Source organism: Cervus elaphus, chromosome 16 (assembly GCF_910594005.1).
Source record: "Cervus elaphus chromosome 16, mCerEla1.1, whole genome shotgun sequence".
Taxonomy (NCBI): Eukaryota; Metazoa; Chordata; class Mammalia; order Artiodactyla; family Cervidae; genus Cervus; species Cervus elaphus.
This window is the reverse complement of record NC_057830.1, coordinates 40,309,381-40,435,212: the sequence shown is the minus strand read 5'-3', so window position 1 is coordinate 40,435,212 and position 125,832 is coordinate 40,309,381. Positions and strand designations below refer to the sequence as shown.

At 50.4% G+C, this 125,832-nt stretch overlaps 3 protein-coding genes and 1 long non-coding RNA gene across 31 annotated transcripts; 2 read left to right on the top strand and 2 right to left on the bottom strand.

The window, feature by feature from the left end:
• Positions 1-21,458: 21,458 nt before the first annotated feature.
• Positions 21,459-87,439, top strand: LOC122672950 (src substrate cortactin-like). Of its 17 annotated transcripts, none has more exons than XR_006334521.1 (6): positions 21,459-21,560; positions 76,001-76,107; positions 79,680-79,809; positions 80,812-81,036; positions 82,312-82,422; positions 85,984-87,439. XR_006334521.1 is itself a non-coding variant. In XM_043870463.1 (6 exons), the coding sequence occupies exons 1-6, from the start codon at positions 21,641-21,643 to the stop codon at positions 85,035-85,037; spliced, it is 624 nt and encodes a 207-aa protein (XP_043726398.1). In that variant the 5' UTR covers positions 21,570-21,640; the 3' UTR covers positions 85,038-85,131. The 17 variants fall into 17 exon arrangements, 1 of the variants encoding a protein (XP_043726398.1); XR_006334515.1 differs by lacking the exons at positions 76,001-76,107; positions 79,680-79,809; positions 80,812-81,036 and adding exons at positions 22,759-22,905; positions 24,549-24,636; positions 24,858-24,987 and having other exon boundaries at positions 21,491-21,560; XR_006334525.1 differs by having other exon boundaries at positions 21,496-21,560; positions 76,005-76,107.
• LOC122672962 lies at positions 34,685-54,742 on the top strand. 2 transcript variants are annotated; one of them, XR_006334541.1, is made up of 3 exons: positions 34,685-35,828; positions 50,661-50,793; positions 54,381-54,742. It is a non-coding gene; the product is annotated as an uncharacterized LOC122672962 (long non-coding RNA). The 2 variants fall into 2 exon arrangements; XR_006334540.1 differs by having other exon boundaries at positions 50,657-50,793.
• Positions 41,308-68,446, bottom strand: LOC122710274 (tumor necrosis factor receptor superfamily member 10A-like). Of its 11 annotated transcripts, none has more exons than XR_006345905.1 (10): positions 67,962-68,349; positions 51,463-51,562; positions 50,773-50,886; positions 49,651-49,762; positions 48,756-48,829; positions 48,572-48,670; positions 48,142-48,150; positions 47,506-47,566; positions 46,282-46,348; positions 41,308-44,399 (listed from the first exon to the last, which is right to left on the bottom strand). XR_006345905.1 is itself a non-coding variant. In XM_043927972.1 (10 exons), the coding sequence occupies exons 1-10, from the start codon at positions 68,130-68,132 to the stop codon at positions 44,353-44,355; spliced, it is 996 nt and encodes a 331-aa protein (XP_043783907.1). In that variant the 5' UTR covers positions 68,133-68,446; the 3' UTR covers positions 41,308-44,352. The 11 variants fall into 11 exon arrangements, 7 of the variants coding, with proteins under 7 accessions (XP_043783907.1, XP_043783910.1, XP_043783906.1 ...); XM_043927972.1 differs by having other exon boundaries at positions 46,282-46,476; positions 48,125-48,150; positions 49,651-49,759; positions 67,962-68,446; XR_006345903.1 differs by having other exon boundaries at positions 41,309-44,399; positions 48,125-48,150; positions 67,962-68,350.
• A 5,729-nt stretch (positions 87,440-93,168) lies between the features above and the next one.
• Positions 93,169-103,833, bottom strand: LOC122672942 (liprin-alpha-1-like). Its single transcript, XM_043870454.1, has 6 exons — positions 103,802-103,833; positions 101,662-101,763; positions 101,028-101,192; positions 100,179-100,372; positions 98,154-98,382; positions 93,169-93,437 (listed from the first exon to the last, which is right to left on the bottom strand). The coding sequence occupies exons 3-6, from the start codon at positions 101,136-101,138 to the stop codon at positions 93,291-93,293; spliced, it is 681 nt and encodes a 226-aa protein (XP_043726389.1). The 5' UTR covers positions 101,139-101,192; positions 101,662-101,763; positions 103,802-103,833; the 3' UTR covers positions 93,169-93,290.
• Between the last annotated feature and the right edge of the window lie 21,999 nt (positions 103,834-125,832).

Below are 125,832 nucleotides of genomic sequence, written 5' to 3'. Positions count from 1 at the left end.
TGCTTCTGTGTATTCTTGCCACCTCTTCTTAATATCTTCTGCTTTTGCTGGGTCCATACCATTTCTGTCCTTTATCGAACCCATTTTTGCATCAAATGTTCCCTTGGTATCTCTCATTTTCTTGAAGAGATCTCTAGTCTTTCCCATTCTGTTGTTTTCCTCTATTTCTTTGCATTGCTCACTGAGGAAGGCTTTCTTATCTCTCCTTGCTATTCTTTGGAACTCTGCATTCAAATGGGAACATCTTTCCTTTTCTCCTTTTTCACTTCTCTTCTTTTCACAGCTATTTGTAAGGCCTCCTCAGACAACCATTTTGCCTTTCTGCATTTCTTTTCCATGGGGATGGTCTTGATCCCTGTCTCCTGTACAGTGTCACGAACCTCCATCCATAGTTCATCAGGCACTCTGTCTATCTGATCTAGTCCCTTCAATCTATTTCTCACTTCCACTATATAGTCATAAGGGATTTGATTTAGGTCATACCTGAATGGTCTAGTGGTTTTCCCTACTTTCTTCAATTTAAGTCTGAGTTTGGCAGTAAAGAGTCTTTAGGCAGTCACAATCCAAGATATCAAAATAAGGAAAGCTCAGTGAGGGAGCTGGAGTCTGAGAGGGCTGCTCCTTCCCTCGGGGCATCTGAATAAAGCTGACTCTGCGAAGAAAAGGCAGGGAGAAAGTCCAGCAGAGGGGACTGGCTAACACAGCTCTGGATGGTCCCTTGGGCTGGGAAGACAAAAATTAGAGTGCAGGCCTGACATGTCAGTCCGGATGTTAGAGATCAAGCTCTCCAAGAAAAGGGAGGCACAGAAAATGTACCCAACACTCTGCCCAAATCGGCTGAGCGCTGAGTATCCATCACCTCGTGGTGCTCAGAAGACAGATGGTGGGCTTCAGGACCTGCCAAGAAGGGGGGCCCTGGGAGGCACCCCAGACTTCCAGACGGAGATGCTGGAGGGTTCCTCCCTGGGGTCAGGGAGGGAAAGTGGGTGATGGCTGCTGAGACTCAGCTTACAAGGACCCCCCAGCCTCAAGGCACTCAGGCCCTGAGTGAACAGAGAGCTCTGTCCCCACTAGAGGTCTGCATCAGAAGAAACTCTGGAGAAGACAGCATCACCAGAACCTCTAGGGTTTTCCAAACATAATGTCCAACATGCAACCAAAGAAGCAAAAGAGGGTGTGACAACAAACAGCACCAAGAGAAATAGAACTGAAACTGATCCAGAGGTGTCAGTTGTATATCAGCATATCACAGGTATGCTAGAGGTATCAGATGCAAACTTCACCAGTTCAAAAATATACCTGACAAAAGGAAAAATTTCTGAGAATCAAAACCGATGCTAGAACTTTAAAATAACAGTGACCGAATTTAAGAACTCAGTCTCTGGTCTTAACATCAAATTGGACACAGCTGAAGAGAGGATCAGTGAACTGAAGGATGGATTGGTTAAAAATATATATATAAGAGGGAAAAAAGTTTAGAACATATGGAAGGAGCCCGCTTGTTAACCTATGTTGTTAAAAACTATAAATGAGGCCCCTCAAGGGAGAGAAAAGACAGAAAGGGGAATAAGAAATGCCTCCAGGGGTTGAAACTAAAGAGCCTCTTAATGAAAGTGAAAGAGGAGAGTGAGAAAGCTGGCATAAAACTCAACATTCAAAAAATGAAGGTCATGCCATCTGGCTCCATCACTTCCTGGCAAATAAATGGGGAAACAATGGAAACAGTGACAGACTGTATTTTCTTGGGCTCCCAAATGACTGCAGATGGTGACATTAAAAGACGCTAGCTCCTTGGAAGGAAAGCTATGACCAACCTAGACAGCACATTAAAAAGCAGAGACATTACTTTGCCAACAAAGGTTCATTTAGTCAAAGCTATGGTTTTTCCAGTAGTCATGTATGGATGTGAGAGTTGGCCCGGAAGAAGGCTGAATGCCAAAGAATCAATGCTTCTGAACTGTGGTGTTGGAGAAGACTCTTGAGAGCCCTGTGGACTGCAAGGAGATCCAACCAGTCCATCCTAAAGCAAATCAGTCCTGTATATTCATTGGAAAGACAGATGCTGAAGCTCCAATACTTTGGCCACCTGATACGAAGAACTGACTCTTTGGAAAAGAACCTGATGCTGGGGAAGACTGAAGGCAGGAGGAGAAGGGGATGACAGAGGATGAGACGGTTGGATGGCATCACCGACTCGATGGACATGAGCTTGGGCAGGATCCAGGAGTTGGTGATGGACGGGGAGGCATGGTGCGCTGCAGTCCATGGGGTTGCAAAGGGTCAGACACGGAGTGACTGAACTGACTGACAGGGGCGGGGGCAAGAGTTGGCTGGAGAATCAGACCATTGACTCAAAAATGAAAACCACACATTGGTTTCAGCAGCTCTGCGGGTGCCTAAGGCAAGAAGAAAATATTCAAGGGCTCAGAGGAAAAAGGCGAGGCTTTTAGTGGCACAGCAACCCTGAGGGCTGACATTTCAAGAACAAGGAAGTCAGGAGATAATGGACTGGCGCCTGTGAAATGCTGAAAAACAAATACCAACCAACCTGGAATTCTATACCCAACAAAAACACCCTTCCAAAGTGAAAGCAAACTAAAGACTTTTAGGGCAAATGGAAATGAGACAGCTCATCACCTGCAGACACGAACTAAAAAATATTAAGGCAGTTCTTTGGGAGAAAGAAAAGTAGTCTCTGACGGAACTATAAAAAACAAGTAAAGACCAACAGTGAGGTAACAGTGAGGGTAAATATTAACTCTATGATGATGATAATGCCAAAAATATACCTAAAATTTTAAAGGATAACAGTGACAAGGAGGAAACAGTCGTGTCAGGGAGGCAGTAAAAATACTAAGTTAGACTTGAATGTAGAACACACGCTGTATCTGCGAATGTACACCCGGTCACCTGACAGAGGCGTACAGACCTAGAAAAACACTTCATCCTTCTAACAGAAGGCACGAGACAAGGACACAGAATAGGTGGGACGAGCAGAAAACAAACAGCAACATGGTACCTACACACTGAAATATCAAAATTATAAACAGAGCAAATACTCTCATTGAAAGATAAAAAGGGTCAAACATTAAAATTAAAACCATACACTATTCACAGAGGTACATGGAAAGATGGAAGACCACAGACAGGTGAAAGTAAAAGATACCCAGGCAAACAAGGACAGAAAACTGATGTGGCAATATCACTGTCCAATAGTGTCTAAAGTAAGAAGCATTACTAGCAATAAAAAGGAGCATCTCATACTGATACAAATTCAGTCCAGCAAGAAGATGAAGATTCTAAATTTGATTGTCCCTAATAACATAACCTCTCCACCATGACCCGTCCGTCCTGGGTGGCCCCACACAGCACGGCGTAGTTTCATTGAGTTAGACAAGACTGTGGTCCATGTGATCAGATCGGCTAGTTTTCTCTGATTATGGCTTCAGGGTGTCTGCCCTTTCATGCCCTCTCGCAACACCTACCATCTTACTTGGGTTTCGCTTACCTTGGACGTGGGGTATCTCTTTATGGCTGCTCCAGCAAAGCGCAGCCGCTGCTCCTTCCCTTGGACGAGGGGTATCTCCTCGTGACAGAATGTGGTCCACTGGAGAAGGGAATGGCAAACCACTTCAGTATTCTTGCCGTGAGAACCCCATGAACAGTATGAAAAGGCAAAATGATAGGATACTGAAAGAGGAACTCCCCAGGTCGGTAGGTGCCTAGTATGCTACTGGAGATCAGTGGAGAAATAACTCCAGAAAGAATGAAGGGATGGAGCCAAAGCAAAAACAAGACACATTTGTGGATGTGACTGGTGACAGAAGCAAGGTCCGATGCTGTAAAGAGCAATATTGCATAGGAACCTGGAATGTGAGGTCCATGAATCAAGGCAAATTGGAAGTGGTCAAACAGGAGATGGCAAGAGTGAATGTCAACGTTGTACAAATCAGCGAACTGAAATGGACAGGAATGGGTGAATTTAACTCAGATGACCATTATATCTACTACTGTGGGCAGGAATCCCTTAGAAGAAATGGAGTAGCCATCATGGTCAACAAAAGAGTCCAAAATGTAGCCCTTGGATGCAATCTCAAAAATGACAGAATGATCTCTGTTCGTTTCCAAGGCAAACCATTCAATATCACGGTAATCGAAACCTATGCCCCAACCAGTAACACTGTAGAAGCTGAAGTTGAACGGTTCTGTGAAGACCCAGAAGACCTTTTAGAACTAACACCCAAAAAGGATGTCCTTTTCATTATAGGGGACTGGAATTCAAAAGTAGGAAGTCAAGAAACACCTGAAGTAACAGGCAAATTTGGCCTTGGAGTACGGAATGAAGCAGGGCAAAGGCTAATAGAGTTCTGCCAAGAGAATGCACTGGTCACAGGAAACACCCTCTTCCAACAACACAAGAGAAAACTCTACACATGGACATCACCAGATGGTCAACACCGAAATCAGATTGTTTATATTCTTTGCAGCCAAAGATGGAGAAGCTCTGTACAGTCAGCAAAAACAAGACCAGGAGCTGACTGTGGCTCAGACCATGAATTCCTTATTGCCAAATTCAGAGTGAAATTGAAGAAAGTAGGGAAAACCACTAGACCATTCAGGTATGACCTAAATCAAATCCCTTATGGCTATACAGTGGAAGTGAGAAATAGATTGAAGGGACTAGATCTGATAGAGTGCCTGATGAACTATGGATGGAGGTTCGTGACACTGTACAGGAGACAGGGATCAAGACCATCCCCATGGAAAAGAAATGCAGAAAGGCAAAATGGTTGTCTGAGGAGGCCTTACAAATAGCTGTGAAAAGAAGAGAAGTGAAAAAGGAGAAAAGGAAAGATGTTCCCATTTGAATGCAGAGTTCCAAAGAATAGCAAGGAGAGATAAGAAAGCCTTCCTCAGTGAGCAATGCAAAGAAATAGAGGAAAACAACAGAATGGGAAAGACTAGAGATCTCTTCAAGAAAATGAGAGATACCAAGGGAACATTTCATGCAAAAATGGGTTCGATAAAGGACAGAAATGGTTTGGACCTAGCAGAAGCAGAAGATATTAAGAAGAGGTGGCAAGAATACACAGAAGCACTGTACAAAAAAGATCTTCACGACCCAGATGATCACCATGGTGTGATCGCTCACCTAGAGCCAGACACCCTGGAATGTGAAGTCAGGTGGGCCTTAGAAAGCATCACTATGAACAAAGCTAGTGGAGGTGATGGAATTCCAGTTGGGCTATTTCAAATCCTGGAAGATGATGCTGTGAAAGTGCTGCACTCAATATGCCAGCAAATTTGGAAAACTCAGCAGTGGCCACAGGACTGGAAAAGGTCCGTTTTCATTCCAATCCCAAAGAAAGGCAATCCCAAAGAATGCTCAAACTATCACACGATTGCACTCATCTCACACGCTAGTAAAGTAATGCTCAAAATTCTCCAAGCCAGGCTTCAGCAATACGTGAACCGTGAAATTCCAGATATTCAAGTTGGTTTTAGAAAGGGCAAGGGAACCAGAGATCAAATTGCCAACATCCTCTGGATCATTGAAAAAGCAAGGGAGTTCCAGAAAAACATCTGTTTCTGCTTTATTGACTATGCCAAAGCCTTTGACTGTGTGGATCACAATAAACTGTGGAGAATTCTGAAAGAGATGGGAATACCAGACCACCTGACCTACCTCCTGAGAAACCTGTATGCAGGTCAGGAAGCAACAGTTAGAACTGGATGTGGAACAACACACTGGTTCCAAATAGGAAAAGGAGTATGTCAAGGCTGTATATTGTCACCCTGCTTATTTAACTTATATGCAGAGTACACCATGAGAAACGCTTGGCTGAAAGAAGCACAGGCTGGAATCAAGATTGCCGGGAGAAATATCAATAACCTCAGATATGCAGATGACACTGCCCTTAATGCAGAAAGTGAAGAGGAACTAAAGAGCCTCTGGATGAAAGTGAAAGAGGAGAGTGAAAATGTTGGCTGAAAGCTCAACATTCAGAAAAGTAAGATCATGGCATTCAGTCCATTTACTTCATGGGAAATAGATGGGGAACCAGTGGAAGCAGTGTCAGACTTTATTTTTCTGGGCTCCAATATCACTGCAGATGGTGACTGCAACCATGAAATTAAAGGACGCTTACTCCTTGGGTGGAAAGTTGTGACCAACCTAGACAGCATATTACAAAGCAGAGACATTACTTTGCCAACAAAGGTCCATCTAGACAAGGCTATGGTTTTTCCAGTGGTCATGTATGGATGTGAGAGTTGGACTGTGAAGAAAGCTGAGCACTGAAGAATTGATGCTTTTGAACTGTGGTGTTGGCAAAGACTCTTGAGAGTCCCTTGGCTACAAGGAGATTCAACCAGTCCATCCTGAAGGAGATCAGTCCTGGGTGTTCACTGGAAGGACTGATGCTGAAGCTGAAACTCCAGTACTTTGGCCACCTCATGCAAAGAGTTGACTCATTGGAAAAGACCCTGATACTGGGAGGGATTCGGGGCAGGAGGAGAAGGGGACTACACAGGATGAGATGTCTGGATGGCATCACTGACTCGATGGCCATGAGTCTGAGTAAACTCCGGGAGTTGGTGATGGAGAAGGAGGCCTGGCGTGCTGTGACTCATGGGGTCGCAAAGAGTCAGAGACGACTGAGTAACTGAACTGAACTGAATAATATAACCTCAAAATATCAATACATAAATACTGACAGAAAGAGAAAAGGACTAACAGCCAAGTTTATAATCGCAGTGGGAGACGATAAAGACACATCTGTCATGGAACTGGGCTCCCTGGGACATAGTCACCTGCACCCATGAAGTACCTGAAATGCGGCTGGCTCTACAATGCGATGTGCTGCAAGCGTGAAACACACACTGGAGTTTAAAGACGTAGCATGAAAAAAAGAAAAGAAAATATTTCGTTAGGTTTTATCATGTTGATTATACACTGAAATGATAATCTTTTGGGTGTGATAAAATAAAATATATTACAGATAATTTCCCTTACTTCTGCTTACTCAACGTGGCGACCGAAATCTGAATTGACAAACCTGACCTAACTGATATGCACGAAAACACTGCATTCCCCCTGATACATATTATTTTCTAGAGCCCAAGGAACATATAAGAAAATGAATATATATTGGGCCATTAGGAAAGGTTGAATTATTTCAAAGGACTGAAATAATGCAGGGTATACTTAGGGATTGCAATGGGATGACGATTTATGTGCCCTCAAACTTCACCCTGCATGTGGAGATGATACTAGGAGGCACGGGTTCTGGGAGGCGTCAGGTCAGGAGGGAATGGTCCCCCGTGCTGGGAGGACAGAGAGAAGAAGCAGGCAGTCTAGGAACCAGGAAACAGGCCTCACCAGACGTGGCACCTGCTGGTGATCTTGGGACTTCCCAGCCTGCAGTACTATAAGAAACAACTTTCTCTTCTTTAGCAGCTAGTCTATGGTATTTGTAACAGTAACCCAAAAAGACTAAGATGGGGCTCTTCATGGAATTAAGCTAGGAATCATAAAAGGGTCACTAGAAAAACCTCCCCAGACATTGGGAAGTTAAATGACATACAGGGGAGCCTCCTGGACACCGGGTGCCACGTGGGGTTCTTCCCCCACTTTTAGTGAAGGGCTGCACCCACCTGGATGACCCCGGATCACCCCTCCACCTCTGATGCGGAGGCCCCCGTTCCTCCCATGACCGGAGGATCCAGCCTCTCCCGGGGCCTCCGTGTCACTGCACAGGCCTTGTCCACGCGGCCCCAGCAGGCAGGGTGAGGCCTGTGTGGAGCCTCCCAGGTCGCTGGCCTCGCTGCCCACATCAGGGCCGTGCAGGAGCACCACGTGTCCACTGAATGAGTGGATGAGGGCCCTAACAATGACAGTGATGACGACGACAAGGAGGAGGTGAAGGGGGCTGAGATCCAAGTGTCAGTCCCTGATTCGGGCCTCTGTACGTATGAACTCATTTAACATCATGACAAGGTTGTGTGCGTATGGCGGGGGGGGGGATGGCAGGTCCTGTCACTGTTCTCACCTCGGAGCCGGCAAGTTCACTCTCAGTGTCCAGGGGCGGCTACAGCCACTGGCCACAGACTGGACAGCTTTAACACAAATTCATTCTCCCCAAGTTCTACCGTCAGAAACCTGTGATCAACGTGTGGGCAGGGCTGAACTCCCTCGAGAGGCTCCAGGGGAGGGTCCCTCTGGCCTGGTCCAGCCCGTGGGGTCCCCAGGCCTCCCTGGGCTTGTGGCCACATCACCCCTGCGTCTATCTGCACAAACCTTCTGCCCTGGGTGGTTCTGTGCTTCAGATCACCCCCTCTTCTCTTCCAAAGACACCTGTCATTAAATTTAGGGTCCACAAGCATCCCAGGTGATCTGGTGCAGAGGTCAGTAACTTACTTCCATCTGCTGAGAACTTTCATCGGAATAAGTCACCTTTGCAGGCTGCAGAAGGATAGACGGCTTTCAGGGCCACCACTCAGCCCACCATACTTGTCATGAAGCCACATGAAGACACCATACTTGTCAGGAAGCCTCACTGGGCTTGGTGCAGGGAGCTTCGAAGAAGCAGGACTCTAAGACCTCAGTCCCGAGGCTGCCTCAAGAAGACAGTTAGGATCAGGACCCTCGGGCACAACGACCAGATAAGCAGGGCTCAGAGGTGTGCTGGAGGGCGTGGGGCTCACCTGCAGGGAGCCTGGAGCCTGCCATGATGGCCCAGGGTTGGGGGATACAGCGCGTGCATTTGGGAATGCACACATCCCATCATGGACAAGGGGAGGCAGGCCCGGGGGCTCAGGCCAGGGGAGCCCAGATCGTCCTGCTGCCCTCAAGGGGCTGGTCAGAAGAGCACAGGAGGGAGCCGTGGTTTCAGCGACCTGGGTCGCAGTCAGTCTGCTCCTGTGTTGTCTCTGAGAATTACTCAGCCTCTGTGAGCCCACCTTTTGCTCCTCTGCAAAATTCGCCATTTGTGACTTGCTTCACAGGTGGGGGGAGTTCCTGGTGCTCTCAGCACCCCCGCCCAACCCGGTGGCTGAGGCTTGCTGCCTCTCCATGACCTTGAGGCCTCTAAGACCACTCCTGCACAGACTCTCTTTGCAAAGAAGCTGGAAGGTGCTTCACCTGCCCTAGGAAGTCCTGGGGCACCAAAGCCTCTAGCCTGGGGGCTCCTGGGAGGGGCTGACCACACGGGGCGCTAGGAATGACCGCGACCGCCGATGCCCCCATAAGGCCAACCCCGTCTTTCCTGTTAGAGCCCAGGTTTCTTTTTTTGTGCTCTGCTCAGCCGCACGCAAAGACCCAAACTACATTCCCCCGAGTCCGTGGAGATTTCTCTCGATGGTGGTCAAGAAGCAGTGCTGGGTAGGCATCGCTGGGAAACACGCTCTGCTGTTTATGTCAGCGACAGGGTCCTACCCAGAAAAACAGCTGGCAGGATCGGGAAAGGGTCGTGGGACTCGGTGAACACACGGGATGTCCTCGTTCTTACACACATGGGAGGTTTTAAACCCTGGGGCCAGCCTGACAGCAGTCTGCTCCCGATGGGAAGAAACCGAGAGACGCCAGTCCGCTCCCCGAGCCAGATGCCCCAGAGCGGAGGCTTCTGTCCAGACCGGCCCCTTGGGTGGGGAGTCTGGAGGCCACAGAACGGCAGGGGCCTTGAGCCTTGGCATGGACGTGTGGAGAGCCAAGGGGCTCGGGGAAGGGACAGAGTCAGGGTCCTTGCAATGGACTGCCACCAAAGGCTGGACAAAGACAAGAAATAAAACAAATGTCACACCTAATGTTGCTAAAGAGCCAAGAAGGCCCAGAAGAGTGACCCGGACTGTGCCGTCCAAGGTGGGGAGTGTTCGGGGAGGCTTGCCCAGCACAGACTGGACAGGGTTAAACCTCCACTCCCGGCTCAACTCACAGGAACGGAGACCCCACCACAGTCGTTCCCGGCTCTTTCCTTTGAGAAGGAAGAAGGGAATCACAGAACAAGCAAAGACGTCCCCGTGAGGGATTCCTGGTGCTCGAGGACGCCAGGGCCCCTCTTCGTCCCCTCGGCTGCCTGAGCCTGTGTGTTGTATATCATGGTCACCCGTCTCCGCTTAAGGGCAGGCTCTGAGGTTGTTGTAAGGTTGGCCTCAGCGAGACTGAGCATGGGGTCCCTAGCTGCCCCCAGAGGGCTTCCGGGCAGCACACCTCCCCAGCCCACCCTGACCCCACAGCTGCCGCCCACCCCAGAGGGCCCCCTCACTGCCATCAGGGAATTAGGGGGTGCCGAGAGCTGAGGCCCGAGGGTGCTGGGGGCCTCCACGGCATCCTGTGTGCACCCCTCCCCGGCTCACGGTCCAGCTGTGGGGAGCGTGTGTACACGGCAGGGACACACAGACGGCTCCAGAGCACCGTTGGGAGGCCTGGGCTGGACATCTGACCACTTCCCCCTCTGTGCCCTCGGCTTCCTCAGCACCAAGGATAACCCCACCGCAGGAGGGCCTCTGAGGCCACGGCTGCTCTGTGGGAGGGGTCGTGTTCGCCTCGAATGTGCTCAAGGCACGTGATGCCCAGTCAGTCCCTAATGACCGGGCGCACTCTTGGCAGCCCTGGGGCCTGCCTGCTCTTCCTGTTGGCACCGGGGTCCCGTGTGGGTGTGACCTGGAAGGCTGGTTCCAGGCTGGATCGGTCTGCTCAGGTGACCGACGTGCCCCCAGGAGGGACAGCATCTGGCGCGGGGTGAGCCTCATCCTCCTTCTCCTGATCGGCACCAGGACCGCCCTCTGTCCAGTCTCCGAGGTGGAAGACAGCGACCCTTTCTAGGTCACCTGAACGTGTCATCTCACGAGAGTCTGGCTTGATGATATCTGCTGAGTGATCCAGGAGGGCCGGGGGGACAGTCCCCCTGCGGTCTTTCCCCGACCTCTGGCCGCATCACCGGGTTCACTTTAATACTCGTGGACGAGGGGGCAGGCTGGGACCACCACTGGGGTCTGACCCTGCCTTGCTGACGTCCGCCCTCCACCTGGACGGCTCCCAGAGGGGACAGGAAAGTGCTCAGTCCCTGGGCAAGGGTCGGCAGGGAGGCATTTCTGCACCGTGGTTCCTGCTGACCACATCTGCACCGCCCGGGAGGAGCTGCTGCAGTTACTCGGGCGCGGTCACATGGGGCGCTGGCATAAGCATGCCTTCGACACATCCTGGACATGGTACCCTGACTGTCTCCAGTGAGCCTGGACGCAGAACGTGCTGTCTGAACGAGCTGGGGCCGCAGAACTGGTTGGGGCGGATTTACCCCTCAGCTCTTGGCACAGGGTCTGGCTCCCAAGGCCTGGCTTGTTGAAGGAATAAAAGACATGTATTCATTCACAGGTCTACATTGATGATGAGTTGGTAGATTACTCAGATCCAGCCTCTCGTGGAAAACAATTAAAAAAAAAATAGTGTCACTCACTAAAGTTGCCGAAGACCTGAGAAGACCCAGAGGAGCAACTGCCCAGATGGGGAGTCTAACAGAAGACCCTTCCCTCCAGATGGATTTGGACTCCCAGGAGACGACACTTTCAGGTGACTCAGAAAGGGCCTCCCTCCTCCAGACCCGAGAATTACAAGGAAGGTGGTGCTGGTGCCAAGTAGGACAAGGAACGGGTGAGGACCCCAGTGAGTCCAGGCATGTCAGCCTGTGACCTTGGCTCAATGTGTTCCTATCCATAACGCCCTCAGATGAGTGGAGAATGCAAGTGCCAAGTCTTTCTGGATAAGGGCACCTTCTTCCCAGGGTTGGGAACTACCCCACGGGTTGTGGAAGGGTGGTGGCCAGTGGGGAAAGTGCCAGGACCACCAGGATGAAAGACGGCTAGAGGAGAACCAGCAGAAGTGACCCCTTCAACTTTGGGATCCTGAGAGGATTAGATGGATAATAAATCTAATAAACTGGTTAAGCTCTCCTCGTTTACAGAAATAACCCTCAAGATAGAAAGGTCCTTCAAAGGACAGGAAACCATTAAAAAAAAATGACACAGCCAACTTAGAAAAGAACCAAACAGAACGTGCAGAAATAAAAAAGTGTCATAACGAGAAGCAAAAATAGTAGACACTTTAGAAGACCCTTGACCTCTTCAGGAAAGGGAGACACGTGGGCACAGAGCAGGAGCAAGCTGATAACGTATGCAGCCCCCTGCCCACCCCCTGCTCTCCAGGAAGAAAACCCAACCCTGATCTGTAGCTGGATCATGTGCCAATTTCCACGGTGTAAATACTCCCGCCGTGGCCTGATTCATGTACTAAAGGGTTTACACCTGGCTGGCAGAGTTCCCGAGGAGCCAGAAAGAGCTGACTCTGGCACACAGCCGGCCTAGAGACATGGGAGGACATCAGAACCGCAACCTGAAGGGCACAGATTTCAGCCCGACTACCTGGGACCCGGGCGGAGCTGTCCTTGACGAACTTTAAAGACAAGAGTCTTAAAACATGTCCAGAATTCACTTTATAACAAGTACACTTCCATAAAACCAAGAGAGGCCCAAAGGAAGCCAGGTGGGGTGTATAAAAGCCTTAGTGCTTAAGACTCAAGAGACATAAAAACTTTAGGGCCAAAGAAGTGAATGTGTAATGGTGCAATTATGAACATAAATATGAATAGCTTTGGGACTAGACAACGGCCCCTGACACCTCACTGTAGGAGAGGTTCATGACACAGGCACTAAGCCTGGGGGTAGGAGTGAGATGGGGGCTGAAGACCACATTTTGTTGTTGTTCAGTCACTAAGTCACGTCCGACTCTTTGAGACTCCATCGACTGCAACACACCAGGCTTCCCTGTCCTTCACCATCTCCCAGAGCTTACTCAAATTCATGTCCATGGAGTCAGTGATGCCATCCAACCATCTCATCCTCTGACGCCCCCTTTTCCTCCTGCCCTCAATCTTTCCCAGCATCAGGGTCTTTTCCAATGAGTCAGCTCTTCACATCAGTTGGTCAAAGTATTGGAGGTTCGGCTTCAGACATCAGTCCTTCCAGTGAATATTCAGGGTTGATTTCCTTTAGGATTGACTGGTTTGATGTCCTTGCAGTCCAAGAGACTCTCAAGAGTCTTCTCCAACACCACAGTTCAAAAGCATCAATCCTTTGGCACTCAGCCCTCTCTACAGTCCAGTTTTCACGGTTCAGGGCAGAGTCTCACGTGAGGACCCAGCACCCAGGTTCAAGTGCTGGCTCTGCCCCTGTGGGGCCCAAGGCCCTCGATCTCCTTGCCCCGCCTCTCAGAGTCTCAGTTCCTTCCCTCGGTAAAGGGATCTGACCCCTGTACCACAATCCGGGTCAGGATGCCCACACAGGGTGGGGTGGGGATGGGGGTCTGCGTCCGGGACGACAAGTCCCTGAGAACATCTGGTGCTGCACTGTCCTTACATATGGAGCTGCTGAAATTAGACTTCAGGTGCCTCAAAGTCGAGAACCCCCACCCCGATGTCCAGGCTATGAGGAGGGACCACCGTCCCCCAACTCCATGCTCATCACCACACTGAGCCAAGTCTGGGAACGCACTCGGACACCAGCTCATACCCACAAGGCCTCAACTGGAAATGGCAAGAAACATGCCCTTCCCCCAACCCCGTGTCCACGGTAGCCCTGCCCACCCCCAGCAGGGAGGATGTGCCATCACCTCCATTCCTCAGACAGAAAAACTGAGGTCCCGAGTGGGGAAACCACTTGCCTGAGGCTGCTCACCCCCAGGAAGTGGCCGGGCTGGGTCTGGACCCACACCCGTGGCCTCAGAGTGGCTGGGCGGGGTCTGAGCCGGCCTGGGAGCTCAGGTACCCTCACCGCCTACCCGGCGGTCCTAGAGTCTGGTGTTGAGGCAGCTCCCATCCTCCAACAGGCAGCTCCTCGCTTGCTTTTCTAAAACCAACATCCACAAAACCAGGAAAGAGATGCCGCTGTGCCTCACACCATCTCCGGGGAGGAACAGGGAGAAACTGCAGCCCGCCAGCCTTGGGGTATGGTGGCGAGCCCCGAACGGCCACATGAAAGCAAACTGACCTTGTACGGTTCACGTGTCTGCAGCCTTAACAATTCTGCCAAAACCGGAGTCAAGCTCAACATCAGGGCAGCGCGGGCCTCTGTCACCTCTGGTACGCAGCTGGGATTTTCCTGTGTGGCCTTCTCGGCAATGACCACTGGACATAAATAATGCCCTGGCTTTGAGGTTGGACTTGAAAAATGCTGATGGATTTCAGGTACAAGCAAACATGTTGGCCCACAAGCTGCTCTTGTCCGTTTCCTGGGAACCCTGGCCATCGGAGGGACAGGGCAGTGGGGGATGGGTGGAAGAGGCGCTCCTGCAGAAGGAAGGCCTGGGCCGCCTGCCTCCAGGACCCTTCTCCCACCATTTCCATCCTCTCTGCTGTCCCAGGGGTCTCTGACATGACACCCCTCCTGGACCCTCATGTGTGAAACTGACTTAGGGGGCCGTCTTCTGGATCAAGCTGTCAGATCATAATTCGATAACGAGGGCCCCTCTTGTGGGTGGCTGGGGAAGCAATTTTTAGGCTGAGTTCCTCTGGGCCCACGGTGCCTGGAGGAGGGTGGGGGGCAAGTGGGTCACCTCTGGTCACAGCCAGTCGGCCAGGCTCAGCCTCCATCCGTTCTGTATGCGAAGTTATGAGCACGATTCTTCCAGACCCACCAGTCCCCGCTCTGCTGGGTGCCTGGCCCGGGGCACCCAGTGTGTGTGCGGGTCTCTGTCTGGGCTACCTCTGGGGCACCAGACAGGGGATCGGGGACTTGTGTGGACACTGCAGGGGCGGGGGGGCTTCCTTGGGGAAGCTTCTGATGGCTCCTGGGAAACAGGCCTGCACGCTCCTTGCACCTCCAAGCATGGACCAGGGTCAGCAGTTTATACACCCTGGGAGCAGGTGAGAAGCCCAGTGTGGGGCACTCCTAGACCTGCTAACTCAGAACCTGCATCCTGATGACCTCAGGGGCTTCCATGCACCCCCCGGAACCCTCTACCGAGGCAGCCAGGCCAAGGCTTGGTCCCCGCCAGAGCACCTGCCCTGCTCAGCCCTCCAACCACGAGCCATGCCTCCCCCACCCATGGCTGTACTCGAGGGGTCCCGTGTAAACTCCCCCCACTCCTGGGATGTGTAAAGTCTCAGCTTTGTTGCGGGATGAATGGTGCCCTCCAAAAGAGACACCCACACCCCAACTCTCCATATCTGCGAGGAGGGCTTTATTCAGAAATGGGGTCTTTGCAGATGAAATCAAGTTAGATAAGGTTACAGAGGATTAGGTGGGCCTTATGCAGAGTGATGGGTGTCTTTATAAGAGGTGGAGAGACACACAGAGAGGAGGCCGAGTGAGGGGGAAGCAGACGCTGGGGGGCTGTGGCCACAAAGCCAGGAATGCCTGGAGACCCCGAAGCTGGAAGAGCCGGAGTGACGTTGCCCCAGAGCCCGGGTCGGGGTCCGGGTCCTGTTGACCCTCGACTTTAGACTTCTGGCCCCCAGAACTGGGAGAGAATCGATTAGTATTGTTTTAAGCCTCCTCCCCCGACCCCAGTTTGTGAATGTCGGTATCAGAAGCCCCACCTGGGGCACTCAATGTTCCGTGTCCCTAAAATCCACCAATTGATCATGACCTCAGCCAGGCTGGTCTTCCCCCGGTCATCACGGGATGTCTTCTCAACCATAAACCTCCTGACTCAGGAGAAAGGCTCGTGCTGCACACAGCGGCATCACCTGTGTGGGGCTCGAAGCCCATGTTGCCCCGGAGCGGCTCAGCCTCACACACTTGCTGGCCAAGGGGGAGAAAAGGGGGTCACACACCTCTGCGCTCCTGTGACCTCCACACCCTGCCTGGTCACAACTGCAGACGACCAGGCCAGCAGACGTCTCAGGAGGACGGACTTGCTCATCTGCCCCCATTCCTCTTGCTTCACTGTCCTTTTGCATCCCCCCATCCCTGCTCCTGGGCTTCCCTTGGGCCTCTCTTGCCATTTAGCCGGTAAAGAATCTGCCTGCAATGCAGGAGACCTGGGTCCGATCCTTGCGTTGGCAAGATCCCCTGGTGAAGGGAAAGGCCACCCACTCCAGTATTCTGGCCTGGAGAATTCCATCGACTCTATAAGTATAGTCCATGGAGTCGCAAAGAGTTGGACATGACCAAGCAACTTTCATTTCATTCATCCCTGCTCCTGGTCAAGCCTGTCCAGCTGGCCCTCATGTTGGGGTCCGGGGGACACTGGTGACATCTGAGGACATTTCTGGTTTTATTTAGGAATGCTGCAAGATATCAAATGCCAGCAATGCCAAGGCTGAGAAATCCCACTTTAAGACTCTTCATAATTGGGGGTTATTGTTTGAGTATCCAATTGGAGTCCATGGATTTCTTTCTCCCTGGGGAAGACGCATAAGCCCCAAATTCATTTCAAAATGGGCAAGGTGGTGGGGCTGGGCTCTCTCCTAGGCTATCTTGTTCTCCAAACCCTCTCACTTCTTGTAATCAGAGCACCCCAGGAATAAGTCATCCCGGGCATCTGTCCACTAATAGTGCTGGCTGGACTCGCGCACACCCCGCACGCTGCCTGTGCCCGGCAGCCCCTGAATAGAGCAGGGGAAGGCAACAGGCTTCCTGGGGCCTGACTCATCTCAGGGGAAAGCTTGGGGCTGCAGCGGCCATGGAAAAGTCAGTTATGATCTGAAGACACCACAGGAAGATGGCCCATGCTCAGCGCCAGCTTTTTGAAATCCTGAACCATTTAGTTGATGCCACCGTAACATTTTATCTAAAAAAGGCCCAATCAGGGACTTCCCTGGTGGCCCAGCAGTTAACACTCTGCCTTCCTATGCAGGGAGTGTGGGTTCAGTCCCTGGTTGGGGAACTAAGATCCCTGCAAGCTTCGAGGTGTGGCCCCCCAATTTTTTTTTTAAAAAGGTCCAATCAACTGCTGAAAAACTTTTAAGGCTATAGAACCAAATTATCACTGAAATTTGGGGTCACTGTGATGTTGTGATTTGTACTGATAATAAGAAATATATTTTTGATCTTTGTCCCCCACTCCTGGCACAGAGCTCCTAACTCTGGAAATTTCCTAAGTGGGGAGAGCAGTCAAGGTGTCTCTTGGTAGGTGAATGAGGTGACTGTTCCGAGAGTGCCTCCTTTCGAAAGGGGGGCATTGCTTGCCAGGGTAATGAAGCATATCGTTAGAGGATTGGAACTTCCAGCCCCTCCCCCACACCACCTCCCCCAACCACGTCTGGGAAAGCCAGAAGGGCTTCTGGTTGAAGCAATCACCAACAGCCAGTGATTTAATCAACTGTGCTTGTGTGATGACTCCTCCATAAAAAGCCCCAAACAGGGTCTGGACAGCTTCTGGGTTGATGAACACATGCAGATTTGGGGAAAGCGGGGCTTGGAGAGCTTGAAGTTCCGTGCCTCCCCTCCACACAGCCTGTCCTGTGCATCCCCTTCCATCTGCTGTTCCTGACTTTATTACCTTTAACATTAAAGCTGTGACCTAGTAGGCAACATGTTTCTCTGAGTTCCCTGACCACTTGACAAATGAATAGAACCCAAAGACGTTAGAACCTCTGAATGGGTAGCCGGTGGGTCTAGGTGCAGGTGACAATCTGGGCTTGCAAATGATGGCTGGAGTGGTGGGAGGGTCTTGTAGGGCTGGGCCTTTAACCTGTGGGGTCTGGCACTACCCCCAGATAGGCAGTGTCCACACTGAGTTAAGTTGCAGGACCCCCAGCTGCTGTCAGAGAAGTGCTGGGTCGTGCCGGGGAAACAATGCATGCATGTTGGAACCGGGAGAAGCCTCGTCACTTATTAGGACGACTTGATCTTTTCTGGTGGCCATAACCAATGTCTTTATGCTTCATGTTTATTTCAAAGTCAGAAGTTTTAAAAAAGTTATGTGTGGCGAAGGATTTGATTGGACTTGGAAAGGCTCTTCTTTCTCCTTTGTGAGCACGGCCATTCCATTATTTTATGAGCAATAATGATAGATGACTGAATATTCACATCACCGGTGAGAATTTCCCGAGTACCAGACGCTAAGTGAAGCACTTTAGCATAAGCCAGGGATGTAATGACTTGTTTCCCAGGGGGCTCAGCAGAAAAGAACCTGCCAGGCAATGTAGGACCTGGAGGGGACCTGGGTTCAAACCCTGGGTCGGGAAGATCCCCTGGCGGAGGAAATGGCAACCCATTTCAGTATTCTTGCCTGAAAAATTCCACGGATAGAGGATCTTGGGGGCTACAGTCCACAGGGCTGCAAAGAGTCGGACACGAATGAGCACCTGAACACGCACAGAGTCATGCAAATAGTGTTGGTGTCTCTGTTTGACAAATGCTGAAGCTTCACTGCTGTTGTAGTTCAGTCCTCCGATTCTGTCTGATTCTTTGCAACCCCATGGACTATATACTCCATGGAATTCTCTAGGCCAGAATATTGGAGTGGGTAGTGTTTCCCTTCTCCAGGGGATTTCGCTGACTCCCCACATATTGTAAGACTAAACTTGAGAATTCTTTTTTTTAATTTCATTTCAAATAGCCTTTGGGTATCTGAAAGGACCGTGTAGGTACTTTCAAGAGGTCTTCTGCAAAACAAAGCCCTTTCCACAAATGTGGTCATGATATCCAGGTAGGCTTTGCTGTTGTCAGTGTCACATCTCAGCCAGAAGGCAGATTCTGAGCTATTCCTCTGGCAGAAACAAATTCACAAAATAAACCAAGAAAGACAGCGGGAAAAACAAACCACACCAACAACTGGAAACGCGTTCCTCCTGAGACAAAGCTAGAGAAAATCCCAATATCCTTGCGGCCCAAAAACCCTCTTGGAAATGAATGTTCAGTAAGGAAGGGATAAAACATCTCAAGTTGGAAGGAGAGGCAATGCCCATGGCCAGTCTTGTCTAGAGACAGCCTGAGCGCTCAGATGAAGACACACGCCAATGTAAACCCTTTGCACACAGCAGTGATGGTCATCACCATAGTTAGTGTTTAGTCTGATGACAACCTTCCCCGGGCACCACATAAGGGAGCAGACCCGGTTCTCTTCCTCTGCCCCCACACCATTCACTCATGAAGTCAGATCAGGTGCTATCGTGCCCTGCCTGCCTGGCTGGCTCGTCCATGAGCTGTGACCACCTCCAGGGCAGGACTCCGCCTTCTCTTCTCTGTGCGCCGTGAACCTACACACAGTGGGCCTTCAGAACCTCAGGACACTCACCCCACCCCCACTATAGCCAGAACCCTCCCCAGGCATTAAAACAGCTGTGGAGTCACTTTGGCCCAAGCCCTGGTTACAGATCCCTGGAGCCTACTACAGCCTCTACAGCGTGAATAATCAGGTCCTTTATACACAGATTCCCAGCTGTCAGAGCTGAGCTTTGGATTCATTGTCAGCTCTGTTCCTCCTGTGGCAGCCAGGTGGGCCGCGAAGCAGACAACGGAGCTCATGAGCTGAATTTCAAGGGATGCATTGAATGGACAGCGATGGATGCAACCTGTTGCAAACTGAGGGAGGTTCCCTGCATGTCTCAGAAAAGGCCTCTGGTGTGCAAGTGTGGAGCAGGACCCCCACAGTGCAAAGGAAAGAGAGGTACTCAGGGGCAAAGGCTCTTGGCCTCTCCTGTAGCAGCTCCAGTTGGTACCTTGTGAAGAGTGGACAGCCAATGTGGTCACCTAAGCGTCACTCTTATTCCCTCACAAAGCAAGAGAAAGGGGGCAGGGTGTGGGAGTACCCAGAGGGTGTGGTGGGGAGGATGAAGGGACGTGTTCTTCCTCTCTTCAGTGCAAACTGCTTCTGTGAGTCTCAGAGCTGCCAGAGGGCAGTTACCAAATCGGGTCCCCACAGCATCCAGGGTGGGCTGGGAGCCTTAGCCCTTGTCACATGAACAAGCCACACCACATGGCTTCCCTGAGTTCTAACAGCAGAATCTGGGGGTTTTGTCTAGGTACACACTTCCTTGCTGTAGCTGTGTTACCCACTCCTTTGAGCCCCACTTTTCTTTTCTAGAAAAAGGGCATCAATTGCGACCTTAGCAGGTTGCTACCTTACTCCTGTGAAGACTAATTAGGGAAACCCTACAAAGAATAGCTGGCCTTCAGAGATATCAATGAATAGCTGGCCTTAAGAGATACTGGGCTTCTCTGATAGCTCAGCTGGTAAAGAATTCTCCTGCCATGCAGGAGACCCGGTGTGATTCCTGGGTCGGAATCCTGATTGGCTGCAGAAGGGACAGGAGACCCACTCCAGTATTCATGGGCATCTCTGGTGGCTTCATGGTGGCTCAGCTGGTAAAGAATCTGATTGCAATGCGGGGGACCTGGGTTCATTCCCTGGACTGGGAAGATCCCCTGAAGAAGGGAAAGGCTACCCACTCCAGTATTCTGGCCTGGAGAATTCCATGGATTGTATAGCCCATGAAGTCACAAGAGTCGGACACGAATGACGGACTTTCACTTCACTTTCAAGAGATATGACCTTGGAGAAGGAAATGGCACCACACTCCAGTAGTCTTCCCTGGGAAATCCCATGGACAGGAGCCTGGCGGGCTATGGTCCGTGGGGTCGCAAAGAGTCACACACAACTGAGGGAGGAGCAGGCGCTTGCCAGAAGCCCCGGCACATTTGATGGCAGAGCCAGGACTGTGGCTGAGGACAGCCAGCTCCCAGGCCTCTCTCACCAGATAGAAGCGTGGAAAACTAGCATCTAAAATAGCCTGAGGGCTTTCCTGGCAGCTCAGTGGTAAAGAATCGCCCCCCTGCCAAAGCAGGGGATGCGAGTTCCACCCCTGGTCTGGGAAGACCCCAGATGGCAGACCAGCTGAGTCCATGCATCACAGCCTCTGGGTCGGTGCTCTGGAGCCTGGGAGCCACAGTACTGAGGTCTGTGGGCACCAGAACGCGTGCTCTGCAACAAGAGGAGCCACCGCAGTGAGAAGCCTACGCCCCCCCAACTGGAGAGCAGCCCCTGCTCGCCGCAGCTAGAGAAAAGCCCACAAAGCATGAAGACCCTGCACAACCACAAATAAATAAACTCATTGAAAAAACGCAAAAAAAAAAAGAAAAAATAGATATGACCTGAATTCAGATTAAACTGGAGTCTCCAAGTGTCATCTGGCATTTCTTCCCTGAATCAGCCAAAACCCACACAGTTGCATTTCCAGGGTCAACACTTAGCCAGCGGGGCAGAAAACCCAGCGTGCTTCAAACAAGCTGACAGACAAGCAGCAGAGGACTCAGGGGCAGATGGCTTCCCTCTGGTTTCAGGTGGAGCTCCGGGACCACAGCAGGAACCAGCGCTGTCAACCCCTGGGCTCAGCAGCGCCCTCATTCTCAGGCCGGCGGCTCTGCCCTGACCTGCGCAGGAAGGCCACCAACTGCCCCAGGCTGACCTCACGCCCCTCCCACTGCTGTAGCCAGACCTCACCCAGCCCCACCCCTTCTGGCAGAACCAGAGCTCGTCTTCCGTAGCGGCGGGCGCAGCGGGCGCGGCCGGTGCGGCGGTGGCTGGGCAGTGTCTAGCCGGGCCAGATCGACTCTGGGCGTCGGTGAGTGACCTCGGCCTCCGCCGGGTGGAGGGACGGGCCTGTTCCTCAGCTGCGGTCCCTGGGCGCCCCCAGGTCCCGAAATGGAAACAAAGCGGCGGTTTCTTCGCATTTCCGCTGGCGGTTTCGCGCGCGGGGGGAGCGCGGGCGAGGCTTTCCCGGCCTGGGGGCAGAGGTCAGAGAAGGGGCTGGGCGGGCCGGGGGCTGAGGGAAGGGCCCGGGCTTGAGGAAGCGGGCCGGGATTGAGGGACGGGGGCCCGGAGCTCTGGGGAAGGGACGGGTGTGGGGGCAGTGGGGGGGAGCTGAGGGGAAGGGGCTGGGCCTGAGGGAAGTGGAGGAGCCGGCGCTGGGCAGAGCCTGACGGCAGCTGAGTCGGGGAGCTGGTGCCGGAGGCTGGCCTCTCGGGGTGGAAAGTGTTCCCAGACCCGAGATGGCAAGGGTGTGCGGGGTTGTCTTTGATGCTCTGCTCCATACCCCCGTCAGTAACTGGCAGTGTGTCCCCCATGACCTTTTCCTTGAAGCATTGTGAGAAACAGACTGTAAAAAAAAAGTTCACTTGCATGGAGTCCTTGGTGATTCTGATCTTTGGTCGGTGCAGTGCAGCAGGGGCTGGGCAAGCGCCTGGCTGAGAGAGAACGTTGGGAGCCCTGGGGTCTGCCCTGTGTTGCAGTGGGCTGCGTCCTGGGGCCCTTGGCCATCAGAGGTCTTGTCTTTGACTGTGCAGGAGGCAGGGGTGGGAGGGGAGTCCTCTGGGTCACTGTGGTGTGGAGAGTGGGCCGTGTGAGACCTGTTTCCTCTGCTACACTGGAGAGGGTGGGCACGTGGACGGCTGGTAACTCGGTGTTGGTGGTTTCATCACCTCAGAAACCTTTATCATATTCCCTCACCACCAAACACTAGGCAACACTATCTACTTTGTCTCGCTGTAGACTTACCAGATCTGGCCACTGATAGAAATGGGCCTGTGTAATGTATGGTCTTCTGTGTCCGGCTTCTTCACTTAGCGTGGACGATTTGCAAAGCGTTGTCCGTGTTGTAGTGGATGTCAATACTTCACTCCTTTTGTCGTCAGATGTTAGTAACATTCCATGGATTGGATAGACCACCTGCTGCGTGTCTATCACTTCACAGGGATATTGGGTTCTTTTCACTTTGGGCTGTTGGTAGTGATGCTCTGTGAACAAGTTTTTTATATTCCTAGGAATGGAGTTGCTGGGATTTGTGGCACCTCTGTGTGTTAACCCTTTGAAGAACTGCCAGATTCTTTGATTTTCCATTTCCACCACCAGCATAAGAGCCTTCTGATTTCTGCACACCCTCACCAAACTTGTTTTCTGTTTTTTGAAAGGTAGCTACCCTAAAACTTGTGCAGTCGTATCTCAAAAGTCGGCTTTGATTTGCATTCCCTTGATGGTTAGTGATACTGTCTGTTCACAAGCTTATCATCCACTTATATGTCTTTGGAAAAATGTCTGTTCAGATCCTTTCCCCTTTTCAAAATGTGATTAACTGTCCCTTTTATTATTGACTTGTAAGAATTCTTTATATATTCTGGATAGATGATTTGAAAATATTTTCTCTCATTCTGTAAATAGTGTTCATTTTGATGGGTATCTTTTGAAGCCAAAAGTTTAAAATTTTGTCCAGTTTGTTTTTTTCTGTTTTCACTTGTGCTTTTAGTGACAGCAAAGCATCTAAGGTCTGTTGTCGAATTCAAGGTGATGAAAATCTGTGCTTATGTTTTTTTTTCTAAGAATATAATAGTTTTACTTCAGACACTTAGACTTTTTGATCCATTTTTTTCCAGTTAATTTTTGTGTTGGTGTGAGGTAGGGTTCTAGAGGCATTATCTTCGGATTTGAAAAAAAACAAAACCAAAACAGGCCTTTAATTTTTCAAAGAGTTGTTTTCATGATTTTTTTAATTAAAAATATTGAGAGGGAATAGATTATTATAGATTTGAGCCTATCACTAGCTACCCTTGCAAGATTTTCATAGATGCTGGATGATAACTGCAGTACCCAGAATGTACTAAGCAACCTACACAAGTTAAGATTTCTAAAGGCAGAGTTGAGGAAGGCCAGCAGAGCATCTTCTGTCTGGTTGCTAATGCATGCCAGGCCACACGTCAGCACATACGGTGTATGCCTGTGACGAGTCTGGTCCTGGGCAACAAGGGGATTCTAGGCATCTGTAATGTCTAGCAGTGCAGTGTCTAGTCAGGGCTATCCTGTGGTCTTAGGGAAGAGGTGCTGAGCTGGTGGCTCGGAGAATTGGAGTGTTGGTCTTATGAAGTAACCGTACCTGTTCACTAGAGACGCAGCTTGCTTCTCTTTTGCTCCCCGAGTCACCATTCTTCACATTCCGATAGCAGTCACTGCTCTGAGTTCTAGCTCAGTCATGTCACCATCCCTTTGGGGAGTGCTTCTCATACGTACATCTATATGAAAGTGTGAGAATGCTAGTCAGTCAGTCATGTCCGAATCTGTGGCCCCATGGACTGTAGCCCGCCAGGCTCCTCTATCCATGGAAATTGGACAACACTGTTGTCAGGAGTCTTAGTCGTGGAGGTTCCCTTTCAGTGAAGTAGCACACGACTGTTTTTATTTTGCAGAAAATTTTCTCATTTGAGTTGTAGCTAGGAGTATTTCTTCTGTGTTTCTGCCCTGTGACTGCTCTCATGTTAGGTTTCTTTTCATCCTTCCGGTGTCAGTCAGGCACGGGGATTATGAGTGACCTTTTTTATTTTAAGGGTTGTGGCATGTAGGAATCTAGTGCCCTGACCAGGGATTGAACCTGGGCCCTCAGCATTGGGAGCAAGGAGTCTTAGCTGCTGGACCCCCAGGGATGTCCCATGAGTGGACCTCTTGAGCACATAGCTCCCTGCCCTCCCTGTGCTTTCCAGGGTTTTGGGGTCCCGGGCAGGGCATCTGTGTGGGTCTCTGGGCAGGGCTCTCCTGGCGTCTGTGACCCTCAGCGGTGCTCTTCCAGATGTGGAAAGCCTCGGCCGGCCACACTGTTTCCATCACCCCGGACAACGGGGGAGCCGACAACTGGGAGGACCGACCGTGATTTTGTGGTAGGAGCCGCCAGTCTGCCCACCTTTCCCGTCTCCTCAAGTAGATCCTCCCAGGTTTTTGGTGGGTGGGTGCGGGGCTGTTTTACAATCCAGGGTGTGGGGTGTCCTCGTTCTTTCTTTTCCTTTTCAGAATGACGTAAGTGAAAAAGAGCGGAGATGGGGGGCATGTCTTGGCTGTCTGTCTGACGGATTTGTTCGTCTTCCATCTCTTCCCTCCCAAGTATCCACAAATTGCGGGAGAATGTGTTTCAAGAACACCAGACCCTCAGGGCGAAAGAGCTGGAAATGGGACACAAAGCCTCGCACGGCTACAGAGGGAAGTTTGGCGTGGAGCAGGACAGGATGGACAAGGTAAGTGCCGACCCATGTGGTGTCAGTCCTGGCGTGCTTGACCTCGCCAGGGTCAGCAGGGTCGTCTCTCAGCCCTCCCCTTCCATTGAAAAGTTGGGAATCCACTTGTTGAGGGCAAGATTTGCCAGAAGTAACTCTCTCTCAATTGACCTTAGCCGAGAAGGGCTGTGGTTTCTGGAAGCTCTTCAGATTCTGAGTTGCTGGGGAGGGAGGTGTTTTGGGAAGCCTGCAGCTGGAGATCAGGTCCTACCAGAGGCCTGCTCTGTGACCAGGACAGAGGCCCACAGGCAGCCAGACTGCTGGCATGGACGTCACGTGTAGTTCAGGCTGCAGCCTTAGTGGTTCCCATCTGCAGCCCAGAGCCGAGTTTCAGCGCCTGGTTTCACGTCGAGGCTGGAAAGTCAGCCACCTAGCGTGCTGCTGTCCTTCGCACACTTGATGACCTTCAGAGAGGACCCTGTCCTCTGGCGTCAAACCGTGGCCCACCAGGCTGAGGACAGGCAGGTCTAAGTAGGTGGGACTGAAGCTGTTAACAGTGCAGCATCCTTTGCTGGTACTCAGAGAGGGGGCTGGATCAGCTGGGGGCTGTGTCCGCCCTGCAGAGGGGACAATAGACTGGAGCAGGTGTGCTGCATCTGCAGTGAAGCGGGTGCGCGTTTCCCAGGCTGGGTAACTTGAGATGTCTGCCTTTACTCTGTGCTGAGGTGTAAGCTGGGGTCAGATTCCTCTGTAATTCCACCCCATCTGCCTTGTGTCTGGATCGGCCTCAGCCCAGAATGACAGGGCTTGTCACACTGGTGAGCCAGCACCTGCTTGAGAGAGGGGCGCCTCTCATGACCAGAGCGTCATCCCTGCTTCCCGCAGTGCTCTGCCTGGTGCTGACTATCTCATAAACAGAGTCTCGTCAGTGTGAGACCAAGGCCAATCTGGGGGAGAAAGCTGTTTTGATCAGAAAGTTGGGCGAATCGCTAAGCTTTCACTCTGGCCATGTTTTTGGAACAGTTCTGACTTCTTGGTGATGAAGAGTCACGCTGGCGGATCCTTTGGGCATGCTGCTGCCTCCATGTTACCTTGCTGATGTTTTCAGGGTGAGACCCCTGAAGCTGCAGATGGGTGGTCTCTACCACAAGTTTTTGGAGGCCGCTGTGCTCCAGATCAGCTGTTGGCTGTGGGCATCGGATCCAGCCTGGGAGGGAGAGAAAGTAACAGCTCCAGACTGGAAAGGAAATCCTGCTTTGCTCCCCGGCTATGGAAGAACGCGCGCCCTGAGCTGCCTGCAGAGTTGTCAGAGGTGGTGGTGACCTGTGGGGGTTGGATGCTAAACGCTGCTGCTGAAGTTCCGGATAAACAAGCAGGAGAGGAGTTGGTAGTGCGCTGGCAGGCCCCTCACTGTATTGAAGGAGGGGGCCAAGGTGGGGGTGATTCCCTGGGGAGGAGCTAGGCTGGACGAGCCGCCTCCTCGCCCGGCATTGGGTCATGCGTCAGTCATCTGTCCTGCATCCTCAGTGTCCACAAAGAGGTCCGTGACCACTCTCCATTCTGCCGAGGGCGCCTGCTGCCTTACTCTGAGGGTCATGCCTGGGCGACTGGAGCAGCACCGGGCCGCTCAGCTTTCGGGGTGTAAATATTTTCAGCTTCCCGGCCACCACAGGGTCTCAGGTGGCTCCCGGCCACCACAGGGTCTCAGGAGGCCCTCCTCCAGTGTCAGGCCTTCACCCAGCATCAGGCCCTCCCCCAGCATCAGGCCCTAGCCCAGCATCAGACCCTCACCCAGCATGAGACCCTCCCTCCGCGTCAGGCCTTAGTCCAGCATCAGACCCTACCCAGCATCAGACCCTTCCTCAGTGTCAGGCCCTAGTCCACAGCATCAGGCCCTCCCCCAGCATCAGACCCTAGTCCAGCATCAGGCCCTCATCCAGCATCCGGCCCTACTCCAGCGTCAGGCCCTCACCCAGCATCAGGCCTCAGTCCAGGATCAGAGGTTGCCCCCCAGCATCAGTCGTTTCCCCCCAGCATAAGGCCCTAGTACAGCATCAGACTCTAGTTCAGCATCAGGCCCTCCCCCCAGCATCAGGCCCTAGTCCAGCATCAGACGTTCCCCAGCATCAGGCCCTCCCCCCGGATCAGACCCGAGTCCAGCATCAGGCCCTAGTCCAGCATCAGACCCTCCCCCAGCATCAGACACTCCACCAGCATCAGGCCCTAGTCCAGCATCAGACCCTAGTCCAGCATCAGACCCTCCCCCAGCATGAGACCCTAGTGCAGCATCAGGCCCTCCCCCACCCTCAGACCCTCCCCCGGCCTCAGGCCGTTCCCCACTATCAGGCCCCCCACCTCCAGTATGAGGCGTGGCAGCTCCACTTGTCTGATGCTCCTGAGCACACTCAGGCAGCCCCAGAGCCGCAGGACAATGGCTCTTGCAGGAGGTGCATCTCCAGGAAGCACCTGCGGAGCAGCAGCAGCTGGGGTCTGTTTCAGGTCAAGGAGAGGCGAAGGGGCACTTGTGCAGGAGGCAGCCGTGGCTGTGGGCACGCTCCCCGACTCTGCTTCCTCCCCGTGGGGGCTCTGCTCTCCTGCTGTCTCACGGGCCCCAGGACTGTGTCCTTCCAGATTCACAATCGCCTTGATAACTCAGGCCCAAGTCCTGAGTCGCGTCCCAGTCTGGTGTGGTGGAGGGCTGGGAACATCCAAGCTCAAGGGCTGAAAGGATCCCAGGGGGACAGTCGGGCCCCAGTGGGCGGCGGGGCAGGGGATGAGGGTGGCCGCCCACAGAGGGCCCCGCAGCAGCACTGGAAGGACAGCAGCGATGCCTTAGCTCACTCGGGACGCTGCCGGCCTAACACTCAGAAATGTTACCGTCAGTGGCTCTGGGGACGCAGGAAGCCCGGTGAGTGACACCACGCCACATGGGCTGTGTGCGTGGGCACTGCTGACCATGGCCTCGGTTTTCATTCTGGTTCCAACTGTCCCTCCAAGGGTTGACAGGCTCCTCTTCCGAATGGCACAGATGTTTTCTTTATGTGGGTGAACGCATCCCTGCTTGTTTCTGTCGGCACTGTTGTCCCTCATCGTGTGTTTTCCTCGTTACAACCTGTACTTGCTGCTCTTCCAGTTTAAATTAGGAGCAGCCCTTCGTTTCTGCATTTCCTAGTTGGCAGTGTTCACTGTGGCTTTCCAGGTGGCTCTAGCGGTAAAGATCCTGCCTGCTAATGCAAGAGATAATGAGAGATGTGGGTTTGGTCCCTGGGTCGAGAAGATGGCCTGGAGGAGGGCATGACAACCCACTCCAGTATTCTTGCCTGGAGAATCCCATGGACAGAGGAGCTAGTGGGCTACAGTCCCCGGGGTCGCAAAGAGTCAGACACGACTGAAGCAGGTTAGCACATATCCAGGCTTTAGTTCAGTCACTCAGTTGTGTCTGACTCTTTGCCACTGTGTGGACTGCAGCACTCCAGGCTTTCCTGTCCTTCACTATCTCCTGGAGTTTGCTCAAACTCATGTCCATTCAATCAATGATGCCATAGAACCATCTCATTCCTGTTGCATCCACCAGAGAGGTGGCTGGGGTCGGCAAAGTACATGGTCCCACTGCGTGGGTGTGAAGCTGCCCTCACCACTCCCTGACCGCGTGACCATCACTGTGTCTTCCTCTGTAAATGGGGAGGTGGCAGCACCTGCTTGGGAACGGGCACATCCAGCATCTGGTATATAATCAATGCACCACCATCTCAGCGTTGTATTTATTAATAAGAGGGATAGCATTCAATAACCTGCTCCTTTTTCTCTCTTGTCACTTAACTGTGGTCCAGACCACAACTGGTTTACATACCCCTCTACGTCCCACACCCAGCACAAACAAGACACTCAACAAATTTCTGGTGAAGAGGCAGGAATATATCCTGTCCTCAAGGAGAAGAAGCCAAGCGAGCGAGATGGGGCCTGATGATAACACTGTGTGATGAGAAGACCCCAGGAAGACGTGTGTCGCTGTGGGGTGGGGTGGGGGGCATGGGCAGAAACCCTGAGAGCTCCTGGGGACGGGGAAGGTGGCAGGAAGGAGGAGGAGGGCTGTTCCTTGCTGGGTGTCCACAGATTGTACCTCACCCCTCACTGATGAGCACTTGGGCCATTTCCAAACACTTGTCAGTGTTCTGGGGGAAATAATCATTGCCCAGCGCCTACTCAATCAACTTCACAGAATATGTTTCTAGCACTGGAGTATAAACATCTGCTTTCTTCATTCCATCCTCCGTTCATCCACCCATCCAGCCAGCCATCTGTTCATCCATCCATCCACTCACTAATCCATCCATCCATCCACTCACAAATTCCATCTACCCATCGAGCCAGCCATCGGTTCATCGATCCATCCACTCACTAATCCATCCATCCATCCATCCCCCCACCCACTCATTAACTCATCCGATCATCTCGGACCCACCGAGAAGACAGACGCCTCCTCCGCTCCTGCTCCCAGGAGGACCCCGAGCGTGAGTGACAGGAGCCTCATGGGGCAGCGGGGGAGACACAGAAGGGACATGCCTGCAGGCCCTCCTCCTCTGAATGGGGAAGCACCCACCTGGTCCTAAGGCCTCCTTACCGGGGTGTCCAGGCCGACCCCTTTCCTTCTTGCCAAACAAGCGGCCGATGGAGGACTTGCTGGCCCTTCTTCGGGGCTTCGTGCACCGAGTCCTGGCTGCTGCTGCAGCTGGGGTTGCCCCCGGGGCCGTCCTGAGGGTCCGTCGAGCTTCAGGGACAGAAAACACCCTTTAACCGGCGCCCTCATGCAAACACACACCCCCTCCCCAAGACCGACTGATAGAACCGGCCACCAGCAACACCCGTGCCTCCACCTGGAGCAGACAGTGGCGTCTGCTTCACCAACCACACTCCACACGAGCAATGGGGGCTCCCAGCCACAGACATCCGCCCCAGGAAGCTGAGTGTCTCTGACTGGAGCTGCCCCCGAGGAGAGCTTGACTCCAGGCCAGCTGGCGCAGAGGGCGCTCCGACCCTCCCTCAGGGTCACCGCTTGTCAGGTGATGAGGCTCCCAGAGAAGTCGAGCTCCCCAGCTCTGGGCAGCTCCCCCCGCCTCCCGCAGGGTGACCGTCCCCGGCCGTGGCAGGAGAGCGACGGTCACCGTGCAGGGCTGCTGGTCAGGAGACCACTCGTGCCCTCCGTCGGGGGCTTCCTGGCTCAGGACAGGAGTTCAGCAGGTGGTGGTCGAATGAGGGCAGTGTCAGCCACAGGAGGGGACAGAGTCTCCTGAGAGGAGACCCTTGAGGAAAAGGGAGGGACCCTCAAGAGCGAACCTGAGAGGCACGGGGCCGTCACCATCAGGAACGCGCCCCGGACGGGCAGACCTCTAGCAAGAGCAGGAAGAAAGCTCCCACAGGAGGCAATCCGCAGAGATGGACACTTTCTAAAATCACTGAGGTCCCTGAGCTCTTTTCCCTCAGCATCTGAAGTTCACCACTAAACACAGGCACCGCATCCAGTGCAATTCCTTTAAAATCATCCTTCCAACTCTTTCAAGACAAGAGGCGCAGGGCTCCTGAAACTGACGAGGCGCGCAGGCCCCTTACTTGCGGGCGTCCCTGAGGTCCTCGGGGATGGCCGCGCACAGCGCCCCCGTCTGCACCTGCTCCAGCCGAAGAGACTCAGGCGAGGCAGGGCTCGAGGTTTCAGATTTGATGGTGGACTTGGCATTTTGCACCTCTTCCCGTAGAGCTGGCATCTGAGTGAATGCACTAAGTATAAAATTGGCTAACAAGAGACTGTGTCAAAGAAGGCAATCATACGGGCCTTACATTATAACCACAAACATATTTGAAAATCTATTAGCTATGCTATCCGCCAATTACAAAAAAAGGCTTTGTACTAGCTTAATGCCATCTTAAAGGACTGTCTTGTAGAGAAGCGGGGCATGGGGCAGCGAGAGCACCTGACTGAGTGCAGAGACCCCGGACCAGAGCCTCCCTGCAGCGGGGCGCTGCCCTCCCTGGAATGCGGCGACCAGATGGCCCCGCCGGGCAGGACAGCAGAGCGACGCCAGCCCCATGAACCCTGCATGGCACCAACTGCCCTGATGAAAGGACTGCTCATCGCCAGATGCTGCTCAGAAGCACCACTAGCAAGGGTAAGGAACCTCTCAGCAAGCCTTCCAGACCTTTCTGTTTGAAGGAGAAAAGGAAACAGCTTGTACCACCACCCAAGATCCTTTGTAGTGATGATCCGGATTACTGGAACCCGTGACACCAAGTGAAACACAGGGAGGTACCTAACCCGGCATGCGAACACCATGTGTCTGGCTCATATTTCTCTGTAACACATGACTGGGGCTACACAGTGAAGTGCTTACACGCAGTCCAGTGTAATTTACTCACTGTGGTCTACATAAAGCACCCCCAGGTCTTCACTCAGAGATGATCTTGTAGCAACCTAGAGCGGTGGGATGGGGAGGGAAATGGGAGGGAGGTTCAAAAGGGAAGGGATATATGTATACCTATGGCTAATTCATGTTGAGGTTTGACAGAAAAGAACAAAATTCTGTAAAGCAATTGTCCTTCAATTAAAAAATAAACTAGTTAAAACAAACAAACAAAAAAAAGATGATCTCTCCTGGAGTCCCAGCTTTTCCGCTGGTCCTGGGTGTGGGGACAGGAAAGACAGTGGTGGCAACAGTGTGGGGAACAGATTAACCTCTTCAGGGTCCAGACAGGTCTCACACATTTGGGTTGTGGTTAAGCCGGGGGAAGTCTGTAGAAACATGCACCTGCCTCAAAGTCAGGGACCGCAGCCGGCCCTTTCCCCGGGCCTCCTCCTGAGGAAGGGCTCTGGGCCCCCAGCCTGGCCGCCCTCCCCCAGGAGGGAAGCCCGCCCTCCCCCAGGAGGGAAGCCGGCCCCCCTGGTGCCCAGGTGACTAGGATGGGCAGGACCGCGTACTCACTTAACAGGAGGGCAGAGCAGGCCACAAAGCCGGTGAGTGGCACACCCAGGTCACCAGCCCCAGGCTGACGGAGCAGCTCCGCTGTGCCCAGCAGAAGGGCTCCCGGGCACTGAGCTGCCTGAACTGGAGCGCGGCTGCCCGAGACCTGCGGGAAGGTCCCAGGAGTCTCAGTCAGTGGGCTGGGAGCGGGAGAGGGAAAAGGACGGCCAGCCCTCGGGGCACTGGACTCCAACAACAGGGGCTCATCCAAGGGACCAAAGGGGAGAGGAAGCGAGCTCCCTCCTGCCGCTCCCTCCATCAGGGACGCTGTGAGGGACACGAGAGCCTCTGGAGGAAAGCGGGCTGGACGGCCCCACGGTTAAGTGTCCAGGCTCTGATCAGACGAGTCTGCACCGCACTGCTGGGTGTGTGAGCCTGGGCACGGGGCCCGGCCTCTCTAAGCCTCAGTGTCCACGTCTGCTGAATAGGGATAACAGCAGCCTGGACCTCACCTGGGTGTCTGCGGGATTAGATGACAGGCTCGGAAAGCACTCAACACGGTGCCTGGTGGGCAGAGTCTCCTGCACACTGCTATCCCCGTCATAAGAGGGCTTCCCCCAAATCTAATACCTATGGCTCTGATTCAGTCATTGCTTTTAAGAAAACACTAAGCGGAAATTCCATGGTGGTCCAGACGTTAGGACCTGGCACTTTCACTGCCGGGACACCGGTCTGATCCCTGGTTGGGGAACCACGATCCCATAAGCTGTGCAGCATGGCCAAAGAAATAAAATTTTCAAAATACTAAATACTACTATGTCTATTATAAATAAGCATGAGATGATTAGAAAGCAAACAAGTGGCAGAAAGGGAAACTGTTACAATTGTCTCAACGAATGACCTTTTCCCAACAGAACCATCAGCATATTTTAAGTGGTGGGTGAGTTTCAAAACTTCCATTAAAACGTCAATTATTCACCAGTACATAACCACACAGTATTCATTCACGTGACACGATAAGCACTCTTTAACACTTCACAGAGAAACAAAGCCATGCTAAATTAGTAAATAGTTTACCTTTCGACGATGCTTCCTTAAATCGCTGGGCTGATAGATGCATGCAAAGAAATGGAGAGAAACCAGGTTGATTGTGACTTTGAAGCTAAAAATTCAAGAATCAGTATAGGCAAATACAGGAAAGCAAAAATGATGGCAAACCTATAAGTGACATTAAGACTTAGAGAACAGTAGCTGGAAACAAAACATTTTTTTTTTGACCACAGAAGTTAAATAAGCTATTCAAGATTTACTAGAGAAACACTACAAATTATTACTCAGGAAGATACGAGTCTGATACAACATCGTGATTTATTAAAGCAGAGCATTCTGTACAACAAAGGGCCTCAACAGCTGTCTGTTCTCAGCCAAACTTCTCTATAACCTATTTCTCTTAATAAAAAACATGTTATACTTTAAAACAGTAATTTAACTGATGAGGAAGTTACCATAATACCTAGTTTAACACTGAACAAATCTAACCACCTATTGGACATTAATGTAAAATCCTTACCTAGAATTTGATTTAAAACTTCTGAAAATAAATTCATTAAAGCAGGTACCCTATAAAAATGTGTAAGAATGAAAGCTAGCATAATTGCAAGTGAAGTCTTCACATTTTATGAACCATAGAAGATACTTTGTAAGAGTCTAGTAGAGACATTAACCATGCAAAAGCTGATGAGATTTACAGTCTTAAATACAAGCACCAACACAGAAAGGAGATTGTGTCAAAAGCCCATTAATTCTACACTTACAGGATCATTTCTTTATGTAAGCATAATCTCATTTATAAATTGCACAGGTTATATAGTGTATGATCCATCTACATTATGCTTGTAACTGCATAGTGATACAATAATTCAAACTTACTGCTATGGGGGAAAAACACCATTTAATGAGCCATGAAGAAAAGCACAAACATGACTAAAGGGACACACGCTGTGGACACAGCACTGCTGAGACCAGAGCAAGTGGTTTCTCCCAAGAAACCAAATGCTTATAAGCAAGCATTACCTTGAACAATGCTAATTTTTTTAGACAGGTACCAATCTTTTTTTTTTAATTTCGCTTATTTATTTTTGGCTGTGCTGGATCTTATTGCTATGCTCAGGCTTTCTCTAGATACAATGCACGGGCTTCTCACTGATGTGGATTCTCTTGTTTTGGAGCATGGGCTGCAGGGCGTGTGGGCTTCAGTAGCTGTGGCACACTGGCCTAGTTGCCTCATGGCATGTGGGATATCCCTGGACCAAGGATGGAACCTGTGTCCCCTGCGTTGGCAGGTGGACGCTTAACCACAGGCCCAACATTGAAGTCCTAAAAAAAAAAAAAAAATTTTTTTTTTGAAAGGGGAATTCCAGGCAGTTTCTACATTTACAGTAATCACAGTGATTCAGCAGTAACAGTGAATTTATTCAATGGTCCCATACACTGAGCATCCAATGTACATGACTTTAATCCTCATTTGTTGTTATTCAGTCACTCAGTTGTGTCCGACTCTGTGACCCCATGCACCACAGCATGCCAGGCTTCCCCGTCCTTCACTATCGCCCAGAGTCTGCTCCACTGAGTCGGTGATGCCATCCAACCATCTCATCCTCTGTCACTCCCTTCTCCTCCTGCCCTCAATCTTTCCCAGCATCAGGGTTTTTTCCAATGAATCAGTTCTTCCCATCAGTTGGCCAAAATCCTTGTTGTCCAAAGGGACTCTCATGAGTCTTCCCCAGCACCTCAAATGACCTAAAAAAAATAATTAATTTGAAATTATTGCCATTTTAACCATCTCCTGAACGTGCCTTGCTTTATTTTAGAAAACTAATTTCCAGATTTCCTGCTTTTGCTTAGAAGAAGGTAAGAGTTAAATAAGCATCCATCTTGAGTAGGCTGGCCAAGAAATGCATCCTGGCCCAGGTCTCTAGCTTGGAACTGGGGTTTGTGCCGTGGGGTGAGAAGGTGGAGCTCTGCAGAGCCTTTGTGTAATTGTGGCTTTATTGGGTAGTCATGGGCCTAGAGCAAGCTTGACTTTCGGCCAGAGCACCTCATGTTATTTTCAACTATTATAAAAGGAAATGAAAGGGAATAAGATGTAGTGTTCTGGTGCTATACTCTGTTTTTTAAAAGCAGGATGGTTATGCAGAGTCTTTGCGCACAGAAAAAGGTTTATTTATTTATTTATATTTTCCTCCTTCTATTTATAACCAGATCAAATTCTTGAGAAATTTAGGTAAGGGGCCAAAGTTGAGGTTAATTGGTGTTAAATCCAGGAGAATTGGAGGAAGCCAGGAAGATGGACGAAGAAGTGGATGGGGTTGCAGTCAATAAAATGGGCACCCTTCTCCTGCATCACACCCCTCTGAAGTGTAACCCGTGGCACTTTGACTTCAGTGAGTCCCTCCCGCTAGCCCCATGAGGCCGGGAGAGTGACAGCTTTGCCCACTGGGCACAGGGCTGGTTGGCCCAGGTAACCTGTCCTAAGAAATTGGGCCTGCAGGCCAGCACACAGGGCACCAGACCCGTCCATTCTGCGTGTTCTGGCAAAAGTGGCTGAGGATCACAGTCCAACAAATACAAAGCTGCTTCTGATTCCAGACTCACTCCTGAGTGCATTTTGTCTCAGATTGCATAATAAACATTCTTTTGTTTAACAAATTGTTTTGCATCATCACTTCTGAACCATGTTAATGATATCGTATCTGACATAGCAATAGAGTTTGGTTTTTTGTTTTTATTTTCACTCAAGCAGGGTCTGTCTTCAAAGAAGACAGAAGAATGACCTGAGAAGTGTCACTCTTTTGGAGGCCAACGCTAAGGTGAAGGATATTGCAATATCCAGGGAGAGGAGAACTCTAAAAGGTGAACTTCAATAAGGTACTTTTGAGCATATTTTCCATGGGAGTTTAGTAGGTGACAAAGATCCCAATATGGAGAAGGAATGGCAACCCACTCCAGTATTCTTGCCTGGGAAATCTCATGGACAGAGGAGCCTGGTGGCCTACAGTCCATGACATCACAAAGAGTCAGACACAACTTAGCAACTGAACAACAACAATCCACAATCAGGCAGATTGTGATTTGGGGAAACACTGCTTGAGGGAAATGTAGAATAAAATGGAGAGTGAAGTGACCTAGCAATATGGGGCATAGAGTTTTGGAAGAAATTAAAAGTGTGTAGAATAATAGTTGCAAATATTCAAACAATAAAGTCTGTGGCCAAAGGAAAGAAAGAAAAAGATCCAAATAAAGAAAAGCAAGTATTTGTAAAAACACTGAAAGATCAGGCCTCTGAAATTCAGGTGACAGTGATGCTCACTGAGAGTTGTAAGCTACAAGGTCTTCATCACAGAAATCTTCCTATCACCGGGGTGTATGTAGAAGGAGAAAAGCCCATGGGGATATTGCCTTACATGAATTGGGGGAATCTTAGGTTGTTTTTACGGCAGTGCCAATTAGTAGAGGCCCATACTCCACAGGCGGTTTCTCAACAATACTTGGTTCACATGACTGTTCAGATTGCCTAGGGAATGAGCTATCTGTCCAGAAGGGACGTCATCCACCAAGATGTGGCTGCTAGGAACTGTATCACTGAGGACACACTTCAAGTTAAGATCACAGACAATGCTGTCTCCAGAGACTTGTTCCCCATGGACTATCATTGCCTGGGGGACAGTGAAAACAGGTGGGTTCGGTGGACGGCCCTTGAAAGTCTGGTTAATAATGAGTTCTCCAGTGCCAGTGACCTGTGGGCCTTCAGAGTGATGCTGTGGGAACTAGCTTTTGACTCTGGTCCAAATGCCCTACGTGGACATGGCCGCCTTTGACATGGTTGCGTGCCCTAAAAGATGGTTACTGCACTGTGCTGAGGAACTGTTTGCTGTGATGGCTTGTTGCTGGCCCTTTGATCCAGAAGAGAGATCCCAGTTCTAGCAACTGGTCATGTATAGCCACCTCTGCCTTGTCCTAATGATTACAGATGAGTCACTAATTGCACCCCATGTGCAGCTATATATCTTGAAAGAAAAAGATCAAAGAATGTGTGCACCTGCCTTAAAACCACCACAGGTAAATACTGTTAATCTTGTCTTTTCCTCTTAACATTTTTAAACACTTTTCTTTTTATTACATTTTTTCTTTTAATTATTTTGGTACAATGTTACTTTTGATAACTCCCTAACATACTGTATGGGTCTAACACCAGTAGCTTAACCAGAATCCCGTTGGGAGCATTTAAATTATTTTGAAGTTTTTGACATTTGAATAATACTACAGAAACATTTTGTCACATAAATGTCTATATGTGTGTTCGTCACTCAGTTGTGTCTGACTCTTTGCAACCCGTGAACTGTAGCTTGCCAGGCTGCTCTGTCCATGGGATTCTCCAGACAAGAACATTGGAATGGGTTGCCATCCCCTTCTCCAGGGGATCTTCCCAACCCAGGGATTGAACCCAGGTCTCCTGCATTGCAGGCAGATTCCTCACCATGTGAGCCACTGGAGAAGCCCAAATGTCTCTATAATCCGTGATTATTTAACAAGGCTAATGGGTAGACTAAAATGGTCATTAGTGTGGAAATGGTTTCAGCAACTCAGAGAATGGAGCAAAAGCCAAGTGCTTAATAAGACATTGTCTGGACACTCTGCAGGAAGGGAAAGGTGGAAATCCTGGGAAGTGGTTTGAATCAGGAAGATTCCAGACTCCTATGGGATCGTAGCATAATGGAGGACGGAGACAGCTGTCAAAGCCAAAGACCTTTTGCTGTGATTCAGCAGGGAGAGCATGAGGTGTGCCCAAGGGGACAGAAAAGACAAACCGGAGGAAGAGTAGTCAAGTGCTGAGACGAGAGTAAAACCCGAGTCTGAGGAGTCAAGAAAAACAGGGAAAGATGAGTCAGGACCCAGGAAAGGGATGAGTGAAAAGTCACTTCATGTTTTTGTGGAAATCTGTTCCAAAAACTGAGTTTTGTATTTTCTATTTGTCCAATGCAAACTATTGGGAGATGTCAAAAAACCTTTAAAAGTTTATGTATTTAATGAAATTCCATAGAGGGAATGTTTAACATCCAGGCAGAGAGACTGTGTGCACCCTGCTTATCTTGACTACTGGGGACAAATTTCCGGCCTTTAATCCTATTATTTTCAATTAATCAAATGGACATGACATTTTTCAGATTTGCTTAAAGTTTAAGTTTTTTCAGCAAAGATTGTGGGCACCTTTGCTTAAAGGCTGTTTGAATGGTTAACAGGACTTCCCAGGTGGTGCTAGTGGTAAAGAACCCTGCCTGTCAATGCAGGAGATCTAAGAGATGCCTGTTCCATCTCTGGGTCAAGAAGATCCTCTGGAAGAGAGCACGGCAATCCACTCCAGTATTCTTGCCTGGCGAATCCCATGAATAGAGAAGCCTGGTGGGTTAAGGTCCATAAGGTTGCAAAGAGTTAGACATGACTGAAGCGACTTAGCATGCAACAAGCACAAATGATTGACACGCCTTAGAAGGGAGAGGTTGGCTACTGCCCTGTAGGGACTAGAGGTTGTCCCCTGCCCTTCAGGGATGTGTAGTCACATTCTAGGCTTCTTTCCTCCAAAAGAGACTTTGTTTCTATTCCAGAAGAAAATACAGGATCTTTCTTACTGAGGAGGAGAGCAGGGGTAGATGTGTCAGCCATCTATTTAAGCTCTGAGTTTCATAACCTGGAATTTATGCATAAACCCCACTGCACACACAGGTACATGTGCCTCTACCCTCTCCCCCCATGGGGTACCAGGGCGAAGTTTACTCAGCAACGAAACAGTCTGATCCTTGATCCAGAGATCTCACAACGGGATGGTATGTGTACAGTTGGCTAGCATGTACGTTTGTATACATACATATACACTTGTATACTGGTATATACATGCTACCCAGGTATACATGCACACTCATAAAGACTCACATAAATAACTGTGGTAACTTGTTAACTCGCAAGTAGGATCTCAGACCTGTCAGCATTTCAGAGAAAATACCAAGAAATGGATCAACAGAAGCAGTGGGATGTCTCAAGATCAGGGTCAAAGGATGGTGACTTGCCCCCCACCCCCCCCAACCCCCGCACCCAGTCACTCACTTGCTCTGATGAAACAAGCTGCCATGTTTTGTGCAGCCCTATGGAGAGGCCCGGGCTTCCCTGGTGGCACTGGGGGTAAAGAACCTGCTTGCCATTGCTAGAGACCTAAGAGATGCCAGTTCAGTTCCTCAATCGGAAAGATCACCTGGAGGAAGGCATGGCAACCCACACCAGTATTCTTGCCTGGAGAATTCCATGGACAGAGGGGGCCTGGCATAGGGTCGCAAAGGGTCGGACACAGCTGAAGCGACTTAGCATGTACATACACACGTGGAGAGGACTGGGCTTCCCTGGTGGCTCAGCCGTGAAGGATCCGTCTGCCAGTGCAGGAGACTTGGGTGTGATCCCTAGGTTGGGAAGATCTGGAGACGGAAATAGCAACCTACTCCAGTATTCTTGCCTGAAGAATTCCATGGACATAGGAGCCTGGTAGGCTACAGTCCATGGGGTTAACAAAGAGTCTGACATGACTGAGTGACTAATATTAAACAGAGTGACTAATAATAAATGGAGAGGGCCACATCACAATAAACAATAAACAATAAATGGAGATGCCCACATCACAGGGACAAATGACAGCCTCCTGCCATCTGCCCCCAAGAACTGAATCCAGCCCCTACCTCTTGTGTAAGCTTGGAAGCACAGGTATCTTTTCCATTCCATTCCTCACAGCCCCAGTCTGGTGAGCCTCAGTATCAGAGAACCAAACTACACTGAACCATTAGAAATGGTGATGTAATAAAGGCTGTGACAAACCTAGATGCCATATTAGAAAGCAGAGACATCACTTTGCTGACAAAGATCCGTCTGGTCAACGCTATAGTATTTCCAGTAGTCATGTACGGATGTGAAAGTAGGACCATAAAGAAGGCTGAGCACCGACGAACTGATGCTTTTTAACCGTGGTGTTGGAGAAGACTCTTGAGAGTCCCTTGGATAGCAAGGAGATCAAGCCAGTCAATCTTGAAAGATATCAACCCTGAATATTCATTGGAAGGACTGAGGCTGAAGCTCCAATACTTTGGCCACCTGATGGGAAGAGCCGACTCACTTGAAAAGAGTGATGCTGGGAAAGATTGAAGGCATGAAAAGAAGTGGTTGACGGGATGAGATGGTTGGATGGCATCACCAACTCAGTGGACAGGAGTTAGAGCAAACTCTGCGAGATGGTGAAGGAGAGGGAAGTCTGGCATGCTGCAGTCCATGGGATCACAAAGAGTCGGACGTGACTGAGTGAACAAGAATAAGGCTGTAGTTTTAAAACACTAAGTTTTCGGGTGATTTCCACTAATACGTGCTCTTACCTATCCTGCAGAACTGCTCAGACGCATCCCATATGTGAAATGTTAGTTGCTCAGTCATGTTCGACTCCTTGTGACCCCATGGACTGGGACTTGCCAGGCAACACTGCTTTTCAAGTATTTAAAGTAATTATAAATTCACCTCTTTCTCCTGATTTGTGATTAAAGTATTTTTCTTCCCACTCCTGATGTAATATGGAGTTGCTCACAGGCAGGAGTGGGGGCAGTCAGGGGGGTGTGCAGATCTGCACTAGCACCTTTGCTCCGGGGAAGGGGACAGGGGTGGGACCACCGGGCTCCCCCAGGAAATCTAGGTGGGTGGGGGATCCTACCCTAAGTATAGTCCAGGGGAAGGGAGTTGGGTCTCCATGAGGTTGCAGGGCTGAGCCACCAGACCCACTGTGATGAGGATGCAGAAAGGACAGCAGGGACAGAAGGGGAAGGTGGCCCTGTAGTGGCAGGGGGCTCACAAGTGAGGGGCCACAGAAGAACGCCAGCAAGCCGGGCACCACCAGCCCTTCCCAACAGCTCTCAGAGCCGGTGTGCACGTCCAGGGAGCCCAGCAGGCCCAGACAAGACTCAGAGACACCACAGGAGGGAGGCCGTGCAGGGCCCGGCAGGCTGGGGCCCCTCTCCCAGGGGAAGAGCAGGGAGGAGGTGGGCGGAGGAGGGGCTGAGTTCCAGGCCCCCAGGACTCTGGCACCTGGAAGTCTTGAGTCAGCGCAGGAGACACACCCATGCAGGATGAGCGTGAGGCATAAAGGGGAGAGGGAAGGAGCGGGTCACACAAGAACACAGCGCTGTGCCCTTCACTCAGAACTGCTCCAGAGAACCAGAGGATGGGGAAAAAACACGCACACGCAGATGCCTCTTGTTATGTAAAATTACATATTTAATTTGGTCACAAATTCATAAAACTATATAGAAAACTATAATTTCATAATTTTAATAGTTCTTATACTTGTTATAACATTCCACATTTGTCAAAATGTATAAAACTATATAAAATTATAATATTTGTATATAACAGCACATGTTTAATTTGGTTACAGTCATAAAATTGCATATTTACATAAAATTGCAAAATTTCTATGTAACTGCCATTTATTTTGGTCACAAATTCATCCAATTGCTTATTTATATAAAATTTTTATATAACATTCCATATTTGACCACAAATTCTTTAAATTGCATATTTATAGAAAATTGCAAAATTTGTATATAACACTGAATATTCAATTTGGTTCAAAATCATAAAATTGCACGTTTACATAAAATTATACGATTTCTGTATGACATTGCACATTTAATTTGGTCACATTCATTACTGGGGAGGAACCTGAAGAGGCATCCAGTCTTCAAGTAAACTTTAAATTGTCACACTTGCATTGGCATAAAGCAGTAATGCTTCCCGGATGGCTCAGCAGGCAAAGAACTCGCCTGCAATGCAGGAGACACAGGACACGCGAGTTCGATCCCTGGATCGGGAAGATCCCCTGGAGTAGGAAATGGCAACTCACTCCAGTATTCTTGCCTGGAGAATCAATCCCATGGACAGAGGAGTCTGGTAGGCTATAGTTCACGGGGTCGCAGAGTCGGACACGACTGAGCGACTAAGCACCCACAGGAAAGTAACAAAGGAGTCAAGTTTCACGTTTCTTGAAGATTCTCAGTAGTAAAACACACAAGAAACGTGTACAAATGAATATACATGACAAATACTGACAAGGCTGATACTTTAGATGGGCACTCAAGGAAGTCTTCTGAGAAAGGGACAAGTGACCTAACACTTGACTATTTTTTTAAACGGTTTTACAAATGGACATGCTTTTTGTGATATATACGTGACAGTTTCAAATTTTATGGTATCTTTTATTTCAGCTGTGCAGACTCTTCACTGCAGCACACGGGCTTCTCTAGTTGTGATGTGCAGGCTCTACAGCACGTGGGCTCAGTAGTTGCAGAGCACGTGCTTAGCTGTGGTACGTGGGACCTCAGCTCCCCAACCAGAGATTGAACCCGGGCTCCTTGCATTGGGAGTGCAGAGTCTTAACCACTGAACCACCAGGGAAGTCCCAAGAATTCGTTTCTATCGCCTTCTGGGGATGAAGGCAGAGTGTCCTCACAGAAGAAACAGCAAAGACAGGAAACACCTGACTTCCAGGAAAGGGAGGGACATCAGGGCCAGAGGGATGTAGCACAAAGACCATGGGGATCAGCCCTTCTAAAAACACAGGGGAACTCCACACACTGGATCCATTTGTACCTAAATTTTAGGCAATTCCAGTTTTGACCACAACAGTCATGTCAACCTTAGGGAAGACAACACACAAGCCTTGAGATGGATTAGACCAAAAACCCCCTGAGAATTGCTTCTGCCATTAAATTATCCTGCAGTGATTGGAATACTATGGAGAAGGTTTAGCAGAAGTAAAAAAAAAACACAACTTTTTTAATTAAAAAAAAAGACAAAACCTTAATATAGTAGGCATTTTAGGTCAGTTCTCACAGTATTGAAGAATCAGCATTTCTGTGTCTTTCCTGCAGAAGGTCAAAGCTTACAGAGGGGCTGAGACCCTTAATTAGCCAATTCAAACACAGAAAGGCAATTCTGGGCTCAGAGCACCAGTATCAAGGGGGACCCATCTAGTGCTGAGCAAGCCAACACTGAACATAACCCAGGAGCCCGTCCATTCTTCCTCCCAGAAACCATGGCAGATCCCTGTCCTCTCTTCCTTGAGCCCAGATGGAATGAAGGTCGGTGATAAGACCAGACGTGACACAGAAACTATCAGACACTCATATCTAACCCACACCCCACCCTGACTTCCCAGGTGAGCAACAGGAAGCCCAGGGGATCACAGCCCCGGTCACGGACACCAGACAGCGCTGCGTGGGCGTGCCACTTCTCCCGCTCTGCTCACCTGTCAACATCTCCCTATAAAAAGTACGAATATTCACACAACTATAAAGTTGCCATGTTTAAAGCCTGGACCCTGTAGAAGTCGCCAGGCAATCCCCAGCTGGTCCAATTCCCCCAGCAGTGGGCTTGCTCTCCTTTGTTGTTGCTGTTTTGTAGGTTCTTGTTTGTTTGTTTGTTTTTGCCTCGTGGCTTATGGGATCTTACTTCCTGACCAGGGATTGAACTCAGGGCTCTCAGCGCAGAGTCCTACCCACTGAACAGCCAGGGAATGCCCTCCTTTTGTATTTCTAATTGCTTTGGATTGCCAGTGCTCAACCAGGTAGCCCACATAAACAGCCTAGAAATTATATTTCCAAAACGTTGTTCAACACATATAAATATGTGCACAAACATAAAAGTACAAAGACATACAAGATGTTTGCACTTTAATGATGTATATTACAAGTTACGGGGCTTCCCTGGTGGCTCAGATGGTAAAGAGTCTGCCTGCAGTGCAGGAGACCCAGGTTCCATCCCTGGGTAGGGAAGATCCCCTGGAGAAGGAAATGGGAACCCACTCCAGTATTCTTGCCTAGAGAAACCCCATGGACAGAGGAGCCTGGTGGGCTACAGTCCATGGGGTCGCAAAGAGTTGGACATGACTCACTGACTAACGCTTTCATTATAAGTTAACGTCATTGAATGCATACATACTAACATGAATGGCAAATTTCAAACAAATACAAATAAAAAGTAGAAGTCTTATTAGGAGTGTGTCCTGAAGGGAAAGATTGAGGTCCTCAAACGCTTAGGGCACAGCACAGCCTGTCTCACTTTCTTCATAAACATGTTAATACTTTCCTGAGTTCAGCAGGCGCTCTTGAATTGTCTCTTTTGTCAGTCTTTGCCCCAGCATTTCCAAGCATGCAGCACGGTGTTGACTGAGGTCTCCTGTCCCTTCTTGGTGACTGGCAGCATTTCACACGCGGCATCCGGAGAACCCCAGGCCTATTCTCTGGCCACAAGGATCTCATTTCATGTGAGGCCCATCTGCCTCAGCAGCAAATCACAGAAGTCACAAGGGAGAGATAGCTGCAGAGTCACTGAAGAACAGCTTCAGGCCTAGGTTGGGGGAAAGTCACAGAGACAGAGTTGGAACGGGCTTTCACAAAGTCAGAGGACCCTCAAGTCAGGCCTAGACTTCAGGGTGGGAACCTGAGGCGCTCCCCCTGCTGGTAGGCCTGCTGCTCTGCGCCCCTGACCTGCTTCCCAGCAGCAGAGAAACAAGCCACACCGGCACTGGGCATTGGGCTTCGCCAGCCCCCAGGGCAGTGGGGGGCAGTCCAGGTCAGCAGAGAGTCCTGCCCTAAGCAGGGGATGAGGGCCCATCTGGAAGAGAAGACTGCTGTCACAGAGGGAGAAGGCATCTGTGATAGGAGACAGGGTGGGACAGCGAGGGGCAACAGACCTCAGAGGAGGGCACCTGCCTGCCTCAGGAGGGGGAGGTCCCCTGGCTGCCGCCTCTGCACTGGGGACAAAGCAAAGGCCTGGAGGGAGGAAGGTCTCTGGCCTCACACCCCGCTCAGCCTCACTGCCTGACACTGTGGTAGAGCTGGATGGGGACAGACTCTGAGCAAGAATTTAACCATAAAATGGAGCAAACACCACCCGCCTCATGGACTGTGCTGTGGATTCAATGCTGTGTGTGTGAAATGCTGTGCACCCCACCATCCACAGTACATAAGGAGGGCACCCAACACAAGTTTATATTCTGTAACAGCTACACTGAAAACATGAAAAATAACAATACTCGTTTTCATTACATACGGTACTAACTCAAAGTATTCTAAACAAATTTCATTTCAGTATGTAATATAGACAGCTAATGGGAAGTTGCTTTATAACACAGAGAGCTCAATCCAGTGGTCTGTGATAACCTAAGGGAGGTGGGATGGGGGCACTGGAAGGAGGCTCAAGAGGGTGGGGATATATGTACCCCCATGGCTGGTTCATGTTGCTCTACAGAAGAAACTAGCATAACACCGTGAAGCGATCATCCTCCAATCAAAAGTAAGTTAAAATTTTCACTGCAATATGTAGTCTTAGTCACTCGGCTGTGTGTCCGAGTCTGTCACTTCATGGACTGCAGCCCGCCAGGCTCTGTCCATGAGATTCTCCAGGCAAGAATACTGGAGTGGGTTGCCATTCCCTTCTCCAGGGGATCTTCCCGACCCAGGGACTGAACTCTGTTCTCTTGCATTACAGGCAAATTCTTTACCATTTGAGCCAGCAGGGAAGCCCGTCAACATGTAATCAATATGCAAAAAAAAAAAAAAAAACTGTTAACAAGACAAATTACAGTCCTTTTCTCTGCCAACTCCTTGAACTACAGTATTGACTTATACACTACAGCTCATCAGATTTAGCCACAGTTCAGGTGCTCCACGGGGCTTCCCAAGTGGTGCCATCGGCAAAGAACCTGCTTGCTAATGCAGGAGATGTAAGATGTGGGTTCGATCCCTGGGTTGGAATGATCCTTGGAGGAGGGCATGGTAACCCACTCCAGTATTCTTGCCTGGAGAATGCCATGGACTGAGGAGCCTGGCAGGCTATAGTCCATGGGGTTACAAAGAGTCAGACATGATTAAAGCGACTTAGCATGCATGGACAGGTGCTCCACAGCCTCCCTGGGCCAGTGGGTGTCCCGCTGGACAGCACAACCTCTCAGATGTCTCAGAGTGGGTCAACCTGGCCCTGAGCAACCAGGGAGGAGAGAGGATGGTGGAGGAGGGAAGGACAGGGAGGTGTTAGGGGCCACTGTTAGAAGACAGAGGGGTGCAGGGTGGGAAAAAGAGGAGGGGGCAGGGAGGGAATTAGAGTCTTGATTGTCCAGGGACAAGCCATCCCTTCTCTGAGTGCCCTAACAGCTATTAGGAGACAGAAATTAGGACACTGTCCCTCCTCCCTCCTCTCCTGATCCACTGCCCGGGAAAAAAACACTCACTTTCTGTGGCGTCTGTTGGAACCAGCAGCCATCTTCTCCCCTGAGATCCTTCAGATGCTGCTGGTTTCTGTAAAACACAGTGGAGAGCAGCCTTGGTCTTCATCGAGGGCCCTAGATTACAGAGCTGAGCCTCGTAAACATGGTTCTGAAATTCTGGCACAGGCAGCCATAAGCAAAACAAAACCAATGCAGGATCTTTGAAGGGAGCAGACATAAGAGTCATTATTTTATATATGATTCTATTCTTATGAAACTCTAATGGTTCAACAATAATACTTAAATGTGAATGTATGGACGGATGAGTGTTAAAAATTATGACAATAAATTCTATAGTGAATTATGAGTTGGATAAACTCATGAGGTTAAAGAACACTGTAATACAAAGATACAACCTCAACAAGAAATGAGCAATTTACCAAGGAAAAACACACATGGAGTTGAGGTATTATAAAACTCTTAAAAGGCTAACTCTTTTTATAAGAAACATATAGAATATCTAAAAGATCTCAATTCCTCCTAGATTAATTTATAAATTAAGGTAACACTCAAAAACCTCAAAACTACTGAAATGATACGACCCAAAACTGTAAATGTCTCTGTGTGTGTGTGTGTGTGTGTGTGTATGTATACATATATAGTATATGTATATTTAGTCACTCAGTCATGTCTGACTCTGCAACCCCATGGACTGTAGCCTGCTGGGCTCCTCTGTCCATGGGGATTCTCCAGGCAAGAATACTGGAGTGGGTTGCCATGCCCTCCTCATATGTATGTGTGTATATATATATATATATACACACACACACATATATACATAGTGAAAATACTATATGTTGACAAAGAAATTTTACTTCAAGTAGATTCAACTTAATAATACTTTTGAAATAAATGTGAAATTCCTACTATGATGAGGAATGGCTTAAAAGTATGTAACAGTCACACAGAAAAATATGCAGCTCTGACCCCATCACTGGGTCAGGCATGGGAGGCGTGAGCACCCTTCGGCTGCGCGGTTCTAGACGAGGGATCTGGTGACAGGACGACAGATGAGAAGCAGCATCAGCGCTGCCAGTGGGCCAGAACAGGGGGTGGGCTCCCTGCTCTCCACGCCCTGGTCTTCCTCCATCACCACCTCCCCAGAGGAGAGGAGACCTGACCAGCATTGCCTCTCCCTGTCTCTGCCACAGTCCCAAGCAAGCAGAAGGGCCAGAGCCGCACACTCACCACCAGACTCTCTGCTTGCTTCATCTTGGGACTGGGCATTGTCTTCTGTCAGCTTCTTTTCCTGCCAAGGGACCAGAATGGAAAGTTAATCTCCACTGGTCAGCCTGTTGTTGTGGGCATGGTCCAGAGCCCCAGGTCCTCTTGGGGGACATAAGCGCCAGGAAAGGGCCTTGAGAAAACAAGGCGCTGACCCAGGCGTCACAAACCCCTACAGCGTCTTGGGGGACACAGTGGGTTCTGCCTTCCCACCTACCCCTGTGCTGTGCCCCCCAAGTGGGCATAGACTCAGCACATCTGGGCTCTGCTGATGGCACCCAGACTCTGGTGTGATGCTAAAGGGAACTGGGCACCCCTGCCTGACACCCCACATGCCCCAGGGTTACAAAGTGAGGGTGTCTCAAACAGCAAGGACAGGGCCAGCGCTGCCAACCAGCTTTAGGACAGCGCTCAGCAGGCCAGTCTCCCTCCTACATTCAGCGTAGAGCCCCCAGGCCAGTTGAGAGAGTCAGGGACAACGCTATAGGACAAACCAGGGACCAGGTCCACCCTGGGCTTTGCTGTGGGGCGGAAGCAGTTACTGAGGGTCTGATGCCGCCAGATGCTGGAGAAGCCGACTCGCCTTGTGGCAGCACTCACCAAAGCAAACTAGAAGAGAAGAGACGCCACTGAGTGGTGGGGAGGGCCCTCTGGCCGCACCTCCCTCCCCAGGGACAGACACTGAACAAAGAGCCCCGGGCCTGTGACTGCAAGCGGGACACCCCGAGTCTGGAGAACTCAGGGAGGAGAAGAGAAGGGAGAAAATGAAGTAAAATGAAACCCATGTGAAATCTGTGCAGTGCTCCTGAACCACCCTCTTCTGCCTCCTCCCACCAGACTCGGCCAGGGGGAAGAGGGGATCGTCAGCTGAGTTGGGGGCCCGATGTGATCACGGTTTTGTAGGACCAGGTGAGGTGGGAGGAGGAGGGGTTTCCTGGGGAACAAGATCAGAGACAAGCCAGGAGGAACAAGAGGATTGGGGAGATGGAGGAGGGAGCCAGCACCTCCTCCTTCCCTTCTAGAACCTCACCTTTAGAGAAGCAACATACAACACATCTGATTAGGACAAAGGTGATTACAACTGTGATTCCAAGTCCAGTGAAAATGTTAGTCACCAGCGGTGAAGTGCCTGAGAAGAGAGGGAGTGATGGGTAGTCTCCGGCTCATGGTTGCTAGCTCTCCAGGAACCGGGGCCTCCCCATGGGCCAGGGTACCTGATTCTTGGTCCACACACTTGACATTGCTCCAGGGCGTACAGTTCATGACCATGACCTTCCCATCAGGGCACCTGGGTACAGACACAGGGGGACCCATCAGGGACAGCTGGCTGGATGAGGAGAAAGAGGGGGCAGCCTTCTGTCCTGGGTCCCCTGACAAGACAGTAGAGGGGGTACAGGCTCCTGCTGTCTGCAGGGGAGGGGCCCCTCACACCCCCTCACTGGGCAGGAGAAGAATGCAGGACTGTGTACTGCGGCCCCCGGGCTCCTGCTGAGTGATGAGAGCTGTCCTTCAGGAGCTGGGCTTCCTCTGCAAGGCCCGCCCTGGCCTCCCTGGGCTGCCCGGGAAGCTCTGGGGGCAGGGGGGGTGCCTCATCCAGGTCAAGGGTCAGAAGGGTGTGGGCACAAGTTTGACTCATCCTCCAGTCAAACTTGAATACGAGGCCCTCTCATCCACCTGTTGACTCTTCCTACCGATCTCAGCCAACACTGGAGCATCAGAGGATAGTGAATTACTATCGGCCCTAGTCCCCGAATAGGAAAGATTCAGGTGCTACTGGGGAACAAGGGCTGGGTGTGAGACCTGTGGACTTGGCTCCGGTTTTATAGGAACGTTGAAGGAGCACACACATGGCCTCATTATGACTTCTGTCTGCTGTCAGCACTTTGGTCTTTCCAGGCCATGCCCGAGGAGACATGGGAAGGGGCCGCTGGGAAAGCCGTGCAGGACAAACGGTGGTGGTGGGGAGCGCTGCTGCAGGCTCGGGAGACCCCACAGGCACAGAGGAGCTCTGAGAGGTGGGAGGCGCTTCAGGGAAGCAGAGAGAGAAAGGGGTACAAGGAAACTGGAGTCTCCTGTGGGTTGGAAGCCCCCTAGGCTCCTGTGTCTCACCCGGCGCTGCATTTTTGACAGAATTCAGGTGCATCTTCTCCACGGAAAGTGCCGGGTTTGCACTGACACTCAGTGTCCTTGCTGGAGGTGCAGCGGTTTTTTTCTTCTTCTTCTAGAGACCAAAGATAAGGTTTTGAGGGTGTGTTTCCCTAATATGTCTCTCAACCCTTCTTCACCACTCAGAGCTCCATCCACTCAGTTTAAGAAGTAATTCAGAGGGCTTCCTGGGTGGTCCAGTGGTTAAGAATCCGCCTGTCAAAGCAGGGGACACAGGTTCCCTCCCTGGTCTGGGAAGACCCCACGTGCTGCGGGGCAGCTAAGCCCGTGTGCCCCCACTACTGATCCTGCGCTCTGGGTCCTGTACACCACGGTCAGAGGCCACAAGGAGTAGCCCCCCACCACAACTGGAGAAGGCCCTTGATCCGCAAGAAAGACCCGGAACAGCCAAAAATAAATGAATTAATCTTTTTTTAAAGTAATTTGGGGGCCATTTTCTGTAGCAACACACACAGCCCATCCATAGAACAGCCACTGTTCATGTGTCACCAATAGAGGCATACAAAAGGGACTGTGCATCCTTACGGATTGCATCAGGGTTGAGAAGAAAAATGTTTTAGATCACAAATGAGGAGCAAGAAGTGGGGTGGGGTGAGGTGTAATCTGAGACACTGTAGATGGAGAGGAACCCTTGGGTGATGTCCCAATGGGTGATGCCCTGCTGGAGAGGCAGAGGGACCTCAGGTCATGAAGGCTGAGACAGGCTGAGACCCCAGAGCAGAGGGCATGGCGCTCACAGGAGCCTGGCCCAGGATCAGACACATCACACAGCTCAAACCCAGCCCTGCCCCACTCCCCCAGGCCTTCTGTCTGCACTGTTACCATCCAGCTCCCTCCACCAAGGGACATGTTATTCCCCTCTTTCCAGCTGATGTTCTGAAAGACTTCCCTGCCAGTTGGAATGCGTTATGCAAATAACTTCTGTTTTCATTTATTTTGCTGACCTAAGGCAGGATGAAGACCTAGCTGGACTGGAAATCAGGTTTCTGACTCCTCATCCCATTTAAATCCCATCTCATCACCCAGCACCTTAACTGCAGGCATGGGGGACCACAGGTTCTGTACCTGATTTGCAAGTCGTGCAAGGTAAGCAAGAAGGGAGGGTGTTTGAATGATTGGTGTAGTCTGTCCCATCGGTGCAAGGGGCACAACCTCCACTGACTTCTTCCATATAGAATCCTGGGAAGGAAGGGAAAAGCTGGTGAGTAAATCCCCGCAGGATTCCCTGAGGCTGGCAGTGTGGCTGGGGAGGCCTCTTTTGGCCATCTGTGGAATCCACAAGGGGAACTCTCCTCAACCAGGCTTTCATCTTTTGATTCTTCATCTACCACATACCCTAGACCAGTACTGCCAACAGACATATATTACAAGCCACACATCCAAGTCACATTCATAGCTGGCACATTCAACAGTAAAAAGCAAGGTCAGGGGCTTCCCTGGTGGCTCAGTGGTAAAGAATCTGCCTGCCTATGCAGAATACATGGGTTTGATCCCTGGTCCGGGAAGATCCCACGTGCTGCGGAGCAGCTAAGCCCAATGTGTCACAAATACCGAGCCTGTGCTCTACAGCTCGGGGATCCACAACTACGGAGCACACATGCTGCAACTACTGAAGCCCCTGCACCCGCGCGCCGGTGCTCTGCAACAAGAGAAGCCACCCCAGTGAGAAGCTCAAGTAGCAACAGAGCCTCAGCATAGCCAAAAATAAGTACAGAGACATGAAGACAAGTGTTGGAGACCAGCCTTAGAATCTACCTGGTGGACATAAGTTCTGTTGGCGGATCCATTCCAGTGGGGCTGATAACTGCTGGGGAACTTCATCCTTCCTTATAGACATGGCTGAAGCAGGTTTGACCTATGGGGACAAAGCAGGGACAGGCATGAGTGGCTTCCACACTCTCACCCCTACTAGGATCCACCCCACATTTCCTTGACCACTACCTGCAAAGTGAAACAGACCTGGGACCTTTCTTCCCAGCTCTAAACTCTCATTCTTTTCATGTTTGTCCTTTGGCCTTTTGTGCTAGCAAGGAACTTACACTGAAGTTTTTTCCCCTGTATTCTTTCCTCTTAAAATATGTTTATTCCAGAAAGTATGTGCTCAGATCCATCCAATTCTTTGCAACCCCATGGACTGTAGCCCATCAGACTCCTCTGTCCATGGGATTCTCCCAGCAAGAATTTTGGAGTGAGTTGCCATTTCCTCCTCCAGGGGATCTTCCCGACCCAGGGATCAAACTTCAGTCTCTTGCGTCTCCTGTGTTGGCAGGCTGGTTTTTTTTACCACTAGCACTACCTGGGAAGCCCAGAAAGTATGGGCAAGAAAAACTTTTTTTATAACAATACAGAAACCACACAGATCCCCTTGATTAGAGAAAACATTCATTATTTTGTGTCTTGACTTCTTCTATTTGACCATATGTGTGAATACTCTCAGGCTTTCTCTCTCTTTCTCACATGTGTGTGCAGACACACACACACACATTTTCACAAATGAGCGTTCTGCCATGCATACAATTTTTCATAATCAGGATATAGAATCACATATTGAGTAATGAATTTGTGGCCTTAATCCAACAAGCTGTCCCAAAAAGGAAGCTGTCAGTGTTCCACAAAACACAAGAGTCACATGAAGAAAGAAGAAATAGCAATACAGCCAAGTCTCTGTGCTACAAATGACACAATGGAGCCAGTCAAAAATCACTGGAGTCTGAGGATTTGACCCGGATTAATGTGTTGATGATAGTGTTCTGATGTTCAGAATTGTATTCTCATTTGGGGGGAGACTGTCCTAATTTGTGGGAAATATACATCCAAGTGTCCATTCACGGGATCTGTCATGTCAGCAGCTATGTTTCAGATGATACAGGAAACAAAGGGTTTTGTATAGTTTTGTAACTTTAATCTGGGAGTGATTTAAAGTAGAAAGTGACATTAAGAGAAAAAAAAAAAAAATGGAAACAGCTTATGTTGAGCCCAGTTCAACTGCCTGGATCTAAACAATATAAAATGCAACCTGTTAAATATTTGGGGACAGCTAAGCTCATATGAACAGTATGAAAAGGCAAAAAGATAGGATACTGAAAGAGGAACTCCCCAGGTCGGTAGGTGCCCAGTATGCTACTGGAGATCAGTGGAGAAATAACTCCAGAGAGAATGAACGGATGGAGCCAAAGCAAAAACAACACCCAGCTGTGGATGTGACTGGTGATAGAAGCAAGGTCTGATGCTGTAAAGAGCAATATAGCATAGGAACCTGGAATGTGAGGTCCATGAATCAAGGCAAATTGGAAGTGGTCAAACAGGAGATAGCAAGAGTAAATGTCGACATTCTAGGAATCAGCGAACTAAAATGGACAGGAATGGGTGAATTTAACTCAGATGACCATTATATCTACTACTGTGGCAGGAATCCCTTAGAAGAAATGGAGCAGCCATCATGGTCAACAAAAGGGTCCGAAATGCAGTACTTGGATGCAATCTCAAAAATGACAGAATGATCTCTGTTTGTTTCCAAGGCAAACCATTCAATATCACAGTAATCCAAGCCTATGCCCCCAACCAGCAACACTGAAGAAGCTGAAGTTGAATGGTTTTAGGAAGACCTACAAGACCTTTTAGAACTAACACCCAAAAAAGATGTCCTTTTCATCATAGGGGACTGGAATGCAAAAGTAGGAAGTCAAGAAACACCTGGAGTAACAGGCAAATTTGGCCTTGGAGTATGGAATGAAGCAGGGCAAAGACTAATAGAGTTCTGCCAAGAGAACGCACTGGTCACAGGAAACACCCTCTTCCAACAACACAAGAGACTCTACACATGGACATCACCAGATGGTCAATACCGAACTCAGATTGATTATATTCTTTGCAGCCAAAGATGGAGAAGCTCTGTACAGTCAGCAAAAACAAGACCGGAAGCTGACTGTGGCTCAAATCAGGACCTCCTTACTGCCAAATTCAGACTTAAATTGAAGAAAGTAGAGAAAACCACTAGACCATTCAGGTATGACCTAAATGAAATCCCTTATGACTATACAGTGGAAGTGAGGCTTTCTCTAGTTGTGGCGAGTGGAGGATACTCTTGACTTTCATGTGTAGGCTTCTCATTGCAGTGGCTTCTCTTGCTGTGGAGCATAGACTCTAGGTGCACAGGCTTCGGCAGTTGCAGTGGGGGCTCAGTAGTTGTAGCACATGGGCTCAGTTGCTCCCAGGCATGTGGGATCCTCCCAGACCAGAGAATGAACTAGTGTCTCTCACATTGCCAGGAGCTTCTTAACCACTGGACCACCAGGGAAGCACCCACACTGTTAATATAGTGAAAAACACTGGTTGATTTTCAGATGTTAATCCAACACTTATTCCTGAGATTAACCCCATTTGGTCATGGTATGTTTTCTTCTTTAAATCTTCCTGAATGTAGTTTACTGTTTGCTTTGTAAAGGAATTTTGCCTCTGTTTTTAGGAAGGGTATTTAAAAGTATTTTTTTTCTTCTTTTCAAATGTTGCCGTTAGGTTTAGGTATTAGGGTTATGTTGGCCTTAGAAGAACTAGTGAAGAACTCCTGTTGTCTGAAAGAATTTGTGTAAAGATTTGTGTTAGTTCTTTGATTGTCTGTATTTTTGTGCCCTGCCCTGTGACCTAACCTGGGTCTCCTGGCTATCCACTCCCAGTCTCAGCAATCTCATGGAGCCTCGAAACACTCTACTGGAATGAAGAATCGGAAGCGTGGCCCCATGGCATCCCAGCTTTACTTCTGAGACCAAAGCGCTGAAGTTCAGTGTGGCGAGGGTGCCGGGAAATGGGGCGCCATCATGGCCTCCTGGTGTGAGTTAAAAATGGCCCAGGCTTCTTTGGGAGAACAGTTTGTCATTGTCTAGACAAAAGTGTAGAATTATCTAACCCACTGACCCAGCAATTCCACTTCTGAGTTACCCAACAGACAATGCACATGGCTACACTGGATACTCGACAGGCACCCAGACCCATTCCTCAAGTAGTGTTCAACATGAGTCCTACCTATTACAAACCGATACTTTAAAAACAAATTCTATACTTCTTGTGAATACAAAATGCTATTTCTTTCCAGATTTTTTGGTACTAATTCATTCAATGAAAGATGCATATTTTCACAATTCCTGTAACTTTGTCAGACCCTTAATTTTTTTTTCTTTGAACATATAAGCAACTTTGAAAACAGCCTCAAACAATTCAAGAAAGCGGTGCCAAGTGTGCACATTTTTCCCCATTGTGAGTTTCTTAAAAATGCACACTCAGGGACGGGGGAGCCTGGTGGGCTGCCGTCTAAGGAATCGCACAGAGTTGGACACTACTGAAGCGACTTAGCAGCAGCGGTGAACCACACCCAGAGCCTCCAACTCCCCTCTGAAAGAAAGTGGTGAGAATCTGGCCCAAGCTGAGTCATTGGTGGTTTCTATTCATAAAGTGCAAGGAGCTGAAGGCAATTTTGAGGTTGTTCTCCTTTCAGAGAAAAGGAAATGTAAGGGTGCTTAAGGCAGTAGATAGGGGAAGATGGGGCCTACACTGTTAATGATTTACAAAGGACACGTTTTAGACGACAAATGCAGTGCAAAATAGAAAAAGAGAGAAAGAGAGAAAGAAAAGAGTGAGGAGGGTCGGCAGAGGGAAAAGGGAAGGGAAAGGAAAGAAATGACGATCTGATGCCAGCTGGGCCTGGGGCCAATCCAGAGGTCAGGCTCTCCAAGGAGCCAGCTCTTCTGGGCAGCAAGTAGATGCCAAGGATCCGCACTCCTCTAGCGCCCCCCACCAACACGCCGAGCACTTGGACTTGCCCGGGGGTCCTGCCGGGATTTGCCCAGGCAGGTGCCCCGGGGCCTTTTCCGGGCCTCCAAGAGCGCCTTTTGGAGCCAGGACTCGTGGCGGGAACTCACCAACAGCAAGACACCCAAGACGACGAAGATGAGAGCCCAGGGGCCCCGGAGCCGAGGCCTGGGGCCCTGGGTGCACCCTCCCCGGGAGCGCGAGGCGGCCGGTGTCCTGTCTCCGCTGCCAGGTGCGGTCGGGCAGCGTTCGCTGTCCAGGTTGCCGCGGGGTGACAGCCGCCAGAGCCATCAGAAATGAAAGTGTGTTTCGTGGGGCGCGAGATCGCCTCTAGGAGGTGCGCGGAGCCGAGCTCTGCTATTTAATCTGAGCCTGCTTCTACTTTTATACCACCCCGCCCTGGGATTGAGCCACCCGGGGTAGCGAATGAACCAGTGCCTGCTGATGTAATCATTACCACTTCCAGCCAATCACGCGTGGCTCAGGAGAGGAGCCGGGACCCCTAAGTCTCCTTGGTGCGGAAGGGGAACTTCCGCCAGCTAAAATCCTGTGGATGCGGTTTTTCATTCAGCGCCAGCCTGGTCTGTGGCTTTGGGAGGCGGGGACAGGGCACCTCCCACGTGCTCTGTGTGATCTGGCCAGTGAGACTCAGAATCTGCATTCCAGGCAGGTCCTAACTCTGCCCTTTGCAGGTCAAATGCCCCACGGGTTGACAAAAATGAATGAACCACCTGTCTTCTAATTACCGCCTTCTGCCCACTCCCAGCTTCTGCTCCTCCCCGCACCCCCGCTTCATTGACCAGGGCCCCAAGGAGGCCAGAGAACATGGACAGCCAAGAAGGAGATCCAAGAGGTGCCCTGTACTGTACTGTAGGGGAGTGATGGGTCAATTAGGAAACCTTGAATTGTTAGAAAAATCAGTAGGTTGCCAGACTCACTTGCACTTTCTGAGATTTAAGTACTTAGGAAATGAGACAGACCTGGTGAACCTTTTTGCCCTGGGCCTATATCATATAAATAGTGTTAATAATCACTTTACTATAGAATTACAAATAAGTATTTATTTAAAGGCAAAGAATTGTTTAGTTGCTAAGTCATGGCCAACTCTTTTGCAACTCCATGGACTGCAGGCCCTCCAGGCTCCTCTGTATGGGATTTCTCATGCAAGAATACTGGAGTGGGTTGCCATTCCCTTCTCCAGGGGATCTTCCCAACCCAAGGATGGAACTCAAGTCTCCTGCATTGGCAGGTGGATTCTTTACCACTGAGTCACCAGGGAAGCTCCCAAGGGCAAGAGATACACACCATATTTTCCTGTTGTGAACTCTACTTTTCAAAGATCTTAAGTATCATAAGCATGGTTTATAAGTTTACTTTTGTCACTTTTATTTTATAAACCTGAAGTTCTACCCAACAGAACATTTTGGAGCCTAGTGAATAAATCCCTGCCCCAATATAAGTGGCATCCAGGAGAAAGAAGGTGGCCTGGCTGTGACTATGTAGTTGAAACACTTCATTTGCAGATGAATGTATCCACCAAGTTCTATTTTATGTTCATGACTCTGAATGTCTCTGATTTCACAAACTGGGGTCACCATTCACATTGAGGCAATACATTACTTCCTGTCATCAGGCTCAGAGAAGGGTCCAAGTCACCCCGGACTGTCCCATGTCCCTAGTTTGCCAGGATCAAGAAGTTACCAAATCAGGACTTTCCTGGTGCTTCAGTGGTTAATAATCTGCCTTCCAATGCAGGGATCTCAGGTTTGATCCCTGATAGGGGGAACTAAGATCTCACATGCCTCAAGCTACTGAGCTGGCGCACCCCCAACTACTGAGCTCCACCCTCTACAACAAGAGAGTGCATGCACAAGGAAGGAAACCCACAGGATGGAAGGAAGATCACCCCTGCCGGAACAAAGACCCAAGGCAGACAAATAAATAAGTACTGGCATTAAATAAAATCTATTTTTAAAAAGGTACCAAACTGCCTTTGATGGTGCCTAAAAAGGTAGCATTCACTCCTCAGGGTTCCCAGTATCTTCTACTCTTCCTCTCACTTCCCAGAGGGTCTCTGATATGTGTGGGCTCTTCCCACGGACTCCATAGTGCTGTTCCCAAGCCCAAGTCTGTCCCCCATACTGCACTGGTGCTGGGCTCTCTATCCTATGAGGGTGTAGTACTTAGGACAGCAAGACAAGTACAAATAGTTTGTTTTTTTTAAAAAAAAGGTTCCATCAAAGTCTGTTAGAGCACCTTTCAGATTTAGTCATGCAACAGAAAAGAGAAAGGAACCCTTATTATGAAAACCTCTTCCACTGAAAGGAATAATCTCACAGGTGAGCCTGGTTCAAAAACGAGTTAAATCCCTCTCTGCCTTTGCTTTCCATCCCTCATCACTTTGCTCCACAGGCCTGCTTCCTGTCAGAATGTTGCAGGCTGGAAACAAGGGCTCCTGCCCTGGGCTGCCCAGCAACCCTGGGAGGTGTTCTGGAAGTTGCCCCCTCAGAAGCCTGGTGGGGGCCCAGGGTGGGGAAGAGCTTTCCTACATGTTGTTTGTCACAGCAGATCCCCCCAGCCAGACCCTGTATTCAATTGTTTTTTCTTTGTTTAAATTGTAGACCAGAATACCAACGTATCCACTGAGAGCTCTGAGTTCTGATCATCCAGAGTCAATAAATCCCCGTGTGACTTGAGGACAGTCTGGGGTTTTGTTTGTTTGGAAAAACGTTTTTAATTAATTCATTCATTTCTGGCTATGCTGGGTCTTCATCGCTGCACACTGGCTTTTCTCTAGTTGTGGAGAGCGGGGGCTACTCTCTGGTCCTGGTGGGTGGGCTTCTCATTGCCGTGGCTTCTCTTGTGGAGCACAGGCTCCAGAGCGCAGGCCTCAGAAGTTGTGTTGCAGGAGCTTCGTTGCCCCAAAACAGATGGAATCTTACCGGAGCAGGGATCGAATCCCTGTCCCTGCTTGGCCAAGCAGATTCTTAACCCCTGGACCACCAGGGAAGTCCCAGAAAGTTTTTTGTTTGTTTCATTTTATTTTTTGGCTGCCTTATGGCATGTGGGAACTTAGTTCCCTGACCAGGGAGCAAACTTGTACCCCTGCAGTGGAAGGACAGAGTCCTAACCACTGGACCACCGGGGAATCCCCGTGTTTTGTTTTTAATTTAAAAATTAAAAAAAAAAAAATGTACACTTTGTCCCTTGACCCCTGAGGCCTGAGGCAGGTCTTTTGGTAACAGTCCAACTAGGGGAGGGGGGAATCCAAGCTGGTCCTGGGGAGGGGAGCTGCCAGAGAGAACCCAAGGCAGACTGGATGCAACTGATGATTCGGGCTGGTGGAGGTCCTGTGTGCCCCCAGCCTCATCACCTACCATGGCATGGAGAACCAAGAGGAAGCAAGAGACATATTAAGCAGCCCCCCAGAACCCTCCCCAGTCCCTGCGCTAAAGCCTGCAGTCATGAGTGCATGAGTCTTGAGTCTTGAGTCTGTTAACTCTTAGTTCACATCCAGGCCTTTTTTCTTTTCTTTTTGCCTTTTGATCTTCTTCACCCATTTCTCCCACCCCACCCCGCTGCCTCCTACCACTGGCAGCCATCAATTTCTTCCCTCTATCTCTGAGCTTGATTTTTTTTTTTAAGATTTCACATATAATAGAGATTATATTGTATTCGCTTTCTCTGTCCTGTTTATTTCACTTGGCATAATGCCCTCAAGGCCGATCCATGTTGTCACAGATGTGTCTTCTTCAATGTCTTATTTTCAATATACATATCTTTCACCTCCTTGGTTAAATCTATTCCTAGGAATTTTATTCCTTTTGATGCAATTGTAAATGACATTATTTCCTTAATTTCTCTTTCTGCTGGTTTATTATTAATATAAAAGATATACAATCGGTTTTTTAATACTGATTTTGTATCCTGTAGCTTTACTGAATTCATTTATTCTAAGAGTTTTTGATGGAGCCTTGAGGGTTTTCTGTATATAATATCATGTATCTGAGAATAGTGACAGTTTTACTTCTTTGTTTCCTATTTGGATGCCTTTTATCTCTTTTCCTTGCCTAATTCTTCTGGCTAGGACTTGTAGTACTATGTGGATAAACATTGTGAGAGTGGGGCATCCTTGTCTTGTTCCTGATCTTAGAGGAAAAGTTTTCAGATTTCCTGTGAATTATGCCACGCAGAGAACTTCCAGATAAGGAAGACACCTCTAGATCAGCAAAGGGTGCTTCTTATTGCCCTTTAATTAAAATCAAATAACATTAAACAAGATTCAAATACCACTCGGCTTCTCTCAGACCTCTCTTGTGAAGGAGTTATACTTTCAAAAGCCCAGTCACGTGGGATCCTCCCCTTTTGAGGAAGGACCCAAAGAAGACATGAAAGTGAATCCACTTTGGAGGGTGCAGTCATTGTAACCGCCATTACTCTTTCTCCTGGGGCAGTTGAGAATGGTATGGGCGACGTCATGTGTCACCCCATCACCTTGTTGGGGCATCTTTTCATGGGCAGATTTCTCCCTGTCCTTAGCTACAGTCAAGAGCCAAACAGGACAGTGTTGGAGAGAGATTTCTCATAGGAACCTTTATGTATTATCTGATTGTTGCAATAATGGTATATTTATTTTCTACAATAGTTAGTGTTAGTTGCAGTCTTGCTAAACTTTTTGTAACCCTATGGACTATAGCCTGCCAGGCTCCTCTGTCTATGGGATTTCCCAGTCAAGAATACTGCAGTGTGTTGCCTTTCCCTCCTCTTGGGGATCTTCCTGACCCTGCATTGAACCCAGGTCTCCTGCATTGCAGGCAGATTCTTTACCATCTGAGCCACCAGGGAAACCAGGAAATGCAGGTCCCTGCTTTGTGCTACAGACCAGGGCCTACAGGATGGGGGTGAGCTTTGTCTGGACCACTTCTCTTCCACGGGGTCTTCCCTCCCTCTGCTGATGACATTCCCCCTCTGAGGATGTCATGCTCCCTCTGAAGGTGTGAATACTCTGCCAGGGTCTGCCCTCATTCACCTGCAGAATTCTGAAGAGCTCTGTACTGCCCTGCCCCTGTCCCGGCCCCAACATAAAACCCTCTGACTTCTCAAAGTCCTGGGCCTGACTTTTCTCCATCATGGGGCAGAACAAGTACATGGAATCAGTTGTGAGCAACCCTGACATCATAACTCCCCCAATCTCCAGACCGAAATGAACGAACTGTTGGTAAAAACCAAAACAGTGCATGGGTATTTTTATACGTGTGTGTGTGTGTGTGTGTGTGTGTGTGTGTGTGTGTGTAGAAAAAAAAATACCTCTCTAGGTTAACCCAGATAATCTATTTCTTCTAGGAAGCCTCATGTTCTAGTAAGAACATGATCAAGAACCTAATATAATCTATTTTCAAATATATTCACAAGCTCTTGGCTCTCAGGATGCTGGTGATTGAGGTTTTTGGGAGAGATGGTGGTTGAAGGGCTCCAACATAACAACGGATACTTGCCGTCTTGGGAATGCACTTATCTTCTCACGGTTATCTTCCTAACTGTCAGAGACAGCCCCACAGGAGCTGTAGTGTCCATGTTGGGGTAGGGAGATTGGGGAAAAAGTGAAATGTCAGGAAAAAAGGTGCAGAGCTGGAGAATGGGAGTTTCCTATTGTGAGATGTCACAGGACATCTGGTGCTGGTTGGGAGGAACAGGGGGATGGCTGAGCAGGAGCAGACTGGAGGAGAGGAGAGAGGGCGCTGGAGGACGGCGGGGATTACAACGGCAGGTTGCGCTCCCGTGGCATCAGGGTGCAGCAGAGGGGCAGCCCCTGGGAATGGATACAGCCCTGTACTCAGCACCGTGGCTTTGGGAAGGGGACAGAAGCCTGACCGTGGAGCCTCCCAGGAACTCAAAGGGAGAAGAGCTAGGGCCTAAGGTCCAGGAGAGAAAGAAAACGGGTCTCTGTGAGGTTGCAGCGCTGAGTCACCAGGCCCACTGAGAAGGATACAGAAAGGCCAGTGGGGACAGAAAGAGAAGGTGGCCCCGGAGTGTCACGAGGCTCACAGGTGAGGGGCCACAGAAGGACCGCAGCAAGCAAGACACCTTCCCGACAGCTCTGTCACAGCCAGTCTGCACCTCCAGGGAGCCCAGCAGGCCCAGGTGCAGCCCAGAGACACCACAGCGGGGAGGCTGTGCAGGAGCCCGGCCAGGCTGGGGCCCCTCTCCCAGGGGAAGGGCAGGGAGGAGCTGACGGAGGAGGGGCTGAATTCCAGTCTCCAAGAAACCTGGGGCCTGGGAAACCTGGTGCCTGGGAATCCTGAGTCTGGCAGGAGACACGCCCATGCAGGATGAGCCTGAGGCATAAAGAGGGGAAGGAAGGAGTGGATCACCCAGCAAGGACAGACAGCCCTGCCCCTGCACCACTCACAGCTTCTCCAGAGGAGACTGCAAGGAGGGGAGGGAAGTACACACAGGCTTCTCTTTATATAAAGTTATGTGTTTTGGTCATGGATTCATGAATATACGAGTCTTTTCTAGCTAGTGCATAATGCAGCTATTTCTTGTATTGTTTGATAATATCAACAAACTCTTCAAACGGATCTCCAACTGTTTCCCTTTCCAGGAGAAGAGAGAAACCAGGGACTCTGTGCTTTCTTTAGGAAATGCACATGCAGAGGCCATCTGTCCTGTGTTCTTTTGTCCTATCTTCAAGCTCACCGATCCTTTCTACTACCTGTCAATTGCACAGTTAAACACTTGTAGTGTGGATTTTTCACTTCAGCTATTTGACTTTTCAGCCCTACAATTTTGTTTTGATTCCTTTTGATAGTTTCTATTTTTATAGACCATTCCCTGAGTAATCCTCACTTCTTAAGTATCTGCTCCAGCTTTGATAACTATGCAGCTAAGTAGCCATCATCCAGTCAAGACACAGAACACTCCCAGCACCCCACACAGTCTCTTCTGCCCCAGTAGGCCTTTCCCACCCACCCCATCAGGAGACAGGCACTCCATCCCAGGATATATGTGACTCAAATGAGGAATATATATGAGAGCACTTCGGAAAATAGAAGTAATAGTTATTCCACAAGTGCGGAGACGCTTTGCACCATCATCAGTAGTCTAAATAAGGAAATGAAAGCATGCGATAGTCTCCAGGGAAGGTGAAAAGATAAAATTAAGTACCAATTTTGATTTTTTCAAACCATCTCAAAACTTGAGGCTGCATCACAATGATAAGAATTTCTACATGAAACTAGGATCCCAACCTCATTCTTTTCTTAAAATTTACTTTAGGACTTCCCTGGGAGCACCATGGATCAGAATCTGCCTGCCAATGCAGGGGACACAGGTTCCATCTCTGGGGCAGGAAGATCTCACATGCTGTGGAACGACTAAGCCCATGCACCACAACTACTGAGCCAGAGCTCTAGAGCCCTCAGACTGCAACTAAGGAGCCCCAGTGCGGGAACTACTGAGGCCGCGTGCCCAGCGCCCGTGCTCCGTGACAAGAGGAGCCACTGCAATGAGAAGCCCCCGCACCGCACTGAAGAGCAGCCCCTGCTCACTGCAACTAGAAAAAGCCCGCATGCAGCAATGAAGACCTACTGCAGCCAGAAATAAACATCAATAAATGAATCACATGAAAATTTTTTTTCACAGGAAAAATGAAACAAAGGCCCACAACATCAGACCGAAAGTACCGCATTCTAGGAACCAAAGCCAGATGCACCGTGCCCAAGTGTGTGTGTGTAGGTGGGTCACAGTAAAAATACACTGGTACATTTACAAGGACAAAATATGCTTGGTGGGTTGGCCCAGATTCTACTCTTCTAGAAAGTCACCTACTAACGTCATCAGCAAACATACATGGTTTTATTTTCAAATATGCTCAGTGTAATAATTTTGAAAAAAATCAGAAATTTTTAGTTTTAGGAGGATTATTACTAAATATTATAACAGCCACACAGTGGAATACATGCAGCTTTTATTCAATCAGTCAACAACCACAGGAGCACCCACTCTGTGCTGCCTGCTGTAGGTTTCAGGAATATATTGACAGCTAGTGAAAACAAGACAGGGAATAAGTAGCATTACATCTTTTAGAGCAACCAGTCTACCACAGCTGGCTTCCTTCCCCTCCATGAACCTGGTCTCCCTCCTTCACCACTTCCTCCTGGGGCAGGAGATGGGACCAGAATGGCCTTTTCCTGTATCTACTGCAGTCCTGGGCAAGCAGAAGGACCAGGGCCCCACAAGGTCCATCACAGCTCATCAGCACGGACTCTGGTGTTTCTCTAGCCTTACTTTCATTACTTTCTGTTCTAATCTGTATTATCTCCTTCCTCTGTTTACTCTACCTTTAGTATGTTCATTTTCTACTGTCTCACTGTATAGTATTAGGTTATCAATTTGAGATTTTCCCTCTTCCTTAATGCAGTCATTTACAGGCATAAATTTCTTTCTACGTTTTCAGCTGCTTTAGCTACATCCCATAAGTTTTGGCATGTGGTATCTTCAGTTTCATTCACCTCAAAAGACTTTACAGTTTCTTTTTTGATATCTTCTTTGACTAACTGGTTATTTGAGAGTGTGTTGTTTAAATTTTATCATAGCTATGAAGTTCCCCAGTTCCTTCCTGTTTGTGATTTCCAATTTCATTCCACTGTGGTGGGAGGCTATGTGTTCTATTATGGCTCTCCTTTTAAATTTATTTATTTTATGAGCTAGTATATGGTTTATTCTGGAGAATGTTCCAGGTACACTTGAGAAGCATGTATTTTGTTGTTGACTAGAGTATTCTACAGATGTCTGCTAGGTCTAATTGTTTTATAATGTTGTTCAAGTCTACTATTTTCTTGTTGATCTTCTTTCTAGTTCATTATGAATCCTTACAGATTAAGGAAATCACATTTCTAAGTGTGATTTGTGTTCTGAGTACTTTTTTCGAGTTTGTTTTTATCTTTGTCACGATTTCTTCCATTTGGCTTTCTTAATATTTACACAGCCTTTAGGCAAGTTTTATAGTTTGTTGTCATACTGAAGAAGGTCTTCCCCTCTCCAGAGTGGTAACACATTTTTTCTCATATTTTTGCAGTACTTTTCTGGTTTCATATATTATGATGAATTCATTGATCCACCTAGTTTTAATTATCCAATAAGAAGAGCATAAGGGAGAAACATCATCATTTTTCAGAAGTCATCCTAGTTGTTGTATCATCATTACTGAAGAGTTAATTTTTTATCATTGACAGGAAGTGTCATCATCATAACACATTATTAAGGAAAGGTTTTAAAGGTTGGGTTTTTTTTCATTACTAACAAATATGAATTAGATATGAAAGAGAGAGAGATCCTGCAAGGAAGAGTGAGGTATTCTGAAGGAGGAAAGCCCAGGAGGTGAAGGTCAAGCCTAGGGACATGGGGTCCCCGGTTGTGACAGCTCTTCCAAGTCTTCAGCTCAGTTCCAGATCACAGAACCCCCTTCCTTAGGGTCACTGACCCTCTACAGGTCGGACCCATTTTTCCTCTTGTTTTCCCGCCAGGGCCCAATGGCATGAGCTTTGTTTGAAGGCTCTTCCCTCATCACTATTTCTGTGCCTCTTTGTGTCTCCCAAGGACTAGGAGCTCGTTGAGAACAGGAATTAGGACTTCCTTCTCTAAGTTCTAGAGGCCCAGGTGGTGCTGTTCAATAGAGTAATCACCAGGTCTTTATGGGAATGGAGCACTTCAAACAGCTTCTCTGAATCAAGAAGTGTTGCAAGTGAAAAATACATTCTGAATTTCAAAGACAGTATTTAAGAAAAGAAAGTCCATCAATGTTTTATATTGATTGTTGTTTAGTCACTAAGTCATGTCCAACTGTTTGCAACCCCATGGACTGTAGGCTGCCAGGCTCCTCTATGGGATTTTCCAGGAAGAATGCTGGAGTAGGTTGCCATTTCCCCCTCCAGGGGATCTTCCCTGGCCAGGGATCTAACCTGTGTCTCCTGCATTGGCAGACAGATTCTTTACTGCTGAACCACTTGGGAAGCCCGATAATGTTACTACCCTTTTTCATTTTCATTAAAGGGTGATATGATAGCCCTTGGATTTCATTGATTTTTGCTTTATGTATTTTTAAAGCTGTTTTATTAGGCACAATATATTTATGGTTAAGATGTCTTCCTGATGAATTGACACTTTTAACACTATAAATGGTACCTTTTAAAAAATCTTTGGTAACATCAGGTGAAAACTTGAAATAGTCTTCTCTGGACCTGGGCAGTCCCTCAGCATTGACATTCAGTTACCTCTGTTCTGTCCGCAGCCTGCCGGTCACATTTCCCACCACCCAGATCAATACCCCCATGCCCCTCAGAGCAGGACCAAACACTAGCATTAGTGCAGGCATCTTAGACCCCACAGCACCCACGCATTCAGGGGGAGTCCTGTCTGCAGCCTGCTGAGGAGCCCTGTGCAGGGGCTGTGGGCCCCAGGGACAAGGCAAGGTCCTTTGTTTCCTCGGGGCAGTTCTGGCCACAGGAACCTGAGGCAGACAGCGATTCCTGTAAAGTCGTCAGGGTGAAAGAGTCTGGAAAGGCTGCAAGGCAGATGTGACAAAACTCCCAGTGGCAGGGAACAGGCGTGGACATGTCGGGAAAAGTCCACAGAGCCAGGATCACAGACAAGGACGAAGTCAAAGTAACGGGGTGTGTAATCTCCACTGCACGCTGTTTGAGAGACAAACACTGGGGTGTACCGGGGTGCGGTGGAGACGTGAGACTCTGCCATTCACAGACCTGTGGTGTGTGTGTGTGGAGGGTGGGTTGGGGGCGTGAGAGAGAGAGAGAGACAGACAGAGGAGGGAGACAGGAGGGCTGCTGTAGAGCAGCAGCGTGGGACAGAAGACAGAGGGAAAGGAGGCAACTTCGCTGGCGGTTCAGTGGTTAGGATGCCACACTTTCACCGCAGGGGTCAAGGTTGATTGAGCCTGGGCCAATTCAAAGAAAGGAACTGAGAATGGAAGATGAGGTGTGGAAGTGTGTTCAGTTCGCCTCAGGATTTTGTCCCCTTTGCCCCACGCTGGTGAGGTTCAGAGATGAGTCACGAGTGGGGATTTCTTTCTGTGCTTCTTACCACTTACTTCCCGAAAATGATGCAGTACTGTTCGCTGGGTTTGCAGAGTCTAGATGGACCTTGCTGCATGCCCATGTTACTTTCCCGAGCTGATGCAACTGTTTTAGGGTCTAGTTTGATTTTCACTCTCCCTTGATAGGCCAACCAAAACAACACTACTTTTTCCTCCCTAGGGACAAATGGGCCCTAAAAGCTGCACCGTTACTTTTTTTTTTGAACAAAAGATTCTTTAAATTCCATAGTGCTTTACAATTTTCAAGCGATTCACACACGTGATTTCCTATAATCTCACAATAACTCTTCTTTTCCCCTCATCCCTATCTTGCCCCTCCCTGCTTCCCTCTCCCCACTGGTAACCACCAGGTTATTCTCTGTATCCTTGAGTCTGCTGCTTCTTTTGTGTTACTCACTAGTTGTAATTTTTATATTGCACGTGTAAGTGGAAGTAACGTGTAAGTAACATCATACAGGGTTTCTCTTTTACTCTAAACCTCATCAGCTGTGACAAAGCCATAGCGTCAGACTTGTTCTCAAGGTCTTCCTGTGGTCTGAGACCTGTTTCTTCTAAGATTTGTGTGGGTGTAGGTAGTTGTTTTTATAAGTAAAAAGACAGCTAGGTTAACAAGAAACCCTTCCGCCTGGAGTTCAGGGCAGCCATTAAATAGTTTTTTCAGGGTGCCTGACACACCTGTTTCAGACTCAAAACAGAAATCAAAATAACAGCTTCAGACCCATTCCTCCTAAACTAGACAGAGCCCCTGAGGCCAGCCGCCTGATTTGGGGGGATTTACCCTGTAAGCCATGTGGGTTGCTGCGGGAGAAAGTGCCTGGAAGGAATTTGCAAAATGACCGACAGCAGTGGAGAAGGGGTGCTGAATGCAAGGGAGGGTGGGAAAGCTCCTTTTCTGTAAAAACCGAGGGGAAGAATAGTTGCGAAGAGCGTGTTCTAGAATGTCAATATAAAAGGGGAGGGGAGGGAGGGAAAGGAAGAAGGAAGAGGGGAGGGAGGTGGGGGAAGGAAGAAGGAAGACGGGAGGGAGGTGGGGGAAGGAAGGGGAGCGCAGAGGCTTGCAAAGGAGTTTTCCATTCCTTTTCCTTTGGAATTTACTTCTGGGACAGCTAGACCAGCCTAGGACCGGGTCGGAGAACGCGGGCTCTTCTCCCTCTGGGCCCGGGTCGGCCCTGCCAGGCCCTGACCCTGCTCCTTCCCTCCATTCAGCCCACGGTAGGTCTCGGTCGGACATCCCCCGGCCGCAGCTGACCCCGGCGTGCACACCGCCGGGTCTTTTCCCGCTGCCATTTACCGGCCACCCGGCGCGCCTTCCCGAGCCAGTACCCGCGATGGTACTCACCCACGACACGACACCCATGACGAAGACGAGGTACCCGAACCGAAGTTTGAGGCCACCGGAGCGCCCTGCGGCGGCGCTCGAGGAGGCCGGTGCCCTCCGTCCCCGCTGCCCCTTGCGGCCGGGCAGCGTTCGCTGTCGAGGTCCCCGCAGGTTGATGGCAGGCACAGTCATGAGGAGTCTTAGCGGTCGTCCGTGGAACTTGGAAAGCCGGCCTCTGATGGCCAGACGTCGGAGCTTTTCGGTATACCCTCGCTCCCGCGCACTGTACCCACGCTTTCGGAGGAAGCAGGCGGCGGTGGCCCCGCCTTGTCTTCCTCAGGGTGTTGCTCAATCAGTGCAGGGAAAGGAAGAAGCTCCTTCTTCATCTCACCCGCGAGTTCAGCGCAGCCTGAGTGCGTGCTCAGTCGCTCGGGTCGTGTTCGACTCTTTGCTGACCCCACGGACTGCAGCCCACCAGGCTTCTCTGTCCATGGGCTTTCCTAGACAAGAATACTGGAGTGGGTAGCCGTTTCCTCCTCCAGGGGATCTCCCCGATCCAGGGATGGAACCCTCCTCTCCTGCATCTCTTGCATTGGCAAGAGGATTCTTTACCACGGAGCCACCTGGGAAGTCCGATGCACGCAGAGTTGGCATTAAAGGTTCTTCCTGAACCGGATCCCTTCTCAGGGGCAACGACCCTCCTGAGCTACCACTGGCCCTCCGACTGGCCCGCCTTCGGCCCGCTCTCAGCTTCGGTTCCTCCCAGGCTCATTGACAGTATGGGTGCACAGGTAGCCCTGCCTCCAGAGTCACGTGGCAGCTCTGTCCCCGTGGAAAGTTGTTGAATCAGAGGTTTGCTCTTAGCATCTTAGTGGCCAGGTGCCTGCCTGGAGCAGATCCTCAGTGAACAGGTGGGTGGACAGAATGAAGGTCACAGAGATGGCCATCGGTGGGTCTGAATTCAAGTCACAAATAGGCTTCGGATCTCCTCCATCACTACCTGTGATGCGTTGCGGTAATGCCAGGGTCCACGTCTGACTTTCACATGCCGGACTTCAGACTATCTCCTCTCGACCCTACTGCTCTTGCAGCCAGGCAAGCTAGAAGAATCCACTCCATTCAGCCTTTCTTGGAGATTTTTCTTCCCTGTAGATTCTTTAAAGCCTTTGGAAAACAGAACTGCTGGAGGCTAATTGGCATACGAAACCATAGGGGCCAGGAGAAGGAGGCCCCCACGTGGGTCAGGCGCGTCCAGCTGTCCCTAAACATCGCGCTCTGCTGGACTTAGGTTGTGGGGAGTCCAGTGTTGGGTGAGCTGCACAAGGCTGGGTCCTACTTACAGGGCGACTGTGGGCTGCGGACTGAGCAGGGGAGCCGCCAGCCGGGAGCCTCGGGCCCTACCCTTTGTATCAGTTTTGAGAGGCCGGTGTGGTAGTAATTAAAATTCCTTTTTCTTCCATGTGTTTATCCAGTTGTTCCAACATCATTTATTGAAAAGACTTTCTTTTCCCATTGAATAATAGTACTGCCTTTGTTGAAATTCAGTTGACCATGTACATGTTCCATTTCTGGACTCTATATTGTGTTCCATGGATCTACTCATTTTCTATCCTGTGCCAATACCACGTTGCCTTGATTGTGTGCGTATGTGTCAGCCCTGTTCCCCTCTTAGCGACCCCATGGACCGGAGTCTGCCAGACTCCTCTGTCTGTGGATTTCCTAGGCAAGAATACCGGCGTGGGTTGCCATTTCCTCCTCTAGCAGATTTTCCGACCCAGGCAGATTCTTCACCACTGAGCCACCTGGGAAGCTTGTTGTCTTGATTACTGTATCTTTATAGTGACTGTGGAAATCAGGTAGTTTAAGTCCTCCAATTGTTCTTTTTTCCCTCCTTTGTTTGTGTTTCCATATAAGTTTTATATAAATTAAAAATATTTAATTTAAAAAGTCCTGCTGGGATTTTAATTGATATCGCATTGAAAGTGATGATTGACACAAATTGACATTTTAACAATACTGAGTCTGCAATCAATGAGATGGTTTTATTTTAGACCTTTCTTACTTAATCTTGACAACATTTTGTAAGCTTTCTGTGTACAGATTGTATACATCTTTTGTAAATGCATTTCCAAATGTTTTTGATGCTACTTTCAGTGGAATGGTTGAGATTATTGGTTTTTATTTTCAACCCATGTGTCCCAGAGAGTGGGACATGACTGACTGAGCATGTTTTAGACAACTTATAATTTCAGCTTGCCGTTTTCCAGGTGGAGAATCTCAGCCTTATAATTGACATGTTTATTCTAGTTACATCCATTGTTGTATATGGTTTGCCACAATTTCTTCATTTTGCCTTTGTTTTTTAAAAATATTTTCACTGGGTATAAATGAGCAATGACTCAACAGGTTTCTTTTACCACTTTAATTCTTAGCTCCATTGTTTAAGTCCGTTGTCATTCATTGGTCTTTTGAATGCAAAAATAAAATTTTTATGCACAAAATTTTCTCTTTGTTACTATGATGTGTCCAGGTGGTGTTTTCTTTATATTTATCTTTCCTTGGGGTTTTCTAAGCCTTTTGAAATTGTAAGTTGGTGTTTTGCACTACATTTGAGAAAATTACAGCCATTTTTTTTCCTCATTTTTTCAGTTATTTCTTTTAAGTCTTCAATTCCAAATATATTCCATGGTGTTGTCCCGAAGGTCACCAAGACTGTTCCCTGTTTTCTTTCCGTTGTTTTAATCTCTGTTCTTCAGATCTATCAAATCTCTCTTCAATTTCACTCATTATTTCTTCTGCAGTGTTCAAACTCTGTTAATAACATTCAAGGGAATTTTTAATTTCAGATAATGGAATTTTCTGTTCTAAAATTTCCTTTTGGTTCTTGTTTTATAGTTATCACTTCTATGCTGAGATATCCTAGCTTCTGTTCATTTTATTAGTTTTCTACAGACCAAACATATATTTTAAAGCTCCCAAAAGAGATTCTATTGGGAATTAGAGGTAAGAACCAGTAAAAATATATAAACTTTACCTGGAAGGAAGAGATATGTAATGAGAAGTATCAATAACAGAAAATGTTACAATCCCTCTGTCCATGGGATTCTCCAAACAAAAATACTGGAGTGGGTTGCCATGTCCTTCTGGAGCGGATCTTCCCAACCCAGGGATTGAACCTGAGTCTTCTGCATTGCAGGCAGATTCTTTACTGTCTGAACCACCAGGAAAGTCGACACAGAAGGTATTATACCTTATTTACGAAAAGTCTAAAGGGAAACCCAGAACAATAGAGAATAGATAAACGAGCACAATAAGGGAATTTTAGTCTCTGACAGCAACCGCTTCGGTAAACCCTTTCTCCTAGCCAGACAAAAATAAAACCTCACCCTAAAGACCTAGTTAGCTCAGTTCCTTTCACAGGTACATCATGTCTAACTTTAAGCAAAAAATTATATGGCACACTAAAACCCAAAAACAAAAACACTCATTGTGTTTTAAGAGAGAGAGCCAGCACCAGAATGACACACAGATATGGTGGAGATGTTGGAATGATCACACCGGGAATTTAAAACAACTAGGAATAATATGCTAATGATTCTAATAGAAAAGTGGGCAACATGCAAGAACAGATAGGAAATGGAAGCAGGGAGATGAGTAACAAAAAACTCCACAATGTAACAGAAATAAAAGATGCTTTTCATGTGCAGGTCAGCGGGACGTGCCGGCAGGGACGGAGCTCGGAGACCCGAATGCTGCCCGCCCCATTCGCGGAACCGGAAGTGGAGCCCGGCGGTGGCTGGGCAGTGTCCAGCCGGGCCAGACCGACCCCGGGCGTCGGTGAGCGAGCTCGGCCTCCGCCGGGCGGAGGAACGGGCGGGTTCCTCAGCTGCGGTCCACGGGAGCCTCTAAGTCCAGTAACGGAAAGAAAGCGGCGGTTTCGTCGCATTTCCGCTGGCGGTTTCGCGCGCGGGGGGAGCGCGGGCGAGGCTTCCCCGGACTGGGGCGGAGGTCAAAGAAGGGGATGGGCGGGCCAGGGGCTGAGGGGAAGGGGCCGGGCCTGAGGGAAGGGGACCGGGGGACTGAGGGAAGTGGAGGAGCCGGGGGCTGAGCGAAGGGGCCGGAGACTGAGAGAAGATAGGGGACCAAGAAGCTGAGGGGATGGGGAGGAGCCGGGGGCTGAGAGAAGGGGACCGGGAGACTGAGGGACGTGGATGGGCCGGGGGCAGAGGCGAAGGGGCCAGGCCTGAGGGAAAGGGTCCGGGGGACTGAGGGAAGTGGCGGAGCCGGGGCCTGAGAGAAGAGTAGGGGATCGAGGAGCTGGGGGTAGGGGAAGGAGCAGGGGGCTGAGAGAAGGGGACCGGGGGACTGAGGAACGTGAATGGGACAGGGCCGAGGGGAAGCGGCCAGGCCTGAGGGAAGTCCTGGGGAGGGGAATGAGGTCGGAGAAGGGGGGCGGGCTGGGGGAAGGGGAAGGGGCAGAGCTTGAGGGGTCAGGTCGCGCGGTCCTGAGGGGGCTGGGGAGGAGGGTCCGTGGTGTGAGGGGAGGATGCCCGGGATCTGGGAGGAACGGGCCAGAGAGTTGAGAGGGGCGTCTAGCATAGGAGAGGGGCCCTCCAGGAGGGCTGCAGGACCTTGGGGTCGGGAGGAAGGGGTGGGGGAGAGGCCGGGCCCCAAGTGTTCGGGAAGGGGGCCAAGGGCCCAGAGGGTCCCGGGAAGAGCGGGGAGCCCCGGGGAGGCGTCCAGGACTGGAGGGTTAGGGGGAGGGTGCGGAGAGCCTAGAGGGTCTAGGGAAACAGAGGAACCCTAGAAGGAGGGGGTCCGGACTCGGGAGGTCCAAGGGGCGGAGGGCCGAGGGGGAGCCGGCGGGCGGCTCCCTCCCAGCTCCCTCCCAGCTCCCGGGCCCACACCGACGGGGAGATATTGCAGCCAGGTCAGTGGAAAGGCAGCTACCGGCGCGGCGGCAGAGTGGAGCAGCTCTGGATTGGGAACAGCCCCTCAGGGTGCGGGCTGGGAGTCACCTGGAAGGGAGTCAGTCTCTTGGGAGCTTAGTGCCCCTGCAGAGGGTCTGGGGCGAGGGGGACAGGGCTTCCTCTCCCTGGAATCTGTCCGCGTCTGGCCCGGGAGAGCGGGGGTGAGGAACGCACTTCCCGCTGGGCAGAGCTCCGAGGTGACCCGGTTGAGCGCGCCCCGCTGGGCTCTGCGGCGACCTGGCCCCCGAGCTCGGTAGGGGCTTAACCCGCCGGTGCCGACCGCGTGATTCGCCCCGCCGCCCCGCCGGCCGGCGCTGGGCAGAGCCTGACGGCGGTTGAGTCAGGGAGCTGATGCCTGAGGCTGGCCCGCGCCTCTCGGGATGGAAAGTGTTCCCAGACCCGAAAGAGGAAGGGTGGGCGGGGTTGTCCTTGATACTCTGCTCCATACCCGCCTCAGTAACTGGTAGTGTGTCCCCCACGACCTTTTCTTTGAAGCATTTTGAGTGACAGATCTGTAAAAAAACTTCACTTGCATGGAGTCATTGGTGAGTCAGGTCTTTGGTCCGTGCAGTGCAGCAGGCGTTGGGAAAGCGCCTGGTTGAGAGAGAACGTTGGGAGCCCTGGGGTCTGCCCTGTGTTGCAGTGGGCTGCGCCGTCCTGAGGTCCTTGTCCATCAGAGGTCTTGTCTTTGACTGTGCAGGAGGCAGGGGTGTGGGGGGAGTCCTCTGGGTAATGGTGGTGTGGAGAGAGGGCCGTGTGAGACCTGTTTCCTCTGCTACACTGGAGAGGGTGGGCAAGTGAATGGCTGGCTAACGCGGGGTTGGTGGTTTCATCACCTCAGAAACCTTATCATGTTCCCTCACCCCCCAACAGTAGGCAACACTATCTGCTTTTTCTCGCTGTAGACTTACCAGATCTGGCCACTCATAGAAATGGGCCTGTATAATGTATGGTCTTCTGTGTCCGGCTTCTTCACTTAGCGTAAGATTTTTAAAGAGTTGTTCATGTTGTAGTAGGTGTCAGTACTTCACTCCTTTTATCTTCAGATATTAGTAACATTCCATTGAATGGATAGAGCACCTGCTGCATGTCTATCACTTCACAAGGATAGTGGGTTCTTTTCACTTTGGACTGTTGGGAGTGATGCTCTGTGAACAAGTTTTCTATATACCTAGGAATGGAGTTGCTGGGATTTGTGGCACCTCTGTGTTTTAACCTTTGGAAGAACTGCCAGATTCTTTGATTTTCCATTTCCACCACCAGCATAAGAGCCTTCTGATTTCTGCACACCCTCACCAAACTTGTTTTCTGTTTTTTGGAATGTAGCTACCCTAGAACGGGTGGAGTGGTATCTCAAAAGTCGGCTTTGATTTGCATTCCCTTGATGGTTAATGATACTGTCTTTTCACAAGCTTATCATCCATTTATGTGTCTTTAGAGAAATGTCTGTTCGGATCCTTTCCCCATTTAAAAATGTGGTTAACTGTCCCTTTTATTATTGACTTGTAAGAATTCTTTATATATTCTGGATAGATGATTTGAAAATAATGTCTCTCATTCTGTAAATAGTGTTCATTTTGATGGGTGTCTTTTGAAGCCAAAAGTTTAAAATTTTGTCCAGTTTGTTTTTTTCTGTTTTCACTTGTGCTTTTGGTGAAGGCAAAGCATCTAAGGTCTGTTGTCGAATTCAAGGTGGTGAAAATCTATGCTTATGTTTTTTTTTTCTAAGAATTTAATAGTTTTACTTCAGACACTTAGGTTTTTTGATCCATTTTTTCCAGTTAATTTTTGTGTGTGGTGTGAGGTAGGGTTCTAGAGGCATTATCTTCGGATTGAAAAAAAACAAAACCAAAACAGGCCTTTAATTTTTCAAAGAGTTGTTCTCATGATTTTTTTGATTAAAAATATTGAGAGGGAATAGATTATTATAGATTTGAGCCTATCAATAGCTAACATTGGCAAGATTTTCATAGATGCTGGATGACAACTGCAGTACCCAGAATGTACTAAGCAACCTACACAAGTTAGGATTTCTAATGGCAGAATTGAGGAAGGCCAGCAGAGCATCATCTGTCTGGTTGCTAATGCATGCCAGGCCACATGTCAGCACAGACAGTGTATACCTGTGACTAATCTGATCCTGGGGAACAAGGGGATTCTAGGCATCTGTAATGTTAGTCGGTGTCTAGTCAGGGCTATCATGTGGTCTTAGGGAAGAGGTGCTGAGCTGGTGGCTCGGAGAATTGGAGTGTTGGTCTTATGAAGTAACCGTACCTGTTCATTAGAGACACAGCTTGCTTCTCTTTTGCTCCCCGAGTCACCATTCTTCACATTCCGATAGCAGTCACTGCTCTGAGTTCTAGCCCAGTCATGTCACCATCCCTTTGGGGAGTGCTTCTCATACGTACATCTATATGAAAGTGTGAGAATGCTAGTCAGTCAGTCATGTGCGACTCTGTGACCCCATGGACTATAGCCTGCCAGGCTCCTCTATCCATGGAATTTTGCCTGCAAAAATATTGGAGTGGGTGGCCATTCATTTTTCTGGGGACTCTTCCCCATCCAGGGATTGAACCTGGGTCTCCTGCATTGCAGGCAGCTTCTTTACTGTCTGAGCCACCAGGGAAGCCATATATATATATGTGTGTGTACATATATATACATACATACACACACACACACCCAGAGTAATAGAATTGTATCGCAGAATAAATTAGGATGAACCAGAAATGCAAAGCTCTCAGGATTTTAGCAAACAAAAATGTACACTAACCATTGAAGCAATGATTTCTGTTTGCATTAAGAAGAAACTTCATACAGTTGTAAATCTTATGGAACTTCTTTATTTCCTGTAGTTTCTCACTCTGGCTGAAAGTTAGTTGAAGTCTTTGGTTATTTCCTGTAGTTTCTCACTGTGGCTGAAAGTTAGTTGAAGTCTGTGGTTAGGGAAATACAAATTTCTTTACAAAACCTTGTTATGTTGGGGAGGATTTCAGAGGTATTCTAAAAGGATCTCAGCACACAACGATTTGCCCAGGGTGCCTGTCAGCACATATCCTTCTGAGCTTTTTACTCTTAATCTTTTTACAGACAGAAACTCTCCCCAGTGCCTGGGAATTCTTCTTGGATTACTGCGTTTTCAGCAGAGTTTTGTGAGCGTCTCACATCTGCACCTGGAGAAGAAAGGTTTGTGCACGGTGAGCGTGCTCATATGCTCCACTGGGCAGGCAGGGAAACCCCTTTGACAAGGAACGCAAGGGGTGTTTTCTCACTGGGTTTGCAGAGATAGGGATGATAACTTTCTGGGAGGAAATTTTCTTGTTTGAAAGATAAAGTCAATTTTGGTGTTGCCTGTGGTCTAGAAAGCAGAGGGGATTCCACAGGACTCTGGAGTGGAGGACTCGGGGCACCTCCCCCCGGGCAGCCACCTGGGCCCTTCTTCCTGTTCCATGGCGGGGTGGGGAGCCTGTGGCCATGACGCTGGGGCAAACCGGCCAGTGCTCACCTGCCCACGAGTGAGGCTGGCTTCCGAAGAGACGGGTGGAGAGTGGGCCCGGCGGCTTCTGTGCTGCCAGCGTGGAGAAGCCACAGGCCAGGACGCGGCTTTCACCTTGTCCTTGAGTGCGGAGTGCATCTCACTGGAGACCCTGTCCTTCTGCATGACCGACCGTCCCCTCAGTGGCTGAGGAGACCACTAGGCACCGGAGTCCTGAGGGTGGGCAGCCCCTTCTCAGGCCAGTGTGGTACCACGGGCAGTCTTGACTTGGGGAGGCAGAGGCTTAGGGCAGAGCATTTGGCTTTCGGGGAACTGTGTCTCCATGTGTGAACAGGCACGCTGGTTATGCCTGCCGGTGCTGAGCCGGTCTGTGGGTTCCCAAAGGTTGTGTCCAAAGCAGTTTGTGTCTGGGCGCTTCCTGCCTTGCTTACCTAGTCAGAGGGGAGCAAGGGTCCCGGTGGGACAGTGTCCAGGGGACTGCGTTGATCCTGCCCACCTGGTGGCACATGCTTCCCTACCCAGCTGATGTGGCAGGAGTCCAATCTGGGAATCAGAGCTGTTCCCCTCGATCCATCCCTGCCACCATCTTGGACTTGTGGCCTATAGGAGCTGGGGGCTCAGGTGGAGCTGCCTGGGGGAGTCTCAGGCCTGCGAAGGGCTCCCGTCCTGTTTGGATCCACACAGAGCACAGAGCATGTGGCCCCACCAAGTGAGACTGGCAGTGTCCTCAGCTCAGAAACCAGGGTTGGGGCTTCTGGTTGCGTGCAAACAGCCTTCAGTTTCTTCCTGGCCTGTGTGCAGTTTTATGAGTACTTCTGGGTAGAATGAAACCATTCTTCTCGTTGCTTTTTTTTGAAGTTCTGAAAGGCTAGATTTTGCCTTTGCAGTTATGCAAACAGCAGCGTGGTCCGGCTGCGAGGCTGTGTCATTGTTGCCTGAGCCAATAAATTCCAGTGTTTCAGGTGTCTGTTGAGGAGGCAGGGCGGCCTGCCTCAGGGATGCCTGGCACAGAAATCGATATTCTCTGTGTCTGTGTTTCCCCAAGTAGATGGCAAACCAGCCCTTAAATCATTTATTGACTTGTTAGAGTCTAATTTAAGAAAATCATTGTAGGGTTTCCAGTAATTATTTTTGAGTCAAAATGGTGCTTTAAAAAAAAATTGTGATAAAATGCAGCAGACTTTTCCGTTGGCGACGGCGCATTCCCAGTGTTGGACAACACTGTTGTCAGGAGACCTAGTCGGGGAGGTTCCCATTGAGTGAAATAGCACAGGGGACTTTTTTTATTTTGCAGAAAATTTTCTCATTTGAGTTGTAGCTAGGAGTATTTCTTCTGTGTTTCTGCCCTGTGACTGCTCTCATGTTAGGTTTCTTTTGATCCTTCTGGTGTCACTCAGGCACGGGGATTATGAGTGACCTTTTTTTATTTTAATGGTTGTGGCATGTAGGAATCTAGTGTCCTGACCAGGGATTGAATCTGGGCCCCCAGCATTGGGAGCAAGGAGTCTTAGCTGCTGGACCCCCAGGATGTCCCATGAATGGTCCTCTTGAGCACATAGCTCCCTGCCCTCCCTGTGCTGTCCAGGGTTTTGGGGTCCCGGGCAGAGCATCTGTGTGGTTCTCTGGGCAGGGCTCTCCTGGCGTCTATCTCAGCGCTGCTCTTCCAGATGTGGAAAGCCTCGGCCGTCCACACTGTGTCCATCACCCCGGACGGGGGTGCCGACACCTGGGAGGACTGCCCCCGATTTTGTGGTAGGCGCCGCCAGTCTGCCCACCTTTCCCGTCTCCTGAGGTGGATCCTCCCAGGTTTTTGGGTGGGTGGGTGGGTGGGGGGCTGTTTTACAATCCAGGGTGTGGGGTGTACTCGTTCTTTCTTTTCCTTTTCAGAATGATGTAAGTGAAAAAGAGCAGAGATGGGGGGCCAAGGCCGTGCCATTATCTGGGCACCAGGAACACATCAATTAAGAGACTTTCTCGATCTTTGTGTGACAGTGACATTCTGAAATGTGAAGGGGTGAGGTGGGGCTCGCTCCCCGCTGGGTAGCGCGAGTGCCCTGCTTCTGTGGACTGGCCCTGCTTCTGCGTTGTCTGGTCCCTTGTTTACACAGTAGATAAAAATGAGGTCTGACATGTACATGCGTAAGTGTTTGTGTACGTGCATGTGTAAAGATGTGCTCAGTGACTTTAAATCCTCATTGCCCATGACTCCTGTACTTCTTACTCTCCAGTCTGCTTTTCAACCTTGTAGTTTTCATCCAGGAACACAGTCACTTAAGCTGTTCTCTCTGCGGAAGGGAGATTTCTAAAGCATGGGCTGTCTTTGAAGACCTGAGATCAAAAACACCCCCTCCTTAATGTGTATTATTTTGATATAATGTGGTTATTCTGTTGTTTTCAGTTGAATACCGTGAGCTGAATCCTGTACTTCATGTTCTCATGAAGGTAAAGATAGGAGGCTGTACGAAGCAAGGATTGTCCCTGACTTGGCCCGTCTTAACTCGCCAACTCCGGGGTAGCTTGTTTTCTTGTAGGGAAGTGTAGATAGCCTTCTTCCCCAGCACATCAGGGGCTTGGGAGGTGGCCAGTCCTGGTTGGTGTTCTAAGCCGTACATCTGGGCTTGTCATCCGGATGTGGAGTGAGCTGGCCCTCGGCTGCCCTGGGTGACAGCTGCCTGGCCTGCCCGGTTCTGGCTGCATCTTGTGATCTGTCCCGCTGCTCCTAGCGCTTAAAGTGAAAATAACTTTGACATCTTAAGTTCTGTAAGCCTCTCACTTCACCTTTGAATGGAAAGCCAGGGTGCTTCATGTTGAGAGAAACCGTCTGAATATTCCACATCTCTTGGTTCCTGGCCTAGGGTCGTCCGGGTGCAAGCCTGTTGGCTTTGTGTCCCATTTGCCTCTGGTGACGTTTATCGAGCTGACTCTCCCGGTTCATGTGTCTGGTGAACCCCGAGGAGCTGTCCTCCATGTGGTGGAATGCTGTCCACGTCGTAGCCCCAGCTGCTGTAGGGGCTTGGAGATGCCTCATTGTGTGTGTTCATACTTGCTTTCTTTGCCATTAACCTGCATCTGACTCTGAAAACTGCTGGAGTTGGGGGCAGCTGGAGGTGCAGTAAAGTGAACACAAGGGAGGCCGGGCTGGGGAGCCACCGGGGAATGACACCTCACAGATTGCAGACATGACTTCCTTGTCTGTCCTCCCAGAAAGCACAGACGCATGTTTTGGCTGTCTGTGTGACCGATTTGTTCGTCTTCCATCTCTTCCCTCCCAAGTATCCACAAATTGCGGGAGAATGTGTTTCAAGAACACAAGACCCTCAGGGAGAAAGAGCTGGAAATGGGACCCAAAGCCTCGCACAGCTACGGACGGAAGTTTGGCGTGGAGCAGGACAGGATGGACAAGGTAAGTGCCTACCCACGTGGTGTCAGTCCTGGCGTGCTTGACCTCGCCAGGGTCAGCAGGGTCGTCTCTCAGCCCTCCCCTTCCGTTGAAAAGTTGGGAATCCACTTGTTGAGGGCAAGATTTGCCAGAAGTAACTCTCTCTCAATTGACCTTAGCCGAGAAGGGCTGTGGTTTCTGGAAGCTTTCTTCAGATTCTGAGTTGCTGGGGAGGGAGGTGGTTTGGGAAGGCTGCAGTTGGAGATCAGGTCCTACCAGAGGCCAGCTCTGTGACCAGGACAGAGGCCCACAGGCAGCCAGACTGCTGGCATGGGCGTCATGTGTTGTTCAGGCTGCAGCCTTAGTGGTTCCCATCTGCAGCCCAGAGCCGAGTTTCAGCGCCTGGTTTCACGTCGAGGCTGGAAAGTCAGCCACCTAGCGTGCTGCTGTCCTTCGCACACTTGGTGACCTTCAGAGAGGACCCTGTCCTCCAGCGTCAAACTGTGGCCCACCAGGCTGAGGACAGGCAGGTCTAAGTAGGTGGGACTGAAGCTGTTAACAGTGCAGCATCCTTTGCTGGTACTCAGGGAGGGGGCTGGATCAGCTGGGGGCTGTGTCCGCCCTGCAGAGAGGACAATAGACTGGAGCAGGTGTGCTGCATCTGCAGTAAAGCGGGTACACGTTTCCCAGGCTGGGTAACTTGAGATGTCTGCCTTTACTCTGTGCTGAGGTATCAGCTGGGGTCAGATTTCTCTAATTCCACCCCATCTGCCTTGTGTCTGGATCGGCCTCAGCCCAGAATGACAGGGCTTGTCACACTGGTGAGCCAGCACCTGCTTGAGAGAGGGGCGCCTCTCATGACCAGAGCATCATCCCTGCTTCCCGCAGTGCTCTGCCTGGTGCTGACTATCTCATAAATAGAGTCTCGTCAGTGTGAGACCAAGGCCAATCTGGGGGAGAAAGCTGTTATCATCAGAAAGTTGGGAGACTCGCTAAGCTTTCACTCTGGCCATATTTTTGGAACAGTCCTCCCTGACTTCTTGGTGATGAAGAGTCACGCTGGTGGATCCTTTGGGCATGCTGCTGCCTCCATGTTACCTTGCTGATGTTTTCTGGATGAGACCCCTGAAGCTGCAGATGGGTGGTCTCTCCCACAAGTTTTTGGAAGCCGTGCTGCTCCAGATCGGCTATTGGCTGTGGGCATCGAATCCAGCCTGGGAGGGAGAGAAAGTAACAGCTCCAGACTGGAAAGTAAATCCTGGTTTACTCCCCGGCTGTGGAAGAATGCGCGCCCTCAGCTGCCTGCAGAGTTGTCAGAGGTGGTGGTGACCCTGTGGGGGTTGGACCCTAAACGCTGCCGCTGAAGTTCCGGATAAACAAGCAGGAGAGGAGTCGGTAGTGTGCTGGCAGGCCCCTCACTGTATTGAAGGAGGGGGCCAAGGTGACGGTGATTCCCTGGGGAGGAGCCAGGCTGGACGAGCCGCCTCCTCGCCCGGCCCCTCACTGTATTGAAGGAGGGGGCCAAGGTGGGGGTGATTCCCTGGGGAGGAGCTAGGCTGGACGAGCCGCCTCCTCGCCCGGCATTGGGTCATGCGTCAGTCATCTGTCCTGCATCCTCAGTGTCCACAAAGAGGTCCGTGACCACTCTCCATTCTGCCGAGGGCGCCTGCTGCCTTACTGTGAGGGTCATGCCTGGGCGACTGGAGCAGCACAGGGCCGCTCAGTGTTCGGCGTGTAAATATTTTTAGCTTCCCGGCCACCACAGGGTCTCTGGTGGCTCCTGAAGTACCTGTATTGTCTTGACACGAAGTTAGACATAGATTTTCTGTAAAGGAACAATGTTCAGAAATATCTGTATGTTATTTACAAAGAACCTCAGTGCTGGATGTGGGCCATGGGCCATGGCTTGCTGACCACACAGCGGGAGCTCGGGGTGGACTGCTCGGTGTGCATGTGGCCTTGAGAGGTCACCAGACCCGCTTCCCTGACTGGGGGGTGGCGGGACGGTGGCAGGCCCCACTGCACCCCTGGGTGGGCTGGGTGTGTGGCAGGTGTTGACACTGAATGTGCGGTGTGCCTGAAGCATGCCATCTGTATTGCAGTTTGTGCCCTGATTTCTGGGCCACGTGCTTTGACAGTGTCCCACCTGAAAAGGGTGATCACTGCCAGCAGTCTTCCTGGAAGTGGGCTTAGGAGTCCCTGGCAGGCTGCTGGCTCTGTGGTTCTGGTTGGGGCTGGCTTCCTGGTTCTTCACACCCAGGCACCTCAGAAGGCCCCCTGTGGCTGGGGTTCTTGGGAGACTTCTGGGGAGCCTGGTGTGGAGAGGGTTCAGGAACACCTGACTGGGGGGCCCCAGTGTTGTGATGCCCCATGGAGTTACCTCCCTCTGGGCCGGCTTCCACGTTGAGTGATTTTGTTTGCGTCACCCATGCCGACCAGAAGTGCAGGCTGCCTCAGGGTCGGGGGGCGGGTCCAGTGTGGCCATGCTGGTGGGCGTCTGATGCTTCACTTTTGCCCCTGTTTCAGTCAGCTGTCGGCCTTGAGTATCAGTCAAAGCTGTCCAAGTGCTGCTTGCAGGTTGACTCCATCTGGGGGTTTGGAGGCAAGTTTGGTGTCCAGTTGGCCAGAGTGGACCAGGTGAGTGAAGCATTGTGAGTAGACAAGAATCGGGGTAGTGGTTTCCCCTTGGGGGTCAGGAAGGGGGCTCCTGGGTGCTGGCCGCATGCAAGTGCTTCATTACCAAAAATATATCGTGTGTGCCTGTCTCTGGCACATGTGTGAAGCTCCCATGAGATGGTTTTAAGACATCAGGAGAGGACCGTGCTGGAACCCACCCCTGCTTCAAACTACCTCGGCTTTCTCACTGACCATGTAATCCCACCATGGAATTATCCATGACATGGCTTCTGTCTACACGGGGTATCCTGTGTTGAGCTTGCCGCCAACCCTACACAAGGGTGAGAGACCAACAGCAGGGCGGTTAGGACAGATGTCAGGCAGCTACTGAGGTCTTCTCCTGCAGAGGTCTGTAGAAGAGCCTTGGTCAGAGACCTGCTTCTCAGGTACAACACCAGCCCCAGAAACCCAAACTCACTCTTTATCAAGCAAAGGGTTGGCATACGTTTTAAGTAGGTATCCAGTAAACGAAGAGGTCTGTGCTAGTGGGATCTTAGAGTGGAGAAAACTATGCCAGAACTTTGAGTCCATGAAAGAGAACAAGTTGACATGGATGAACTCACCACTCAGAGCCACCATAAGAAGTATATTAGTTAGCTTGCGCTGTGGAACAAACAACCTCAGAAGCTAGTGGCTTAAAATAATGTGTATTTATTATCTCAGGTTCTTTCAGTGGGGTCAGAAATTCAGAAATGGCTTAGCTGTGCAATTCTGGCTTGGGAGTCCCTTGTGAGGTTATCGTCAAGATGTCATGTAGGGCTTCAGGTATCTGAAGGTTGTTCTGGGACTGGAAGATCAGCCTGCAAGATAGCACACTCACAGGGCTGTTGGCGGAGCCTCAGCTCCTCACCACATGGACCTCTCCTCAGGCTGCTTGAGTGTCCTCACAGTGTGGCAACTGGCTTCACCCAGGGCAGGAAGTCCGAGAGAGAGTGAGGAAGAGTCTGAAATGCCTCTGATGGCCCACTTTTCAGTAGTTACATGCTGTCATTTCTGCCTTATTCTATTCATTAGAAGCGAGTCACTAAGCTCGGTCCATACTTAAGGAGCAGGAGATTGGGTTCCCTTCTGAGCAGAGGAATACCCCAAAACTTGAGGACATAATTTAAAACCACCACAGCAAAACTCCAGGGACAGCAGTATTCTGGGAGCTTCTTTCGACTTAGACCTTATGACCAACTACGGGATGGTACCAACTGTTGCTAGCCCTCTCCCCCCTCCCCAGTCAGAAAGTGGCCTCAGCTGGCTGTGTCTACAGGGCCTAAGACTTCCGGGTGTCTGCCACCGTGTCCTCACTCTGGAGATCACACTCATTCTCTTCTAAGCATCTCACACCTGGAACCCGGCATCCTGGGCAACCCAGCGACCACACCCCATCCTCTCCCACAAGTCAACTCCAGCACCAGTTTTTAAATATTTATTTGGGCATGCTGAGTCTTAGCTGCATCGTGCTGGATCTTTTAGTCACAGCCCGTGGGATCTTTAGTCATCGCACGTGGGATCTAATTCCCCGAGCAGGGATCAAACCCAGGCCCTCTGCATTGGGAGCATGGGGTCTTAGCCACTGGAGCATCAGGGAAATCCCAGTAGCATCATTTTTTGAAGCAATAAGACAAAATGAGGCTTTGATTTTATAAAGTCTCAGCCAATTCTGATCAAGAGTGCCTGGTCACATTTGCTGAGTTTTTGGCAACTCGGCAGCATGTCAAAAAATTGGGCCCAATCACACGTATAGGCTCATTCTATGATTTCCAGGACACAACAGTAAACATCAGTTCATGTTCAACAGGCCAAAAGAGAACAGCCTTTCTGTGGTTATCTACTGTTGCACAGAGAACCGCCCAGAACTTAGTGGCTGCAAACAGCCACCCATTATCTCTCATCAGGCTGTGGGTCGGGGGCTGACTGGGGCTAGATGTGTGGTCGATCTCCAGTGGGGACAGTCCTGCATCCACAGTCAGCTGGTGGGTCAGCTGAGCTTGGCTGCTCAAGGGTAGCCATGGTTCATGATGGACAAGCTGGCTGCTGGCAGGGATGATGATGGGAGTCCTGTCCTCCAGCAGGCTGGCCTGGGATTGTTCACAGGGAAGTGGCCAGAGAGCAGTGCTCTCAAGGCCCTGTGAGGCTTGTCACTTTGCCTGTTTCTATTGGCCAAGCCAAGTCACAAGGCCAGCCCAGAAGCTGCAGAAATACGCTGTGTCTCTTGACGGGAAATGTTGCAAAGTAGCGTGGCAAAGGGGGCAGCTACAGGCCAGGGCAGGAGAATCATGGCCTCCTACATTCCACCCCACATGTGGTCTTCTTGACTTGATGCTGAAGAATAGATTGGATAGAACTCAACATCTTCCCAATGTTGTTATTGTTGTTCTATTGCTAAGTCGTTCTTACTCTTTGCAACCCCATGAACTGCAGCACCCCAGGCTTCCCTGTTCTTCACTATCTCCTAGAGTTTGCTCATGTCCATGGAGTCTGTGATGCCACCTGACCACCTCATCCTCTGTTGCCTACTTCATTTGGATAGAACTGAACATCTTCCCACTAAAAAACTCTTTCAAAACCAAAAAGGACAGCTTTGAAACAGAGTTGGAAACATCTATTTCAAGCCAAGGGCCAAAATCACACTGAATAGTGATGTGTCACAAGTGGTCTCATTAAAGTCAGGGACAAGTCAAGGATGCTGTGATCACCTCTGTTAATTATCAATGCTCTGAAAGTTCTAGAATGTGCTATCGAACAAGAAAATTCAATAATAATTGTGATAGCTGAAAGAGGGAAATAAATTAGCCAGTGATTGAAGATGATATAATGGCCTACCTGAAAAACACAAAAGTATCAGCTGAAACATGGTAATAATAGAACAGCTCTGTCAGGGAGTCAAATGCTAACAACTCTCTAGAATTATTGTTGGCAAAAGAATCAGTGTAATTCCTGGAAATTGCAGTGGAGAAAGGATGCAATCAGAAAGAGCAAGGTTGTGGGGGGAATAGAGATACCCTATGATTAAACTTAAGAGGAATAAGATACCAATCTGCACAAAAATGTAAAGTTCTACTGAGGAACGAAGGATGGAAGGAAGGGATCAGGGGAGGGAGGGAGGAAGTTTGTATAGATGGATGGATGGATGGATAAATGAACAGATGGATGATGGATGGATAAATGAACAGATGGATGGATGGATTAATGCGTGGATGGATGGAAGGGTGGTGAGACAGGTAGATGGATGGATGCGTGGTTGGATAGATGCATGGACAGATGGTGGTTGGATAGATGGATGGATTGATACACAGATGATGGATGGATGGGTGGATGAATGGATTAATGAGTAGATAATAGTAGATGGATGGACAGATGACTGGCTGACTGGATGGATGGGTGGATGGATGGATGGATGAATTAGTGAGTGGATGGATGGATGGATTTGTGAGTAGATGGATGGATGAACAGATGGCTGGCTGGCTGGCTAGGTGGATGAACAGAGGATGGAATGAATAATGTTTACATATGTTTACACTCCAATTCTAGAAACATCTTCTAGGAAATTAAGTAGGAGCTGGGCGATGATTGTTTTCTCCAGAACAGTGACAAGTGTTTGGAAACGGCCTAAGTGCTCATCAGTGAGGGGTGAGGTGCAATCTGTGGACACCCCACAAGGAACAGCCCTTCCCCTCCTTCCTGCCACCTTCAGCAGCCGCCGCCCCAGGACTGACTCGTCTGTGTGTGTTTCCAGTTTACCCGCACTAATGCTACAGGTGATTATACAGCGTCCAGAATACGACAAAGACATTTTGAACTCGATGCGATCTTTAATCTGTTTAAAGTTGTTGTATGGCCCCTAAGGTATTTTATTACAGACTTTTTAATTAGTGAAAAATTCATGAATACCATAGAGAAAATGTTTTAAAATTTAATGTTTCTTCTATTTATGTAAACTTATGACTTTATTTATATACTGACTTTTTCTTGTATAGCCAGGCTATATATATCCTTTCAGATCAATTCATGTTCTGATACGTGATTTTAGTCTTTCAAATGAATGTACTGTAATGCTTGTCTGTATAAATCCTATGAACAAATATAGGGCTTTTGTAAATGATGCATTTATTGTAATTATTCTTGTTTAATTTTTAAATGATAAACCATGAGAGAAGGGGTTTTCCTGCAATTGTAAAATCATCATGACACGGTGTGCATTATCCTTCCAGAATGTAACCGAGCTCTCCAACACTCACTCTGAAATGAGCGAACTTACTTTCAACCAATTGTTCTATTTTAACGACTGACCTAAACTGTACTTTTTCTAGCAAGAAATGCTTTTTCTCTGCAGAGTGAAGCGATTTAAAAGTACTGGGTGTTGAATGTGAGCTTCTAGTGAAGTCTGGGCTGAAAGCATGAGTAGAAGACGACTATGACAATCTCTCCCGTGACCTGGTCTCTGAGGACCCGGGTCCCTCTCTCCGCTGAGACTCTTCGGGGACCAATCGCGATGCCCTGCACCCGCTGCAGAGCCGGTGCGCTGGACGGTGAAGGAGCCACGTCCCACAGACAGCGTAGAGCAGCTCTAACAAAGGCCTTAGTTTTCTTATGTAAAGCATCTTTTTATCTGTAAACATGTTTAAAGAATGGACCTAGGCGTACATTTGTAGATTTTGATGACATAGCCATTTTGGATTGTATAAGCAGCAAATGTAACTTTTACTCTTTCAGGAGCACATTAAAAAAGCCAGCAAGAGATGCGTTCAGATCACAGTGCGTCATTTATTATGCAGTGATATCTCAGTAGACAGAGACAGCACGTCTCTTTACATGTGGGTTCCACCTTTAATTTACTTGTACAATTCATTGTTACCATTCTGTTTTTCTACTAATCTTTGGTGAACTTCCTGAATATGTGACGAAGTACGTACAGTCTACTTTTGAGCTATTTTTATCACAGTATTATTTATTGCTTTCTTTCAATAAAGTACTGAAGGAAAATTTCCCACTGCCAATAGAGTGTGCCGAGGGTAAGCTGTACTCTGAGAACAGACCAGAGCTGGTAATGGGAGCCCGTGTCATCGGACATTGTTAAGAGAAACGGATGGATACAATGGAAAGGCTAGAAGGCGGAAGCATAGATGTCCCCAAAGGACGACCGACCTGGTATTCATGCTCTTGGCTCTGGAGACAAGAGGCTCCATCACTTCAGCATCTGCGGGGACAGGGCCCCTCTGCTGCGGAGGCGTGGGCAGCGGGCCGAGGATGGGAACAAAGTGCGGGTGTCAAGCGTCACCGTGGATCCCAGGGCGGGGTGGCCGAGGGCAACCCTGATGCGGACCCGAATGATGCACTAGGGAGTGTGCGTGTGCACGCCTGTGTGTGGGAGCTTTTTATGTTATTTTAGTCAACAGTCTTTATTCATATATCCATAGAAACAAGAATGTAGCAAGGGGAGGTGGGAGGGAGATTCAAGAGGGAGGAGACATACATTCATCTATGGCTAATTCATATTGATGTATGGCAGAAATCAAGCCGATACTGCACAGCAATTATGCTTCAGAAAAAAAGAACACAGCAAGGTGGTCAGGAAAGTATGAAAAAAAGCTTTCTCACAGAGATTTATCATCACAACTCTGTGTATATCTGGGAGCAGGCTGCCCACCATCATCAGGACTTCCCCCCAGCATCAGACGTTCCCCCCCAGCATCAGGCCGTAGTCCAGCATCAGACCCTAGTCTAGCATCAGACCCTCCCCCAGCATCAGACCCTCCTTCAGCGTCAGGCCCTAGTCCAGCATCAGACCCTAACCAGCATCAGACCTTCCCCCAGCATCAGACCCTAGTCTAGCATCAGACCCTCCCTCAGCGTCAGACCCTAGTCCAGCATCAGGCCCTCCCCAAGCATCAGACCCTAGTCCAGCATCAGGCCCTCCCCAAGCATCAGACCCTCCCCCAGCATCAGGCCCTACCCCAGCATCACACCCTGTCTCAGCATCAAGCCTTGTCCAGCATCAGACCCTACCCAGCATCAGACCTTCCCCCAGCATCACACCCTCCTCCAGAGTCAGACCCTCCCCCAGCATCAGGCCCTATTCCAGCATCAGACCTTCCCCCAGGATCAGACCCTGCCCCAGCATCACACCCTGGCTCAGCATCAGGCCTTGTCCAGCATCAGACCCTACCCAGCATCAGACCTTCCCCCAGCATCAGACCCTCCCCCAGCATCAGGCCCTAGTCCAGCGTCAGACCCTTCCCCAGCATCAGATCTTACCCCAGCATCACACCCTCCTCCAGAGTCAGACCCTCCCCCAGCATCAGGCCCTAGTCCAGCATCAGACCCTCCCCCAGCATCAGATCCTAGTCCAGAGTCAGGCCCTCCCCCAGCATCAGACCCTCCCCCTGAATCAGACCCTCCCCCAGCATCAGGCACTCCTCCAGCATCAGACCTTCGCCCAGCATCAGGCCCTAGTTCAGCATCAGAGGTTGCCCCCCAGAATCAGTCATTTCCCCCAGCATGAGGCCCTAGTCCAGCATCAGACCCTAGTCCAGCATCAGACATTCCCCCCCAGCATCAGACCCAGTCCAGCATCAGGCCCTCCCCCAGCATCAGACCCTCCCCCAGAATCAGACCCTCCCCCAGCATCAGGCACTCCTCCAGCATCAGACCCTCGCCCAGCATCAGGCCCTAGTCCAGCATCAGACATTCCCCCCCAGCATCAGGCCCTAGTCCAGCATCAGGCCCTGGTCCAGCATCAGACATTCCCCCCCAGCATCAGGCCCTAGTCCAGTATCAGGCCCTAGTCCAACATCAGACCCTCGCCCAGCATCAGGCCCTAGTCCAGCATCAGACATTCCCCCCCAGCATCAGGCCCTAGTCCAGTATCAGGCCCTAGTCCAGCATCAGATCCTCCCCCAGCATCAGGCACTCCTCCAGCATCAGACCCTAGTCCAGCATCAGAGGTTGCCCCCCAGCATCAGTCGTTTCCCCCCAGCATGAGGCCCTAGTCCAGCATCAGACATTCTCCCCCAGCATCAGGCCCTAGTCCAGCATCAGACATTCCCCCCCAGCATCAGGCCCTAGTCCAGTATCAGGCCCTCCCCCAGCATCAGACCCTCCCCCAGAATCAGGCCCTCCCCCAGCATCAGGCCCTAGTCCAGCAACAGGCCCTCGTCCAGCATCAGACATTCCCGCCCAGCATCAGGCCCTAGTCCCGCATCAGGCCCTCCTCCAGCATCAGACCCTCCCCAGCATCAGGCCCTGCCCCCAGCATTAGGCCCTCCTCCAACATCAGGCCCTAGTCCAGAATCAGACGTTCCCCAGCATTAGACCCTCCCCCAGTATCAGATCCTAGTCCAGCATCAGATGTTCCCCACAATCATCAGGCCCTAGTCCAACATCATAGGTTCCCCCAGCATCAGACCTTCCCACAGCGACAGGCACCTCCCGCATCAGACCCTCCCCCAGCATGAGACCCTAGTCCAGCATCAGGACCTCCCCCACCCTCAGACCCTCCCCCAGCATGAGACCCTAGTCCAGCATCAGGCCCTCCCCCACCCTCAGACCCTCCCCCGGCCTCAGGCCGTTCCCCACTATCAGGCCCCCCACCTCCAGTATGAGGTGTGGCAGCTCCACTTGTCTGATGCTCCTGAGCACACTCAGGCAGCCCCAGAGCCGCAGGACAATGGCTCTTGCAGGAGGTGCATCTCCTGGAAGCACCTGCGGAACAGCAGCAGCTGGGCTCTGTTTCAGGTCAAGGAGAGGCGAAGGGGCACTTGTGCAGGAGGCAGCCGTGGCTGTGGGCATGTTCCCCGACTCTGCTTCCTCCCCGTGGGGGCTCTGCTCTCCTGCTCTCTCACGGGTCCCAGGACTGTGTCCTTCCAGATTCACAGTCACCTTGATATCTCAAGCCCAAGTCCTGAGTTGCGTCCCAGTCTGGTGTGGTGGAGGGCTGAGAACACCCAAGCTCAAGGGCTGAAAGGATCCCAGGGGGACAGTCGGGCCCCAGCGGGGGGCAGGGCAGGGGATGAGGGTGGCCGCCCACAGAGGGCCCCGCAGCAGCACTGGAAGGACAGCCGTGATACCTTGGCTCACTCGGGGACGCTGCCCGGCCTAGCGCTCAGAGATGTTACCGCCAGCAGCTCTGGGGATGCAGGAAGCCCGGTGAGTGACACCACGCCACATGGGCTGTGTGTGTGGGCACTGCTGACCATGGCCTCAGTTTTCATTCCGGTTCCAACTGTCCCTCCAAGGGTTGACGGGCCCCTCTTCCGAATGGCACAGATGTTTTCTTTATGTGGGTGAACGCATCCCTGCTTGTTTCTGTCGGCACTGTTGTCCCTCATCGTGTGTTTTCCTCGTTACAACCTGTACTTGCTGCTCTTCCAGTTTAAATTAGGAGCAGTCCTTATTTCCTGCATTTTCTAGTTGTCAGGGTTCATTGGGGCTTTCCAGGTGGCTCTAGCGGTAAAGATCCTGCCTGCCAATGCAAGAGATAATGAGAGATGTGGCTTCGGTCCCTGGGTCGAGAAGATGGCCTGGAGGAGGGCATGACAGCCCACTCCAGTATTCTTGCCTGGAGAATCCCATGGACAGAGGAGCTAGTGGGCTACATTCCCCGGGGTCGCAAAGAGTGAGACACGACTGAAGCAGGTTAGCACACACTCAGGCTTTAGGTCAGTCACTCAGTTGTGTCCGACTCTTTGCCACTGTGTGGACTGCAGCACTCCAGGCTTTCCTGTCCTTCACTATCTCCTGGAGTTTGCTCAAACTCATGTCCATTCAATCAGTGATGCCATAGAACCATCTCATTCCTGTTGCATCCACCAGAGAGGTGGCTGGGGCTCGGCAAAGTGCATGGTCCCACTGCGTGGGTGTGAAGCTGCCCTCACCACTCCCTGACCGCGTGACCATCACTGTGTCTTCCTCTGTAAATGGGGAGGTGGCAGCACCTGCTTGGGAAGGGGCACATCCAGCATCTGGTATATAAGCAATGCACCACCATCTCAGCGTTGTATTTATTTATAAGAGGGATAGCATTTAATAACCTGCTCCTTTTTCTCTCTTGTCACTTAACTGTGGTCCAGACCACATCTGGTTTACTTACCCCTGTAATTCCCACACCCAGCACAAACAAGACACTCACACATATCTGCCTGAAGAGGCATGAACATACTCTATCCTCAAGGAGATGAAGCCGAGCGAGATGGGGCCTGATGATAACACTGTGTGATGAGGATACCCGAGGAGGACCTGTGTGGCTGTGGGGTGGGGTGGGGACATGGGCAGAACCCCTGAGAGCTCCTGGGGATGGGGAAGTTAGCAGGAAGGAGGAGGAGGGCCTGTTCCTTGCAGGGTGTCCACAGATTGTACCTCACCCCTCACTGATGAACACTTGGGCCGTTTCCAAACACTTGTCAGTGTTCTGGGGGAAACAATCATTGCCCAGCTCCTACTCAATCAACTTCACAGAATATGTTTCTAGCACTGGAGTATAAACATTTGCTTTCTTCATTCCATCCTCCGTTCATCCACCTATCCAGCCAGCCATCTGTTCATCCATCCATCCACTCACTAATCCATCCATCCATCCACTCACAAATTCCATCCACCCATCGAGCCAGCCATCGGTTCATCAATCCATCCACTCACTAATCTATCCATCCATCCACCCACCCACCGACTCATTAACTCATCCGATCATCTCGGACCCACCGAGAAGACAGACGCCTCCTCCGCTCCTGCTCCCAGGAGGACCCCGAGCGTGAGTGACAGGAGCCTCATGGGGCAGCGGGGGAGACACAGAAGGGACATGCCTGCAGGCCCTCCTCCTCTCAACGGGGAAGCACCCACCTGGTCCTAAGGCCTCCTTGCCGGGGTGTCCAGGCCGGCCCCTTTCCTTCTTGCCAAACAAGTGGCCGATGGAGCACCTGATGCCCTTCTTCTTTGGGGCTTTGTCCATGGAGTCCTGGCTGCTGTTGATGCTGGGGTTGCCCCCGGGGCCGTCCTGAGAGTCCGTCGAGCTTTGGGGAGAGAAAACGCCCTTTAACCAGCGCCCTCGTGCAAACACACACCCCTCCCCAAGACCGACTGATAGAACCGGCCACCAGCAACACCCGTGCCTCCACCTCGAGCAGACAGTGGCGTCTGCTTCACCAACCACACTCCACACGACCACTGGGGGCTCCCGGCCACAGACATCGGCCCCGGGAAGCTGAGAGTCTCTGACTGGAGCTGCCCCCGAGGAGGGCTTGACTCCAGGCCAGCCGGTGCAGAGGGCGCTCCGACCCTCCCTCAGGGTCACCGCTTGTCAGGTGATGAGGCTCCCAGAGAAGTCGAGCTCCCCAGCTCTGGGCAGCTCCCCCCGCCTCCCGCAGGGTGACCGTCCCCGGCCATGGCAGGAGAGCGACAGTCACCGTGCAGGGCTGCTGGTCAGGAGACCACTCGTGCCCTCCGTCGGGGGCTTCCTGGCTCAGGCCGGGAGTTCAGCAGGTGGTGGTCGAATGAGGGCAGTGTCAGCCACAGGAGGGGACAGAGTCTCCTGAGAGGAGACCCTTGAGGAAAAGGGAGGGACCCTCAAGAGCGAACCTGAGAGGCACGGGGCCATCACCATCAGGAACGCGCCCCAGACAGGGAGACCTCTAGAAAGAGCAGGAAGAAAGCTCCCACAGGAGTCTATCCGCAGAGATGGACACTTTCTAAAATCACTGAGGTCCCTGAGCTCTTTTCCCTCAGCATCTGAAGTTCACCACTAAACACAGGAACCGCATCCAGTGCGATTCCTTTAAAACCATCCTTCCACCTCTTTCAAGACAAGAGGCGCAGGGCTCCTGAAACTGACGAGGCGCGCAGGCCCCTTACTTGCGGGCGTCCCTGATGTCCTCCGCGCACAGCGCCCCCGTGTGCAGCTGCTCCAGCCGAAAAGACTCAGACGAGGCAGGGCTCAAGGTTTCACACTTGATGGTGTTCTTGTCATTTTGCACCTCTTCCCGTAGAGCTGGCATCTGAGGGAATGAGCTAAGTGTAAAATTGGCTAACAAGAGACTGTGTCAAAAAAGGCAATCATACAGGCCTTACATTATAACCACAAACATATTTGAAAATCTATTAGCTATGCTATCCGCCAAGTACAAAAAAATGCCTTGTACTCGCTTAATGCCATCTTAAAGGACTGTCTTGTAGAGAAGCGGGGCGTGGGGCAGTGAGAGCACCTGACTGAGTGCAGAGACCCCGGACCGGAGCCTCCCCGCAGCGGGGCTCCGCCCTCCCTGGAATGGGGCGACCAGATGGCCCCGCCGGGCAGGACAGCAGAGCAACGCCAGCCCCATGAACCCTGCATGGCACCAACTGCCCTGATGAAAGGACTGTGCTCATCGCCAGATGCTGCTCAGAAGCACCACTAGCAAGGGTAAGGAACCTCTCAGCAAGCCTTCCAGACCTTTCTGTTTGAAGGAGAAAAGGAAACAGCTTGTACCACCACCCAAGATCATTTGTAGTGATGATGCAGGTTACTGGAACCCGTGACATCAAGTGAAACACAGGAAAGGTACCTAACCCGTCATGCGAACACCATGTGTCTGGCTCGTATTTCTCTGTAACATACGACTGGGGCTACACAGTGAGGTGCTTACACGCAATTCAGTGTAATTTGCTCACTGTGGTCTACATAAAGCACCCCTAGGTCTTCACTAAGAGATGATCTTGTAGCAACCTAGAGCGGTGGGATGGGGAGGAAAATGGGAGGGAGGTCCAAAAGGGAAGGGATATATGTATACCTATGGCCAATTCATGTTGAGGTTTGACAGAAAAGAACAAAATTCTGTAAAGCAATTATCCTTCAATTAAAAAATAAACTAATTAAAAGGAAAAAAAAAGATGATCTCTCCTGGAGTCCCAGCTTTTCCGCTGGTCCCAGGTGTGAGGAAAGGAAAGACAGTGGTGGCAACAGTGTGGGGAACAGATTAACCCCTTCAGGGTCCAGACAGGTCTCACTTACACATTTGGGTCTGTGGTTAAGCCAGGGGAAGTCCGTAGAAGCATGCACGGCAAGTATTTTTATAAACAACGAGTGTGTTGTTTTAACCAACTAACCTGTGCCTTTGGAACGGGATTCTGTAAAGAATACTGATCCACTGCAGCCCCACAGAAGCTTGATGCCAACAAAGTGACTCAGTGCAAAATACAGCTGAGCCCGTTTAACAGCGGCTGGATAAACTGCACCCTCCCCTGATCTCTAACAAGAACCCTCAGGCAACAGAAGGCTACAGAGGCTAGAAATTATCCCCACAGAACTGAACAGGGGTCAATCTCAAATTCAAGTTACAATAAGCATTTATAAAAATCAGAAAACAACACAGAACAGAGCGGGGAAGTGACACGCCTGGGTTGACCGTGGACTCAGGGGAGACAAACACCTGCCTCAAAGTCAGGGACCGCGGCCAGCCCCTTCCCCGGGCCTCCTCCTGAGGAAGGGCTCTGGGCCCCCAGCTTGGCCGCCCTCCTTCAGGAGGGAAGCCCGCCCCCCTGGCGCCCACGTGACTAGGATGGGCAGGACCGTGTCCTCACTTAACAGGAGGGCAGAGCAGGTCACAGAGCCGGTGAGCGGCACACCCAGGCCACCAGCCCCAGGCTGACGGAGCAGCTCCGCTGTGCCCAGCAGAAGGGCTCCCAGGCACTGAGCTGCCTGAACTGGAGCGTGGCTGCCCGAGTCCTGCGGGAAGGTCCCCAGAGTGGTCGGTCAGTGGGCTGGGAGCGGGAGAGGGACAAGGACGGCCAGCCCTCGGGGCACTGGACTCCAACAACAGGGGCTCATCCGAGGGACCAGAGGGGAGAGGCAGCGAGCTCCCTCCTGCCGCTCCCTCCATCAGGGACGCTGTGAGGGACACGAGAGCCTCTGGAGGAAAGCGGGCTGGACGGCCCCACGGTTAAGTGTCCAGGCTCTGATCAGATGAGTCTGCACCGCACTGCTGGGTGTGTGAGCCTGGGCACGGGGCCCGGCCTCTCTAAGCCTCAGTGTCCACGTCTGCTGAATGGGGATAACAGCAGCCTGGACCTCACCTGGGTGTCTGCGGGATTAGATGACAGGCTCGGAAAGCACTTGACACGGTGCCTGGCGGGCAGAGTCTCCTGCACACTGCTACCCCCGTCATTAGAGGGCTCCCCCCAAATCTAATACCTATGGCTCTGATTCAGTCATTGCTTTTAAGAAAACACTAAGCGGAAATTCCATGGTGGTCCAGACGTTAGGACTTGGCACTTTCACTGCCGGGACACAGGTTTGATCCCTGGTTGGGGAATTAAGATCCCATAAGCTGTGCAGCATGGCCAAAAAAAAATTTTTTTTAAACATAATAAATACTACTATGTCTATTATAAATAAGCATGAGATGATTAGAAAGCAAACAAGTGGCAGAAAGGGAAACCGTTACAATTGTCTCATCGAATGACCGATTTCCAACAGAACCATCAGCATATTTTAAGTGGTGGGTGAGTTTCAAAACTTCCATTAAAACATCAATTATTCACCAGTACATAACCACACAGTGTTCCGTCACGTGACTCGATAAGCACTCTTTAACACTTCACAGAGAAACAAAGCCATGCTAAATTACTAAATAGTTTACCTTTCAATGATGCTTCCTTAATTAACTAGGCTGATAGATGCATGCAAAGAAATGGAGAGAAACCAGGTTGATTGCGACTTTGAAGCTAAAAATTCAAGAATCAGTATAGGCAAATACAGGAAAGCAAAAATGATGGCAAACCTCTAAGTGACATTAAGACTTAGAGAACAGTAGCTGGAAACAGAACTTTTTTTTTTTTTTTTTTTTGACCACAGAAGTTAAATAAGCTATTCAAGATTTACTAGAGAAACACTATAAATTATTACTCAGGAAGATACAATTTTGTTAGAACATCGTGATTTATTAAAGCAGAGCATTCTGTACAACAAAGGGCCTCAACAGCTGTCTGTTCTCAGCCAAACTTCTCTATAACTTATTTCTCTTAATAAAAAACATGTTATACTTTCAAATAGTAATTTAACTGATGAGGAAGTTACCATAATACCTAGTTTAACACTGAACAAATCTCACCACCTATTGGACATTAATGTAAAATCCTTACCTAGAATTTGATTTAAAACTTCTGAAAATAAATTCATTAAAGCAGGTACCGTATGAAAATGTGTAAGAATGAAAGCTAGCATAATAGCAGGTGGAGTCTTCACATTTTATGAACCATAGAAGATACTTTGTAAAAGAGTCTAGTAGAGACATTAACCATGCAAAAGCTGATGAGATTTACAGTCTTAAAAACAAGCACCAACACAGAAAGGAGATTGTGTCAAAAGCCCATTAATTCTACACTTAGAGGATCATTTCTTTATGTAAGCATACTCTCATTTATAAATTGCACAGGTTATGTAGTGTATGATCCATCTACATTATGCTTGTAACTGCATAGTGATACAATAATTCAAACTTACTGCTATGGGGGAAAAACACCATTTAATGAGCCATGAAGAAAAGCACAAACACGACTAAAGGGACACACACTGTGGACACAGCACTGCAGAGACCAGAGCAAGTGGGAGGACGGGAGGGGAGATGGATGGGGAAACTACAGCCTGGGGTTGGGGGGACGGGAGGCTGGGGTCTGGATTGACGACGGCTAAACAGACAACAGGATGAGACAGGAAATCCAAACCAACGATGAAAGCAGACACACCGTCAGAGAACTCCAACAACAAGGACAAAATGTACACACCTGTTCTTTTACAAATACTCGGAAAGAAATCAAGCACGAAACCACAGAGAAATCATCAAGAATTTTAAATATCAACTAATTAGCCAAAGACGCAAATTATATAAATGTGTCAAAAGCCCACAAAATGGACTAGTTACCACTTCACATGCATCTAAAATGATTCACACTTAATTTAATGATATGTGACCAACAATGCAGCTAACATGAAATGGGTGGTAACAGAAAAAAGTGATAATACATGTGCAGGTACAAAGCAGAGGGTTGTAAATGTGATTTCATGAGGTAAACAGCAATGCACTCAGAAACCTAAGCTACACACGCAAGAAAGCTGGACCAGGCGCTTTAGAGCCGCACACTCTGTCACCAAAAGCCCTAGGTCGTCATCCCGTTTTCAGACTCGGGAGAGTGAGGAAGCCCGACTTCTTCCCTGGGGCCCTGGGGCACCGGGCTTTGAACCTGGTTTCACACGCAGAGCGGGCCTGAGTGCGCGGCCAGGTCCATCAGCAAGCAGACCAGTTTAGATTTTTGGTTTTCTTCCCACCGCATGCCCTGCACCGTGCAGCCAGGCATCCCCAGTGGAAAATGTGCTGCACGGTTTTCACACGCCATGAGAACTGCCATGAGAACTTTCACAAAGTTGTCTGCTCCCTGAGAACAGAAATTTTCCTGCAGCTGCTGTGCCCAGCACAGGCCAGGCCCAGCTTTACAGAGGCAGGCTCTGGCTGAGCTCATGATGACGTGCTAAGCCGGTGGTCCAAATATCAAGACTAACTGGTCACTGTGCGATTACGGAATGATTAAAGACTAGGCAGTTTTAAAAATCATAGACCTCTGAGTGTGGAAAATGTACCTGATTTTCTTCTGGGTAAAAAGACAAGAAAACAAAAAACAAACAAAAAAGGAAAACCAGTATGCTGGGGGAGGGACGTGGCAGGGAGGAGGCAGACACATACCAGAGGCATGAAGCCCAGCCGGTCTATGTTCCGTGCTGGCCTTCGACGCCTCATTCGGGGCGTGGCGGGCACACTGCTGGGCGGGCAGGAGCTGGCAAGCGAGGAGGCAAAATACAGGTCGAGGGAGCTCACTGATTTAAAACGACGAAGGCTGCCTGAGCTCGCCTTGCCCACCCTGCTCTCAGTCTCCTTGGCCCGCTGCTCGGTGTTCTCCTCTTCTTGGATCCACCTAAAAGAGAGCAAAACTCGTCACCTGCCTTTGTCAGCACAGGAACGTGTCTGGACAACAACTTTGGGCTTGCATTCTGTGTCATGATTAGCAAATTCCAGCAACAGTTGCTCAATTAACATCGCAGCAAAAAGGTTCGACTTTCCCTCTTTTGAATATTCTCAAACTTAGTATAACTTAGCATTGAGTCTTACAAACTGGCCCCTGATCATTCACGTTTGATTTGACTCATTTACTCTAACATTCTGACGGGGCCTGGGTGGCGACTCTCTCCCTGTGAGGAGACAGCTGAAGTGGACAACCTTCAGCATCCCTGCTCTCAGGGCTGAGGTGCACATCAGGGCCTCGAGTCTTTTCCACTGGGAATCAGGAACTCTGCACCATCAAAACAGCGATTCACAAACAAGCTTGACTTTCTAAACACAAATCTCCAGACCAGATGAAGTGCTGAGTTGATCTTTTTTTTTTTAAGGGTGTATATGTACCAACACATCACTTGATGAAGTTCTCCCCCAGGTTTGTGAGAGTTTCTGGATTCATGTCAATGTGCCACATTCACCTAGAATTTACGGTGACGGCTCTTCTCCCCTAATGTGTCATGGATGATTTTATATAGCAGTTTAAGTATTAGATTATGCATATAAAATGATTTTTTAACAAAAATACAAGATTCTTGCAGGTCGTAACCTCTCCAGTTTCACTACTTATATGTCCTGAAAGATTTTCACTGGTGACAAGTTGAAGGACAGAATTTACCATTTATATCAAGTCAACATATTGCATAAGGAAAAATCACTTTTACCTGACAACGTGCTGTAAAAATAGAAACATTAATATGTTAACCGTTCCATATTTCCTGCGGGGACGGGGAAAGACAACCTTTCTGAGCTCATCTGTGCTCAAACACGGCCCAGAAAGCAGTCTGTCTCGGCGCCAAAACTGCAGGCGGCACCACCTGCGTTTGCTGGTTGTGCCGCTCACCCCTGCCTTCCGCCTGAACCCCCCGCGCTCGGCCAACAGGAACGGGCACCTCGGCCTGGGCTGACGTGACGAGAACAATCCGAGCAGCAGCTCTGCCGGGTCCTGCGCAGGGTCACCGGCCCGCGGCCACTCTGAACGGAACCTCAGGACAGGAGGCACGGCTGTGCGGGTGTGGCCCAGGCAGGCCTCGGGGCCCCCGGCCGCCCGGCTGCACCCAGACCCAGGGCCCCCTGCTCACCACGAGGCGGGCCTTCGGATTCTATCCCGCTTTGTAAACTGTTATAACTGCCAAGACGGTGTCTAAAGAAAACATCTTAAACATACTGATGAGTTGAGAAAAACTCAAACACATGTCCTTGGACCAGTGTCTTACAAGAAGCCAGTCTTCACACTGTGTTAAGTTAAAAAGGAAACTGCGGATCTGAGGGGAATTTGCCAACCCCAAACCTCAGCTTTTCTGTTCCAGGTGCTTCTCACCAGAGCATGGGAGGCTCCGAGGTACACGAGGGTGAACCCTCAGTGCTGGTGGGTTCACGGGCCACAGAGGACACCACCTCGGCACGTCTCCCACCTTGGGGCTCAGAGCTGTGGGGGGACACCCCACAAGACCCCCCGCCCACAGAGTGCTGACACCAGCTGTGGACAGAACGCCCTGGCTGACTCAGCTCTCTCATCAAGGGCGATCTCAGAACTGAAAATCCTTGAAGCAGGGCTGTAGTCAGTGTTCTCACTATGGAACACTCAGACTTCGTCTAGGACAAGACAGCTCCTCAGAGAAGCCCAGTTTCTGGGGAGCTGAGTTCAGGCACACCCACCGGATCTCTTGGTTGGTGGCGTCCAGCTTCTCCTGAAGAATCGCAGGAAGAGTCCTGGCATCAGCCTGCCCACTGGGCGGCAGCTGAACAGCCGAGCTGAGGAGGGTGACCCCGTCGCCCTCGCCGTCAGACACGCCTTCGTCTCTTTCGAAGGCCTGGGCCACGGTGGCCGGCACGCGGGCCTGCTGTCTCAACTGAAATAAAAGGGGCCGAGTCACTGTGTGTTGATCTGGGCATATACGTTAGTGCACTTCTTCCTGTATACTCACCTGATGATATGGCCACTGTAACAGAATACACCGAGTGTCTCTCATTGATCTCAACGACAATGATCTCAATCTGCTTATTCACAGCTTTAAACTCTCAGTTGGAGAGGGAAAAAATGTTATCCTAAAACCATTCTATTACCCAGTTTTTAATTGCAAATTGATAGCCAGAAGATAATAAATCTTGAGACATTTATGCCAACTAATACTTTTAACTGGGGGCTTCCCAGGTGGCTCAGTGGTAAAGAATCCGCCTGCCAATTCGAGAGGGCAGGTTGGATCCCTGGGTCGGGAAGATCCCCTGGAGTAGAAGATGGCCACCCACTCCAGTATTCTTGCCTGGGAAGTCCCAGGAAGAGAGGATGTGTTGGACTACAGTCCACAGGGTTGTATAAGACTCGGATAAGGCTGAGTGTGTACTCAGGCAATGCTGTTAAACCATATAAAACTCTGACTTCTTACAGAAAAACTGTATTCACAAGAATTCAAGAAGCTCAAAAGTCAACTAGTTCCATAAATACGTGCATCATCCACCTGACCAGGCAGCAAGTGTACAAATGCAGGCCGGCCGGGTGGCTGGTACCTTCTCGTCCAGGGCCTTGTGGTGCTCAAATAGAAACTTCAGCGCCCTGAGCACCTCCACCTCGCTGATCATGCCGGCTGGGGACTGCGCCTGCTGCTTGTCCGCCGTCATCCGGAGGGATGGTACATACCGGGAAACGAGGAGCTCCAGGTGTTCCAGCAGCAGCTGCAGGGAGGGGTCAAAGGAGCACCTTCAACCTCACACTTGAATTCAGGGCCGAGAACTCCTCTCAGCCTCACGCTAAAGCCAAAACCATGCTAAGGCACGTCAGAATCCCGCCAGTTCAGTCTAAAGTTAGAGTGGACTTCCCCAGTGGCCCAGGAGTTAAGACTCCACACTTCTGCAGGGCTCATGGGTTTTAATCCCTGGTCGGGGATCTAAGATCCCACATAAACTGTAGCATGGCCAAAAATGGAAGTTAAGAGAACTCCCCCTCAAATGTACTAAAATTACATTCGCTCTCATCATAAATTTGAAGCAAACTATGAGAACCCCAAGCTGATCCACCTCGGTCTGCCCAGTGGGAAGATGTGAAAAATGACTTGAAAACCAGGCAGACTTTAAAGACAGCAACAAGGAGCCCAGTGGTGAGCCCCGCGGGCACAGGTCAGCACGGGAGACTCCGCCTACTGACCCTGGTGTTGTTCCTCTCTGCTCTCAGCTGAGCAATTTCTTCTTCTCTGGCAAGAAGCTGCTCCCTGCACACCTTCAGTTCTTCATTATATGTTCCCAACTCCTAGAAAACAGTTAAATGAGGAGGTAACTAAATGCAAACACAAGTGAAAAAGAGAGCGAGACCGTGAAGGCTGACCCTATCAAGTCTCTCCAGGCTCCACACAAAGGATCTCCCTGCCCCTCCGGAGAAAAGAGGGTCCGCTGACCCCAAGACCACACAGACAAGCACAACTCAGACTGGCCTTCAACCTCCGCCTCGACCTGGCAGGCACGCGGAGAAGAGAACCCGGAATCCAGCCTGCCTTCTCCAGACCCAGGGAAGTCTGAGAAACTTTCCTAAACATAAACCAAACAACAAAATGGATAAACAGATTCTTAAACAACACGCAGACAAGTGACCTAGGACCCCTGAGGAGAGTGAAGAAGAAAGGGAAGATCTACAAGGCCACCAGGTTTTGGAGTGTTCCTCTGGGAAAGAGGCTGATGGCACACCAAGGCCATCTGCTAGCCTGACTCCACTGAAATCACCCAGTCATTCAATAAACTGGCTAAAATGTTAAATTCGTGTTATATGTATTTTATCACAATTTGTGTGCACGCGGGGCCATCCACGTGGTGAACTTGCTCAAACCGAACCACAACGAGACTTTCATTCTTCCATTTTTCTTTGTACAAGTAAAAAAACCCTGGCTTACACATCCCCCACTACATACTGAGTATTCAGCACCTAGAACACTGCCCAACACTTGTAAGAGGCATGTAGTAGACATGTGAAGCCATGAGGGTATATGTTACACACGTAAGCAGTAGGTACCCATTATTAACATGCTGGACACACTGGTCTGTGCTTTGTAAGACGGGAGACATTAAGGGGCTTAGCCTCTCTGCTTCAAGGACTGACTCTCTAGCTCGATCCAGATGCCCCAGAGACTGTTCCAGCCACTGTATCCCTTCTTGTGGGGCCCCCGCCCATCCTCCACGCAGCACCTGCACAACCTCTAACAAAGTCAACCTGCTGGGGTCGATCCTGCGCACGAAGGCCAAAACGCCCTGGCCGGCAGGGCCCACGGCCATGCTAACAAATGAAACACAACCCCAACGCTTCATCAGGTGAGGGCCAATCCGATGGGCCCAGTCCCTGGCTGCTCTCACCTCAGGACACTCTGCCTCCAGGACTTGGGTCGAGGCCAACTTCTTCGTCTTCTTGGCCTTTGCCTTGGGGTTGCAGCATTGGAAAAGCGCCCATAGGCGGGCCCTTCTGCGACCCATCCTCGTGGATGGGGGCAGCCCCCCACTCGGGGGCAACCGCTGTTTCCCAGGCAGTTACCTCAGCACCTGAGCTATCACCACCGATCTCACACTACGACCACCGATCTCACACACCGCTCTCTCACACACCGCTCTCTCACACTATGACCACCAGCACCAGTGTCTCAAGAAGAAATGGCACGAAGGCTCTGCCTCCAGCACGTCTCCCAGGAGCCCGGAACCTGGAACCCACTCCGTCACAAGGGGCTCCATGGTAACAGGGGGGCTGGGCTCAGGCCCACCATCAAGGGTGCAGAGAGGAGGGAAGGGCTGCCAAAAAGATGGCAGGTGAGTGTGGGGTGCGGGAGAAGGAAGGCCATTCCCCCCGCTCAGGCCCAACGTCAAACATGACCCTGCAATGTACTGGGTCACAGTCGAACCGAACAGTATAAACTGCTTCAGAAACCACCACCGCTAGGAATGAGCACATCTTCTAAGGGGGCTTCTGCCCCCTCCACCCCTGAAACAAGCCTCCAATGAGGCTACTGAAAGGGCACCCCTGAACTCAAGGGCACCCCTGAACTCAAGAGCGTCCCCAGAACCCATGCCAGTGAGGATGCTGGCTGCCGCACTGGCTGCCCCTCACTCTCACCCTGAGCTTGGTCATTGCCATTTACTTCTCCAGGGGATCTTCCCAACCCAGGGATCAAACCCGGGTCATCCGTATTGTACACAAACACTTTACCATCTGAGCCATGAGGGATCTACTAGCGTGTCAGATGAGTGCAAACATGCGGTAGTTTGAGCATTCTTTGGGATTGACTTTCTTTGGGATTGGAATGAAAACTCACCTTTTCCAGTCCTGTGGCCACTGCTGAGTTTTCCAAATTTGCTGGCATATTGAGTGCAGCACTTTCACAGCATCATCTTCCAGGATTTGAAATAGCCCAACTGGAATTCCATCACCTCCACTAGCTTTGTTCATAGTGATGCTTTCTAAGGCCCACCTGACTTCACATTCCAGGATGTCTGGCTCTAGGTGAGCGATCACACCATGGTGATCATCTGGGTCGTAAAGATCTTTTTTGTACAGTGCTTCTGTGTATTCTTGCCAGCTCTTCTTAATATCTTCTGCTTCTGTTAGGTCCATACCATTTCGGTCCTTTATCGAACCCATCTTTGCATGAAATGTTCCCTTGGTATCTCTCATTTTCTTGAAGAGATCTCTAGTCTTTCCCATTCTGTTGTTTTCCTCTATTTCTTTGCATTGATCACTGAGGAAGGCTTTCTTATCTCTCCTTGCTATTCTTTGGAACTCTGCATTCAAATGGGAATATCTTTCCTTTTCTCCTTTGCTTTTCACTTCTCTTCTTTTCACAGCTATTTGTAAGGCCTCCTCAGACAACCATTTTGCCTTTTTGCATTTCTTTTCCATGGGGATGGTCTTGATCCCTGTCTCCTGTACAGTGTCACAAACCTCCATCCATAGTTCATCAGGCACTCTGTCTATCTGATCTAGTCCCTTCAATCTATTTCTCACTTCCACTGTATAGCCATAAGGGATTTGATTTAGGTCATACCTGAATGGTCTAGTGGTTTTCCCTACTTTCTTCAATTTAAGTCTGAATTTGGCAGTAAAGAGTCCTTAGGCAGTCACAATCCAAGATATCAAAATAAGGGAAGCTCAGTGAGGGAGCTGGAGTCTGAGAGGGCTGCTCCTTCCCTCGGGGCATCTGAATAAAGCTGACTCTGCGAAGAAAAGGCAGGGAGAAAGTCAAGCAGAGGGGACTGGCTAACACAGCTCTGGATGGTCCCTTGGGCTGGGAAGACAAAAATTTGAGTGCAGGCCTGACATGTCAGTCCGGATGTTAGAGATCAAGCTCCCCAAGAAAAGGGAGGCACAGAAAATGTACCCAACACTCTGCCCAAATCGGCTGAGCGCTGAGTATCCATCACCTCTTGGTGCTCAGAAGACAGACGGTGGGCTTCAGGACCTGGCAAGAAGGGGGGTCCTGGGAGGCACCCCAGACTTCCAGACGGAGATGCTGGAGGGCTCCTCCCTGGGGTCAGGGAGGGAAAGTGGGTGATGGCTGCTGAGACTCAGCTTACAAGGACCCCCCAGCCTCAAGGCACTCAGGCCCTGAGTGAACAGAGAGCTCTGTCCCCACTAGAGGTCTGCATCAGAAGAAACTCTGGAGAAGACAGCATCACCAGAACCTCTAGGGTTTTCCAAACACAATGTCCAACATGCAACCAAAGAAGCAAAAAAGGGTGTGACAACAAACAGCACCAAGAGAAATAGAACTGAAACAGATCCAGAGGTGTCAGTTGTATATCAGCATATCACAGGTATACTAGAGGTATCAGATGCAAACTTCACCAGTTCAAAAATATACCTGACAAAAGGAAAAATTTCTGAGAATCAAAACCGATGCTAGAACTTTAAAATAACAGTGACCGAATTTAAGAACTCAGTCTCTGGTCTTAACATCAAATTGGACACAGCTGAAGAGAGGATCAGTGAACTGAAGGATGGATCAGTTAAAAATATATATATAAGAGGGAAAAAAGTTTAGAACATATGGAAGGAGCCCGCTTGTTAAACTATGCTGTTAAAAACTATAAATGAGGCCCCTCATGGGAGAGAAAAGATAGAAAGGGGAATAAGAAATGCCTCCAGGGGTTGAAACTAAAGAGCCTCTTAATGAAAGTGAAAGAGGAGAGTGAGAAAGCTTGCATAAAACTCAACATTCAAAAAATGAAGGTCATGCCATCTGGCTCCATCACTTCCTGGCAAATAAATGGGGAAACAATGGAAACAGTGACAGACTGTATTTTCTTGGGCTCCCAAATGACTGCAGATGGTGACATTAAAAGACGCTAGCTCCTTGGAAGGAAAGCTATGACCAACCTAGACAGCACATTAAAAAGCAGAGACATTACTTTGCCGACAAAGGTTCATTTAGTCAAAGCTAGTAGTCATGTATGGATGTGAGAGTTGGCCCGGGAAGAAGGCTGAACGCCAAAGAATCGATGCTTCTGAACTGTGGTGTTGGAGAAGACTCTTGAGAGCCCTGTGGACTGCAAGGAGATCCAACCAGTCCATCCTAAAGCAAATCAGTCCTGAATATTCATTGGAAAGACGGATGCTGAAGCTCCAATACTTTGGCCACCTGATACGAAGAACTGACTCTTTGGAAAAGAACCTGATGCTGGGGAAGACTGAAGGCAGGAGGAGAAGGGGATGACAGAGGATGAGACGGTTGGATGGCATCACTGACTCGATGGACATGAGCTTGGGCAGGATCCAGGAGCTGGTGATGGACGGGGAGGCATGGTGCGCTGCAGTCCATGGGGTCGCAAAGGGTCAGACACGGAGTGACTGAACTGACTGACAGGGGCGGGGGCAAGAGTTGGCTGGAGAATCAGACCATTGACTCAAAAATGAAAACCACACATTGGTTTCAGCAGCTCTGCGGGTGCCTAAGGCAAGAAGAAAATATTCAAGTGCTCAGAGGAAAAAGGCGAGGCTTTTAATGGCACAGCAACCCTGAGGGCTGACATTTCAAGAACAAGGAAGTCAGGAGATAATGGACTGGAGCCTGTGAAATGCTGAAAAACAAATACCAACCAATCTGGAATTCTATACCCAACAAAAACACTCTTCCAAAGTGAAAGCAAAATAAAGACTTTTAGGGCAAATGGAAATGAGACAGCTCATCACCCACAGACATGAACTAAAAAATGTTAAGGCAGTTCTTTGGGAGAAAGAAAAGTAGTCTCTGACGGAAGTATAAAAAACAAGTAAAGACCAACAGTGAGGTAACAGTGAGGGTAAATATTAACTCTACGATGATGATAATGCCAAAAATATACCTAAAATTTTAAAGGATAACAGTGACAAGGAGGAAACAGTCGTGTCAGGGAGGCAGTAAAAATACTAAGTTAGACTTGAATGTAGAACACACGCTGTATCTGCGAATGTACACCCGGTCACCTGACAGAGGCGTACAGACCTAGAAAAACACTTCATCCTTCTAACAGAAAGCACGAGAGAAGGACACAGAATAGGTGGGACGAGCAGAAAACAAACAGCAACATGGTACCTACACACTGAAATATCAAAATTATAAACAGAGCAAATACTCTCATTGAAAGATAAAAAGGGTCAAACTGATTAAAATTAAAACCATACACTATTCACAGAGGTACGTGTAAAGATGGAAGACCACAGACAGGTGAAAGTAAAAGATACCCAGGCAAACAAGGACAGAAAACTGATGTGGCAATATCACTGTCCAATAATGTCTAAAGTAAGAAGCATTACTAGCAATAAAAAGGAGCATCTCATACTGATACAAGTTCAGTCCAGCAAGAAGATGAAGATTCTAAATTTGATTGTCCCTAATAACATAACCTCTCCACCATGACCCGTCCGTCCTGGGTGGCCCCACACAGCACGGCGTAGTTTCATTGAGTTAGACAAGACTGTGGTCCATGTGATCAGATCGGCTAGTTTTCTCTGATTATGGCTTCAGGGTGTCTGCCCTTTCATGCCCTCTCGCAACACCTACCATCTTACTTGGGTTTCGCTTACCTTGGACGTGGGATATCTCTTTATGGCTGTTCCAGCAAAGCGCAGCCGCTGCTCCTTACCTCGGACGAGGGGTATCTCCTCGTGACAGAATGTGGTCCACTGGAGAAGGGAATGGCAAACCACTTCAGTATTCTTGCCGTGAGAACCCCATGAACAGTATGAAAAGGCAAAATGATAGGATACTGAAAGAGGAACTCCCCAGGTCGGTAGGTGCCTAGTATGCTACTGGAGATCAGTGGAGAAATAACTCCACAAAGAATGAAGGGATGGAGCCAAAGCAAAAACAAGACACATTTGTGGATGTGACTGGTGACAGAAGCAAGGTCCGATGCTGTAAAGAGCAATATTGCATAGGAACCAGGAATGTGAGGTCCATGAATCAAGGCAAATTGGAAGTGGTCAAACAGGAGATGGCAAGAGTGAATGTCAACGTTGTACAAATCAGCGAACTGAAATGGACAGGAATGGGTGTATTTAACTCAGATGACCATTATATCTACTACTGTGGGCAGGAATCCCTTAGAAGAAATGGAGTAGCCATCATGGTCAACAAAAGAGTCCAAAATGTAGCACTTGGATGCAATCTCAAACATGACAGAATGATCTCTGTTCGTTTCCAAGGCAAACCATTCAATACCACGGTAATCGAAACCTAGGCCCCAACCAGTAACGCTGAAGAAGCTGAAGTTGAACGGTTCTGTGTAGACCCAGAAGACCTTTTAGAACTAACACCCAAAAAGGATGTCCTTTTCATTATAGGGGACTGGAATCCAAAAGTAGGAAGTCAAGAAACACCTGAAGTAACAGGCAAATGTGGCCTTGGAGTACGGAATGAAGCAGGGCAAAGGCTAATAGAGTTCTGCCAAGAGAAGGCACTGGTCACAGCAAACAGCCTCTTCCAACAACACAAGAGAAGTGTCTACACATGGACATCACCAGATGGTCAACACTGAAATCAGATTGTTTATATTCTTTGCAGCCAAAGATGGAGAAGCTCTGTACAGTCAGCAAAAACAAGACCAGGAGCTGACTGTGGCTCAGACCATGAACTCCTTATTGCCAAATTCAGAGTGAAATTGAAGAAAGTAGGGAAAACCACTAGACCATTCAGGTATGACCTAAATCAAATCCCTTATGACTATATAGTGGAAGTGAGAAATAGATTGAAGGGACTAGATCTGATAGACAGAGTGCCTGATGAACTATGGATGGAGGTTTGTGACACTGTACAGGAGACAGGGATCAAGACCATCCCCATGGAAAAGAAATGCAAAAAGGCAAAATGGTTGTCTGAGGAGGCCTTACAAATAGCTGTGAAAAGAAGAGAAGTGAAAAGCAAAGGAGAAAAGGAAAGATATTCCCATTTGAATGCAGAGTTCCAAAGAATAGCAAGGAGAGATAAGAAAGCCTTCCTCAGTGATCAATGCAAAGAAATAGAGGAAAACAACAGAATGGGAAAGACTAGAGATCTCTTCAAGAAAATGAGAGATACCAAGGGAACATTTCATGCAAAGATGGGTTCGATAAAGGACCGAAATGGTATGGACCTAACAGAAGCAGAAGATATTAAGAAGAGGTGGCAAGAATACAGAGAAGAACTGGAGAAAAAAGATCTTCATGATCCAGATAATCACCATGGTGTGATCGCTCACCTAGAGCCAGACATCCTGGAATGTGAAGTCAGGTGGGCCTTAGAAAGCATCACTATGAACAAAGCTAGTGGAGGTGATGGAATTCCAGTTGGGCTATTTCAAATCCTGGAAGATGATGCTGTGAAAGTGCTGCACTCAATATGCCAGCAAATTTGGAAAACTCAGCAGTGGCCACAGGACTGGAAAAGGTCCGTTTTCATTCCAATCCCAAAGAAAGGCAATCCCAAAGAATGCTCAAACTATCGCACAATTGCACTCATCTTACACGCTAGTAAAGTAATGCTCAAAATTCTCCAAGCCAGGCTTCAGCAATACGTGAACCGTGAAATTCCAGATATTCAAGTTGGTTTTAGAAAAGGCAGAGGAAGCAGAGATCAAATTGCCAACATCCTCTGGATCATTGAAAAAGCAAGGGAGTTCCAGAAAAACATCTGTTTCTGCTTTATTGACTATACCAAAGCCTTTGACTGTGTGGATCACAATAAACTGTGGAGAATTCTGAAAGAGATGGGAATACCGAATCACCTGACCTACCTCCTGAGAAACCTGTATCCAGGTCAGGAAGCAACAGTTAGAACTGGATGTGGAACAACAGACTGGTTCCAAATAGGAAAAGGAGTATGTCAAGGCTGTATATTGTCACCCTGCTTATTTAACTTGTATGCAGAGTACACCATGAGAAACGCTTGGCTGAAAGAAGCACAGGCTGGAATCAAGACTGCCAGGAGAAATATCAATAACCTCAGATATGCAGATGACACCACCCTTAATGCAGAAAGTGAAGAGGAACTAAAGAGCCTCTGGATGAAAGTGAAAGAGGAGAGTGAAAAAGTTGGCTGAAAGCTCAACATTCAGAAGACTAAGATCATGGCATCTGGTCCCATTACTTCATGGGAAATAGATGGGGAGACAGTGGAAGCAGTGTCAGACTTTATTTTGGGGGGCTCCAATATCACTGCAGATGGTGATTGCAACCATGAAATTAAAGGATGCTTACTCCTTGGGTGGAAAGTTGTGACCAACCTAGACAGCATATTACAAAGCAGAGCCATTACTTTGCCAACAAAGGTCCATCTAGACAAGGCTACGGTTTTTCCAGTGGTCATGTATGGATGTGAAGGTTGGACGGTGAAGAAAGCTGAGCACCGAAGAATTGATGCTTTTGAACTGTGGTGTTGGCGAAGACTCTTGAGAGGCCCTTGGACTGCAAGAAGATCCAACCAGTCCATCCTGAAGGAGATCAGTCCTGGGTGTTCACTGGAAGGACTGATGCTGAAGCTGAAACTCCAGTATTTTGGCCACCTCATGCAAAGAGTTGACTCATTGGAAAAGACCCTGATACTGGGAGGGATTCGGGGCAGGAGGAGAAGGGGACGACACAGGATGAGATGTCTGGATGGCATCACTGACTCGATGGCCATGAGTCTGAGTAAACTCCGGGAGTTGGTGATGGAGAAGGAGGCCTGGCGTGCTGTGACTCATGGGGTCGCAAAGAGTCAGAGACGACTGAGTAACTGAACTGAACTGAATAATATAACCTCAAAATATCAATACATAAATACTGACAGAAAGAGAAAAGGACTAACAGCCACGTTCATAATCGCAGTGGGAGATGTTAAAGACACATCTGTCATGGAACTGGGCTCCCTGGGACGTAGTCACCTGCACCCATGAAGTACCTGAAATGCGGCTGGCTCTACAATGCGATGTGCTGCAAGCGTGAAACACACACTGGAGTTTAAAGACGTAGCATGAAAAAAAGAAAAGAAAATATTTCGTTAGGTTTTATCATGTTGATTATACACTGAAATGATAATCTTTTGGGTGTGATAAAATAAAATATATTACAGATAATTTCACCTACTTCTGCTTACTCAACGTGGCTACCGAAATCTGAATTGACAAACCTGACCTAACTGATATGCATGAAACACTGCATTCCCCCTGATACATATTATTTTCTAGAGCCCAAGGAACATATAAGAAAATGAATATACATTGGGCCATTAGGAAAGGTTGAATTATTTCAAAGGACTGAAATAATGCAGGGTATACTTAGGGATTGCAATGGGATGACGATTATGTGCCCTCAAACTTCACCCTGCACGTGGAGATGATACTAGGAGGCACAGATTCTGGGAGGCGTCAGGTCAGGAGGGAATGGGCCCCGTGCTGGGAGGACAGAGAGAAGCAGGCAGTCTAGGAACCAGGAAACAGGCCTCACCAGACGTGGCACCTGCTGGTGATCTTGGGACTTCCCAGCCTGCAGTACTATAAGAAACAACTTTCTCTTCTTTAGCAGCTAGTCTATGGTATTTGTAACAGTAGCCCAAAAAGACTAAGATGGGGCTCTTCATGGAATTAAGCTAGGAATCATAAAAGGGTCACTAGAAAAACCTCCCCAGACATTGGGAAGTTAAATGACATACAGGGGAGCCTCCTGGACACTGGGTGCCATGTGGGGTTCTTCCCCATCTTTGAGTGAAGGGCTGCACCCGCCTGGATGACCCCGGATCACCCCTCCACATCTGATGCGGAGGCCCCCGTGCCTCCCATGACCGGAGGATCCAGCCTCTCCCGGGGCCTCCGTGTCACTGCACAGGCCTTGTCCACGCGGCCCCAGCAGGCAGAGTGAGGCCTGTGTGGAGCCTCCCAGGTCGCTGGCCTCGCTGCCCACATCGGGGCCATGCAGGAGCACCACGTGTCCACTGAACGAGTGGATGAGGGCCCTAACAATGACAGTGATGACGACGACGAGGAGGAGGTGAAGGGGGCTGAGATCCAAGTGTCAGTCCCTGATTCAAGCCTCTGTGCGTATGAACTCATTTAACCTCATGACAAGGTTGTGTGCGTATGGAGGGCGGGGGATGGCAGTTCCTGCCACTGTTCTCACCTCGGAGCCGGCAAGTTCACTCTCAGTGTCCAGGGGCGGCTACAGCCACTGGCCACAGACTGGACAGCTTTAACACAAATTCATTCTCCCCAAGTTCTACCGTCAGAAACCTGTGATCAACGTGTGGGCAGGGCTGAACTCCCTCGAGAGGCTCCAGGGGAGGGTCCCTCTGGCCTGGTCCAGCCCGTGGGGTCCCCAGGCCTCCCTGGGCTTGTGGCCACATCACCCCTGCGTCTATCTGCACAAACCTTCTGCCCTGGGTGGCTCTGTGCTTCAGATCACCCCCTCTTCTCTTCCAAAGACACCTGTCATTAAATTTAGGGTCCACAAGCATCCCAGGTGATCTGGTACAGAGGTCAGTAACTTACTTCCATCTGCTGAGAACTTTCATCGGAATAAGTCACCTTTGCAGGCTGCAGAAGGATAGATGGCTTTCAGGGCCACCACTCAGCCCACCATACTTGTCATGAAGCCACATGAAGACACCATACTTGTAAGGAAGCCTCACTGGGCTTGGTGCACAGAGCTTCGAAGAAGCAGGACTCTAGGACCTCAGTCCCGAGGCTGCCTCAAGAAGACAGTTAGGATCAGGACCCTCGGGCACAACGACCAGATAAGCAGGGCTCAGAGGTGTGCTGGAGGGCGTGGGGCTCACCTGCAGGGAGCCTGGAGCCTGCCATGATGGCCCAGGGTTGGGGGATACAGCGCGTGCATTTGGGAATGCACACATCCCATCATGGACAAGGGGAGGCAGGCCCGGGGGCTCAGGCCAGGGGAGCCCAGATCGTCCTGCTGCCCTCAAGGGGCTGGTCAGAAGAGCACAGGAGGGAGCCGTGGTTTCAGCGACCTGGGTCGCAGTCAGTCTGCTCCTGTGTTGTCTCTGAGAATTACTCAGCCTCTGTGAGCCCACCTTTTGCTCCTCTGCAAAATTCGCCATTCGTGACTTGCTTCACAGGTGGGGGGAGTTCCTGGTGCTCTCAGCACCCCCGCCCAACCCGGTGGCTGAGGCTTGCTGCCTCTCCATGACCTTGAGGCCTCTAAGACCACCCCTGCACAGACTCTCTTTGCAAAGAAGCTGGAAGGTGCTTCACCTGCCCTAGGAAGTCCTGGGGCACCAAAGCCTCTAGCCTGGGGGCTCCTCGGAGGGGCTGACCACACGGGGCGCTAGGAATGACCGCCGATGCCCCCATAAGGCCAACCCCGTCTTTCCTGTTAGAGCCCAGGTTTCTTTTTCTGTGCTCTGCTCAGCCGCACGCAAAGACCCAAACTACATTCCCCCGAGTCCGTGGAGATTTCTCTCGATGGTGGTCAAGAAGCAGTGCTGGGTAGGCATCGCTGGGAAACACGCTCTGCTGTTTATGTCAGCGACAGGGTCCTACCCAGAAAAACAGCTGGCAGGATCGGGAAAGGGTCGTGGGACTCGGTGAACACACGGGATGTCCTCGTTCTTACACACATGGGAGGTTTTAAACCCTGGGGCCAGCCTGACAGCAGTCTGCTCCCGATGGGAAGAAACCGAGAGACGCCGGTCCGCTCCCCGAGCCAGATGCCCCAGAGCGGAGGCTTCTGTCCAGACCGGCCCCTTGGGTGGGGAGTCTGGAGGCCACAGAACGGCAGGGGCCTTGAGCCTTGGCATGGACGTGTGGAGAGCCAAGGGGCTCGGGGAAGGGACAGAGTCAGGGTCCTTGCAATGGACTGCCACCAAAGGCTGGACAAAGACAAGAAATAAAACAAATGTCACACCTAATGTTGCTAAAGAGCCAAGAAGGCCCAGAAGAGTGACCCGGACTGTGCCGTCCAAGGTGGGGAGTGTTCGGGGAGGCTTGCCCAGCACAGACTGGACGGGGTTAAACCTCCACTCCCAGCTCAACTCACAGGAACGGAGACCCCACCACAGTCGTTCCCGGCACTTTCCTTTGAGAAGGAAGAAGGGAATCACAGAACAAGCAAAGACGTCCCCGTGAGGGATTCCTGGTGCTCGAGGACGCCAGGGCCCCTCTTCGTCCCCTCGGCTGCCTGAGCCTGTGTGTTGTATATCATGGTCACCCGTCTCCGCTTAAGGGCAGGCTCTGAGGTTGTTGCAAGGTTGGCCTCAGCGAGACTGAGCATGGGGTCCCTAGCTGCCCCCAGAGGGCTTCCGGGCAGCACACCTCCCCAGCCCACCCTGACCCCACAGCTGCCGCCCACCCCAGAGGGCCCCCTCACTGCCATCAGGGAATTAGGGGGTGCCGAGAGCTGAGGCCCGAGGGTGCTGGGGGCCTCCACGGCATCGTGTGTGCACCCCTCCCCGGCTCACGGTCCAGCTGTGGGGAGCGTGTGTACACGGCAGGGACACACAGACGGCTCCAGAGCACCGTTGGGAGGCCTGGGCTGGACATCTGACCACTTCCCCCTCTGTGCCCTCGGCTTCCTCAGCACCAAGGATAACCCCACCGCAGGAGGGCCTCTGAGGCCACGGCTGCTCTGTGGGAGGGGTCGTGTTCGCCTCGAATGTGCTCAAGGCACGTGATGCCCAGTCAGTCCCTAATGACCGGGCGCACTCTTGGCAGCCCTGGGGCCTGCATGCTCTTCCTGTTGGCACCGGGGTCCCGTGTGGGTGTGACCTGGAAGGCTGGTTCCAGGCTGGATCGGTCTGCTCAGGTGACCGACGTGCCCCCAGGAGGGACAGCATCTGGCGCGGGGTGAGCCTCATCCTCCTTCTCCTGATCGGCACCAGGACCGCCCTCTGTCCAGTCTCCGAGGTGGAAGACAGCGACCCTTTCTCGGTCACCTGAACGTGTCATCTCACGAGAGTCTGGCTTGATGATATCTGCTGAGTGATCCAGGAGGGCCGGGGGGACAGTCCCCCTGCGGTCTTTCCCCGACCTCTGGCCGCATCACCGGGTTCACTTTAATACTCGTGGACGAGGGGGCAGGCTGGGACCACCACTGGGGTCTGAACCTGCCTTGCTCACGTCCTCCCTCCACCTGGACGGCTCCCAGAGGGGACAGGAAAGTGCTCAGTCCCTGGGCAAGGGTCGGCAGGGAGGCATTTCTGCACCGTGGTTCCTGCTGACCACATCTGCACCGCCCGGGAGGAGCTGCTGCAGTTACTCGGGCGTGGTCACATGGGGCGCTGGCATAAGCATGCCTTCGACACATCCTGGACATGGTACCCTGACTGTCTCCAGTGAGCCTGGACGCAGAACGTGCTGTCTGAACGAGCTGGGGCCGCAGGACTGGTTGGGGCGGATTTACCCCTCAGCTCTTGGCACAGGGTCTGGCTCCCAAGGCCTGGCTTGTTGAAGGAATAAAAGACATGTATTCATTCACAGGCCTACATTGATGATGAGTTGGTAGATTACTCAGATCCAGCCTCTCGTGGAAAACAATTAAAAAAAAAATAGTGTCACTCACTAAAGTTGCCGAAGACCTGAGAAGACCCAGAGGAGCAACTGCCCAGATGGGGAGTCTAACAGAAGACCCTTCCCTCCAGATGGATTTGGACTCCCAGGAGACGACACTTTCAGGTGACTCAGAAAGGGCCTCCCTCCTCCAGACCCGAGAATTACAAGGAAGGTGGTGCTGGTGCCAAGTAGGACAAGGAGCGGGTGAGGACCCCAGTGAGTCCAGGCATGTCAGCCTGTGACCTTGGCTCAATGTGTTCCTATCCATAACGCCCTCAGATGAGTGGAGAATGCAAGTGCCAAGTCTTTCTGGATAAGGGCACCTTCTTCCCAGGGTTGGGAACTACCCCACGGGTTGTGGAAGGGTGGTGGCCAGTGGGGAAAGTGTCAGGCCCACCAGGATGAAAGACGGCTAGAGGAGAACCAGCAGAAGTGACCCCTTCAACTTTGGGATCCTGAGAGGATTAGATGGATAATAAATCTAATAAACTGGTTAAGCTCTCCTCGTTTACAGAAATAACCCTCAAGATAGAAAGGTCCTTCAAAGGACAGGAAACCATTAAAAAAAAATGACACAGCCAACTTAGAAAAGAACCAAACAGAACGTGCAGAAATAAAAAAGTGTCATAACGAGAAGCAAAAATAGTAGACACTTTAGAAGACCCTTGACCTCTTCAGGAAAGGGAGACACGTGGGCACAGAGCAGGAGCAAGCTGATAACGTATGCAGCCCCCTGCCCACCCCCTGCTCTCCAGGAAGAAAACCCAACCCTGATCTGTAGCTGGATCATGTGCCAATTTCCACGGTGTAAATACTCCCGCCGTGGCCTGATTCATGTACTAAAGGGTTTACACCTGGCTGGCAGAGTTCCCGAGGAGCCAGAAAGAGCTGACTCTGGCACACAGCCGGCCTAGAGACATGGGAGGACGTCAGAACCGCAACCTGAAGGGCACAGATTTCAGCCTGACTACCTGGGACCCGGGCGGAGCTGTCCTTGACGAACTTTAAAGACAAGAGTCTTAAAACATGTCCAGAATTCACTTTATAACAAGTACACTTCCATAAAACCAAGAGAGGCCCAAAGGAAGCCAGGTGGGGTGTATAAAAGCCTTAGTGCTTAAGACTCAAGAGACATAAAAACTTTAGGGCCAAAGAAGTGAATGTGTAATGGTGCAATTATGAATATAAATATGAATAGCTTTGGGACTAGACAACGGCCCCTGACACCTCACTGTAGAAGAGGCTCATGGCAGAGGCACTGAGCCTGGGGGTAGGAGTGAGATGGGGGCTGAAGACCACATTTTGTTGTTGTTCAGTCACTAAGTCACGTCCGACTCTTTGAGACTCCATCGATGCAACACACCAGGCTTCCCTGTCCTTCACCATCTCCCAGAGCTTACTCAAACTCATGTCCATGGAGTCAGTGATGCCATCCAACCATCTCATCCTCTGACGCCCCCTTTTCCTCCTGCCCTCAATCTTTCCCAGCATCAGGGTCTTTTCCAGTGAGTCAGCTCTTCACATCAGTTGGTCAAAGTATTGGAGCTTCAACTTCAGGCATCAGTCCTTCCAGTGAATATTCAGGGTTGATTTCCTTTAGGATTGACTGGTTTGATGTCCTTGCAGCCCAAGAGACTCTCAAGAGTCTTCTCCAACACCACAGTTCAAAAGCATCAATTCTTTGGCACTCAGCCATCTCTACAGTCCAGTTTTCACGGTTCAGGGCAGAGCCTGATGTGAGGACCCAGCACCCAGGTTCAAGTGCTGGCTCTGCCCCTGTGGGGCCCAAGGCCCTGGATCTCCTTGCCCCGCCTCTCAGAGCCTCAGTTCCTTCCCTCGGTAAAGGGATCTGACCCCTGTACCACAATCCGGGTCAGGATGCCCACACAGGGTGGGGTGGGGATGGGGGTCTGCGTCCGGGACGACAAGTCCCTGAGAACATCTGGTGCTGCACTGTCCTTACATATGGAGCTGCTGAAATTAGACTTCAGGTGCCTCAAAGTCGAGAAGCCCCACCCCGATGTCCAGGCTATGAGGAGGGACCACCGCCCCCCAACTCCATGCTCATCACCACACTGAGCCAAGTCTGGGAACACACTCAGACACCAGCTCATGCCCACAAGGCCTCAACTGGAAACGGCAAGAAACATGCCCTTCCCCCAACCCCGTGTCCACGGCAGCCCTGCCCACCCCCAGCAGGGAGGATGTGCCATCACCTCCATTCCTCAGACAGAAAAACTGAGGTCCCGAGTGGGGAAACCACTTGCCTGAGGCTGCTCAGCCCCCAGGAAGTGGCCGGGCTGGGTCTGGACACACACCCGCGGCCTCAGAGTGGCTGGGCGGGGTCTGAGCCGGCCTGGGAGCTCAGGTACCCTCACCGCCTACCCGGGGGTCCTAGAGTCTGGTGTTGAGGCAGCTCCCATCCTCCAACAGGCAGCTCCTCGCTTGCTTTTCTAAAACCAACATCCACAAAACCAGGAAAGAGATGCCGCTGTGGCTCACACCATCTCCGGGGAGGAACGGGGAGAAACTGCAGCCCGCCAGCCTTGGGGTATGGTGGCGAGCCCCGAACGGCCACATGAAAGCAAACTGACCTTGTACGGTTCACGTGTCTGCAGCCTTAACAATTCTGCCAAAACCGGAGTCAAGCTCAACATCAGGGCAGTGCGGGCCTCTGTCACCTCTGGTACACAGCTGGGATTTTCCTGTGTGGCCTTCTCGGCAATGACCACTGGACATAAATAATGCCCTGGCTTTGAGGTTGGACTTGAAAAATGCTGATGGATTTCAGGTACAAGCAAACATGTTGGCCCACAAGCTGCTCTTGTCCGTTTCCTGGGAACCCTGGCCATCGGAGGGACAGGGCAGTGGGGGATGGGCGGAAGAGGCGCTCCTGCAGAAGGAAGGCCTGGGCCGCCTGCCTCCAGGACCCTTCTCCCACCATTTCCATCCTCTCTGCTGTCCCAGGGGTCTCTGATATGACACCCCTCCTGGACCCTCATGTGTGAAACTGACTTAGGGGGCCGTCTTCTGGATCAAGCTGTCAGATCCTAATTCGATAACGAGGGCCCCTCTTGTGGGTGGCTGGGGAAGCAATTTTTAGGCTGAGTTCCTCTGGGCCCACGGTGCCTGGAGGAGGGTGGGGGGCAAGTGGGTCACCTCTGGTCACAGCCAGTCGGCCAGGCTCAGCCTCCATCCGTTCTGTATGCGAAGTTATGAGCATGTTTCTTCCAGACCCACCACTCCCCGCTCTGCTGGGTGCCTGGCCCGGGACACCCAGTGTGTGTGCGGGTTTCTGTCTGGGCTACCTCTGGGGCACCAGACAGGGGATCGGGGACTTGTGTGGACACTGCAGGGGCGGGGGGGCTTCCTTGGGGAAGCTTCTGACGGCTCCTGGGAAACAGGCCTGCACGCTCCTTGCACCTCCAAGCATGGACCAGGGTCAGCAGTTTATACACCCTGGGAGCAGGTGAGAAGCCCAGTGTGGGGCACTCCTAGACCTGCTAACTCAGAACCTGCATCCTGATGACCTCAGGGGCTTCCATGCACAACCCGGAACCCTCTACCGAGGCAGCCAGGTCAAGGCTTGTTCCCCGCCAGAGCACCTGCCCTGCTCAGCCCTCCAACCACGAGCCATGCCTCCCCCATCCATGGCTGTACTTGAGGGTTCCCGCATGAACTCCCCCCACTCCTGGGATAACCGCTCATGTGTAATGTCTCAGCTTTGTTGCGGGATGAATGGTGCCCTCCAAAAGAGACACCCACACCTCAACTCCTCATATCTGCGAAGAGGGCTTTATTCGGAAATGGGGTCTTTGCAGATGAAATCAAGTTAGATAAGGTTACAGAGGATTAGGTGGGCCTTATGCAGAGTGACGGGTGTCTTTATAAGAGGCTGAAGAAACACAGAGAGGAGGCCGTGTGAGGGGGAAGTGGATGCTGGGGGGCTGTGGCCACAAAGCCAGGAATGCCTGGAGACCCCGAAACTGGAAGAGCCGGGAGTGACGCTCCCCCAGAGCCCGGGTCGGGGTCCTGGTCCTGTTGACCCTCGGCTTTAGACTTCTGGCGCCCAGAACTGGGAGAGAGTCGATTCGTATTGTTTTAAGCCTCCCCGTCAACCCAGGTTGTGGATGTCGGTATCAGAAGCCCCACCTGGGACACCCAATGTTCCGTGTCCCTAAAATCCACCAATTGATCACGACCTCAGCCAGGCTGGTCTTCCCCCGGTCATTACGGGATGTCTTCTCAACAACAAACCTCCTGACTTGGGAGAAAGGCTCGTGCTGCACACAGGGGCCTTGCCTGTGTGGGGCTCAAAGCCCATGTTGCCTCGGAGTGGCTCAGCCTCACACACTCGCTGGCCCAGGGGGAGCAAAGGGGGTCACACACCTCTGCGCCCCTGTGACCTCCACACCCTGCCTGGTCACAACTGCAGACGACCAGGCCAGCAGACATCTCAGGAGGACGGACTTCACCTGCCCCCATTCCTCTTGCTTCACTGTCCTTTTGCATCCCCCCATCCCTGCTCCTGGGCTTCCCTGGGGCCTCTCTTGCGATTTAGCCGGTAAAGAATCTGCCTGCAATGCCGGAGACCTGGGTCTGATCCTTGTGTTGGCAAGATCCCCTGGTGAAGGGAAAGGCAACCCACTCCAGTATTCTGGCCTGGAGAATTCCATCGACTCTATAAGTATAGTCTATGGGGTTGCAGAGTTGGACATGACCGAGCAACTTTCATTTCATTCATCCCTGCTCCTGGTCAAGCCTGTCCAGCTGTCCCTCACGTTGGGGTCCAAGGAACACTGGTGAAATCTGAGGACATTTTTGGTTGTATTTAGGAATGCTGCAAGATATCAAATGCCAGCAATCCCAAAGCTGAGAAATCCCACTTTAAGACTCTTCATCTTTTGGGGGTCATTGCTCGAGTATCCAATTGGAGTCCATGGATTTCTTTCTCCCTGGGGAAGACGCATAAGCCCCAAATTTGTTTCAAAATGGGCAAGGTGATGTGGCTGGGCTCTCTCCTAGACTATCTTGTTCTCCAAACCCTCTCATTTCTTGTAATCAGAGCACCCCAGGAATGAGTCATCCCGGGCATCTGTCCGCTAATGGTGCTGGCTGGACCTGCTCACACCCCGCACGCTGCCTGTGCCCGGCAGCCCCTGAATAGAGCAGGGGAAGGCAACAGGCTTCCTGGGGCCTGACTCATCTCAGGGGAAAGCTTGGGGCTGTAGCGGCCATGGAAAAGTCAGTTATGATCTGAAGACACCACAGGAAGGTGGCCCATGCTCAGCGCCAGCTTTTTGAAATCTTGAACCATTTAGTTGATGCCACGGTAACAGTTTTATCTAAAAAAGGCCCAATCAGGGACTTCCCTGGTGGCCCAGCAGTTAACACTCTGCCTTCCTATGCAGGGAGTGTGGGTTCAGTCCCTGGTTGGGGAACTAAGATCCCTGCAAGCCTCGAGGTGTGGCCCCCCCAATTTTTGTTTAAAAAAGGTCCAATCAACTGCTGAGAAAATTTTAAGGCTATAGAACCAAATTATCACTGAAATTTGGGGTCACTGTGATGTTGTGATCTGTACTAATAATAAGAAATGTATTTTTGGTCTTTGTCCCCCACTCCTGGCACAGAGCTCCTCACTCTGGGAATTTCGTAAGTGGGGAGAGCAGTCAAGGTGTCTCTTGGTAGGTGAATGAGGTGACTGTTCCAAGAGTGCCTCCTTTCGAAAGGCGGGCATTGCTTGCCAGGGTAATGAAGCACATGGTTAGAGGATTGGAACTTCCAGTTCCTCCCCCACACCACCTCCCCCCACCATGTCTGGGAAAGCCAGAAGTGCTTCTGGTTGAAGCGATCACCACCAGCCAGTGATTTAATCAATTGTGCCTGTGTGATGACTCCTCCATACAATCCCCCAAACAGGGTTTGGACAGCTTCTGGGTTGATGAACACATGCAGATTTGGGGAAAGCGGGGCTTGGAGAGCTTGAAGTTCCGTGCCTCCCCTCCACAGAGCCTGTCCTGTGCATCCCCTTCCATCTGCTGTTCCTGAGTTTATTACCTTTAACATTAAAGCTGTGACCTAGTAGGCAACATGTTTCTCTGAGTTCCCTGACCACTCGACAAATGAATAGAACCCAAAGACGTTAGAACCTCTGAATGGGTAGCCGGTGGGTCTAGGTGCAGGTGACAATCTGGGCTTGCAAATGATGGCTGGAGTGGTGGGAGGGTCTCGTAGGGCTGGGCCTTTAACCTGTGGGGTCTGGCACTACCCCCAGATAGGCAGTGTCCACACTGAGTTAAGTTGCAGGACCCCCAGCTGCTGTCAGAGAAGTGCTGGGTCGTGCCGGGGAAACAATGCATGCATGTTGGAACCGGGAGAAGCCTCGTCACTTATTAGGACAACTCGATCTTTTCTGGTGGCCATAACCAATGTCTTTATGCTTCATGTTTATTTCAAAGTCAGAAGTTTTAAAAAAGATATGTGTGGCGAAGGATTTGATTGGACTTGGAAAGGCTCTTCTTTCTCCTTTGTGAGCACGGCCATTCCATTATTTTATGAGCAATAATGATAGATGACTGAATATTCACATCACCAGTGAGAATTTCCCGAGTACCAGACGCTAAGTGAAGCACTTTAGCATAAGCCAGGGATGTAATGACTTGTTTCCCAGGTGGCTCAGCAGAAAAGAACCTGCCAGGCAATGTAGGACCTGGAGGGGACCCAGGTTCAAACCTGGGTCGGGAAGATCCCCTGGCGGAGGAAATGGCAACCCATTTCAGTATTCTTGCCTGAGAAATTCCACGGATAGAGGATCTTGGGGGCTACAGTCCACAGGGCTGCAAAGAGTCGGACACGAATGAGCACCTGAGCACGCACAGAGTCATGCAAATAGTGTTGGTGTCTCTGTTTGACAAATGCTGAAGCTTCACTGCTGTTGTAGTTCAGTCCTCCGATTCTGTCTGATTATTTGCGACCCCATGGACTATATACTCCATGGAATTCTCTAGGCCAGAATATTGGAGTGGGTAGTGTTTCCCTTCTCCAGGGGATTTTCCTGACTCCCCACATATTGTAAGACTAAACTTAAGAATTCTTGTTTTTTATTTCATTTCTGAAAGGACCGTGTAGGTACTTTCAAGAGGTCTTCTGCAAAACAAAGCCCTTTCGGCAAATGTGGTCATGATATCCAGGTAGGCTTTGCTGTTGTCAGTGTCACATCTCAGCCAGAAGGCAGATTCTGAGCTATTCCTCTGGCAGAAAAAATTCACAAAATAAACCAAGAAAGACAGCGGGAAAAACAAACCACACCAACAACTGGAAACGCGTTCCTCCTGAGACAAAGCTAGAGAAAATCCCAAAATCCTTGTGGCCCAAAAACCCTCTTGGAAATGAATGTTCAGTAAGGAAGGGATGAAACATCTCAAGTTGGAAGGAGAGGCAATGCCCATGGCCAGTCTTGTCTAGAGACAGCCTGAGCGCTCAGATGAAGACACACGCCAATGTAAACCCTTTGCACACAGCAGTGATGGTCATCACCATAGTTAGTGTTTAGTCTGATGACAACCTTCCCCGGGCACCACATAAGGGAGCAGACCTGGTTCTCTTCCTCTGCCCCCACACCATTCACTCATGAAGTCAGACCAGGTGCTATCGTGCCCTGCCTGCCTGGCTGGCTCGTCCATGAGCTGTGACCACCTCCAGGGCAGGACTCCGCCTTCTCTTCTCTGTGCGCCGTGAACCTACACACAGTGGGCCTTCAGAACCTCAGGACACTCACCCCACCCCCACTATAGCCAGAACCCTCCCCAGGCATTAAAACAGCTGTGGAGTCACTTTGGCCCAAGCCCTGGTTACGGATCCCTGGAGCCTACTATAGCCTCTACAGCGTGAATCATCAGGTCCTTTACACACAGATTCCCAGCTGTCAGATCTAAGCTTTGGATTCATTGTCAGCTCTGTCCCTCCTGTGGCAGCCAGGTGGGCCGCGAAGTAGACAACGGAGCTCATGAGCTGAATTTCAAGGGAGGCATTGAATGGACAGCGATCGATGCAACCTGTTGCAAACTGAGGGAGGTTCCCTGCATGTCTCAGAAAAGGCCTCTGGTGTGCAAGTGTGGAGCAGGACCCCCACAGTGCAAAGGAAACAGAGGTACTCAGGGGCAAAGGCTCTTGGCCTCTCCTGTAGCAGCTCCAGTTGGTACCTCGTGAACAGTGGACAGCCAATGTGGTCACCTGAGCGTGACACTTATTCCCTCACAAAGCAAGAGAAAGGGGGCAGGGTGTGGGAGTACCCAGAGGGTGTGGTGGGGAGGATGAAGGGACGTGTTCTTCCTCTCTTCAGTGCAAACTGCTTCTGTGAGCCTCAGAGCTGCCAGAGGGCAGTTACCAAATAGGGTCCCCACAGCATCCAGGGTGGGCTGGGAGCCTTAGCCCTTGTCACATGAACAAGCCACACCACATGGCTTCCCTGAGTTCTAACAGCAGAATCTGGGGGTTTTGTCTAGGTACACACTTCCTTGCTATAGCTGTGTTACCCACTCCTTTGAGCCCCACTTTTCTTTTCTAGAAAAAGGGCATCAATTGCGACCTTAGCAGGTTGCTACCTTACTCCTGTGAAGACTAATTAGGGAAATCCTACAAAGAATAGCTGGCCTTCAGAGATATCAATGAATAGCTGGCCTTAAGAGATACTGGGCTTCTCTGATAGCTCAGCTGGTAAAGAATTCTCCTGCCATGCAGGAGACCCGGTGTGATTCCTGGGTCGGAATCCTGATTGGCTGCAGAAGGGACAGGCTACCCACTCCAGTATTCATGGGCATCTCTGGTGGCTTCATGGTGGCTCAGCTGGTAAAGAATCTGATTGCAATGCGGGGGACCTGGGTTCATTCCCTGGACTGGGAAGATCCCCTGAAGAAGGGAAAGGCTACCCACTCCAGTATTCTGGCCTGGAGAATTCCATGGATTGTATAGCCCATGAGGTCGCAAGAGTCGGACACGAATGACGGACTTCCACTTCACTTTCAAGAGATACGACCTTGGAGAAGGAAATGGCACCACACTCCAGTAGTCTTGCTGGGAAATCCCATGGACAGGAGCCTGGCGGGCTATGGTCCGTGGAGTCGCAAAGGGTCAGACACGACTGAGGGAGGAGCAGGCGCTTGCCAGAGGCCCCGGCGCTTTTGATGGCAGAGCCAGGACTGTGGCTGAGGACTGCCAGCTCCCAGGCCTCTCTCACCAGATAGGAGCGTGGAAAACTAGCATCTAAAATAGCCTGAGGGCTTTCCTGGCAGCTCAGTGGTAAAGAATCGCCCCCCTGCCAAAGCAGGGGACGCGAGTTTCACCCCTGGTCTGGGAAGACCCCAGATGGCAGACCAGCTGAGTCCATGCATCACAGCCTCTGGGTCGGTGCTCTGGAGCCTGGGAGCCACAGTACTGAGGTCTGTGGGCACCAGAACCCGTGCTCTGCAACAAGAGGAGCCACCGCAGTGAGAAGCCTACGCCCCCCCAACTGGAGAGCAGCCCCTGCTCGCATCAGCTAGAGAAAAGCCCACACAGCATGAAGACCCTGCACAACCACAAATAATAAACTCATTGAAAAAACGCAAAAAAAAAAAAAAGAGAGAGAGATATGACCTGAATTCAGATTAAACTGGAGTCTCCAAGTGTCATCTGGCATTTCTTCCCTGAATCAGCCAAAACCCACACAGTTGCATTTCCAGGGTCAACACTTAGCCAGCGGGGCAGAAAACCCAGCGTGGTTCAAACAAGCTGACAGACAAGCAGCAGAGGACTCACGGGCAGACGGCTTCCCTCCGGTTTCAGGTGGAGTTCTGGGACCACAGCAGGAACCAGCGCTGTCAACCCCTGGGCTCAGCAGCGCCCTCATTCTCAGGCCGGCGGCTCTGCCCTGACCCGCGCAGGAAGGTCACCAACTGCCCCAGGCTGACCTCACGCCCCTCCCACTGCTGTAGCCTGACCTCACCCAGCCCCACCCCTTCTGGCAGAACCAGAGCTCGTCTTCCGGAGCGGCGGGCGCGGCCGGTGCGGCGGTGGCTGGGCAGTGTCGAGCCGGGCCAGATGGACCCTGGGCGTCGGTGAGTGACCTCGGCCTCCGCCGGGTGGAGGGACGGGCTTGTTCCTCAGCTGCGGTCCCTGGGCGCCCCCAGGTCCCGAAATGGAAAGAAAGCGGCGGTTTCTTCGCATTTCCGCTGGCGGTTTAGCGCGCGGCGGGGGAGCGGGGGCGAGGCTTCCCCGGGCTGGGGGCGGAGGTCAGAGAAGGGGCTGGGCGGGCCGGGAGCTGAGGGAAGGGCCCGGGCTTGAGGGAGCGGGCCGGGATTGAGGGACGGGGGCCCAG

What these genes read in the sequence shown, in the direction of transcription:
- LOC122710274 (XM_043927971.1), bottom strand. Translation starts at nt 68,132, where the DNA reads ATGACTGTGCCTGCCATCAACCTGCGGGGACCTCGACAGCGAACGCTG. An exon ending in TGTATGTTGCTTCTCTAAAG is followed by an intron (nt 48,151 to 48,571) that starts GTGAGGTTCTAG and finishes CTTCTCTTCTAG; the next exon opens with TTTGCTTTGGTGAGTGCTGC. An exon ending in AGCAAGCAGAGAGTCTGGTG is followed by an intron (nt 46,477 to 47,505) that starts GTGAGTGTGCGG and finishes CTCCCTTCAAAG; the next exon opens with ATCCTGCATTGGTTTTGTTT.
- LOC122672950 (XM_043870463.1), top strand. Translation starts at nt 21,641, where the DNA reads ATGGAAACAAAGCGGCGGTTTCTTCGCATTTCCGCTGGCGGTTTCGCG. An exon ending in GGGCACCAGGAACACATCAA is followed by an intron (nt 78,368 to 79,679) that starts TTAAGAGACTTT and finishes TTCCCTCCCAAG; the next exon opens with TATCCACAAATTGCGGGAGA. An exon ending in AGTTGGCCAGAGTGGACCAG is followed by an intron (nt 82,423 to 84,908) that starts GTGAGTGAAGCA and finishes ACTATCTCCTAG; the next exon opens with AGTTTGCTCATGTCCATGGA.
- LOC122672942 (XM_043870454.1), bottom strand. Translation starts at nt 101,138, where the DNA reads ATGACGGCGGACAAGCAGCAGGCGCAGTCCCCAGCCGGCATGATCAGC. An exon ending in ACAAGGCCCTGGACGAGAAG is followed by an intron (nt 100,373 to 101,027) that starts GTACCAGCCACC and finishes CTTTTATTTCAG; the next exon opens with TTGAGACAGCAGGCCCGCGT. An exon ending in GGCTGGGCTTCATGCCTCTG is followed by an intron (nt 93,438 to 98,153) that starts GTATGTGTCTGC and finishes TCATTCCCTCAG; the next exon opens with ATGCCAGCTCTACGGGAAGA.